General features: G+C 41.3%; 4 protein-coding genes and 3 long non-coding RNA genes across 10 annotated transcripts in view; 4 read left to right on the forward strand and 3 right to left on the reverse strand.

The window, feature by feature from the left end:
- Window positions 1-14,666: 14,666 nt before the first annotated feature.
- Window positions 14,667-97,257, forward strand: gabrb1 (gamma-aminobutyric acid type A receptor subunit beta1). The gene is made up of 9 exons (XM_079691730.1): window positions 14,667-15,094; window positions 15,171-15,262; window positions 15,361-15,428; window positions 37,720-37,940; window positions 70,037-70,119; window positions 85,354-85,497; window positions 86,078-86,230; window positions 87,081-87,331; window positions 96,456-97,257. The coding sequence occupies exons 1-9, from the start codon at window positions 15,006-15,008 to the stop codon at window positions 96,795-96,797; spliced, it is 1,443 nt and encodes a 480-aa protein (XP_079547856.1). The 5' UTR covers window positions 14,667-15,005; the 3' UTR covers window positions 96,798-97,257.
- LOC307045804 lies at window positions 70,128-72,451 on the forward strand. Its single transcript, XR_013810002.1, has 2 exons — window positions 70,128-71,417; window positions 71,932-72,451. It is a non-coding gene; the product is annotated as an uncharacterized lncRNA (long non-coding RNA).
- LOC307045802 lies at window positions 71,424-81,877 on the reverse strand. The gene is made up of 3 exons (XR_013810000.1): window positions 78,351-81,877; window positions 72,614-72,685; window positions 71,424-72,062 (listed from the first exon to the last, which is right to left on the reverse strand). It is a non-coding gene; the product is annotated as an uncharacterized lncRNA (long non-coding RNA).
- A 5,515-nt stretch (window positions 97,258-102,772) lies between the features above and the next one.
- Window positions 102,773-109,636, forward strand: LOC307047040 (uncharacterized protein). 4 transcript variants are annotated; one of them, XM_079693753.1, is made up of 6 exons: window positions 102,773-105,319; window positions 105,623-105,691; window positions 105,791-105,824; window positions 105,921-106,017; window positions 106,420-106,491; window positions 106,602-109,636. In XM_079693753.1, exons 2-6 carry the CDS (start codon window positions 105,624-105,626, stop codon window positions 106,898-106,900), a joined length of 570 nt encoding a protein of 189 aa, XP_079549879.1. In that variant the 5' UTR covers window positions 102,773-105,319; window position 105,623; the 3' UTR covers window positions 106,901-109,636. The 4 variants fall into 4 exon arrangements, 3 of the variants coding, with proteins under 3 accessions (XP_079549879.1, XP_079549880.1, XP_079549878.1); XM_079693754.1 differs by having other exon boundaries at window positions 102,774-105,319; window positions 105,603-105,691; window positions 106,597-109,636; XM_079693752.1 differs by having other exon boundaries at window positions 102,775-105,319; window positions 105,603-105,691.
- Window positions 106,707-111,286, reverse strand: LOC307047041. Its single transcript, XR_013810330.1, has 3 exons — window positions 111,212-111,286; window positions 110,547-110,652; window positions 106,707-106,843 (listed from the first exon to the last, which is right to left on the reverse strand). It is a non-coding gene; the product is annotated as an uncharacterized lncRNA (long non-coding RNA).
- Window positions 111,287-112,229: 943 nt separating this feature from the next.
- commd8 (COMM domain containing 8) lies at window positions 112,230-132,534 on the reverse strand. The gene is made up of 6 exons (XM_079693759.1): window positions 132,469-132,534; window positions 130,709-130,789; window positions 125,759-125,914; window positions 124,924-125,076; window positions 123,949-124,104; window positions 112,230-112,827 (listed from the first exon to the last, which is right to left on the reverse strand). The coding sequence occupies exons 1-6, from the start codon at window positions 132,517-132,519 to the stop codon at window positions 112,807-112,809; spliced, it is 618 nt and encodes a 205-aa protein (XP_079549885.1). The 5' UTR covers window positions 132,520-132,534; the 3' UTR covers window positions 112,230-112,806.
- atp10d (ATPase phospholipid transporting 10D) overlaps window positions 130,925-144,179 on the forward strand; it is a 74,741-nt gene continuing 61,486 nt past the window's right edge. Inside the window, exons 1-4 of the mRNA XM_079692807.1 lie at window positions 130,925-131,410; window positions 134,608-135,007; window positions 139,212-139,406; window positions 140,066-140,132. Of these exons, the coding sequence (XP_079548933.1) occupies window positions 134,721-135,007; window positions 139,212-139,406; window positions 140,066-140,132 (549 nt within the window). The 5' untranslated portion in view covers window positions 130,925-131,410; window positions 134,608-134,720. The remainder of the gene's footprint in view (window positions 131,411-134,607; window positions 135,008-139,211; window positions 139,407-140,065; window positions 140,133-144,179) is intronic.

Genomic DNA, 144,179 nt, shown 5'->3' on the forward strand with positions numbered 1-144,179 from the left:
TAAATATTTGACCTGAGAACAGTGAGAAGCAATTTTTTTCACATGGATTTTAGTATACCATTGAATAATGACTGAATACATAAGCTTAAGCAACAAAACATTGTTTATTTTTTTCAAGGTGGTACTTAACCAAGACCAACAGAAAAGTGCAATTTTTGCCATAAAGTGTAGCAATAGCATATTTAGGAATATAGTACATTTCAGAGATTCAGGTAGCCTATAGGTAGGTAGACCTTCTGTAAACTATAACACTTTGTTTTTTAAGTAAAACACAATACTTTCAAGTACATTCAGAACATTGGAAACCCTGACTATTAGAAAACATCTCTCTGTTGCTTCAGAGGCCATAACAGACTTTGTTGATTTACCAACAGTTGATTTAAAAAATCTAATCAATTTCAGTCCAACTCTCTCAATAACCTTGGCCAAAACAATAAACAGTTCAACATAAAGTGCCAGTTGCACCAACAACGTAATAAATAGTTCAACATAAAGTGTACCATTTAAAATAAAATAAAAAAGTCCCAGTGATTGACCTCAATCCCTCCTATTCTTCCAATATCCTGATGAAAAATAAAATCTCTCTGTTGCATAGGCCACTGTTTGATCAACGCGAATTGGGTGTGGGTCCTTGTACTCCGAGTCGGGCTAACGTCCACGCCAGCTTCAACGCTAGCTGCTATATGTTTTGCATTGAGGTGATACTTGAGGCTTGATGTGCTGCGGTGATATGCAAATTCCTTTTTGCATAATTTGCAAACAACCGTGCTCTTATCGACGCTTCCATCCGTCCGTTTTTTTAAACAAAATGTCCCATCCACGGGCCATCAAAGCGGTCTCATCAGCTTCTTCGTTCATGTTTGACTATTGTTCACTGTGGTTTGTTGTTGTCTGAAGTAATGAACGTTAGTTGGTGCTCCAGTATAATCGGTACCCCTGAAACTCATCCAGTGAGAAACGTTCCGCGGTGCAAAAATAAGTGCAGAGTAATTGTTGTGTAATTAATTAATCTTAATTAACGCGTTAAAGTCCCGGCCCTAGTTATAACCTAAAGCAAAACAAATGTCCCAAACTACAGGAAGTACTTGGGGAGTAGTGGAAACAAGACTGCACTGTGCATGTTTGTGAGCAACTACATTGTCACTGCTGCCCCACAGAGACTACACTCAGGATTTGACGAAGGGGAGGAGTCAGCAGTTTGACATCACATTGATCAGGAGGAGGCAGACACAAGGATAGTGCTCCATGCCATACATCTTGCAGGGTCATATTCCCGCATCATTGTGAGGTCTGATGACACAGGTGTGGAAGTACAGCTCATATATTATGCAAGCAAATACATGTTTGGTTCATCTCTAGTGTACATGCATGCAGGCCATAGAATGTGTGAGAGATCTGTCCCCATCAACACCATATGTGAGAACATTGGAAAAGACTAATAATAATAATAATAATAATAATAATAATAATAATACATTGTATTTGTAAAGCACCTTTCATTGCTAAAAGCAATCCCAAAGTGCTACAGGAGGCGTAAAAAACAAACAAAATAAACAAAAAGTTAATCAAAGGCTTTTTTTAAAAGAAAGGTTTTTAGGCCTTTCTTGAAGGCGTCAGAGGATCTGTGGAGTCCTCAGGTGATCTGGGAGTCCTTAGGTGGTCTGGGGAGTCCTCAGGTTGGTCTGTGGAGTCCTCAGGTGGCCTGGGAGTCCTCAGGTGGTCTGGGGAGTCCTCAGGTTGGTCTGTGGAGTCTTCAGGTGGTCTGTCCTCAGGTGGTCTGTGGAGTCCTGAGGTGGTCTGGGAGTCCTCCGGTGGTCTGGGGAGTCCTCAGGTTGGTCTGGGGAGTCCTCAGGTGGTATGGGGAGTCCTCAGGTGGTCTGGGGATTCCTCAGGTTGGTCTGTGGAGTCCTCAGGTGGTCTGTGGAGTCCTCAGGAGGTGGTCTGTGGAGTCCTCAGGTGATCTGGGGAGTCCTCAGGTGGTCTGGGAGGGAATTCCACAGACGAGGAGCAGCTGCACAGAAAGCCCGATCCCCCATTGTGCGGAGTTTGGTCCGATGGTTGGTTGTGGAGCGGAGGTTGCTTTTCGGAGGTTTGAGATGTGAGAAGTTCCTTCAGGTATGGATGCATTGATGGGTCAGTAGTGACATCTTGTATTCTATCCTGAATGCGACAGGAAGCCAGTGGAGGGAATGAAGAACAGGTGTGATGTGGTTGTACTTTCTCACCCTCATCAGGATCCTAGCGGCACTGTTCTGTACGTATTGGAGCTTCTGAAGGCTCCCGCTAGGAGTCCCGATGAGGAGAGTGTTACAATAGTCAAGCCTTGAGGAAATGAAGGCATGGACCAGTTGTTCAGCATCTGACAGGAGTTTTGCAATGTTCCTGAGGTGGTAGTAGGAGGTTTTGCACAGGTGTTTGATGTGGGTGTCAAAGGTCAGATGTCGGTCAAATTTTACACCCAGGTTGGTAACTGCTGTGGAGAGGGGTATGTTTTGGCCAGAAAAGGCGATGTGGGTTATGGGGGATGACTGGACCTGGTTTGGTGTGCCAACTAAAATAGCCTCTGTTTTGGAGCTATTTAGCTGCAGGAAGGTTTGTTGCATCCAAGCCTTTATCTCCTCAATGCAGGTGTTAAATGATGTTGATGGGAATGGTGATGATGATGGTGACAGTGGGATAGGGTCTGCCTTTATATATAGCCGCGTGTCATCAGCGTAGCAATGATGTCTACCAGCATGTCTTGCACTCACTGGCTGTGGCACAACAAGTAGTGTGTACAGAATAGGAAAAACAACAGCATTCACCAAACTCAAGAGCCATCTCAGCGAGCTCAAAGACCTGGCCCATTTTGGACTCTCTGCCAACTTGGAAGAGTCTTTGCCAGTCGCAAGAGAATTGGCGCTTCTGCTATATGGAAAAAAGGAAAATGGACTTATGTGCACAAACTTGGATGAACTGAGGTTCATAATTGCATCAACATCAGATGCAGCCTCGGAAAATCTGCCGCCAACAGAGGATGCATTTCAGCAACATGTAAAGAGCAATGTTTCAGACAGCGATATGGTGTCACAGCCCGAACCCAAACCCTTGTTATGGAGTGCTGTTGGCAAGGGGTGAATTGTCAGAGATGGGGCTATTCAACCAGTGCTATTTACAAAACCCCCAGCACCTACAGAAGTGAGAGACATTACTCACTTGTATTGCAAAGATGCAAAGTGTGGAGAGAGTGGAAAGTGCCAGTGCCTCTCTGTTGGCCTTCCCTGTACGGAGTTCTGCACCTGCTGTGCACAATGTCAAAATGTGTCCCCTAGCGTTTCTGAGGAACCTGACATTTAACATTATATTCTAGTATCTATATACTTGACCTCTCACAGAATTATTTGATGATTTATATACTGTACTTTGAATTAAGGTTCCAGTTTCAATAAAACCTGTAATATTTACACCTATGTTTTAGAGGCTTGCAATTTAGAACTAATACACTTGTTTGAAGGTTTGGGGTAGTTCTAAAGAACAACCCAAAAAAAATTTTTTGCCCCAAAATTTAATTTGACAACAATCAATTTTATTAATGGGAGACCCTAAAGATAAGAAAAATCATTGTTGTCATTTGTTCTACCTCGGGTAGGAGTATCTCAAAATCTGAGGGCCCTTTCTGCTAGACTAATAACAACAGCCGGTGTTTCTCGTGAGTGTTTTCCCCGGGAAACAAACACAATACACGCAAACGCAAAAATACACTAACACACACACACGTACATACCAAGCGGCAAACTCTGGGCCACTTCCGGGATGCGAATCAGGAAGTGCCTCAAACTGCAGTTCATCTAGTGGCCAGTAGGAGCAGTCTGCAAAAGGGACCCCAATGTTAAAATGCCCAACTTTACAGCAGAAATAAACATGTTTACATCGTGGTTTCAAAACATTTTATTCTCAGTATAGTTAGATTCCCCCTTCCTGTCTATGGATCCTGGAGTGAATTTGTTCTCAACTCATCTGTTTCATTAATATTCAGTCTTAAAGTTATGCATAAATTAGGGCGTGGTCACATTGAGTGACAGCTCCGTTCAATGACTGCTGCGGATAGCTTCTTGTCTTTCTGCTAGCTACTCTGTGAAGCTAGCTACAGGGACTCTGCATGCTCAGTTCATCCAGGGAACACAACTTCATCCGGCCGTGGTTCTTTGTTCTTCATGCTTATATATCGGACTACTGTGACTCACTCTGCGGTTAAAACAGACGGCGCATGAATGCGGTTTTGCGGTAAGCGAAATTCGAGTACTTTATTTATCTGTTAATGATTTTAATCAGCTATGTAGCGTGTAAGCGAGTGGTAGCTACATCGGTACTAAAGATGCTAATAGTAGCCTCCAAGTTAAAATCATAGACTATATATATAAAGGTTAAAAGAAAATAGACAAGTGTTAAGCGTTAAGTGGGATAATACTGTACAACAAAAGGCTTATGTTTGAGGTTGATAAAATAAGGTCATCCTTGTAACTTAGAGAGATATTTTATTATGTAGGTAGGAACTGTATGCATCGCTAAGGTTAATTTAAAGGTGTCAAGTATGTAGACAACCTAATGTCAAAGTAGTGTATGTGAAATCAACCTCAAAATAAGATGTGTGTATATTAAAATGATTAATGTCATATTTCAAGATGATTAGTTAGATATTACAATATGGTTGGTTTATCTGGAGTTCATTATTGAGCAAACACGTTAACGTCACAGTCATATCTGAAGAACGAACCCGAACCTTGTTGTTTTTATTAATTGCATTACCAAATGGGTATCGAATAAACAGTAAGCATTGGTAACACAACTTCCAAAGTTACAGTAAAATAAAAAGGACCCTGACTCGGACAATACACAATCCAACATGTTCAACAGAAGAGAATCAGTTATATTTTTTGTACACATGGTATTTTACATATATATCTGTTTGTTTAAGGTGTCCAGGTGATGCAGACAGGCTGGACCAGAGAGTGAGAGACATAACTGGACTCCTCACAGCAGTGAACTTCAGCACAGGAATAAAGACTCTATTTTTCATACTGTACAAAGAATCAAGAAAGATATTGGTTTAAATGAATGAAGTATTGACTTTAATACACTGATATACATTCCATTAAACAATACTAGATCACCTACACATCAGTGAAGTTGAGGGTTTTTTCCATGCTAAAAGTTACATTTAGATGTTAACAAGCAATATGATTTTGTCAGCTTTCTAATTTAATGTATTGAAGGCAAAGATATTTAACACAGTGAGAACTCCTACTATTTATCTCTCAATATTGTCTGTAAAAAACGTTGTAAAAGTTATTCTTTCAGTGAGACAACAGAGCAAGCTTCGATAGTTGCACTACATTTTGATAACAGTTAAATATTATTTTGATAATAACATATATTTCAATGTTGATGAACTTCATACTGTTCATTCATAATCTGATTGTCTTTGTAGCTCACTGTTGAAATTAAAAATTAAAAATTACAATTACAAAATAATTATATCTACAGCCCCTGAACACACAAACACACCGCTTTCATAAATAACACACTTGTTCTGCAATAATATGTTTTATGTTTCCTGTAATTTTTGTTAGGAAAGGACATGCCTGAAAGACACGACATGTTCTCCTTCTCTGAGGGTCAACAAGAACATCTGTCATGGCTTGGCTCTTGGCCATAACAAAAAGCATGGGAAGGACGAGAACATATATGAAAAATATATTTACAAACAGAAGCTTAACGTAAACCAGAAAAACTAACACAAAGGAAAAACAAAAGACGAAGCGACGTAGCTGCTCCGAGGTCAGGTCCTCTGCGGGAGAGAGATTGCGGGTCTCACTCAGGCCCTTTAACCCTCTGGTACCGGCCGCCAGGTGTCCTCAATCCCAGCTGATAGACCAAAGGGAAAACCTTAAAGGAACATACACACACACCAGAGATAACAAGGCCGGGGTCGTCACACCCACCCCCTTAAAGTCGGTGTCCCCAGGACCACCGGCACACCAACCCCAACCCTGACAAAACAAAAAAACACCAGTAATGAACAACACAAATACAAGACATAAGGCACCCCACTTCCAACAAAACCAACAATTGCAACATACAACCCTCACACTGCCAAACTTTGACTAGTGGGACAATGCTTGGTCTTCTGGTTTCTAAACATGTTTTTGTCCATAGCACGAGTGATCACGCAAGAGGACGTGGCGTCTGCCAACACTGTAGAGCTCTCCTCAGACTTTGACTCAATCGGACCGCCAGTCACTAAAAGCACAGGGGGAACATCAGTCCAAACTCTGCTACCTGCCAAACCGTTGCCCAGGATGAACTGTATCCCCTCGATTGGCAAAGCTGGACATACACCAACAGCCACCTCACCCTTAACATGACCACAGTCAATATACATCCTATGAACAGGAATAGGAAGAACTTTTAATCCCATTCCCCAACTCAGAACGGTGTCACCAGTGTCACTTTCATAAGACAGAGGCAAAACAGAGTCAACAATATAGGAGTCAAAAGCCCCTGTGTCTTGCAAGATTTTGATTGGAACTCTGATATTACTACCTACCAATGACACCAAGCCGTCTCGTATAAATGGAGCATAAGATGCCAAAACCTCAGATCCACATAAGTGGGATGTAAGCACATCGGCAACACAATAGCTTTTCACAGGAGCAGCAAACGCAACAGGCCCAACAAAATATCTTCCTCCCTCAGATTTTGCTCTAAGCGCAGGAAAGTCTGCCTTCCAATGGCCTTTTTCATGACAGTAGTGGCAAATATCATTATTATCCACCTCATATTTTACCACACCCAATTTCCTTGGCTCCATCCCAAATGAACCAACATCAACAGCCTTTCTACTTCCCTCAAAAACAGCCAGGGCCCCAGAGCGCCCTCCGAACCTGCTCTTATGAAGCAACACAAACTCATCAGCTTCCACAGCAGTGACCCTGTGTTCTGTTATGTAAGTAGCAATCTTGTCAGGAAGAATATTTTTGAACTGTTCCAAAGTCATGAGCTCACACAAATCGTCAAAAGTAGTGACGTCAAGAGCAGTTAACCAACGCTTAAAATGAACAGACAAATCCCTCGCCATCTCCACATATGTTTGATCTTGTTTTTGCTCAAAGGACCTAAAACGCTGTCGATAGGCCTCTGGCACGAGTTCATATGCTCTAAGCACCGCCGATTTTATTTTACTATAGCTAGAGCTATCTTCCAGACATAAAGAGGAATATGCAGACTGTGCTCTTCCTGTGAGAACACACTGAAGCATCAGAGCGCAGTCCGCATCAAGCCAATCTCTAGCCCTAGCTACATGTTCAAATAATTTAAAAAAACGTGTCGGGATCACTTTCATTAAAGTGAGGCAGCAAGCGCAGGTTATTAACATCAAAACGATGAAACCTGGGCACCTGTTCACCCTGCCCCTCACAGGACAACGCGCCATCTCTGAGAACAGACATACGATGTCCCTCCAACTCTATCTTGGCTTTCTCAGATTCTTGTTGCATCCGCTCGACTGTGATTTCCTTTTCAATTCCCATCTTATACTTCACTCTGTCATGTTCCAGCTGCAACAACAACATTTCCTTCTGCTGCTCAAAAGAAAGTGCACTATCCTGAAAAAGAGGTTTTAACAAAACCCCCTCTTCCTTTGTAGCAAAAACTCCTGTTTCCTTTAATGTCGACACTATAGAGTCTTTTATGTTGTCTTTCACCATTCCATCACCGACAATAGACACAGAGAAATGCTCAGCAATTAAGAGCAGCTGCTCTCTTGAGAAAGTGGCAAGAGACTCCTGAGACGGAGCTTCAATAAATGTCTCTACGTCAGCCATCCTAATTTACACCGAGCCCTCACCGGAGCACAACACCGGACCTTTAAACCGAAAGAAGAGAACAAAAACAAAAACACAAAAACAAAAACAAACCGGACAGATACCACCACATTTATTATGCGTCCAAAGTGGAACACTAATTTTTTGATTGGAGTTTCCCCACTAACTCACCATCCCACTGACTAATCTCCTCCCTAGTCTTCATGCAGTTACTTGTGGTGGGTATTTATGCACTGGAGACCGCTGGTCCAGCAAAGCGACTAGCAAGCTAGCAACATTACTGAGACAACGGCCATGCTCCCAAGCCGAACGCTTCAACCACTTTCTCCGCAACACTACACACCCCGCTCAACGATCCCAAGGGAACCGCCGCTTAACCTGCCAGGGAAAACTCTGCACCGTTCCGCACTGCTCCACATGCAACGCACCAACAAACCCACAAAATAGAGAAAGGAAAAAAACAAAACAAACAGCTGACCACGGCTAAGAACAACTAGCAACCACTCTCCCGAAATATAATACCAAACAAATCAAAGCCTCACAAAGTAATCAAATCAGTCCCCAAACAACAATCTGAAATCTAATGTCCTTCCCACAACGAGCCGAAACAAAGAAACCGGCCGCACTGCAAATGCGCTCCCAACACTTTATACATGGGCACCAACTCCCAACACAAATCTTACCTATCCGTTGCTGTATCACAGATAAAAGAAGTGGACGAGCCCCCATCTGTCATGGCTTGGCTCTTGGCCATAACAAAAAGCGTGGGAAGGACGAGAACATATATGAAAAATATATTTATTGACAGCAGCTTAACGTAAACCAAAAAAACTAACACAATGGAAAAACAAAAGATGAAGCGACATAGCTGCTCCGAGGTCAGGTCCTCTGCGGGAGAGAGATTGCGGGTCTCACTCAGGCCCTTTAACCCTCTGGTACCGGCCGCCAGGTGTCCTCAATCCCAGCTGATAGACCAAAGGGAAAACCTTAAAGGAACATACACACACACCAGAGATAACAAGGCCGGGGTCGTCACACATCCAAGAGGAAAATTAAAAGCTGATGCTATGAGATTTTAAGACCAGTAGTACAATAAGAAACTATTTTTATTGTAAAAACAGTCAGTTGATCGAATGCACCTATTTCCACATCTAAACTCCATCAGCTGATTATTTCTATTTTCCTCGCTTTATGAGCTTCACATCACTTGTGCCTTGTACCGCAGAGTTTGCAATGCCATACTGTAAATAAATGGGGCCAATCTTCAGTCAGATGTGAATGTGTAATCTAACATTTTCAGTAATAATAATGGACAAAAGGAGTGCAAATACAAATACAATTTATTGAAATGTAGACCAAAAGTTATTCAAACATGTTTTAAATAAAAAGCACATATGGACAGAAGGTGTAAACCAACACACGGAGGTTTCTCCCTGAAGTCTCTGCAGCTTTCTGGACACCACACTGTCTCAATCCGTCCACACTGAATATGAGAGGGGGAAAATGAAAATAATAAATGCTTTAATCAATAAGAAACAAAGTTGACTGTTGAGTTGCTCAGTTTTTTTAGATTGTCAATACTATGACTGTATAACTCATATATCAGGTTAAGAGGCACATTCAAATAAAGATTGGTCTTTAAATACATGTTGTCTTTTGAATTGTTTGTCTAAAGTCAAGGATCTAGAACTGGTACTTAGTTTTAATGATACATTCTGGTTATCATGCTGTTTGGAGGAGGCCTCACAGGTAAGAGCACTAACTAGCTACCATCACATGTACCTTAGCTTGACTTAAATGTATTAAACGTATAATTAAGTGATATCAAAATATAAATAACTAATGTCATGCAAACATATTAATATTTGCTTGATTCCTGTGTTGAATTTAGCACAATTGCATACAAACGTTAAGGGATTTTAAGATTCTGAAGTATTATGCTAAAAACTCAATAACTTAGATTATTATTTATAGTTTTGCTGAATAGTTTCATGTCCGCTTACCTTAGAAACGTAAAATGCCACGGCAGTGTGCAGATGGGGAGCATGTTAGCTTAGCTTGGTAGCTTCAGCTAGCTCTGGAACTTTCAGCTCGGTGGCAGGAGGTCCCGCCTCGGCTCCGCCTCTTTGCCCTTATAGAGAGGCGAAGTACCGCCAATCTACTTCCGACCCATGGGACCCCGGAAGCGGAAAATGATACATTGAAGTCAATGGAGAGAGAAAAGTCATCTTTCGATCCCGTTTGAATTGTGCCACGAATGACACATAGGATGTTTGTCAAATTAAAAGAACATTTTGCAAGTCAAAAAAAAAAAAATGTGTCGTAAAACTGTGAAGTTACTTCTGTGTTATGAAGGTTTTTTTGCATGTAAACGGTCTGCAGAGTCACAAACCCTCAAAGTACAACCTGTAGCGAATAAAACTCTAACACAGAAAATCCCTCCCCGAAACGCCTCGTTGGAGATACATCATTGTCCATTTGATTATTCCGGGCACGCATGATGTCAACCGTACCCGGAACGAAATGGACCAATCCGTGGAGCCGTTACGTTACGTCCGCGGAGCCGTTACATTAAGCCCCCGCTGATTGGTCCAAATTGACCAATCCACGGACTTCCCCACACACACACTCAGTGTAAGCAGCTCTGCTGATTTCTCCTCCCTGGCTGCAGGCTGATAACAGACAGTTGGGATTCTGGTGAAATTCTCTCTGCAGACCCATTCTCACAGCGTTTATCAACCTTTTTCTTACTCAATATCAAGCCACACTTATTGTTTTTACTTCGGCTGTGACTTTGTGTGTGCTCAGGATGAGTTTGGCTGTGTTTCGCTGTGTTTCGCTAAACAAGGAAACAACACCTTCACGGAGCTTAGCGCGATTCACAACGTCCCGACCAATCAGAGCACACTGTGCTCACAGGTAGAGATGGGCGAGTCCTGATTCATCCGGATCATTAACCCGGATCCTAGAAATTAGCTGGTCGTGACGAGTCTCCCCTCTCCATTAACCCGAGTCCTTTGAGTCCTACACCTGGTGTGACTTACAAATGAAAACTATCAATTGCGTCACTCGCTACTCTCTTTATAACATGTAAAATAACATTACAACATACCCCAGTCCATCTGCCTACCCTTTAGCAAGTAGGATAGCTTACAGAAGTTATCGTTTGGCTCAGGGGAGGGGACGCAGATCAGTGAAACTTCCTGCAGACTCGTGGGGACTCAGAGCCACGGGAGCCGGCTCCCGGCTCCCGCGGCTATATTATGCACGAGTCAACAGCAGACTCAGAGATTCGCAAACCCTGACTCACTGTGCAAAACATAGCAGACTCGTGCGGACTCAGAGCCGTAACCGTATAGCAGCAGATCCAGAGATCCAGCAGACTCGTCGTCATGCACGAGTCAACAGCAGACTCAGATTCGCCAAATCACAAAATAACCCTTTTTTTTTGTGATCAACATTTTTTATTAAAGCAAAAGGCACTGTGTAGCGGAGGTTAATATAACGTCAGTTTAATATGCTCGTGAAAACAACTTTTCGGTTTCACCGGTAGGATTTCTACTGTCTTGGTGATGCTGACTCATATGACTCAAATGACTTGTATGATCCGGATCTCTTCAATGACTGACTCATAAGACTCCAAGTCCATAAAAGGGTCCGGATTTGCCATCTCTACTCACAGGGAGGGTGGGGGCTGGAGCTACTGGAGCTACAACGAGCCGTTAAAGGCAGAGAGTGAAATTCAGTGAATACACATAGTTTATTCCTCAGGGCTCTGTTCTTGGTCCCCTCCTCTTCTCCTTGTACACAAACTCGCTTGGGTCTGTCATTAGCCCGCATGGTTTTTCATACCACTGCTACTCTGATGACACCCAACTAATTCTGTACTTTCCCCGCTCAGAGACCCAGGTCGTCGCACGCATCTCTGCTTGCCTAGCAGACATCTCTCGGTGGATGTCTGCTCATCCCCTCAAGCTCAACCTTAACAAGACTGAACTGCTTTTCCTTCCGGGAAAAGATTGTCCCACTCTTGACCTAACAATCAACATCGGCACCTCTGTTGTTTCCCCGACTCAGACTGCAAGGAATCTGGGTGTGACCCTAGATAACAAACTGTCCTTCACTGCAAACATTGCTGCTACAACCTGCTGCTGCAGATACACGCTTTACAACATCAAGAGGATACGTCCCCAGCTGACCCAGAAATCAGCGCAGATTCTGGTCCAGGCTCTCGTCATCTCACGCCTAGACTACTGCAACTCACTCCTGGCTGGTCTACCTGCATGTGCCATCCGACCTCTGCAGCTCATCCAGAATGCAGCGGCTCGTCTGGTCTTCAACCTTCCAAAATTCTCCCACACCACACCGCTCCTCCGCTCGTTTCACTGGCTTCCAGTAACTGCTAGAATCCACTTCAAGACACTGGTACTTGCGTACCATGCAGAGAATGGATCTGGCCCTTCCATCATCCAGGACATGGTTAAACTGTACACCGCAGCACGTGCACTCCGCTCTGCATCAGCCAAACACCTCGCTGCACCCGCACTGCGAGGGGGACCCAAGTTCCCGTCAGCAAAAACACGTGGGTTTGCTATCCTGGCTCCAAAATGGTGGAATGAGCTCCCCATTGAAATCAGAACAGCAGAAAGCTTACACATCTTCCGGCGACGACTGAAAACTTATCTCTTTAGACTCCACTTCGAGAGATAGAATTACTAACAAAGCACTTATATACTAATAAAGGGCTGGCTTTTCTAAAGCCAGTTGAGTAGCACTTGAAATGTTTGGCTCTATGAAACCTGATGTACTTATATGATTCTGTTTTCTTCAAGATTGTATCTTCCTGGTCGAATGCACTTATTGTAAGTCACTTTGGATAAAAGCGTCAGCTAAATGCAATGTAATGTAATGTAATGTTTACAGAGATGCTGTATGAAAAACCAATGTGAGTTTGGAAAATTGCACAATATAAATCTATTCTAGTAGACCTCAACAATGGAATTATGGTCAGTGGAAATGGCCATGACATGGGACAAGCAGGAAATAAAAAGGTACTCACCTTGTGGTAAACCTGAGAGAGAAAAACCATTTGAGCTCCATACTGTTTCAGAGATAATGCTTGATGTGGTTTGGAACATAATATGGGGCAAAATACTTCAGAGACATGTTTTGTATAGATATGGCCCTATAATATATCGTTAAAATATAGCATAATAGTTGAGCTTTTAGTAGAACTACAGAAGAACTATCAGCAAAATGTATTTAAGTATCAAAAAGTGCTCATTGACCGCAGTGACAGTATTATCATGTTATATCAAATCAAATCAAGTTTTATTTATATAGCACATTTTTTAAACGATTTTAGGTCGAGCCAAAGTACTGTACATACAATAAAAACACTTTAGAATAAAAACACTTTACAACAAATACAACAGCACAAATAAAAAAATCACACACAGGGAAATGTCAGGAGTCTCCGGTCAGACTAGAAGGCCAGAGAGAAGAAGTGAGTTTTCACTAGTAAATAATATATTATTCAGTTTTTGTTGTCGAAGTACGGTAATGTATCACATATCAGCACAACTTGTTTCGATACAGTATTTAAATACTCTATTGTGCTTTTGGGGGTTCTGCCTTTCCTGTACTGTGTTATATAGTTTTGTGTGCATTTAAATAGTCTGCAAAGGCTAACATGCCTGTGTTCCCTCCAGAGGGAGTTTCTCTCCCACAAAACTGATAGGCTAACAGCGGGACATCTATAAGCGGTTGACCAATCACAACCAATCAGAGCAGACTGGGCTCTGGTTTCAGACAGAGGGTGAAAAGAGGTGCTGCAGCACAGGTAGTATGAGAAAAATAAAGAGCTTTTTTAACATTAAAGCAAGTGAACATGTCACAGTAGAGACACTACATACTGATATGAAACTGAACATTTGACTAATAGGGCCCCTTCAAGTAAAATCTGAAATACTAAAGTCTTAAAGTACTCTATTACAAGTAAAAGTCCTGAATTCAAAATGTTACTTAAGAAGAGGTATATATGAAAAGTAAAAATACTCATTATACTGTGGTTCTTTTCAAAGTATTATCATGCTAAATAATATTATATTATTCAGGTTTTATCGCTTAAAGTACATGTTCGTCAATGTTGAGCCAATTTTTTAATTTTGTAAAGATTAAAGCAGGACCACATGTCACAGTAGAGGCTCAAAATACAAATGAACATGACAGGGCCCTCTTAAAAAGTATAGTAACTATAAGTGTAAAACGAATGAATGAGCAAATGAAATTAAAAAAGTACAATATGAAAACATAGTTCCTAAAGTACTCAGGTAAATGTACTTAGTTGCATTCCACTACTAGAACTGTAATTATTACAATGTGAAATTAGCTAAATGTGAGTATATCATAGTGATAATGCTGATACCTTTCTATATATTTGTGCTAAACGTATGACTGGTTATATGAGTCAGGACTCTATTCCCTTCAGCACTGCTGCCGGAACACAATCCATTCCAGCCTCCATACAGCGTGTCTTATCTGCTCTCCCATCACTTAACCGTGCGTTGCACTTTTTAATGCATTTTCTGGGATTTAAAACAATTAATTAAGTTGGTGTGCAGCCCGTGACGCCAGCTGAACGGGACGCGCTTCCTGGCGCAGCTCCTCAGACGTGCTTGTGTTACATGACGCCTCTCTTCAGCACCACCCCCCCCCCCCCCCCCCCCCCCCCACCACCACCACCACCACCACCACCACCCCTCCCTCTCTCCCTCTCTCCCTCTCTCTCTCTCTTTCTCCCCCGGCTTACTAAAGGTGACCGTGCAGCCGCTCACTGCTGCTCATTATTTAACGTCTTCGAAGTGAGCGGCAGCGGGGAGACGCGCATGCGGCAGATCAGCTGTGCGTGCTGCAGGACGCTGAGCGCGGGGAGAATGCATGTATCGCCTCATGCACCAACCTCAACTCCTCAAGTGAACTACCTATAGGCTGGTTTTTTTTCTTCTTTTTTTCATCTTGGCTACATTTTCTCACCTTGCCAATGACGCTCGGATGTGGATAAACCGCCGCGCATGCGTCGCTCTTGGAATCTTGCAGCCTAAGTTGCGTCCCTGAGGTGTTTGTGTGAAAGTGTTTGGCAGGATGTGGACCGCTGTGGCGCGCGGGGGCTTGGGCTGGGGGGTCTGCTGCTGCTTGTCACTGCTGGTGACAGTAGTGATCGGGGCGCAGAGGTGAGATCTGATCCAAAAAATATAATGCCTTTTTATTTCATCAGATCAAAAATTAAAATCTGCTTTCTGTCCTCAGTGCAAACGAGCCCAGCAACATGTCCTACGTGAAAGCCACCGTGGACAAGCTGCTGAAGGGCTATGACATCCGTCTGCGGCCTGATTTTGGAGGTAAGAGACCCCCCCCCCCTACCCCCCTCCCCAGTGTGTGCGCCCCCATGCAGACATGAGATGCTGCAGAGTGCTCACTCCTCTGCTCTCTCCAACAGGCGCTCCTGTGGATGTGGGCATGAGCATAGACATCGCCAGCATCGACATGGTGTCTGAAGTCAACATGGTAAGTTTTCTGCTGCCACATCCTCTGCAGTGAGGCACAGTTTCTATCAGAGAGGGGGGGGAGACCGGCTCGGCTCGGCTCGGCTCGGCTCGGCTCGGCTCGGCTCGGCTCGGCTCGGCTCTGAGCTTGGTGCAGCGCCGCTCCTGGAGGAAACTAAAAAAGAAAAGAGCCCCCTCCTCTCCCTCCCTCCTTTTTTTCCAGCACCATGGAGAGAGCCGCAATGTGTCAAAGCCAATCCGTCTGCATCAAGTAGTACAGAGAGAGAGAGAGAGAGAGAGAGAGAGAGAGAGAGAGAGAGAGAGAGAGAGAGAGAGAGAGAGAGAGACATAGGAAAGAGGAGAGGAGGGGGGGGTGGGCAATGTGCTTTGGCAATACTGTGTTTTTGATATGGTAATGCCAATAAAGCTTCTATATGAATTAGGAGAAAAAGAGAGAAATTGTTGATTTTGATTTGGTTGATCATATCCATCCGTTCAGCGCTTTTCCTAGATTTGAAATGACATAATATTATTAATATAAGAGTTTTACCGCCTTGAATGTGGTTTGGCAATGCTGTGTTTTCGATATGCTAATAAAGCTTATTTGAATTGGAGAGACAGAGAGGAGCTGTTCAGGGATTCCATCTGAAGCGGTGTGAGCCCGGTGTCAGAGCGGTAGTGTGGTGCTGGTGGTGTGTGTGGGGGTGGGGGGCAGACAGAATAAGACGTCTGTGTGCATGCTTTGGCTGTTTTTGGGCCTTAGTGCAGTTATTACATAACGGCTCTCAGTGAGTCAACGGGAGGAAGAAGCCATTCGCCTGCAGAATATGATTTGACCACTTAATGCAATGCAGCGCTGCCAAGGTGAATACACAGCATCTGTGTGTTGTAGCAGTGAGACAGAGTGTCTTTAGGAGGGAACCACATACTGATCATGTACAATTCAACTGCTGTTGCTAAGCAAACCGTCATATCTCTGTTTGTTGTTTTTATTTCCTGTTTAAGTGTTTATATAACTAAAGAAAGGCTAAGGGAGGTGTGTGGTGCAGTGGGTTGTGTGTTGGTGTTGGGATCAGCTGGTCACAGGTTCAAACCCCACTGCAGTCAGCATGTCGTTGTGTCTCTGAGACACTTCACCCCAAGTTGCTCCTGTGGGGATTGTCCACAGTATTGAGTATGTAAGTAGCTTTGGATAAAAGCATCTAACAAGTAACATGTAATGTAATTCATTTCCCTCAATCATCTGGCTACTAAAAAAAACACCAATGCTCATGTTTTTCTTTACTTGCTATATTTAGTGCATACATGCATCCCAATGCAATGAATGGCAAAAATGCTCTTTAAATACCTGAATAGTGCACTCGTAATGGTCAAAGAGCTGAGTGTGAAACGATTGACACCTTTACATTTAAGGACTGCCATCTTGGCTACGTAAGTGGCGCAAGCAGCCACGATTGAAGTTGGACTGGCAAACATAGCACTATACAAATAAAAGTTATACAGATGTTTTAGTTCAGTTTTTATTAAATAGACCAAAATACTGTTGTTGAAAAAATAATCCACTGTTAATTTTATTGGGTTCATTGAGCAGTCTGTAATGATTTGCTTCTGCAAACGCTAAGGTTGCTAGCTAGCTAACAGCGTCAATCGTCACTTCCATTGAGGGCACAGCAGCAGTGTTCAATTTGAGACAACACTAAACCGTTGAAATGCACACAAAGAGAAAGTGTTCACAGTGTAATGCATGGCAATGTACTAAGTTGAACTAAGTATCCAGATTGAGACAAAGCACAATTGTTGTGTAGCATAGTTTTAAACACTTCTCAAAAGTGTCCTCCTTGATTTTATCTACATCTGTTTGACCAATCCGGATTAACGGTTCTACCCATTAAAAGTATCTGGAACTAAGATTTAGTCCGGAGCAGTGCCCAAACAATTCCAAAAACTAAAAGTGTGACCAAGCTAGGTTAGCCGTAGCATCACTATGGGAGGAATCTTAGTCTATAAATCTTCTTTCTCTTTGTCTCAGAAGCAAGCAGAGATCTGTATTTTGAGATGCTTAGTGTTGGTTCCCTTTTTGGGTTAATAATGTTTAGTCCTTGTGAGTGTAGGTGAAGAATATCCTATTGGAATCATTTTGAAGCTTGACTAGCTTAATTGGACTGTGTTATCCAGCTCTGTTTATTGGTTACTGATTGGACCATGGGGCCTTATCTGATTATGCATCTCAATGAAATCTGGGACAGGGGAGGGGGGCGTGTTACTGCTCCTTTTAATAGAAACTCTTGGCACAAGATGCCACTTGAGCAGGAGCCAAGTTAAACTAAAAGCCTGAATGATCTTATGACATACAGAAAGTATTGATGTGTTTACACTTCCAGCAGAGAGAGAGGGGCGTTAGCATTCATTTGGAGTTGTGTTTATTAAATTACAAATGATAAATGAAGTTAATGCTGATTTGCCTTCTGCTTGATTCATTTGGAGACAGATGAAGGCCCGTGGGCAGGAATTCTCAAAATTCCATAAAGAAATGGTACAGTTTACAACACATTTTTAATTATGTATGCCTTCTTGTCATTTCGACATGACACAATGATTTGGTTAAGGCTATGAAAATTGAGGTTAAACACCTCAAAACCTATAACATATATGGCTTCCTCTCCTGCGTTGTGGTCCGTTTTTCAAATATAAATACATATATATCATCTTTGCTTTCTGAGTATGATGCATTTTTATGCATGGTCCTTATAAAGACACAATATTTAAAAAAGATGCCTAAATTGCAGTTTTACTCCTCAGAGAACACAGGCGTAACTTTTGGAGTACCACAGGGCTCTATTTAAGGCCTTCAAGTCCTTTTCTCCTCTCAGTACTTCCACTTGGCAATGTTGTCAGAAAGAATAAAATTGGTTTCTGAGTGGATGAAACCCAATTCATCTTCCCAATATGTTTTTGGTTTTCCCATTGAGAGGTTAGTTCAATGACATATGACATAATATATATAGCACATAGCATGAGCTGAAAAATCTATTATCTTCCTTGGCATTGGCCTTAGACTTAGTAAGAGTCAACAGATGCTAGACAGTGGCCCTTATAAATGTAATTTTAGTTATCTGTGACTGTGATGGCAGAGTGAGCTTTTGTGATGTCCTCAAGGCGGCCTGCAGAGAGGGAAGACTAAACTTATCTTGGCCCAACTAAAAATGTAATTGGATGCCAAAAGTAAATGTGTTGCTATAGCTGGCCACACTGAACACTGGCAGGAAGTGAGGTCATAGTCATTTCTGCTTTTTGACTGACACATAGACACAAGGGCGAAATAAATGAGCAGTTGCTTTGATTGAAGATTTTAAGTTTAAGATTTGTTTGGGGGTTACCAGTACCTTAATCCTAGAAAGATGTGAAAGGGGGATACAGAGGGGAAGAGATGAGTAAATAGTCCCCAGATCGAATTTAACCCGGGTCCACCGCAGAAGGTACTGATCCACAGTATAGGATTTTAAGTTTTTTAGCACTTTAGGCTAATGTATGACGATTTTAATGTTTTTTCGGTCCATTTCAGAAAATAAACAGGCGTATAACTCACCATAGGAAGGACATCAAAAAAAAAACTAAAACAGGATTATATACTCACATAGATAACAACAGTGTAAAATGTATTAAAGCCCAAATGTCCAAAATGGTTAATCAGGGATAATAGCAGCAGGGGAGAGTGGCAAGTCCCTAGACTGTGAGCCTTCTGGGGACCACTGGGTCTACTCCACCAGTGGCCAGCATTAAAAGTGGCTCGTTACTCCCCCAAGGATGAAGGAAACATTTCAAAGGATGCTGACCGGCCTTGATTAGATGGTCAGAAGCTCTTCCTTGAGCTGAGCCTCAAAAAATGGTTACCCCTCCAGGACTAATGCTGTCTTCTTGCCAAAGAACATCCCCCTCTTAAGCACAATATCATCTTTATTTTCCTGAAGACACAGCCCCTGTCATCCTGAATTAACATCTGGACCAACTGCCCCCTCTCTCAACCTCTATTAAAACAATTAAAGCATACAGTATGTGGAGTAAGATGACATAACCCGTCACGAGTCTGAGTGCACCAAAACGATTATTAAGCTCCTTCTGAACTTAAAAAAAAACAGTATTTATATCGGGCCCACTCCCCATTATTGATAGCAGAGCTGCTCTTCTCTATTGATACTTTTAAAATATTTTGGGATTGACTCCAACATTCCAAATCACAGTAGGCTACCAGGCCACCATACTGTTCTACCCACCGGTCCCTTCTGTCAATTAAACCCCTATCAGATCCTACTAATGTATCTGTTTCTACTAATAGGCTAAACCTCCCTGACTCAAGGAGATATTAGTTAGTATCACTGAAACCTCTATGTCCTGTAGTAAAGCTAAAAATACAAATGGCGTAGTTAGTCATGACAAATTACTGTCATATTGCATTAAATACTGTGCACGGTAGCATAAGCCACAGAAATTGTGAATGGCATTGAAAGTTAGGAATGTAACCAAAGTATATTTTGTATCATTTAGAAATATTGCTATCGCTACACAGTTTATCTTCCAGGCCGATACAGAAAAACCAAGGCATTCTTCAAAACCTGTGCGCTTTGCTATTGTAATGCTCTTGTTTGGTTTACCTTGAGATGCTGTTGGTCGTCTACATATTACTCAGCGCTGTTTGCCCCTCAATCATGTGTGGCACATAGGGATACTTCCTCTGTCTAAAATGTGTTACATAAATAAAGATTGATGGATTGAAAATAAAAAGCAGACAGATAATATGAGACAATATATTTGTGATGGGCCACAGGCCTGAATGGGTTTCCCCAGCCCAGCCGTAACAATGGTTCATAATGTAGGTTGTCACATTGATAAGCCCTGTGATGGACGGGCCAGTTGTCAAGGGTAACCCGCCTCTCGCCCAATGTCAGCTGCAATCGGATTGAACAAAATAACAGTTAAAGACCCAGGATGCAAGCCAAAGTTACCAGCCATGTCCACAGCTACCAAATCTGTGTGTCTGCATTTGTGAAAATGTGTATAACAGGAGGCACGTGCGATGCATGTGTTCATCTGTTTTCCGAGCACAAAGAGAGCAGAACATGTCTTGCAAAGAAAAAAAAAGCCTGAGTGTAAAGTTTGTGCAAAAAGATTAAAGAGGTTGAATGTGAAGATGGCTGAGCCGGTTGGTAACAGTGCCTAAAGCTAAGGTGCTAGAAGCTAACGATGCTAACAGGGTTAGCAGTCCAAACAACGGCAATTTGGCTCACAGAGCTAACTGTCTTAGCATAGTCTGGCAGTCTAACTTGCTCGTGTTGCCTTGTTTCTTTGCGTGTTAGCCTTCTACTTGTTTTTACATGGACATAGAGCCAGGTGGACGAAGTGACCTGCTTCCGTTCACCCCTGAGGACTTTCTCATGTCCCAACGTGACAAATCAAGCGACCTTGTCCCTGACATTGACGTGAAGCCAGCAGACAGCGCCTGTATGCCTGTGAAGTTCTACTTTACTTGGCAGTTAGTGAACAGATTACGGGGAGATTTCAGATCCTTGTCAGGCCCGTCCTGGCCTGTTTCATCAGACATACTGTGCTGTCAGGAACAGAGCGCCGGTGAGTTAGAGGGACAGTGATGCAACATGAGGTTCTTCTGAGGTCCGGCTCCTTCTCTCAGCATGCTAACTGATCAGCTGTGGCATTGTTTCTGCCCGGATGATGTTTAGCACTCTCTGCAGAAAGGAACACAGAATGTATCTCTAGCATTCATGAGAGATTCATCCAGAGATGCATTGTTCTTTTTCCTTTGGAGGTCGAACCCAGACTATCCCAGCATTCACTGCAAATACAAGAGATGTTCTGCTCTGTAGGGCACATGGCTTATCACAATCAGAATGATTTGATTGCGCAAAGTAATTTGCACATACAAGGACTATGTTTTGTAAATGTGTAGTTCATGAGCTACATAAAGCTGTCAAATTCTTTAACATCCGACAAAAATGGTATTCCTAATTTATTAAAGAGGCCCTATTGTGCTTTTTGGGGTTTCCCTTCCCTGTAGTGTGTTCTATAGGCTTGTGTGAATGTAAATGCTCTGCAAAGGATCAAATCCCTGTGTTCCCTCCAGATATACACCAGAACATCAGCAGCAGAGGACTCTTTAAAGTAGAGACACTACATACTATACACCTAAACATCAGCAGGAGAGGACTCTTTAAAGTAGAGACACTACATACTGATATACACCTGAACATCAGCAGGAGAGGACTCTTTAAAGTAGAGACACTACATACTGATATGAACCTGAAATGTGCCTAATAGGGCCCCTTCAAGTACAATTAGAAATACAACAGTCTTTAAAGTTAAACCCCACAGCCCCGCGGGTGGGGGCGAAACACAACATCTTGCAAGAAACATCGCTGAGGGCTTCTTAACATTTAATAAACTATGAATGTGTCATACTCACTTAACGGGAAGAAACTCAGCTTTCAAACAATATTAACCATGTTTAGCTAAACAAAACAAATGGGTAATAACAAAGGCTCTGAATTAGCCCTGAGCGGAAAAATGCAAACGAAATTAACACAGAACTCACGGTAAAATACCCGTATTACTTATCATCACTGAGCGATCAGAAATTGATCAAACACAGACATCACACAACGTAGCATTGCGGAGCAAACATGAATGAATGTGGCTGAATGCTGGAAAAACGGTATAAGAATGCATGTCCATTTTCCATCTTCATCTCATTATTCTAATACACAGATACTTTCCCTCCTTTCACATGGTCTGTATCAGCCTCTTTACTCCTTCCCTGCTCCCAGAGTCCCTCCCCTGCAAACCAACCCTCCTGCCTAACCTCCACATTCCCTAAACCTGCCCGCCTCCGCCCATCCTGCACCTCACCCCCTCATCAGATGTGGTTAGTAGTTTACTTTTAATGTAATGTGTGTATTGTACTGTGTGTGTCTAAGTTTGATGTTTCTATAGAAAAATAGCAAACCCACTTAAAAGATTTCCGAGATACATGTGACTCATGCTCACTGTTGTTTAAGAACATAATTATGACTGTTTGGTGCAGGGTATGTACTGTATGTGAGTAGGTGTTGTATGTGTAGGGATTTAGATGTGCACTGAAAAAAACATTTACCTTAATTAAATGTATTATGTACATTATAACTGTATTAGGTTAGTTGAAAGCAATAATATTATGTTTAAATAAAAAATATTAGGTTAAACTTAATATTATTGCTTTCAACAAACCTAATACATGTATGTGAAATCTGTTCACATAATACATCTAATTAAAGTCAACGGTTCCGTTTTTTCAGTGTGTGTGTTGGCTGTAGGTATATGGGTTCTAGTTTGAGCTCATGTTTAGCTCTTCTCTGGGCAGGCTCTCACAATGTGCCCTTCCTTTTTCAACCAAAGCACTTCAGTGTCCTAGAAGGAACAAACACTACATAATTGGACTTGTCTACTGTGAGGCTGGAATTCAACAAGAGAGACAAAGAGCTGCATTTAGTGTGCAGTCCCACAGTATACGACAGCTCCATGTCTTGACAGCTCCATCTGTAAAACATCGTCCCGGGTGAACAGTGGTATGTTTGAGACGGTTGCTTTAGTAGTGGGAGTCGTAAACGGAGACATGGAAACGAACATCTTGTTAGCAACAATTCCGGCCTTCAGTGCTCGGTTCATTTATCCATGCTATCAACAGACATAACCACCCCGCTGTTCATCCAGGCGACAGATTTCGTCCACCACCTCCCCCACAGCCAGGCTGCTGCACTCCTTCACAGAACATGGGAAACCCGAGAACAGCGTGAAGCCGTACTTCTGGCTGAAACGGGTGACATAACACCATGCTGGGGGCGGTGTCACAAAAAAACACCCCTGAACCCTTCAAAACAAAACAATAATGAAATAGACAACTTGTACCACCAACCACACAATTTACAACAATAACGTTTAAGTAGAAAATTGGTTGTTAATTAACTCACAAACCACATTTTCTTTTCTGGGTGCTCTGATTAATACATAATCCCTCGTCTCAAAGTAAACCTTTTTTTCAACTTGTTTTTGGTTAGATGCTTGAAATTAGGTCTGTTGTTAACACAAGCTAAGATATTTTCACGTTTTGTTCTCACATTAAATACGTCAGTAAAAACCCCACTGGTAAATTGCCGAAGCTTTTATGTTTTATGTTTATTCAAAACTGAAGTTGCTAACAAGGGGCTAAATGAGATTACTAAACGTCATCATGCCCAAGACGAGTCCCGTGTTAGCAGTGGTGATGCGCAGCCATGCGACTTTTATGTAGTACAATAAAGCATAACATAATTCTGCTTATAACACATGGAAGTATAATTTTTAAAAGATCTTATTTTCTTCAATATTCCAAAACCCTGTTTCCATGAACCAGTCTTTAAGCACTGCCAGAGTCAATACTGTGTTCTCTTGACTGTTTATTTCCTGCCTGTCTTCTTCTGCTGTACCCTTTAAGGTTAACGTCATGTCTGTCTTTTTCTGCTGATTCCTCTGTCATCCAGCTCTCTTGTCTTTTTATGTCTTTCATTCTGTTTTTGCCATTTTCTTGTCCTTTTTCTCTTTTTTTCTTTTCTGGGGACAGTTAAGCCATCATGAATCCAAAGTTATGCGCTCTCCAGAAATCTAAGAATATTCCAAAAGTATACCACTGTGTTTTTCTGATGGATAAACTGAAAGAAATGTTTAATTGATTGAAATGACTGCACGTAGTCTCTTGATTAGATAGTCCTAAACAGCTAAAAGTCAAAATTGACCATCCAGAATGGAGTCATCATCTAAGCCTTGTAATAATGTGCTTAAATTACACTTGGGGTCGGAGAAAAGAAGCTTGCTGCTTACCAAATCAATCGATAGCTTCAGCACACAAGCAATACGCAACTCATCAGCTGTTAATGAAAATGCACACATTGCCTGTAGTCCTGTCAGAATCTATTGGTGCAATACACAGGCAGCCAACTAACACCATTACATAGTAGAAATGGGTCTGACAGTTGTTCAAAATTAGTGGTCACTTAATCAATCTTTATAACTGCTTGTTACTAGCTTGTGAATGCTTTGGAGTGGTTTTCCATCAGTTCTGGGATTATTGTGCACATTGTTTCTGCATTATTATAAATAGAATGTTCCACATTAGAACAGGTATGTGCAGTAAATAGTGGCCTCCAATTCAATAAGTAAGGGATAATGTGCAGCAAGACAATAAAATCGACACGTTTTTTCTGTAATTGTCCAAGTCTGTTACCATTTTATTTTCCACTAACCAGTCTTTAAACACTACCAGAGCCATTAATTTGTTCCTGTTAGTGTTTACTTCCTTTCTGTCTTCTTCTGCTGTTCCTGTTAGTGTTTACTTCATGTCTGTCTTCTTCTGCTGTTCCTGTTAGTGTTTACTTCCTGTCTGTCTTCTCCTGGAATGTTTGTCATTACTCTAAAGGCCCTGACACACCAAGCAGTTACCAGAGAACTCGCCGACGCCGACTGTTGCGTCGCCGTGTTCTCCTGCGTCTTGGCCATGTGTCGCACTGGAACACACCGCAAAGACTTCAGCCGAGCACGTAGGAACTGCGCATGCGTGAGTGGCAATAACTCTCCTTACCAGCAGGCGGCGGTAGTGTGTAGTCGTCATTCAAAAGAGGCAACAACCGGAAGACAGAGAAGAATAACAGACTGCGTGATATAAACAAACAACAAATAGCGTGGGCGTTCCATTTTCACTCTCGTCCATCGAAAACATGTTTCGTGCGGTGCTGGAGCTATCAGCCATTGGAGTGTTGCTTGTGGAAGACATTCTCAAGCAACCGTTTCGCTTCTCATGCACTGATTCGGTAGCTGAACAGCCAATCAGAGTGATGTCTTTGTCCGACTGCCTGTGGCCGACGCGTCGGCCATGAAAGGCCAAATAAGGCGATTCACGGCCTACGGTGCGGGACACCCCAAATTGAGTTTGGGCGACAGGGCATGCTTCGTCGTCCGACTAACGAAAACGGCCGATTTCGGCCTGGTGTGTCAGGGCCTTAAGGCTGCATCTCAGGTCGGTTAAATGGATTCCTTACGTCCCTCACTTGTGTCGTTTCCCTGCGTTTAGTCCCTCCCACCAGGGAAGCATGAGAGACGCAAGGAAACCACAAGAAGCAGGGAAATGAGTTTTAAGAGCAATGGGACGTCGTTTCCTCCGGAGCGTCACGTGAAGCGACGTCTGTTTGTGATGACGCCGCACAGCTGTTCGTCCCCGTTGTTTTCACAAAAACCCCCGCCTCTGTTAGTACACATTTACTGACATAAAACATGTACTGACATAAACATTTGTATCATCTGTTGTAGACCCAAATATATTAAATAAAATAAGAACTCATTCTCAATAAAGATAAACGCCATTCTTAAAATGTATAAACGAACAATAGTACAATCGAATAATTTAGAGAAGAAAAAGAGATGTTATCTATCAAAACCCAGTTAGATTAACATTCATTGGATTGCACACTTTGTTTGTTTGTGTGGATATGTAGCAAATTAACATTTTAAATAGCACTTAATGCATGAATGATTGGAAATGACAATAAATGAAAATGTAAAACGAAAAAAGCGATCATGAAAATGTTTCCAATAAATGAATAAAATGATTTTTGAACACTTTGTTGTTCAGATATATCACATTTTTGTGACTAAATGATACATTAATTAAAACAAAACACAGTATAAACTTAGGAGTGACTCTCGTGAGTTTCATGTATTTTCTTCACTCCGCTGGGAAACTGCTCTCATGTCAAGAAGCATCAGATCAGTGCATGCGCTGCATCGTCCAATCAGTGAGCGATACACAGTAAGGGGGCGGGGCGGGGCGAGTATCTGAGGATTTCACCGGAGGATGGTCTGGTGGTTCCTTCATTATCACTCCTCCATTATCGCTCCTCGATCCTCCGGCAGAAATAAGAGCGATGGGACGGTACTCAAGATGGCGCAGACAAATCAACTTCCGGTGAGACCGAGGACCGAGGATCAAGGAAATGAAAATAATCGACTTGAGATGCAGCCTCATTTCCCCTCCTCGAATCCTCAGTCCTCCAGTAGTGACCCGGAAATGGATTTCAGCGCACCATGTTGAAGGACATCTAATTTCTCAAAAATTTAGAGGACCAAGGATCGGGCGTCGAGGAGGCTCTGGTACAGTGGTACAGTGGCATGCGGTACAGTGTGTAGGTGCATGTGGTACAGTGTGTAGGTGTGTGTGGTACAGTGTGTAGGTGCATGTGGTACAGTGTGTAGGTGTGTGTGGTACAGTGTGTAGGTGCTGGTGGCACAGTGTGTAGGTGTGTGTGGTACAGTGTGTAGGTGCATGTGGTACAGTGTGTAGGTGCATGTGGTAGAGTGTGTAGGTGCATGTGGTACAGTGTGTAGGTGTGTGTGGTACAGTGTGTAGGTGCATGTGGTAGAGTGTGTAGGTGTGTGTGGTACAGTGTGTAGGTGTGTGTGGTACAGTGTATACATGTAGGTGCATGTGGCAGTGTGTAGGTGCATGTGGTAGAGTGTGTAGGTGCATGTGGCACAGTGTGTAGGTGTGTGTGGTACAGTGTGTATATATATATATCCAGTCTCTGATTGTGTTACGTTATTATGAGAGTGCTCTCATACTGGTTTGATTCTGAAATTGTATATATTTATATACATATATGTGTGTGTATGTGTCCGCATCTGTAGCCTGTTATTGTCTCATTATACCGCACTCTCAATGAATTAAAAGTAAATATATAAGTCGTCATGGACACATCTGTCCATCAGACAGAGGGCTGCTGTGCCTCCTGTCATCATTAATGGACATCTCTTTAAAATGACCGCTCAGAGGAGAGGAGTTCTCATTTCTCTAACCGCCTGCTGCTTCCCCTCCTCTCTCCTCGGCTCCCCTCCTCGGCTCGCATCTCCTGTGGGCGGGACTAAGACACGAGGATAGGAGTCAAGGAGGGGAAATAGAGAAATGAGAAAGCTTCCTGATGTTCCCGTTAGTGTTTACTTCCTGTCTGTCTTCTTCTGCTTATTTCTCTAACGTCCGGCGCTTTTACTCTTAAACTCTTTCCTTCTCTTTTTCTTTTCTCTACTGGGGACAGTTCAGCCATCATGAATCCAAAGATGCGGGCTCTCAACAAATATAGAAATATAAAAAAAAAAATTATTCCATTAATGTTTGTTGTCCACAAGTGAAGTTAAATCTGCCGGACTTCTTTCTGTGGATTGATATGACTGTTGATCTCTTGATCCTCCTCAGGAATGGTGTGACCAATCAGAATAGAGTATTCAACTTAGCCTTGTAATAACTGCTTATACCTTGAACATGCACATTACATTTTAAAACCACAAAAACAAATAGACACAGTCATGTTATAGTTTAACATGTAAGGCTCAGTTCACACTCATTATAAAACATCTTGTCTCACTCCCCCTTAGTGGTCACATGTATCTGTTTTTAAATGCCATCCAACCGATATAATGCAGTATAGAATAGAGTTGTATTTGTGATATTTGCAGTATATCAACAAACTCTTTCTCAGGGTTTGTAAGAACCTTTCAACAGTTTTTTTTGCTCCTTTTTCTTGGTGGTGGGTGTCGTTACCTGACCTTGTGTTCACTACTGCCTTGACTTCCCTTATACCTGTATGAAAGTGTGTGCTGTGGTTGACATGGAAACAAGGGAAGGGAGCATGCTGGTTGGTTTGGAACAGTGAATGGTCTGATTGGTAACACACAACAGAGTTTCCACATGTGTGTTCTTGTGAAATATCAAGCCAGCTTTCATTATTTGTGTGATTTTTAAGACATCTGTACATCCCTTCGGATGCAGTAATCCTAATAAAAAAACAATCTTAATACATTATAGTGTAAACAGTTTCTACTAAAACAGATGAAACATGTGTTCCATGTCCACATTTTAATTGATATCAAAGTTTAATATAGTGCTGTATTTTCATTATCAATACATATCTATTGTACTTTAGCTTGTGGTGGACAGTAATACCATACCTTAGTGCGTTCAAATGCAAATGATGACAAAATGATTTGCAACATCAGTACCCGGATGATTGACTCATAACAATCAAAAGTTGTTCCCACTTCTCACACTTAACAATCAGCATCTTTGCTATGTAGCAACAGTGTTGGGATCAGCTACAATCGTAATTTAATAAACATACCACTGTACGGCTGTCGAAAACAGTCCCTTGTTCATTTTATTGCGGTAATTCATCAGTTTGTAAGGATTTGGAACCCCAAACAGTTACATCGCTAGCTAGCTAGCAGCGATTGTCACTTAGTAAGGGCAGAGCAGCCGTGTTCGATTTGAGACAACACTACAGTTCAAAAGTCACGTACTGCACAAGTGGTCATAGTGTATAAGGGGATTTATTGGAAAGTGAAACAACAGCATAAGTGAGTTCAGCTGTACTTCTACTCAGGCCGACCTGAGAACAGTGTCTCCAGTCTTGCCTCCCTAGCGTGGTACTGACACTGGGAGTTTCTTTCTAGTAGGTTTGGATTGGATTATGCAGTGAACTTTTGGTAAATTACAATTCTACCTCATCTAGGCCTATAGTTTGATTTACTCAACTGTATTTATTGACCATAGATGTAGTAGAGAGCAAGACATTTGTATATATTATAAGTTATAGTACATCTTAACAGTCTGGGCGTCTATTTCTCATTGAGGAGTATTTCGTTTTGCCTTTTAACCGCTCTGAATTTCACTTGTGATTCTGTCAAGACACATAGAGCCATTAGAGAGGAGGTTAACAGAGCTCCATTTGATCAAGAGGTGGCATTTCTGAAATGAGACCAGAACACCTAAACAAGTAGCTAAAAGAGGCTAAAAAGCTCTATAGAACTGAAAGGAAGTGGGAAGTAGTACTTGGATCTTTTGAATTAAAAGACTCTGCAAATAGTTAACGTCTTGCATTATATGTAGACGTAGTTAAAAGTACAAAAGCATTATCAAACTGTATTTAAATGACCAAAAGACTCATGGCCCATTTGTCTGAATCATATGCATTACATTTCTGGATTATGATTATTAATGGATGTATGTGTCCGTCGAAGCTGGTAAAGTTGTAGCTAATTTGTATTTCTTCGTAAAATCCTGGGTCATTTAACTTATAATACTATTTGAATGTTCATTTATTAATTGATTATATTTTGTGTTAGCTAACAATCTAAATCTGTAAAGTAACTAAAGTCGTCAGATGATTCTAGTGGAGTAAAAAGTACAAAGTAGCATAACATGGAGAAACATAGACAAAGTACAAGTACCTCAAAGTTGTACTTTGAAAACAGCTGAGTAAATGTACTTCGTAACATTTCACATTCGTTTGACTCTCTGAAGGCAAATAACATGCATCTTTTGCCCCATTATATGAAATAAATTGTTCAAACCAGCAGTACTGTGTGCAGTCTCAGTTTTGATCAGATCACAAGATGAGGTATGCTGCAGAAATGCTGCACTGTTACACCACCGACTAACCCACCCCCTTTTTTATGATGTATTTCTAGCTGCACCCAGAGATGACTGGGAAGGGAAGAAGTAGGTCAGGCAGGAGCATACTGCAGTGGGGTTAGCATGGCTTAGGTACCCATGAAAAATAAATACAGACTAGATGGAGAAATAAGTAGTAGAGAAGTAGTAAAGCTGCATCGCCTCTCATCCACACAGGCTGTTAGAGGGGGGACGGAAAACAAACCAAGGGCATTGCTGACCCTGTTCTCCTGTGCCGGGGATGCAGTTGGGTGCAGTGCAGCAGCAGAGCTGTCCTCTCTGTGGTTTAGCACAGCTCATATACATAACGGTATTCAGCTCATGTAAGGCCGTCGCTCTGCCGTGGAAGCACAGCGTTGATGGCAAAGCAGAAGCTGAGGGGAACATCTGCTTCTAATAATAGTCTTCTTCCCCAACGCTACTGTAAACCCCATCCACTCCCAACACGAGGTGTCCTCCTTCCGATGCTGTGTTCCCAGCTTCATGAGGCAGCACTTTCCCACTGCTGACTCACGAGACGTGATTTCATCTCCACTTTATTATAAGTTGCTTACAGGTCCTGTGGCGGGCTAAATGGCTAATCCGTCTGTTTTATTACGCAACGCTCTACTGCTGTACACGGACGGGGGCGCACCAGGTATTTTGTCTTCTGTTACTGTAAACAGATATTAGATCTAGAGCCCTGACCTAGCTTTTGTGACAGCAGACATTGAGAATACAATTGAATTTCACAGGGTATATTTACTATGCCTCGTCGTAAACATAAATGTCACGGTCATAAAATTGATAAAATAAGCAGTTGAGTCGTTAAATATATATAAATGCTGGTATGGAAAACGGATTAAGCCATTCATGATATCTTCTGTCTCTTTTGATAATCATTGTAATTTTGAAGGTCAGGTTATCAAGTTAAATGTGACTGAATATTAGCAAAGGTATTAAGTGTTTACATGGTATTTTAAAATGTGTTCATCTCACCTGTCCTTTTCCCTGTTCCTCTAAAAAGAAGACAATGTTTGGTACTCTTAAGAATTTTTAGCTCGAATATTCAATATTCCGACGTTCTCTAATTTTGAAGGAATGATTGAATTATTTTCTTCTTAATTGAATTGGGTGCAAAGGTTTTAAAGATGCTGCTTTTGATAAATCAGGTTCATTGGTCATTTCAATAAAATGTTCTCCCAAGTAAGAATGTGTTGAATTCAACCGTAGTGCCCACGAGATTGACAATAGTACCAATTAAAAAGAAAATGGTAATTCAGCTGTTCACCTGGCAGAGAGCCTTATAATGGTGACTGTGTCCATTGGCCTTAACCACCCTTGTCTTTGTTTTTCTGTTGTGACCACCGAGGCGAATGGCTCAGATGGGCCTAAAGTAGGTGGTTGCCTATTTTTTTTTTTAAAGTTTGCATTTCCCTCCAGCGTGTCAGAATATGCATGCCTAAGCATCTTTACAAAGTGCAACGGATGCTGGAAAGCAGGAGAGCTGTGAGTGGAATCTTAACTGCAGCTTTGCACCTCAGATTAGCTCGATAGAGAGCCGTGATGCAACATTCTTCTGTCAGCTGCATCCAAAGGTTACCAGCAGTCAACTGAAGCTTTTTGAAGAGCAGTTCAATACGATAACCTCAAGGTCTTTATGAGCACACTACATAAAGGCATTTTATTTCTAACATTTAACACAACGTTAAATGTTTTGTTTGTGATTGTTATTTCTCAGTGACCTTGAGATATTGAACATCAGTGCCCATCCCGTTCAGCTTTGTTCTTGTTATTCTCTGTCCCTGCCTCTTACTTGCCCTCAGATACATCAATATGCAAGCAAAGGCAGCCAGGGGTCTTACAGTAAACTGACTTTATGTAACTTTGTTATCCATTCAAATGTTTAAACCTTACCATATTTCCACAATTTGTGTCTGGCCATACCTTCATTTGGCATTTCAATGGTATTTGAAACCTGAGAGTTGGTGAATAAGAGGCACAATTATGCCTTTTTCAATACATGAGGGCAACCCTTCTGGGTATCTTCCCGCTACGTCATGACCCACTCTTATTTTCATTAACATTTCTGCTGTTATTTGACTGGCGGTAAAAAAACATTTCTAAGGCCTTTGCCAAATCAGATAAAAAAAGAAAAATAATACAGTGCATTTTGTATCCACATGGAGTCCAAATATGATGGTCAGTAAGGCAAACAATTACACAATGTCATTGGAGATCGGTAATTGGTGTCGATATTGTGAAATAAAAATCAAGGGGTCCTGTCACTGCAGCAGGCTAACACTTAAACTGGGACTTCCTTGACTTGTCAGTGTTTTATATTTGCAATGCAGCATCTAAATATACTACTTTGACTTTTTACATTACAACTATTCACTCATTAGCATAATCATTTAGCTTTGATGTTCCCTGAAGACGTACACTCATTGACTGATCCGGTCCCATTGAGTACAGTCTCCGTCCTCTCTATGGAGGGCTGATGCCACATAGATTGACTTCTTCTGTTCTTCTTTCTAAATGAAAGTCAAGAACATTGTAACTTTGGACCTTTTTTGTTTTTGACATGCAATACATGACACAGCAGCTTTGAGGCATCATGACAAATGTTTCCCTCTACACTCTAAAAACGAATTCAGGCGACCTTTCACCTCCACTTAATTAAATGCATGGTTGCAAGATAAAAATTTGAGTTAATTGATTTAGATAAACATTTTAAGTTGCAAACATTAATTTATAAGTTGTGTTGACGTAATAATGTTGGTAATTACATCGACTTAATATTGTGTGTAATTTGTACTCTGATTTCTGCGTTAATTCTCTTAAAACTAAATTCAAGTTGTAGTCAGTAATACAATTGGCTTGATAACTTAATTGTTCTACACCTTCAGTTAAGGATTTCAAGTCCACTCCTACTTAACATGCCTGGACAAGTTCCGACAGTTAAGACAAATAGAAATATACAAAGGACATTTTAAGGTGAGTGTCATCTTTTGTCATTCAAATACAGATAGCCTTGTAGTTGCACTGTATAGGCAAATTGCTGTTTGACCAAAATTAGCAGCCTTTGAACTGTGAATAGTTCTGTGAGAGGATACAAAGTAGTAGAGGCTACTGTGAGTGTAAAAATACTTTAGTTACTATTGTGATATCGCTTTTTATTAAAAATGAATCTCGGTGAAGCAGATCAAGGACATGCTTCTTGAGGTAGGATCGTTATTTAGAGTTGTCATTGAAATGCATGTTGTTGGCAGTCACCCATTCAGAATATATTAATTTAGGTAATTTCTCTTTTTTTCCTTTTTCAAAAATAGCACAATACAAGTGAAGTACGCAGAGAAAACTATAGCCATCCGCTGCCTCTTCGTGTGCCTCGGAGAAAAGGAAGAGGACCTTTTCAAGGAGTTTAGCGACGTAATTCAAAATCTTGAAATAAAATAAAATCCATGGGCAGAGTGTAAAAACACAGGTAAAAAGCTCTGCTCTCTGTCAGTTACATTTTGAAGCATATTGCACTTTTGGCCACACCCCAATCAATAATGCATAATAAGTGCTTCAAAAGGACATGAATATCGCCATCATCAGTGACCGGTCCATACGATGGCAACCATCGTGGTCCAGGGAAACAAATGAATGAGCAAGCATTCTGCGTTAAATGTGTTCATACTGTTTTAAATAATGACTGTCGGCAGTGTAAACATCTTTGTTAAATCTTTTGTAAAATGGATGTGTGTGATCTGCAGATTGGTGGCCATTGAGAGTTTGTTTCTGTAGTTTTACAAAAACTTTACAGATTTTACATATTTGGCACTGGTTTTAAATATGCAAAGGCCTCTAACTTCGATGTGATGGCAGCATGTATTTGCTGTGTCCCCATTTCCCATGGTAGTATGGCTAATGTCTTTATTTATTATTCGTGGGGCAATTTAAATTTGTGTTATTTATCTTTTTTTTCAAGATTTAAATGAAGCTCAGCGCAAGTTCTTTCAGGAAGACTGGGTGTATATACATTCACTCTGCAGCTGCATATAATCAACTCATCACAGGCGTTCTCTTTAACCTATTACATTTCACCTCATTCTCCAGCAGCCAATCAACGTGCTGCAGCCAAACTATAAAATGGTTCTCCTCTCTCCTGCAGTCAGCTGTGATTTCAGGTGTTCATGCACCTTATCATATGGCGTGTGCCAATAAATGTTCAAACAAAATTAATTCTCTCCTGATTGAAACATCATGTGTTGAAATAAACAACTGCAGTTCAAAATAAAAAGTGAATTGCCTATTATTTTTCTTGTGGAATCAATTAATTTCTTTCTTTAGAGGCAACAACATGAAAAAGCTAAGAAAAAAACCTATTGAATACAATATATTTGGAGCAACTTCATTTATAAATGGTTGTCAACTGTCAATTGTGTTCACAATGAGGGTAATTAAGTACATACAACTTAAAATCCCTTTTAAATCATGTGGTAAAACTAATCGGAACAACTTAATCTTTTGAGTAATCAACTTCAAAACTTGTGTTTATAATACCAATTATTAAGTAAGTGGTAATTAAAAACTCCTCTGATTGTAGAGGAAAAGCCTTCTCCCCTAACTCAAATAACTTTGTTGCTTTAAGACAATTTCATTAGAAGTTGTCTTAACTCAATAAACATCGATGCAAACGGTTGCGTTGATTTTCTTTGTTGAGCCAAGGCATTTGTTTTTAGAGTGTAGGCGCCAATTCTTTGTTTTCACCTGAAAGGGGACAGGACGATTTTGGTCTACCCACCAGGATTCCTATCATCGTTAGCGTGATGTAAACAGAAATGACAGACAGGTCTTGAGGAAAGAATGTTGGGATTAAATGTGTCAAACACAGTGTTAGGGTTGGTGTCTTTGGGTCATTTATATGACCGTCCTGTCATGTGACTTATGTGATGAGACTTCTTCTTAACCCAGCCATGATCTTTTACTTAAACATCCCAAATTACGTTGTTGCTTAAACCTTTCCAATAAATTCATCATGTAACCATGGCATTGAGCATTAATGCTGTTTTAAATTGTTATTATAATGTGTTTTTTTAGACTGTTGCTTTGTCAGGATCATGATGGAGAGTGTGATCTACCTTTCTGGCACATCTGCATGATGAAAGTCCCCGTATGTTCATAAAGTGAGAGATACTGTTACAAGTGGTGGAAGTGGTTCTACCCAAATTGCATCAGTTACGTTCATTGGATTAACTATTCTGCAGCATCCTTTCACTGTCAACTCATTAAATGCATCTACAATATCAATTATCTAAAATGGCCTTGTCTTTGATCCTCCATTGGACTGGGCCTTGGCTGATCTCACCTGGATTCCTGCTCTGCACCACTTCAGTATGTTATCCACGTTTAATGACGTTGGAAACACAGTGACACCTAGAAATGCCCCTAAGGCCCAATAGTGGAAAACAAGTTGCAATGATTTATTGCAGGATAGTAAAAGATAGATAAAATTGTTATTTTAACGCCACTCTTTTTGAAATAAAATATTCGAGACAATTCTACTTGAAAATCCAGTTTTCACCCTTTTTTGTTTTATTTGCATGTGGGATTTTGGACTGTAGAACCTGACATCACCTGTCAGCTTACTGCATGTCCCGTCTGAAACCAAAAGTGAACATTGAATAATAATAACTTATGTAAATACCAAAGTTATGTAACATACTTATTTAACAAATAACCATGTTCCTTTACAAACTACGTAATATTATTTTAATCCACAAAATGAACCACGTGCAACACAGTGAGCGCTTCACAACATGTGTGTCACTGGTGTTCTCCAATGAGTATTGGTCGTCACTGGTTAACAACCTATACCTTCTTTTAGGGATTGAAATGTGTTGTTTTGTACTACCATTTCTACAGCATAGCGTTAGACTACAATACAGTACCTGAATACATTGCATTGAATGCTGGTTAGGCAACTCTCTATTTATACTCTCATTCTCCCTATTAAAAGAAAAGTATAAAAGTAAGTTAAATTGTGATTTTAAAGGTTTTATAAGAAAACAGAGCTCCTATTCAGTCTAGCTACAGATCAATACATCTATTTTGAAATGCCATGTTTTTTAAGCTTATCAAGTGTAAAACCTGTTTGACCATACAGCATCGACATGTTCCAAGTCATTTTAAAGAGTTATTGGGCACGCTGTGATGGAGCATGTGGTGCAGCAGACAGCTGTCAGAGGAGGGGACTCTGACTGCAAAACGGGGGTGTGACAGGAGCGGAAGGGCAGGTGAAGGAGGAGCTGCGGCTCTCTAAGGAGCATGGGAAATAATTGGAGCGAGCAGGCTGGTGACGGTTCCCGCTGCTTAATCGGAAGTGACGTTACACAACATTATCCACCTCAGCAGTCTGTGCTGCAGGTGGAACAACTTGGTTTTTTGAAAAGAAGGAACAGACTGCTCTCTGTCAGCCCAGAATGTGAGTTATGGTGCACACAGATTATTTGTCTTTCACACAAAAGTATCTTGGTGTGCGAGTGTGTGTTTCTGAGCAGGTGCACCCTGTCTAGCAGCCTCTCTATGAAGGTGTGTGAATGCTGACATGGAAGTGCTCTGAGGTTTGTAAGGACTGGAAAAGCACACACATAGTTGTCGTACTGCTTAAAGAGGGACATCTCTAAGTGGTAGACCAATCAAAATAGAGCGGGCCAGCTAACCAATCAGACTGCGCTCTGGTTTCAGACAGAGGGTGAAAAGAGGTGCTGCAGCACAGTATGAGAAGAATAAAGAGCTTTTTGAACATTAAAGCACGCAGACATGTCTCAGTAGAGACACTATATACAATTATGAACCTGAAATTGAGCATTATATGTCCTCTTTATATCTGTTTCTTTCTTAAATCTTATTTTTCCCCAAAAATCCAGATAGTATTTCTTCAGGGAGTACAGAAGAGACAAACAGTTGTAAAGAAAATGTGTCATCAAAAGGACTTCTGTTGAATACAATACTGTTGTATTGTTTAACAAAAATCTAATTGTACTTTAATAGTAAATGTGAGGCCACTGTTTTAAAATAAAATATTATGGAAACAATTCAGCTTGGTAAAGCTACTGAAAATGCACTTTCCACCCTTTTTTGTTTTCATGTTTGCACATAATTGTACTGTAGAACAGACATGACCTGTCAGGCTACTGCATTTCCCATTTGAAACCAAAAGTCAATGTTGAATTATTTTAACTTGCGTTGATCCAACGATTTGTAACAAGCGTACTTGTTTTAACCAAAAACCATGATCTTTTACAAACTTAACCACGTAATTTAGTTTAAATCCACAATATTAACCACATGTTTAACACAGCGGCAGCTTCACTAAATGCTTGTTTAGTCACTGGGGCTCTCCCATGAATAAGGGTCATCACTGGTTAGCAACCCATCCCTTCTTTATATATGTTTGTGGGGGGTTTTTCTACAATTTCTAGAGGATTGTGTAACACTTCAATATCCGAACTTTAGGAGATCTGTTGAATAATAATGCAAGCAACATTTTTGAGTTACTCATTTTCTCATAGACAAGTTATTTTTATTGGCCCTGACACCATGTCTCCATCAGATGAATATCACTCAGAACGTTTCTGGCAGCAGTCTCAGTACTTCAGTAGGGTCAGAAAGCCAGTTTGAAAGTTGTCAAAGAAACCATTTGGGATTTAAAAAAAGTTAGTTAATGGCTTATGAACAACGTTTTAACCTTCCTTTTATTGTGTCGTTCCCGCAGGACTACACCATCACCATGTACTTCCAGCAGTCGTGGAGAGACAAGCGGCTCTCCTACACCGGCATTCCTCTCAATCTGACCCTGGACAACCGGGTGGCCGACCAGCTGTGGGTCCCTGATACCTACTTCATTAATGACAAGAAGTCTTTCGTTCATGGCGTGACGGTGAAGAACCGGATGATCAGACTGCACCCTGATGGAACTGTTCTCTACGGTCTCAGGTGAGAGCTGTTACCACTTTCTCGCCCTTCTTTACTGCATAGACATAATGCCCCATCTCTAGGGGCTTTTAAAGACCAGGGGCCTCGTTTATAAAGCCTTGCGTAGGATTGGCGTGGGAAGGCTGCTTACATAGGACAAAGCAAATAAATACGCACCAACACTTTCCTATTCATAAAAGAATGCGTGCCGGCACAGGACTTGCGTATGGCACATCCTACGCCGGTTTCCCTTTTATAAATCACAATCAACTCGAAATGCGGCGCAGCTTTTGCGGGTTTCACGTAATGCCCATATTTGCCTATAAATAGTCAAAGAAACGCCCATTCATTCATTTTGACTGAATGCATAAAGAAGATAGCAGGTCATGACGACAGAACAGCTAAAAAAGACATCTCACGCCGTGTCAGATTTTAGTTATTTTGGGGAGGTCGAGATAAATCATATTGTTTGGTGGATGCAGTTTGAGCCAGAGTAGCAGCATGGAGGTCGGATTGTCACCAAAATAAATAAATAAGTGGTCCGAAAAAGTTTAATGACAAAATAAATACACATAGCCTTCTTCAGGCAGTGTGTTTGTACCGGGGACAGGAGACCCCCCTTGATGAGAAACTCTAATAAATGATCGGGGAATCCCTCCGGAGTGGAGTCATGACGACTGGATCTGAATTATTTGTTTGTATTTGGTGGTTTGTGTTCCAGCTGTCGATCAGCAACTGTATATCCATAATCCACCAGTTAAAGGAAATACAACTAATGTGTTGTGTTATATTAGCTGTGCAATTGACCACATATGGTGTTCTTAGTTTCCATACCTCCTGTCTTTTAAGAGCGACTTATCAAGTAGGCGGCGAACGGCATAAAACACGATTAAACGTGATAGTATATAAAACCATGCTCGTATCTACAACCTATAGAAATGCAAAACGGCGTCAGTTTAGACGCAATTCTGTCCTCCTGCTTACCGCATAATTTATGACAAAACATTTCATAACATTAACACAACATATTCGAGGTGGTTTTAAATAACATTTGCGTATTTATTTATTTCTCCAAGTTATGTTTTTGTGTGCACTGAGGAGTCGCTAACAGGTGTTTGTTAAATCATTTTAAGATTGGCTTTAATCAATGTTTGAAAATGAATTCTTCATATATGATAAATGAGAGGTAACATTTTATTTATGGTATTACTTCCACATATTTCTCTCCATTCTTCCTTCTGCCAACGGTGTAGCAGTTTCTCGTCCCTCCTGTTTTTGTGCTTAGTGCGTACGCATGAGTTAGAGTTTGCGTGGAGGACCGCACATTTTCCCATGAAGTTAGTTTTTTATAAATCGCAAACATTGTGTAGAAACTGGTGTACGCCATCTTTTGTGCATACGCACCATTTATAAATGAGGCCCCTGAACTGTTACAAATTTGGAACAAGATTCTTTCTATTCTTTTTCCACTGTTTTATCAAACTGGGACCTGGTAAATGGTTTGCCTTTAAATAGCACTTTTTTATTCTTTCTAGTTAAAGTGCTTTTACATTTACTTGTCATGTCAGCATTCACACACATTCATGCCATCTGCTAAGGCAGTGTTTCTCAAAGTGGGGGGCGCAGAGGCATGACAGGGGGGTAACCCCTGTCGTTGTAACAGTCGCGGGACATTGTGTATGCGTGGGGAATGTTGCAGTAGAAAATTCCACTGTAGCGACCAGTACATTAATGGGAAACCCTAAATGTTTGAGCACCCTCTATGAGACGTCAAGCTACCCCACAGCACCCCCAAAAGAAATCTCTGGCGCTGCCACTGAGCCTGCAACCCCATTTTGAAGAAATGTGCTGTGCCAAACAGGCTCATTGCAGCCACTAATGCTAAGACACACTTTTCTGCCAAATATCAGCATTTTATTTATTTTCATTTTTTTGCACAGATTGCAAAGTGGCAAAGTATTATAACTTATTGTTCTAGCAAAGGGATTGCACAATTGTATTTTTTTTTTTTTTTTGACCAAACAGAATTATGGAGCATTGTTTTATCATCACTGTTCTTGAAAGGAATTCTCACGTTCATATTGATGTATTTTAATAAATGTTAACTTGGCCCATTACGTGTCTATTTGTGTTGGGGGGCCCGACTGTTTTTTTTCTCCAAAGGGGGGGCCTGACAGAAAAGGTTTGAGAACCATTGTGCTAAGGGGAGGCTCACATTCACACACCATTGGTAATGCCATCAGGGGTAATTTGGGGATATGGTTAGGCAATTTGGGGTTAAGTATCATACCAAAGGATGTATAATGAGAACAGAATACAGTGTTGGAGGTCATTCATTCAATCAATCAATATTTATTTATATAGCCCAATATCACACATGTTACATTTGTCTCAGTGGACTTCACAGTTTGTACAGAATATCAGTATGGCAATATGACACCCTCTGTACTTAGACCCTCACATTGTACAAGGAAAAACTTCCAGAAAACCCACAGTTTAAAGGGGAACATGGGAGAAACCTCAGGGAGAGCAATAGAGGAGGGATCCCTCTCCCAGGACGGACAGACGTGCAATAGAGGCCGTGTGTAAATTGAAAAGATAATACATTTACAACATAGGCAGTCTAAATGTTTGGAAATGCATGTGTCTATAATAAGAAGAAGAATCCACGAGGATGTCAATAATCCTGTGGGAGCCATCAGAGAAGTAGTATGATGAGAGTCAGGCACGACCGCAGAGACAGGTTCAGCCACGACTCGAAATCCAGGACTCAGATCAGGACTCAGGATCCATGACTCGGGACCACAGCAACAGGATCAGCCACGACTCAGGATCCCAGCGTAGATAGACACCAAAAAGAAATTTTGGGGAAGCTGGGTTATTCGGAACATGAGAGTACACAGCCAAAGACAGACAGAAGGAAGAAGTAAGGTGTCCCCCGACAGTCTAAGCCTATAGCAGCAAAACTAGGGGCTGAATCTAATCAGCCCTAACTATAAGCTTTATCAACAAGGAAGGTCTTAAGCGCACTCGCACTTAAAAACAGATAGACTGTCTGCCGCGCGAACACAAACCGGAAGCTGATTCCACAAAAGTGGAGCTTGATAAGAAAAGGCTCTGGCTCCCATTGTACTTTTAGAGACTCTAGGAACAACCAACAACCCTGCATTCTTGGAACGCAATGCCCTAGTTGGACAGTAGGGTATAATGAGTTCTTTAAGGTAAGTTGGCGCCTGCTCATTAAGGGCTTTGTAGGCCAGAAGAAGAATTTTAAATTCGATCCTGTGTTCTATAGGGATCCAGTGTAAGGCAGCCAGAACAGGAGTAATGTGGTCTCTTTTACTAACTCTGGTTAGTACACGAGCTGTAGCATTTTGAATCAGCTGAAGCGACTTAACTGACTTCTTGGTACACCCTGATAATAAAGAGTTAAAATAATCCAGCCTTGAAGTAACAAATGCATGGACTAGTTTCTCTGCATTGTTTTGAGGAAAGATATGCCTGATTTTTGCAATGTTACGTAGATGAAAGAAGGCGGTCCTTGAGATTGATTTTATGTGGGCGTTAAAGGATAAATCCTGATCAAATATAACGCCAAGATTCCTTACAGTCTCACTGGAGGCCAAATTAATGCCATATATGCCATAGTATATCTTTAGATAGTTTGTTTCGTAGATTCTTTGGGCCGAGTACAATAACTTCAGTTTTGGCCGTGTTTAACATAAAGAAATGTAAGGTCATCCACGTTTGTAAGTCCTTGAGGCAGTTTTGAATTTTATTTAGGTGATTGGTTCTATCAGGCTTGATGGATAAATATAGTTGAGTATCATCCGCATAACAATGAAAATGTACAGAATGATTCCTTATGATATTGCCTAACGGAAGCATATATAATGTGAACAAAATAGGTCCAAGCACTGAGCCCTGTGGCACTCCATGGCTAACTTTGGTTTGCATGGAAGATTCATCGTTGACACGTACAAACTGAGAGCGTTCAGATAGATAAGACCTAAACCAGCCTAAAGCAGTTCCCTGTATGCCAACTAAGTGCTCTAGTCTTTGCAATAGGATATCATGGTCGATAGTATCAAATGCAGCACTGAGATCGAGCAAGACAAGAATAGAGACAAGTCCTTTGTCCGAGGCTATTAGAATGTAATTTGTGACTTTAACCAGAGCTGTCTCTGTGCTATGATGTGTTCTAAAGCCAGACTGAAAATCTTCAAATAAATCATAGTTTTTTAAGTAATCACACAACTGTTTTGCGACTGCTTTCTCAATAATTTTTGAGAGGAACGGAAGATTAGAAATAGGTCTATAATTGGCTAAAACCTCTGGATCGAGGTTGTGCTTTTTAAGAAGAGGTTTTATCACTGCTACTTTGAATGATTGTGGAACATAGCCTGATAATAAAGACATATTCATAATATTTAATAAAGAAGTGCTAATTAATGGAGAGTATTATGCCAAATTAAACGAGATTCTTCAAGTTTAGTGGAACGCCAAATCCTTTCAAATTGTCTCGACTTTTGCTTTATTTTTTGCGGGTTTCGGCATTATGCCATGGATCTAGTCTATCTTGTTTTATTTTCTTCTTTTTCAAAGGAGCAACAGAGTCTAATTTTATTCGCAGCGCACCTGTAGCACTATCAACAACATGATCAATTTGGGGGGGTGTACATTTTGTATAAGTTTCCTCCCCTACATGCAGACGTGCTATCGAGTTAAGTATTGATGGAATCTCGTCCTTAATTTTGGCTATAGCACTAACAGATAGATTTCTGCTGCAGGAGCTTTTGACTAATGGTTTGTAGTCTAGTAACAGTACTTAAAAAGTTACAAAAAAATGGTCAGATAAAGCAGGACTATGCGGTTCGACTAATAGTTGCTCAATTTCAATACCATAAGTCAGAACAAGGTCGAGAGTGTGATTATAACAGTGGGTTGGTTTATTTACACTTTGATGGAAACCAATATAATCTAATACAGAGTTAAATGCAACAGTAAGGCTATTTTTATCGTCGTCAACATGAATATTAAAGTCACCTACGATAATTACTTTATCTGTTTTAAGTACCAAAGTTGATACAAACTCAGAGAATTCTGATAGGAATTCTGAATAAGGACCTGGTGCACGGTACACTGTAACAAATAAGATTGGCTGTATGTTTTCCAGGTCGGATGCGTAAGACTAAAAACAAGGCTTTCAAAGGAGGTATAATTTAATTTTGGTTTAGTATTGAGGTGGGACCCCATTCATTCCTATGAAAGTTGTTCAGTGTGCATGAAGCCAAAATGGACTGACTCTCAAGAAGAAATATACCCGAATCATCCTGGATCTTCCTCTTATCTTCCGCATCCATTGGAGAGATTGAGCATTCGCACAAGTGTATTCCCTATGCCCAGCCCCCAATCCACTATTTTTACAACTTTTTGGACTAAATCATTCAAATAGGGGCTTTTCAAGTGTTCATACTGTGGAGTTTATTTATCTAAAAAAGACATCAACCTCTGATTTACAGTAGCTCTTGCCCAATGTAAGTCAATGGGGAAAAGTATTGTTGGGCCTAATGGCATAACGTGACTGACATAGAAGTAGTACCAACATGTGGCCAATAGGGAAATTGCTTCAATGCCTGGCACTCTTCCTGGGGTCTTGATCTTGCCTAATGACACATTGACATGTTGACAGCAGGGTCTCGGGATCAAACCACTGTAGACAACCATTCACCTCCTGGACCACAGCCAAGCTTTGACCTATAAAGCCAAAAACAGTCCATACAATTGTTTTGCGCAATGTGGTTAACAAGAAATGTAGTGCAAAAGGGTCAATGTGATGCTATTGCTGTTTTCACATTCAAGTTAGTGTTAACTGTAGATCAACAGACAAACCGGGTCCCTTTGCAGCCTTCACAAGCCCATGCCCACCGCATCAAACTCCTTTATGCTTTGCTCTCCTTCTTGATTATTCACTTAACATCAATCATCCATCCATCAGAAACAGCAACTGTCAGAGCAAGTTAATTGTGGAGTGGTTTGGGCCTTTGAAACGTGCCAAAAAGGGCCTCTCTTCACTATGGCAACTGGCAAATATGAACTGTCATGTCAACAATATGTGACATTATATTACATTACATGTCACCTAGCTGCTGCTCTTTTCAAAGCGACTAACATACACTTCAGTACTCTAGACTTACGGGAGCAATTGGGGTTAAGTATCTTGCCCAAGGACTCTTCGACATGTTGACTACAGGAACTGGGGATTTAATCGACAAGTTGACCACCACTGACCTTTGGATTGGTACTCATTTAGCCCCTTAGCCACAGCCACCCTATAACCACATACTAAGGGCTTTTTATAGTACTGTAGTTAATGTAGCTGATGTAATTGTTTTTCATGTTGTGGAATATACCATAAAGAATATAAATAAGCACATCTTTTGTCAGCCTTGGCCCATCCCAAGGGCTTCCCTGGAGCTGCAGCACACTCTTCAGGAACCACTGCAGTCCGGAGTGCTATAGTATACTGTAGGATAGAGAATTGGCAGTTGTGCCTGTCACCCAGTCACACTGCAAACTATAAATATGTGTTGTGTGATGAAAAAATATCTCAATGTTAATGTAATGGTCGCGATTAATCTGGAAACCATAACTCGTAAAAAGAATTAACACAAAATGAATCAGATTATCAAATTTGACCCAAGATTGCTCCTATACTAACGGATCTTTACAAATAATTGGAAGTGAGGAAAGCAGAGGAATTGGCACAGGTTACATGTGGAGAATGTGGAGTAAGTACCAGCACTACTTCAATGTAACGGCACATCTAATCCGTGACAACTGCACTCATTCTTAAGATTTGATGAAAACGGAGGAAAGGCATTTTGCCATGCGCCTGTTTCTTGAAGTTGTACAAGAGTGTGATATAGTGGACAGGGTCACCATCGTAGGAACAGAAAATGCTGCAGTATGAGAGCAGCAGAGAGGAAATGGCCAGTGTAGCACACATTACACAGAGGGTGAGCGGTTTTGTCTGTGCTATAGTTTACTATCTGAAAACGGTCAGACTTCATGACAATAATTTTGAAATCTTTTGATAATAAAGTAAAAATCTCTCTGATTTCTCTTACCAGTTTGTCATGCATCTTTTTGTTACTACACCACGTGTGTGTTTTATCTTACCCCAAAATACAAGTAGTATTGTAATGGGAGATTAATCATAGATTGTTATTGGGAAGAACAATAATATAGGTTTTAATTGATGGACTGCAGTAGTAATGCTTACTTTCAAGCAATAAGTCAGCTCTATGAATGATTACTTCATATGTTTTAGCTGTTTTTTCTTTACTTTATTCCCAATGTGTGTTTTTATTGTTATTTTTCAGAAATTATTTGTTAACAAGGCATACAAAACCAGAGGTGGGAGAAGTACTCAGAACTTGTACTTGAGTAAAAGTAGAAGACTACCAGACTGTAGAAATACTCTGTTACAAGTAAAAGTCCTGCATTCTAAATGTTACTCAAGTAAAAATTTGCCTAAAAATATAGTGAAAGTAGCGACAGTAAAAGTAGTCATTGTGCAGATTGGTCCATTTCAGAATAATATATATGATATGTTTTATAATGATTGATCATGAAAGTGTTCTCAAAGCTGGTAAAGGTGCAGCTAGTTTGAATGACTTTGCATACTGCAGGGTAGCTTGTGAATTTACAGGTGGAACTAAAGTCTGATTTAAGACTTGATTATGTTTCACATCATTCATCCACATCTGCGAAGTAACTAAAGGTATTCAATACATGCAGTGGAGTAGAAGTACACAATTTACCTCTGAATTGTAGTGGGGTAAATTGAAATACTAAAGTAAAGTACACGTTTCTCAAAATTGTACTTAAGTAAATGTACTTAGTTACTTAACACCACTGTACATATCAAATCAAACACTTAAATTGATTAAATAACTACATAACCATCCACAAATCAGAAAAAGAGAGGAAAGAGAAAAAGGAAAAAAATGATTTACAATAACCTATATCAGATATAGCTAACACATAATGGATGCATAATACTCAAATATACATTCAGTGTAACATCTTACCACCTGGTCACTATCAGTGTTACCATTTCTCCCATCTTTAATGAAAGAGATGACCAGCTCCATCCTCTCCTGATGGTCTCTTGGCCATGTTAGCCCTCAGAAACCCTGCAGAGTTTGGTCAGCAGCATCAGATTAGCATTGAGCACATTCCTCAAAGGCTTCCATCAGATTGCATGTGTGCTTCCCCTGGAGCTTGGAGGAGAACCAGCTGGTGAATGTTTGATGCTGCTCTCCTGGTGCAGTGTACACTCTGCAGCAAGTCGCGTGGACTTTACTGAGGATACAGTTTGCCTGTCAGCGTCAATAATTCAGTCCTTCGAGTTCAAAGAGAGAGGAATGATGACTTGACAGTTTTCAGCTGAGAAATCTTTCAGGGGCCTGTCCAGGACCAGCATTTACTGTAACACATTAGATTAGATTAGCACTTTATTGATCCCGTATTTGGGAATTGTTTTGTTACAGTGGCATGTTAACAAGGCAGTTATGGTGATGGTTTTTCTTCTTGTTATTTGTGTCAACAGAACAGCACCTTTACATCTGAGACAATTCCCAGAAATGCAAAAAGCTGTCATTTTTAAATAACCAGCGGCATGTAACGTTCATTTATTTTTTTATTATGTTTATTTGACTCAATGCATTAGTAAGAATATTTATTGGTTCTATGTATATTACCAAGCCCACTCTTTTCTGTTTGATTGTTACCTCTGTTGGCAGCCTCTAGCCACAGGGAGGGCAACCTCACATTGTGTCCCTCTTGAATTTTTTTCAGTAAGATATTAGCAGATGAGATACAAAATAATATTTAAATAAACAGTAAATACATGCATATTAGAAGTATACATATCTTTATAGAATTGATAGAATACACTATATAACATAGTTTAATAAAATGAAAAAACACAATAAAACACCAACCTACTACTTACAAATATATACAGATATATACATTTAAAAAGGGTCCAAAGTGTGTGGATGTTTATATATTTAAATTCAATGAGGAGTACAATATGTTCAAAATGTTCAGGGTTATTAAAAGATTAAAAAAAAACATTGGTTTTCATTGTAAGCTTTTTGGTAACGTTTTCCCTGCTCATGTTCTGTGCCTTTACCCCTCACATTTAACTGCTGCTTGTTTTTTCTTCAAATATTTCAGATGCCCATTGGCCCTCAGATTTTGTAGGCCGACCGAAGCAATGGGTTTTTTTTAATTGGAATTTTGAATATTACAGAAAATAAGATCTTTGGCAAGCACATGTTAATCATACTCACACATTCTGTCCAGCAGGATCATCTTCGCATATTTACACCACTTTTATAATTACTAAAGCTAAAATGTAATCAAAAGAGGCAAAAAGCTAATGCTTGACTAAAAAGGACCTACATCATACTAGTCTTGTTTAGTCACTTGTTAGCAACCGTGGTTTCTAAGACACTCACCAGTGGGGTTTTCACTGACATATTTTATGTCGTAGTACAAACATGAACATATGTAACCTGTGTTAACCACAGATCTTCGAGACAAAGGAACTAGAAGTGCAGCATAATAAGATGATCATTTTAAGCGCCTAAAGTAATGTACATAGTTACTGTGTTTCTCATCTTCTTGGTTAATTGTACGTTTAGAAACAACCACATTGTCTCGTGTTGTCCAATATGTATGCCATCTGATCGTCCTTTACATTTGACTGCATTTGTATTTGCTTCACATGAATATTATGTACTGAAGGTTTTGGCATGCACTGGTTGGCAGCATGTGATGATGCTCAGGATTTGGTGATGGTGTGGCAGGTGGCTGACCAGCAGGACTCTTTTACGCTGCACCAGCACTGGAACAGAACCAACATGGTTATCATGGCAACACTTTATTCAGAGGAAGACACTGTGGTGACTGTAAATCCTACGGCACACACAAGGCCGGCCCTGACCAATTTGCTGCCCTAGGCAAGATTTTAGCTGGCGCCCCCCCACAAAACATAGTTTATGGGCGCTGTACACAATATAGACGTAGTTCTGTTAGTATAAGATAATAAGATGTACTTTGTTGATCCAAAATCGGGAATTTGTGTTGTTATGAAATAAAATAAAAATATATTTTAAAAAAATGTTGGCGCCTATACTGCCTATGCCTAGGGCCGGCCCTGGGCAAACAGAAGGGACATGGTGTAATGCTCTACGGTTAGATATGTCTGAGTGTGATTTACAGAAGGATTCAGTGTAAACGTCCTTTTCTCTTTCAGCCAGGGAGAGCTGCACCAAGTTAATACAACATACAGATAAAGTCATATATGTTGCTTTCAGTTAAGTAAATAATGTGGTGTGGTGCAGGATTCAGTCCTAAAACCAGAAATGAGTCAGCATTTTATGCTTTCTTGTCCCAAAGTGTCACGATTCTTGTGTTATGTCACGTTTTTAGTTTTGTATGTCTTGTAATGGGTTTATTTTGCTGTTCGGTTCTCCCTGTCATGTTTTCCTCCTTGGGTATTGTCTTGTCCCTCTCCCTGTGTTTTTCCTCCCTGTCGTTAGTTTCCCTGGTGTGTCTAATTGTCTGATTGTGTTCACCTGTTGACCTTGTGTTTCTCCTCCCCTGCCCGGCTGTTTCTCGTCTCGTGATTACCCCTCCCTGTATTTAGTCTTGTCTCTTCCTGTGTTCAGTGTTGGTTCATATTTTGTTGGTGACTGAGTTCACCAGGGAGTGTTCTGTTTGTCCGAGTTTTATTCTTGAAATAAAGGTATTATCAGTATTATCTGCATTTGGGTCCTGCTTGCTTCACTCTACCGTAACAGAACCAACCAACCAAGGATGGGCCCAGCAGATCCATTTGAGCAGGAATTATTGGATTTTTCCTTTTCTTTGGCTTACTGCTCTGATCGATGGAGGGGAGTGTCCGGTGTCCTCTCGGTGTGTGATTCCCGGCCTGCTAGCCCCAGGCATGCTAGCTCCCTGCCTCCCAATTCCCAACCTGACACCATACGCCTCGGTGTGTTCCGTCTGGAGTCAACCCTTGCTTCTGCCCCAGTTCCTGCTCCTGTCCAGGAGCCGTTCTCTGGAACTCGTCCGGCTTTCGGAGGTCCACGGAGCCTCCAAAAGGCTCCTAAGAGAAAGAGTCGCAAGTCCAGGCTAGCAGCCCGAGCCCCAAGAGCCATGGTTCCGACCCCAGTTCTGGCCCCAGCAGCCATGGTTCCAGCCCCAGTTCTGGCCCCAGCAGCCATGGGTCCGGCCCCAGTTCTGGCCCCAGCAGCCATTACTGATGTGAAGTAATTTAACCATTGTGTAGTTAATAGCATTACTTTTGGCACATTCATTTACACTTCTGATTGGCTAAGCTTGTTGCAGCAGTCTAAAGAAAGAAGTGTAGAAAACGACTCCACTGTGCTGATCTTTTCTGGAAAAAAATGTATTTATTATATTTGAACTAGGTAAGCAAGCAAAATTATAGCATTCTTCAAAAAAAGAAACTACATTTGAACATGCTTCAAAGATAAATGAGAGAAAGACCCTTCTCTTTTTGGTAAAGATGCACATAGTTGCTCACTGATGACTCCGAAAGGACCTACGGCCAATAATGGGCTTGATGTGTCAGGACCTTAAAGACCCTGTGAAGTGTGCACCTGTGCATGATCTGTTATGCTAATACGTATAGTAATGACCAAAATGTTCCATTGGAACCCATATCAAAAGATGTTGGAATAGCAACGAATTTGACGAGTTTTGAATTTTCCGGGGAAATCTGCAGTCGACCTTCGCCTTCGTGGGCGTGGCTTGCGATCTACTGTGAGACGTCACGAGATGGAAGCCGCCGCACTGTTTACATTCACCACCGTTCATTTTTTCTCTTTCTCAAAGTCCAATTTCTCAACGTTTTTGAGCTAGTATTTTCCTGGAAAGTGTGTCGGAGTCGACTGGAAGTGATTGCCAATCGAGAAAACCTGACAATGGAGGCGACAGTGAAGAAAGAGGGATGAAAAACACAGGGGAAACGATGCATTGCCGCTGGCTGTAGTAATGTCAAGTCTGCCGAAGTGGCGATGTTTCTGTTCCCAAAAGATGAAGGTGAGCCTGGCTGGTGTCATTGTTTCGTAGATTCTTTGATTGATCATGATAAATAAAGGCCACTGGTCGATTCGAGAGAGAGAGAAAGAGAGACTGAGAGAGTTACAGGGTTGTTGTTAGCATCTGGTGCTAGCTCGGAGCTAACGGAGATTAGCTGTTTCAACAATAAGGAGAGGGAGAGTGCTCTCCTGTGGGACTGAGAGAGATAACGTCAGCTCAGGGAGGTAAACTGTAGCCTAAGTTATCTCAGTGGGTTTGGTCATCTATGTAAACAAATATTTCCATCTATGTAATATTAGTTGTATAAAATAGGTTAAGAAATCCTTCCAATGTTTTTTGATTATTGAAATATATGTTTCATATGAGTGTTGAGAGCTGTATCCATAAATCTCTTAATGTTGCCCTCAAAGTGCACCAGATTGATCACTTTCCTCATCTATCCTGTCCGAAAAGCTGTCCAAATCAATCATTTCTCTCACACTAGTATCACTTTCCAGAGTCTCCGCCATGTTTACAATCGCAACTGGGTACATCTTGTGACGTCACAGCCACTATCGTCTGCAACTTCCGTTAGGCTCAGACGGCAAAATTAATAATTCATTAATTCATTAATTATGAATTATTAAAAATAATTTTAGCCATGAACAGGCACAATGATGTGTAAGGAATGAAACTGCCATTTCATTTTGGTGCAAAAACATGCACTTCACTGGGCCTTTAAGAGGCACAGACATTGATGCCAAACTTCTTCCGGTTCCTTTGCGAAAAACCAATGCAAATTCTCCATAGGATTTTGGAAAATAGCTCGAAATAAGGTCTGTGGTTGACACACATTTAAGAGAGGGATCACGTTTTGTTCAGCCGGATAATCTCCACATGTCAACCCTACTTTTATAATTTTTTAATCATAAATCTATTCGCCAGAAGCAAAATGCTAACGTTATGCTATAAACGAACTACAAGCCAGTACAGCAGCAGGGTCGCACGACTTCAACGTCACGCCAACTTATGATCGTTTCAACTGACTTGCACTGAAACTGCACTTTGAACACTTTAAATATATTAACATTTTAAACTGTATACCCCAGTTATCTAGGCCCTTTTTGTTTTGTTTTATGGATACATGTCACACTGTGGGAAACGATATTTCGATATTTCTGTAGAATTGTATTTATGTAGAATTTTTGACAATAAAGCTGAATTTGACTTTCGCGTGCTTGCATATTTTAACAAAGCTTTTCATTTTAGCCACACTGAATTTAACTAGAAGTCATGGCTGTGTCAATTACCAGTGTGATATCGTTTTACAAAGATGACAAGAGTGTAGATAGAGGAGAGAACCACTACAAGTCAGGACACGTTACAGTGCAGCCTAGATGAAGGTGTGCTTACCGGTGTTGTCAGGGCTAGCATGAGGGACAAGGTTTAGAGTGTCGGTGAGTAGTGAAAGCAAGAGTACCGTTAACCTAGAGTTAATTTATTCACATTAATTCTCATCAACAAATCAATTGTATGTGTCACATGAAATCTTTATTAGGCAAGGCAAGGCACGTTTATTTATATAGCACTTTTCAACACAAGGCAATTCAAAGTGCTTTACAAAAAATGAAAGACATTAAGAAAATGGCATTTAAAATCAGTCATTAAAAAGAAAAGCTAATAAAATAAACATTAAAAGAAAAAATACATGGATAAAAGTTACAGTGCAGTCTAAGATATGAATAGTTCAATTAAAAGCAGCGACAAAAAGAAAAGTCTTCAGCCTGGATTTAAAAGTAGTAAGAGTTGCAGCGGACCTGCAGGTTTCTGGGAGTTTGTTCCAGATATTTGGAGCATAAGAACTGAACGCTGCTTTGCAATGTTTAGTTCTGACTCTGGGGACAGAAAGCTGACCAGTCCCTGAAGACCTGAGAGATCTGGATGGTTCATAATTTAGCAGGAGGTCAGAAATGCATTTTGGTCCTAAACCATTCAGTGCTTTATAAACAGCAGCAGTATTTTGAAATGTATTATTTGACACACAGGAAGCCAGTGTAAAGACTTCAGAACTGGAGCGATGTGATCCACTTTCTTAGTGTTGGTAAGGACTCGAGCAGCGGTGTTCTGAATCAGCTGCAGCTTTCTAATAGATTTTTTAGTGAGACCTGTGAAGACACCATTGCAGTAGTCCAGTCTACTGAAGATAAAAGCATGGACACGTTTTTCCAAATCGTGCTGTGAAATTAGTCTTTTAATCCTAGATATGTTCCTTAGGTGATAGTAGGCTGATTTAGTAACTGTTTTAATGTGACTGTTGAAACCAATAACTAATTTAACCCGCTGACAAGAGAGCCCACCTCCGAAGATCGTGACTGGCTGAGGGACAGACTCGGGGGCAGGTTTTCAGGAATTTCTTGGCTTCTCTCCCCCGAGCCAGAAGAGGAACACTACAGCTTGGAAACACTTACTGTTCCTGAAATTATCAAATCTGTTGGGCATCAGGGACCTGAGTCAATTGTGGCCAGCATGGCATTGTCTGAAGAGCAACAGAGGGCAATTCAGGTGGCTACCACTGGTCAGCAAACCAACCCAAACTGGCATTTGTTCAGGAAAGGAAGGTTGACTGCCAGCAACTTTGGAGCTGTCTTGAGGTCAAAGCGTGTGACTGCTTCCTTTATTGCCAGGGTGCTAGGGCAACAACAGGCCCTTGATGGTGTTTTGTCTGTACAGTTGGGGACTATGAATGAATGTGAGGGCGTCAGGGCATTCACCACTGCAACTCAGATGCAGGTCCATGAGTCAGATTTGTGGCTCTCCCTATCAGGATTGTTGGGGGCATCTCCAGATGGTCTAGTAGGGTCTTCCGCTGTGCCGGAGGTAAAGTGTCCCTAAGGAGCCAGGGAAATGACAATTAATGAAGCATTGCAAATCAAGGGCTTCTGTGTCAGTAAGGAAGGAGAAACATTCAGCCTGCGTGAGGAACATCCTTACTGGCACCAAGTGCAAGGTCAGCTTCACCTCACTGCAAGAAAGAAGAAATAAAAAAATTGTGAATTGTTTTTAATTTACATTTACTCGCCTTTGCAATGTTGTGGTTGTTAGAGTGTTAGGTTTCCTGTCAGCTCGTCTGTTGGGAAGATATAAAATATTAGTTTCATGGAAGTCACACCGTCACATATACTGTAAGAGCATTAAGACATACAGTACATAGGCTAAAACAAAACATCTAAAGATATAACCTTGCACTTTGATAAGTCTCGTGAACATTTTCACTATTTTGACATTTTTATAGATGAAAATTTAACTAAAGAAATAAATGGTAGATTAATCCATATTGAAAATAGGTGTCAGCTGCTACACTAATTATAATAGTTATATTTCTTAATTAATTAAGATAAGATATTACTGTATTGATCCCAATTTGGGAAATGTTTGTGTTGCAGCAGCATAACAAGAAAAACAAAATATAAGTTATTATATTTACAAAAGTATGTGAGGGATGGAATATTAAATTGAATATAAATGTAAAATGTACATGTGATTTTATGTCCAAGAGAAGCTATGGAGCAGAGAGTTCTCTGCCAGCCAGAGGTGATTTGTTATTAGTTCAATATGTCAAACTGATTTCCCTGACTACAATCTTTAGTTACTTGGTGAAACTTTATGCTGCTTGTACTAATTAGACTTATCATATAAGCCACACAGGTTTTAATAGGATGTATTCATTATCTTTACTTATGTTGCGGTCTTTTCAGCAGCGCCATCTCTAAAACGGCGATACAGTCACTCACTACCCATTATTTACATTTCACCGTGACATGGACAAATATGTAAAGTCAGCTTACCTCATGGCACGAATCCAAACTCTCCGTTGGAAAACATTGGCCGGGAAACGATATAACAAGCACATTTCATGCGAAGACCTGTGGCTGCAACCCGGAGCAAAGCAACAAACCATTGCGTAGCTAACTAGTAGCGCTAGCTTTAGCTAACGTTAGCTAACGAAACGAACTGCCGAGTAAAATTGGAAAACACTGGTAATTAATTATTCTATAATTTGTAAAACTACGGCGTTAAAAACGACAATTTCAAAAATACAGATTCTAATGGTCAGATATATACAGATACTAAAGATAGGCAGGTACCGGTACTTGCTTTGAAGCAGAACACAGGGGAAAACAAACTTAGCGGGAGTGTTTACGTGTTCGGCGTAATGACGTACAACGGCCTCGACAATTTCTGTAGTCCTATTCAGCCATTCGGTAACAACCATCGTTTTTCAGACACGTAAACTCTTCAAAAATCCCCAGTGGGGTCACTGCTGATGTATTTAATGTCGTAGAACAAAACGTGATTTATCTCTTAAATGTGTGTCAAGCACAGACCTTATTTCGAGCTATTTTCCAAAACCCTATGGAAAAAATGCATTGCTTTTTGAGGAAGGAACCGGAAGTGCTAAAAATGCTAACTTACTTCCGGGTTTTACGACGCGTCACTGCGGTTCTCTATTCTCTTTGGATAAAGATGTCAGCCAAATAGCCTGTACTTGAATGTAATGTAATTGAATGTAGTAATGTGGGTGCATGTTTAAACTGTTTCTTAAGTATTATCCTGCAATAATCCCATATTTCTTTGAATATGTCCCAATTCTGATTTGTTTGTAATAGTAACGATAAACAGAAAAAAAATGTATATCCCTATTACATCAGTTTGTTTCATAATAATAATAATAATAATAATTCATTTTATTTATATAGCGCTTTTCACAACTCAAAGACGCTTTACAGTATGAGGGAGGGTAGACAAACAAGGACAGGCAAACAAGTAAGTATAGTAAAATTTAATTAAAAAAAAGGCAGTCAAGAGGAAGTTGATTGAGAGGGGGGGGGGCTTATGGGTAGACAGAGTTGAAAAGATGTGTTTTGAGGCGGGACTGAAAGACTGTGAGGTACTCAGAGTCACGAAGATCTTGTATTCAGTAACTCCCTATTTGTTTTGCTCAATTAGTAGCAAGCTTAAAGGCCCAGTGAAGTGTGCACCTGTGCATGATCTGTTATGCTAATACGTATAGTAATGACCAAAATTGTCCATTGGAACCCATATCAAAAGATGTTGGAATAGCAACAAATTTGACGAGTTTTGAATTTTCCGGGGAAATCTGCAGTCGACCTTCGCCTTCGTGGGCGTGGCTTGCGATCTACTGCGTGACGTCACGAGATGGACGCCGCCGCACTGTTTACATTCACCACCGTTCGTTTTTTCTCTTTTTCAAAGTCGAATTTCTCAACGTTTTTGAGCTAGTATTTTCCTGGAAAGTGTGTCGGAGTCGACTGGAAGTGATTGCCAATCGAGAAAACCTGACAATGGAGGCGACAGTGAAGAAAGAGGGATGAAAAACACAGGGGAAACGATGCATTGCCGCTGGCTGTAGTAATGTCAAGTCTGCCGAAGTGGCGATGTTTCTGTTCCCAAAAGATGAAGGTGAGCCTGGCTGGTGTCATTGTTTCGTAGATTATTTGATTGATCATGATAAATAAAGGCCACTGGTCGATTCGAGAGAGAGAGAAAGAGAGACTGACAGAGTTACAGGGTTGTTGTTAGCATCTGGTGCTAGCTCGGAGCTACACACAGGGGAAAAGATGCATTGCCGCTGGCTGTAGTAATGTCAAGTCTGCCGAAGTGGCGATGTTTCTGTTCCCAAAAGATGAAGGTGAGCCTGGCTGGTGTCATTGTTTCGTAGATTATTTGATTGATCATGATAAATAAAGGCCACTGGTCGATTCGAGAGAGAGAGAAAGAGAGACTGACAGAGTTACAGGGTTGTTGTTAGCATCTGGTGCTAGCTCGGAGCTACACACAGGGGAAAAGATGCATTGCCGCTGGCTCTAGTAATGTCAAGTCTGCCGAAGTGGCGATGTTTCTGTTCCCAAAAGATGAATGTGAGCCTGGCTGGTGTCATTGTTTCGTAGATTATTTGATTGATCATGATAAATAAAGGCCACTGGTCGATTCGAGAGAGAGAGAAAGAGAGACTGACAGAGTTACAGGGTTGTTGTTAGCATCTGGTGCTAGCTCGGAGCTACACACAGGGGAAAAGATGCATTGCCGCTGGCTCTAGTAATGTCAAGTCTGCCGAAGTGGCGATGTTTCTGTTCCCAAAAGATGAAGGTGAGCCTGGCTGGTGTCATTGTTTCGTAGATTATTTGATTGATCATGATAAATAAAGGCCACTGGTCGATTCGAGAGAGAGAGAAAGAGAGACTGACAGAGTTACAGGGTTGTTGTTAGCATCTGGTGCTAGCTCGGAGCTACACACAGGGGAAACGATGCATTGCCGCTGGCTGTAGTAATGTCAAGTCTGCCGAAGTGGCGATGTTTCTGTTCCCAAAAGATGAAGGTGAGCCTGGCTGGTGTCATTGTTTCGTAGATTATTTGATTGATCATGATAAATAAAGGCCACTGGTCGATTCGAGAGAGAGAGAAAGAGAGACTGACAGAGTTACAGGGTTGTTGTTAGCATCTGGTGCTAGCTCGGAGCTAACGGAGATTAGCTGTTTCAACAATAAGGAGAGGGAGAGTGCTCTCCTGTGGGACTGAGAGAGATAACGTCAGCTCAGGGAGGTAAACTGTAGCCTAAGTTATCTCAGTGGGTTTGGTCATCTATGTAAACAAATATTTCCATCTCTGTAATATTAGTTGTATAAAATAGGTTAAGAAATCCTTCCAATGTTTTTTGATTATTGAAATATATGTTTCATATGAGTGTTGAGAGCTGTATCCATACATCTCTTAATGTTGCCCTCAAAGTGCACCAGATTGATCACTTTCCTCATCTATCCTGTCCGAAAAGCTGTCCAAATCAATCATTTCTCTCACACTAGTATCACTTTCCAGAGTCTCCGCCATGTTTACAATCGCAACTGGGTACATCTTGTGACGTCACAGCCACTATCGTCTGCAACTTCCGTTAGGCTCAGACGGCAAAATTAATAATTCATTAATTATGAATTATTAAACATTATTTTAGCCATGAACAGGCACAATGATATGTAAGGAATGAAACTGCCATTTCATTTTGGTGCAAAAACATGCACTTCACTGGGCCTTTAAGGCTTATAAGACGAGCACAGGTAAACTCAGCTGTTATCCCCCCGCTAATTTCAGAAGCCTCCTGGTTGATTTACACTTGTCTGGTTGGCATGAACCTGTTTATGGTAGTATAATGTGTAATAAGGTAGTTTTACGCAGCCCTACAGGATGTACCAGTTGAGAGCCGGTTCTCACCAGATGAACTCACTCACACACGCAAAGAGAGACAGACAATGAGAGGCAGAGAGAGTAGTATAACAGGACGGACCTGGAGTGCTTTCCATTTAGACCCACACAGGAAAGAGCTTGTTGAAAAGGACAGAGAGCAGCGGCGTTTGTCCAGAAACATTAGGGGCTGGCCCGGCCTTCATGGCTGAATGAACACGGCCTCCTCCAGGGTAAACACTTCTCTGTGTGTCCACATGATTCCCCCTAAGTCAGTTCAAATAAAACCTCTTTATTCTGTTTTGCCCACATTTCATTCAATTGTTGATCTTCCCATTGAAACACGTAACTGCTCCCTACCCTTTCTTTCTTCCCTATTTTCAAACATTTCGTAGAATGACACCCTTCATAAAGAGGATTGTCAATCCTTTTTATGGTGATTTTGTGACCACTTCCATCTGCATCCCTGCTTGAGAACTCATGACGTAGCATCACCCATATGCCATCAGCCTTTATATCATCAATAAAGGGAAAGTTGAACTCTAACCCTAATTATTGTATTACTATAGTTTATGACTTTTCAAACCAAGTCCTACTGCATGACAAAAAAGGCTCTTTGTCAGTTCTATAACCAGCCATTGCTGTGATTTGCGAGATTGTGGAACAAATCGGTGGACTGTTGTGTAAAAACCTTTCCAAACAATAATTTCTGAGAGAGGACAGAAGCAAACACAAAGGCTGAAGGAGACACCAGTTTCAATTTTTGTTAACAAATCTGAATGAAAATGGGATCAAATGGGAAAATGAAAAAATATGTTGAGTGTGTAGCTTTGGCAGGATAAGCCATGAGAGGGATTGACAGAGCCAGGCACATATGTGTACAGAGAAAAGAGGAGGGGACCAAGGATGGAGCCCTGAGGAATCCCAGTGATGCATTAACAAGGGTCCAACAAAGATACCCTACAGCACAGAGGCACAGAAGGATGACGACAAAGGAGAGAGAGAATGCTCTAGCAATGTGAAGATCTTCAGTTCATTTCTATGAACGTGGCGCATGAAGCCAGAATGGCCTAACACTAGTGAACAAAAAGATCAGTTTATTTCTGGGTCAATGAAATGAATTAAGAAGTAAAAATAACACAGTTCAGGTTTTTTTTATCCCAAAGATTTCACAAACTGACATGGAAGTTGTGCTACAACAACTGCTGCATTTCCTGGAGGCTTGATAATATAGTTAATTTAAGAAATGTGCACATTCTCTAGACTAGACAATGTCCTTATGACTTTGTAAGAGTCTGGCTGGCAATACAATCATTTGCAGTAATACTTATCACTATATATACAGTATCTTATTATATATTCATAATGTGCTCTCAGCCTCACTGCTTCTTCTTTGTTTCTTCTGAATCTTGTTTTCAGATACTGGGAGCACACGTCTCTTTTCTCCTCCACTTTGGGTTGAGCTTTCCCCAGTTTCTCAAGAAGCCTCAAACATTTCTCTCACACTGGCGTGCTGCAGAATCATTATCCCCTGCAGGCTCCCACAATTATTCATCCAGTGTGCTCGCTGCAGACACAAGGGCTATATTTAGGTTTTTCCAAATGACCTCACTACTGACTGGCAGATACACATTTTGGTTATTAGAAGCTCAATACCTTGGTTTGGCATAAAAATACATGTATGGGGTATTTGAAAGTAAATTAGTTTTACAGGCATGTCTGGCTGATGGAGGAGGGCTATCCTAAATGGCAAGAATGTTGAAAGATGGCAGACCATTCCAATTTGAAGTGATACATTAGCGTCAATTCAATTGAGTTTTTTGGATATTTCATGTTATGCAAGTGCCAGTGCAGAGGAGCCTTGAACTGAATGTATTCTGCTGACTGTTACCAACAAAGCTCATGATTGGACAAACCATTCCAAAAGTTGTCGAGAGTATTTTTTATTTTCTCCTCTTCTCGTGTTTTGATGTCCTTTCCAATAGTTATTAGCTGTTTTTATTTATATAGTCAGCTATTCAAATTTCCAATACTCAAGTAAGTCTTTGCCAGTCCCAATTCCAGATACAATCTGCCATCAGGATGACACCAAACCACGTTGAGGGTGAGATGCTGTAAACAGATACCATTGTCATTCTGAATGTCTGAAGCTTCAATCATAAAATAGGTGCTAACAATTGACTAATTTAGACTGCTAAACATAATTTTGCCAACACGAGCCCGCCTTTATCGATGCTGATGCGCACCAATGCGAACGTAAAATAGTTCCTTAATGGCCTATCGATAGCAAAATTGAAGGTTGGCTCTTCATAGGGAACTTAAATGTAGTTGGGGAAAGAATATTTTAGCATAATCTTGAATAAAACAAAGATGCCATTCAAGTACACTTGAATATCCATGCCATAGCACACTGCTTACTGCATGGTTATTGAGACCACACAAAGGTTCGCAACAGGCTCACAAATGTGAGAGTGGAAAAACTGGTTGGCATTCGGGCAAACCTAAGGCTCTTTGAGCCTGACACAGAGCCATCCTCAACAAGGCTGGACAGTGACACTGAAGAGGAAGACTCAGAGTTGGATGTTGATGAGACCCAGGAAGAACCCATTGACTGAAAGGGTTTAGCAAAAATGCAGAGGATTACTTGAAGGAAGATTTGCATGTTTAATGGGACTTTTTGGAGGGAGAAGGGCTCTTTTCATTTAACATTTTGAATGGGACTTTGTGGGGATCTTTGGATGGGGGTGCATTTTTGTTCATTTTTTTATGAGTGGGGTTGCCCCCCTGGCGCTCAGAGTCTCGCAGTTTTATCTGGTAAAGCGAATGATTCGAGGTCTTGGGGCTGAAACGATCTCAACCTATTCTCAAACTTTAAATGGGTAACATTTAACTCAACATTCCTGTTTTCGTTCTTCAATGAAACAAATAATTGTTCAATAAAATAATGAAAACATTGTTTCTGTTCTACTTAAACATTTTTTTTAAAGATTTTTTTTTTAAAAACCTGTTTAAATTTCACGTTTTTTGTTTAATTTTCAATCGAATATTTCCAAAATTCCCCAGCTTAACTTCCCATGGAAACTTTCCGGAAATTTACCGGAAATGTTCCGCCCCTTTGCAACCCTATTTGCCACAGATCTTTTCTGTGAAATTTCAAATTCCAATGGAAAAATTCCATCACCCCAGATAAACAGAATGGTTTTGTATTTAGAAGGCCATCACTTACACAATGCTTGTAACAGACAAAAGATGCATATTTTACCAGTCAATCATGTTTAAATGGCTCTGTATGATGATAATTGTTTGTTGTACGGTGTATTTGTTTCGTACTGTGAATAAGTCCCAGTACAAAACAAATACTGCTCGGAAAATATCTCAAAAGCATCTGATTTTTCTAAAGGAACTTTTATTCTGAAGAAGTAAAGGCAAAACACTCACAAACAAAGCTTTTCTTTCTTGTGCAAAATTAAAGGATTATATTGTCTTGTCGTGCAACCCTGTGCTGTGCACCGACAGTTAATTATTCTTAAACCTTGAATGCTATGTCCATATTGGTTTCTGTATGTACAGTATGACCTGATTTGGTGTTGAATGGTGTTCTCCAAGGGATAAGGCTTTTAATGTAATTTGATATGTTTTGTGATTTAAAGGGTAGACATAAGTGCCTGTTTTCCTTGGCAATGACTGGCTAGTCATCTTAGGAGTTGCTTAACACATGAGCGACCATTCTTTCCCGACTAACTGACCCTTGGATGTACATTTCTAAATTGTAATTTTTTGACAACAGTAATTTAAGTAATAATTATTGATTACAGTTAATCAGTGGTGGAATGTTATGAAGTACATTTTCTCATGTATTGTAGTTGAGTGCAGTTTCAAGGTCCTGAGTATTTTCATTTTGTGCTACTTACAACATCCTCTCCTCTAAATCTTTGAACCAATATTGTATTTTTTACGCCTCAATATTTTTCTGACAGTTTTAGTTACTTTACATATCAGATTGTTGGCTTATACAAAATATAAAATAAATAAATTAATTGACGTTGATAAATAGTTACTGGTTAATAATTGCTGCTAGATGCAGCAGTACAAAGTCATTCAAATTTGCCCCACCTGCTGTGATACACAAATTAATGTATAAAAAACATAATCCAGTTTTTAATATATATATAATTCTGATTCTGGCCAGTACGCTCAAGTAATTTTAGCTTTGCCACTTTAAGTATATTTTGATCTCAATACTTTTGTACTTTAACTTAAGTAAGATATTGAATACAGGACTTTTAATTGTAACTTTGATTGCTACTTTTAAATAGAGCACTTTTTCAAACACTGCAGTTCATTCCTTGTTTAAAATATATAGTCAGCTGTGGTTGCCACTATTATTCTTCATTAAAAAATAGAATTTTGGAAAGAGAACAAATGTGTGTATTGTATTTCATCTACCCAGCTCCAACCCTTTGACACAGACATTTTTGGTTGTGTGAACGAGGTCGGTACAGTGAAGTTTGAAAGATTGTCATTTTGAAACGGCAGAACTGCAACATCCTCTCCTTCCTGACAAGTTCCTGCCTGACACATCTATTTTTACAGGGCGTCCACAATCTTTGCACCTGCTTATAATTCATGCAGTGCTTCCTAATGTGTCCTGTCCAGGGATCGACGGCCCCAGAATATAAAAGAAGGTTAGAAAATTATGAATATTCATGTCTTGAGGGGCTTTTAACGTCCTGACACTGTAACAGCTGAGTGTGGGGAGGTGTAGCCGGACACTCAGCAGAGTGGAGGATCAGGGAGGAGCATCAGTGGATTTTTCTAGACTACCAAAGTCACACTTTTCTCTCAAGGTTTGCTTATGTGCACCTTCTTTACCGCATAGTGTCCAATAAGTGTTAAGAAATCTGGTTTCAGCTCTCAATAAGATGTCTGCAGTACTACACAGGAATGATACAACTCATTATTTTATTAGAGGTGAAGATGATACACATACATGTCAAACATTCCATTCACCTGTACTTATGTGAAGTCCAAATGAAGCTATCCAATGGACCTTGTTCTTTCAAGTGATAACCTTTTACCCCTCATGATTGTTCTGTCATTACACACTAAGAGTGAAAGTTCCTTGTCTGTCTTGGGATGTATAGTTCTCTTAATCATTCAATCAAAACATTATTTTTGAATCCCTGGGGGATTAAAGTTTCATCACAGGAAGTAAGAGTGGAGGTTGTATTGATGACTCAGACTCATGGTGAAGACTCAGACTCATGATGAAGACATGATGAAGACTCAGGCTCATGATGAAGACATGATGAAGACTCAGGCTCATGATGAAGACATGGTGAAGACTCAGGCTCATTATGAAGACTCAGGCTCATGGTGAAGACATGATGAAGACTCATGGTGAAGACATGATGAAGACTCAGGCTCATGGTGAAGACACGATGAAGACTCAGACTCATGATGAAGACTCAGGCTCATGATGAAGACTCAGTCTCACGATGAAGACATGATGATGTCTCAGACTCATGATGAAGACATGATGAAGACTCAGACTCATGATGAAGACATGATGAAGACTCAGGCTCATGGTGAAGACATGATGGAGACTCAGGCTCATGATGAAGACATGATGAAGACTCAGGCTCATGATGAAGATTCAGGCTCATGATGAAGACATGATGAAGACTCAGGCTCATGATGAAGACATGATGAAGACTCAGGCTCATGATGAAGACATGGTGAAGACTCAGGCTCATTATGAAGACTCAGGCTCATGGTGAAAACATGATGAAGACTCATGGTGAAGACATGATGAAGACTCAGGCTCATGGTGAAGACATGATGAAGACTCAGACTCATGATGAAGACATGATGGAGACTCAGGCTCATGATGAAGACATGATGAAGACTCAGGCTCATGATGAAGATTCAGGCTCATGATGAAGACATGATGAAGACTCAGGCTCATGATGAAGACATGATGAAGACTCAGGCTCATGATGAAGACATGGTGAAGACTCAGGCTCATTATGAAGACTCAGGCTCATGGTGAAAACATGATGAAGACTCATGGTGAAGACATGATGAAGACTCAGGCTCATGGTGAAGACATGATGAAGACTCAGACTCATGATGAAGACTCAGGCTCATGATGAAGACTCAGTCTCACGATGAAGACATGATGAAGTCTCAGACTCATGATGAAGACATGATGAAGACTCAGACTCATGATGAAGACTCAGGCTCATGGTGAAGACATGATGGAGACTCAGGCTCATGATGAAGACATGATGAAGACTCAGGCTCATGATGAAGATTCAGGCTCATGATGAAGACATGATGAAAACTCAGGCTCATGATGAAGATTCAGGCTCATGATGAAGACATGATGAAGACTCAGACTCATGATGAAGACATGATGAAGACTCAGGGACATGATGAAGACATGATGAAGACTCATGCTCATGATGAAGATTCAGGCACATGATGGAGACTCAGGCTCATGATGAGGATTCAGGCTCATGATGAAGACATGATGAAGACTCAGACTCATGATGAAGACATGATGAAGACATGATGAAGACTCATGCTCATGATGAAGATTCAGGCTCATGATGAAGACATGATGAAGACTCATGCTCATGATGAAGACTCAGGCTCATGATGAAGACATGATGAAGACTCAGGCTCATGATGAAGACTCAGGCTCATGGTGAAGACATGATGAAGACTCAGGCTCATGATGAAGACTCAGGCTCATGGTGAAGACATGATGAAGACTCAGGCTCATGATGAAGACATGATGAAGACTCAGGCTCATGGTGAAGACATGATGAAGACTCGGGCTCATGATGAAGACATGATGAAGACTCAGGCTCATGATGAAGACTCGGGCTAATGATGAAGACATGATGAAGACTCAGGCTCATGATGAAGACTCAGGCTCATGATGAAGACATGATGAAGACTCAGACTCATGGTGAAGACTCAGGCTCATGATGAAGACTCAGGCTCATGGTGAAGACATGATGAAGACTCAGACTCATGGTGAAGACATGATGAATACATGGTGAAGACTCAGGCTCATGATGAAGACATGATGAAGACTCAGACTCATGGTGAAGACTCAGGCTCATGATGACGACTCAGGCTCATGTTGAAGACATGATGAAGACTCAGACTCATGGTGAAGACATGATGAAGACTCAGGCTCATGATTAAGACTCAGGCTCATGGTGAAGACATGATGAAGACTCAGGCTCATGGTGAAGACATGATGAAGACTCAGGCTCCTGATGAAGACAAGATGAATATTCAGGCTCATGATGAAGACTCAGGCTCATGGTGAAGACATGATGAAGACTCAGACTCATGATGAAGACTCAGGCTCATGATGAAGACTCAGTCTCACGATGAAGACATGATGAAGTCTCAGACTCATGATGAAGACATGATGAAGACTCAGACTCTTGGTGAAGACTCAGGCTCATGATGAAGACTCAGGCTCATGGTGAAGACATGATGAAGACTCAGGCTCATGATGAAGACATGATGAAGACTCAGGCTCATGGTGAAGACATGATGAAGACTCAGGCTCATGGTGAAGACACGATGAAGACTCAGACTCATGATGAAGACTCAGGCTCATGATGAAGACTCAGTCTCACGATGAAGACATGATGAAGTCTCAGACTCATGATGAAGACATGATGAAGACTCAGACTCATGATGAAGACATGATGAAGACTCAGGCTCATGGTGAAGACATGATGGAGACTCAGGCTCATGATGAAGACATGATGAAGACTCAGGCTCATGATGAAGATTCAGGCTCATGATGAAGACATGATGAAGACTCAGGCTCATGATGAAGACATGGTGAAGACTCAGGCTCATTATGAAGACTCAGGCTCATGGTGAAGACATGATGAAGACTCATGGTGAAGACATGATGAAGACTCAGGCTCATGGTGAAGACATGATGAAGACTCAGACTCATGATGAAGACTCAGGCTCATGATGAAGACTCAGTCTCACGATGAAGACATGATGAAGTCTCAGACTCATGATGAAGACATGATGAAGACTCAGACTCATGATGAAGACATGATGAAGACTCAGGCTCATGGTGAAGACATGATGGAGACTCAGGCTCATGATGAAGACATGATGAAGACTCAGGCTCATGATGAAGATTCAGGCTCATGATGAAGACATGATGAAAACTCAGGCTCATGATGAAGATTCCGGCTCATGATGAAGACATGATGAAGACTCAGAATCATGATGAAGACATGATGAAGACTCAGGGCCATGATGAAGACATGATGAAGACTAATGCTCATGATGAAGACACAGGCTTATGTTGAAGACATGATGAAGACTCAGACTCATGGTGAAGACATGATGAAGACTCAGGCTCATGATTAAGACTCAGGCTCATGGTGAAGACATGATGAAGACTCAGGCTCATGGTGAAGACATGATGAAGACTCAGGATCCTGATGAAGACATGATGAATACTCAGGCTCATGATGAAGACTCAGGCTCATGGTGAAGACATGATGAAGACTCAGACTCATGATGAAGACTCAGGCTCATGATGAAGACTCAGTCTCACGATTAAGACATGATGAAGTCTCAGACTCATGATGAAGACATGATGAAGACTCAGACTCTTGGTGAAGACTCAGGCTCATGATGAAGACTCAGGCTCATTGTGAAGACATGATGAAGACTCAGGCTCATGATGAAGACATGATGAAGACTCAGGCTCATGGTGAAGACATGATGAAGACTCAGGCTCATGATGAAGACATGATGAAGACTCAGGCTCATGATGAAGACTCAGGCTCATGATTAAGACATGATGAAGACTCAGACTCATGGTGAAGACTCAGACTCATGATGAAGACTCAGGCTCATGATGAAGACTCAGTCTCACGATGAAGACATGATGAAGTCTCAGACTCATGATGAAGACATGATGAAGACTCAGACTCATGATGAAGACATGATGAAGACTCAGGCTCATGGTGAAGACATGATGGAGACTCAGGCTCATGATGAAGACATGATGAAGACTCAGGCTCATGATGAAGATTCAGGCTCATGATGAAGACATGATGAAAACTCAGGCTCATGATGAAGATTCCGGCTCATGATGAAGACATGATGAAGACTCAGAATCATGATGAAGACATGATGAAGACTCAGGGCCATGATGAAGACATGATGAAGACTAATGCTCATGATGAAGACTCAGGCTTATGTTGAAGACATGATGAAGACTCAGACTCATGGTGAAGACATGATGAAGACTCAGGCTCATGATTAAGACTCAGGCTCATGGTGAAGACATGATGAAGACTCAGGCTCATGGTGAAGACATGATGAAGACTCAGGATCCTGATGAAGACATGATGAATACTCAGGCTCATGATGAAGACTCAGGCTCATGGTGAAGACATGATGAAGACTCAGACTCATGATGAAGACTCAGGCTCATGATGAAGACTCAGTCTCACGATTAAGACATGATGAAGTCTCAGACTCATGATGAAGACATGATGAAGACTCAGACTCTTGGTGAAGACTCAGGCTCATGATGAAGACTCAGGCTCATGGTGAAGACATGATGAAGACTCAGGCTCATGATGAAGACATGATGAAGACTCAGGCTCATGGTGAAGACATGATGAAGACTCAGGCTCATGATGAAGACATGATGAAGACTCAGGCTCATGATGAAGACATGATGAAGACTCAGACTCATGGTGAAGACATGATGAAGACATGGTGAAGACTCAGGCTCATGATGAAGACTCAGGCTCATGGTGAAGACATGATGAAGACTCAGACTCATGGTGAAGACATGATGAAGACATGGTGAAGACTCAGGCTCATGATGAAGACATGATGAAGACTCAGACTCATGGTGAAGACTCAGGCTCATGATGAAGACTCAGGCTCATGTTGAAGACATGATGAAGACTCAGACTCATGGTGAAGACATGATGAAGACTCAGGCTCATGATGAAGACATGATGAAGACTCAGACTCATGGTGAAGACTCAGGCTCATGATGAAGACTCAGGCTCATGTTGAAGACATGATGAAGACTCAGACTCATGGTGAAGACATGATGAAGACTCAGGCTCATGGTGAAGACATGATGAAGACTCAGGCTCCTGATGAAGACATGATGAATACTCAGGCTCATGATGAAGACTCAGGCTCATGGTGAAGACATAATGAAGACTCAGACTCATGATGAAGACTCAGGCTCATGATGAAGACTCAGTCTCACGATGAAGACATGATGAAGTCTCAGACTCATGATGAAGACATGATGAAGACTCAGACTCTTGGTGAAGACTCAGGCTCATGATGAAGACTCAGTCTCATGATGAAGACATGATGAAGTCTCAGACTCCTGATGAAGACTCGGCTCCTGATGAAGACATGATGAAGACTCAGGCTCCTGATGAAGATATGATGAAGACTCAGACTCATGATGAAGACATGATGAAGACTCAGGCTCATGATGAAGACATAATGAAGTCTCAGACTCTGAACTTAAGATGTTGGTGGGGAGGTCCTGTTTTATTTTAGCCAATCCTGGGTCTTTTTTCCTCCAACAATAAGTTATTAAAATACATTTTACATCATCTTACCCCCTTGTGATATTCCCCAGGTGATGGCCAACGATGTGTGATTGTGTGTTTAATGTTCATGGGAGCCTGCCTGCAGGCGGCAGCCTCAGGACACCTACACTCTGAGGACACCTCCACTCTCAGGACAGGAAATGCATGCACGCTAAGAATTACAAAATAAAATCGCCACTATCAGTACAGCGCCACTTTCCGAACAGGAAATGCATGCAAATACAAAATAAAATCGTACTAACACTTATTACATACATATGTATGTATATATATAAAAATAGGGACACCTTGTATTGTTTACTCTCAGTACAGTACCACTTTCCGAACAGGAAATGCACGCTAATAAAAAATAAAATCGCACTGACACTTATTATCTATATATATAGATATATATTTATATATATATAAATAACGACATCTTGTATTTTAGTTACACACAACAGTGGAGGGTTCGAAAAACAACCGTGTTTGCTGGGTGCGGACCTGTGGTGGGACCCCTGAATCCTGAGACTGAGCTGTGTGAGGCTGCACACTAAACAACCACAGCCTCTCACTCTCACTAAGAACTGTTCATGGCTCTCATCAACACAGAGCCCAGAATTACATAAAAAAATTATGAATGAGTCAATCTTTGATTTACTCCCAGTGTTGGGCAAGTTACTTCCAAAATGTAATACAGTACATATTTTTTAAGTAATAAGTTGAATTACAATATTACTGTCTCTGAAATGTAATGAGTTACAGTACTTTTATATTACTTTTGAGTTACTTTACCGAAATAACCGCAAAAGAATGGCTAGGTATTTTAAATACTAAAATGTAGTTTAGTGCAGCTCATTATGCATCCAGTGAAGGGCGATGTGGTATAGCATAACAACTGTGTAGGCCCTTAAGGCTACTAACAACTTGTATTACATGGCTTAGTTGAATACTCGATTCTGATTGTAAATTCTTAACATGTGACACGTTATTAATACAGTACAGACCACTGTCAAGGACTATAATGAAGGTTGCTAAGGAGGATCAAGAAAGAGAGAGGAAAAGAGGTTAAAAGACGGAGCGTTGGACGTCAGATAAATCACCAGAAGAAGGCAGAGAGGAAGTAAACAATAACAGGAACACGGAATGGGCTCTGTAGTTTGTTTGGTATATGGCCGTGTAATAAGCGGGATAATGAGCAGCGAGGCGGCCATTATGGGGAAAAGAACACCCGACAGGCTGATCAGGGAACCCGACGTGAAGCGGAGGGATCTTGATCAGCCCGGAGGGTAAACACCAGGCTTACTAATCTACCCGCACAATTTTTCTCTGGTGTCGGAATGTCTTGCGATGTTAGTGAATTCTTAAAAAACAAAACACCATTTAATTTCGGGTTGAAATGTGTTGTAACTGTGTTACTGAGAATTGTAACGGGTATTACCCAAATTTCATTAGTAATGCATTACATTACTTTGTTGCAGCAATAAGTACTTTACTGATACAATACATTACTGTAACTCAACACCCAACACTGCTCCTAAACTGTCAAACTGAAGTGTTTCCTCCTTCAGATGAAAGACTTCAAAAGGGGGAAGTCCCAGGTTTCAAGTAAGATGTAATGTTTCACCCATTTGCCTGGATTTTGATGTTAATTCCTTTACTGTATACTCATGGCTGTAATAACGTTTGAAAATGTGGCTTTTTAAAGGAAGGTGAGCTGCAGTCGCTACCTCAGCATTGCAAAGGCAACTATGGTAATGTACAAATTGTTCAGTTCCTGTATGGCCTGGATCACAAACAACCTTTCACATCTTGAGTACTTCCTTATAAATGTGCTGTTGACATGACTTGCCGTGAACTGGGAAAAACCATATTGTTCATTATTTTATAAAGTAAATTTCCTCCAGGTATCAAGATTTTCTCTGTAGAAACTTGAAGGCTGGATGTGCTTCAGTGTGGACTAACTTTCAAATGTCTAAATTCTAAATGATGATTTCTAGGTCTGGAAGTACAGTTATGTAAGGGTTCAGTGTGTTCGTACTCATGATTAACTTTTGCTCAGATATCACGATATAACTTTTTTTCTTACAGGATCACCACGACAGCTGCCTGCATGATGGACCTGCGCAGATACCCATTGGATGAGCAGAACTGCACCTTGGAGATTGAAAGCTGTAAGTGGCTCTGGCTTTGTTTGTGTCTCTTTTACACCTTTACTTTATTTACTGTGTTTTGGTCATTGTGCATCATCAGGCTTCGTAGACCAACAGAGGAAAGTCAAATTGACAGGAGGTCCTGTTGCACTTTAACAAATTGTGTATGTATATTTTGTGGTATCAAAAAAATAAATGACTGTGCACACAATACAGTTAGTCCAGGCTGTAACTTGACCACATCTGGAAGGTGAATAAAGAACTATAGTCTTGAACTTGACTTGAAACCAATCAAATCAACTTTTGATTGTCCGATATGTACACAGTAAAGCGCACACATTAAAATGTAAACACTGCATCCCATAGTAGCCTACATAGCTCCTATAGTATTAGGAGCAGGGCACAGTGACTATACAGCGCCAGGGGAGCACAGGCAATTAGGCTGTTTGGGGACTTGAACCCACGACCCTCCAGTCCCCAAGACAAATCCAGAGGGGCTGAGCTTCTGCACCGAATGAATGGCTCCTGCATCTAGTGACGTCAGGGGGGTATTTGTTACATGTTGTTCAAGCAAGTTCAAAACCAATACATCCAGGTGGCTGTTTTAACTCAAAATATGTCTGAAAATACAAATTAGAGAAACATGAACCCTCCTAAAAGTGATGATAGTACTACTTATTGTGTATGCACTTTCAAAATGTATGTTAATGCATGGCACTTTAGGTTGCCCTGCACATAAATGTATGCATATTAAATATGGAACAGGATGTTTTTATTCAAGGGTTCCCGTTTCTCTCTCCGATCCTTCCCTTCGCCTCAAAAACGTTGAAGACCCCTGTTCTATGGAAAGATAACTTTTGAGATGCTGGGCCCATGTGTTTATGGTCAAGAAATTAATGCTCCTTCAACCAGTATCTCTTTTTTAGTATTTCTATTTCTACATATGAGGAAGATTCATTTTGTTCAAGGATTCAAGGTCTGCGGTTAAACAATCAAGGAATGCCTCTCCCTCTAATCCAGTCTCACGGCATTTCGTGTTATAGTCATAGACTGTATATATAAATGGAGGTAGGGTCTGTGACATCACCCATAGGTTTCTGCAGAGTTGCCGAGAAGCCCTTACTAGGCGGAGTCGGCCACTAACGGCTCGACAGTGAAGTCAGAGTTCAACTCCCGCCTACTCCAAATAAGGGCAAAGAGGCGGAGCCGAGGCGGGACCTCCTGCAACCGAGCTGGAAGTTCCAGAGCTAGCTGAAGCTACCAAGCTAAGCTAACATGCTCCCCATCTGCACACTGCCTTCGCATTTTACGTTTCTAAGGTAAGCGGACATTAAACTATTCAGCAAAACTATAAATAATAATCTAAGTTATTGAGTTTTTAGCATAATACTTCAGAATCTTAAAATCCCTTAATGTGTGTATGCAATTGTGCTAAATTCAACACTGGAATCAAGCAAATATTAATATGTTTGCATGACATTAATTATTTATATGTTGATATCACTTATACGTTTAATACATTTAAGTCAAGCTAAGATACATGTGATGGTAGTTAGTGCTCTTACCTGCGAGGCCTCCTCCAAACAGCATAATAACCAGACTGTATCATTAAAACTAAGTACCATTTCTAGATCCTTGACTTTAGACAAACAATTAAAAAGACAAAATGTATTTAAAGACCAATCTTTATTTGAATGTGCCTCTTAACCTGATATATTAGTTATACAGTAATAGTATTGACAATCTAAAAAAACTGAGCAACTCAACAGTCAACTTTATATTTCTTATTGTCTAAAGCATTTATTATTTTCATTTTTCCCCTCTCATATTCAGTGTGGACGGATTGAGACAGCGTGGTGTCCAGAAAGCTGCAGAGACTTCAGGGAGAAACCTCCGTGTGATGGACGTCCTGTCTGTTGGCCCGGAGAGGACTGAGGGTCTTTCCTCAGCGAGGAGGACCAAGCCTGATGGAGGAGCCCATGCTGAGCAAAGCTGATACCAACTGCACAGGCCTAGTCTGTCACGTTATTTGACTAAATGTGTTTACTTATACATTTAATAGGTTTACACCTTCTGTCCATATGTGCTTTTTATTCAAAACATGTTTGATTAACTTTTGGTTCACATTTCAATAAATTGTATTTGTATTTGCACTCCTTTTGTCGGTTATTCTTACTGAGCTACAAAGACAATCAGATTATGAATGAACAGTACGTTTTTTACAGACAATATTGACAGATAAATAGTAGCAGTTCTCACTATGTGTTAAATATCTGTTAAATATCTTTGCCTTCAATACATTAAATTAGAAAGCTGACAAAATCATATTGCTTGTTAACATCTAAATGTAACTTTTTGCGTGGAAAAATCCCTCAACTTAACTGATGTGTAGGTGATCTAGTATTTAGTATTGTTTAATGGAATGTATATCAGTGTATTAAAGTCAATGCTTCATTTATTTAAACCAATATCTTTCTTGATTCTTTGTACAGTATGAAAAAAAGAGTCTTTGTACCTGTGCTGAAGTTCACTGCTGTGAGGAGTCCAGTTATGTCTCTCACTCTCTGGTCCAGCCTGTCTGCATCACCTGGACACCTCAAACAAACAGATATATATGTAAAGTACCATGTGTACAAACAACATAACTGATTCTCTTCTGCTGAACATGTTGGATTGTTTATTGTCCGAGTCAGGGTCCTTTTTATTTTACTGTAACTTTGGAAGTTGTCTTACCAATGCTTACTGTTTATTTGATACCAATTTGGTAATGCAATTAATAAAAACAACAAGGTTCGGGTTCGTTCTTCAGATATGACTGTGACGTTAACGTGTAAGCTCAATAATGAACTCCAGCTCAACCAACCATATTCTAATATCTAAGTAATCATCTTGAAATATGACATTAATAATTATAATATACACACATCTTATTGTGAGGTTGATTTCACATACACTACTTCGACCTTAGCTTGTCTACATACTTGAGCATAGCCAATTTAAAAGCCCACTTAAAGTGGACCTACAGTATCATGCTATATTTGAATAATATAGTGTGGGACCATACCTATATAAGGCATATTTATACTTTTTATTTTTCAAAATACCAAACAGATCATGCATTTTAGCCATTCCTCATTTCGCTCAATTTAACACTGTCTTTGCATGGGCTGATTCTGTGAGAACAGCACCATCTACAGGCCTGGCCTATGTACTACAGTGTCTCCAGCGCTTTCGAACGGCAATATCCGTGGCTGTCTCCTCCTGATTGGTGGAGTTGGCCCAATAGTCGTAGCGCCACTTCTGTGAAGTCAGAGAAGTGTTCAAATCTGGATCAGTCTGTATCAGATCCGTTGCAGCCCCTTTTTAAGAGATTTGGGTATGGAGGAAAATAGAGAGGGTTGTGTTTTCTGACACTTGTTGAGTTCCCTGGAACACCGGGGACACATATTCATGTATAAAAGACGTACAAAAGTGCATTTTGTATGATAGGTCACCTTTAACGCTTAACACTTGTCTATTTCGTTTCAACCTTTATATATACAGTCCAGGGCTCTCAAGTTTTGAACAGAGTTCAGAGTGAGATTTTGGCAGCGGTGAACCCATGAAGCCCTCTGTACCGCGAATGTCAACGGGGGGGGGGGGGGTGCTAGTGGAGTATGAAGCCCTCTGTATCGCGAATGTCAACGGGGGGGGGGGGGGGGAGGGGTGCTAGTGTGCTAGTGGAGTGCACGCGTCTCAAACAAGCCTAGTACAAAATTGCGGTGCAACTTGGTGGGCGGTACCCTGGAAAGAAATCTCTGCATGAGAAATACAAGGTATGGCGTGTGAGCGTGTGAATGGAGTGAAATGCGTGTGTCTCACACCAAATGCGTGAGACTTGAGAGCTCTGACAGTCTATGATTTTAACTTGGAGGCTACGATTGTCATCGTTAGCACCGATGTAGCTACCACTCGCTTACACGCTAACCCAAGCCTTAACATTCATTACGTAGCTGATTAAAATCATTAACACATAAATAAAGTACTCAAATTTCACTTACCGCAAAACCGCATTCATGCACCGTCTGTTTCAACCGCAGAGCGAGTCACAATAGTCTGATATATAAGCATGAAGAACAAACAAACACGGCCGGGGTCAAGTTGTGTTCCCTGGATGAACTGAGCAGGCAGAGTGCCTGTAGCTAGCTTCACGGAGCAGCTAGCAGAGAGACAAGAAACTAGCAGCAGCAGTCACTTGACAGAGCTTTCACTCAATGTGACCACGCCCTAATTTATGCAACAACTTTAAGACCTAATATAAATAAAAGGGTCGTGTTAGAAAACAATTCACTCACAGATCCATAATCATGAAGGTGGAATTTAACTATATTCATAATAATATGTATTGCAGCCAGGGGTAGAAACATGTTTTTTTCTGCTGTAAAGTTGGGCATTTTAACAAGGGGGTCTATGGAAATTGCTCCTTTCTGCAGTCATCGCCTATCGGCCAATATGTGTACTGCAGTGTGTGGCACTTCTGTATTGACATCCCGGCTCTTCCCCAGAGTTTGCCGCTTTGTTATAGTACTGAAATATGTATTTTTTAAAACTTTTTTTCTTTCTAATTTTGTATTATTTTCTAAATAACACACTGTTATTTACTCAACAATAACACAAAAGTATCCTTGTTTTTATTAATTTTTTTAATTATATAATGTCAGGCTTTTTTGCTGTCCGTCAGGAGCTGATTATCAAAATAAGGTCATTCATAATATTATTTTAAGTCAGACAACACACGTGTTTCTTTAATATGTTTATTAGAAGCAGCATATAGTTGAGTTTGGCGTCTAGGCTCGGGCCTCATCACTCCACAGATATACATAGCACGATGAGTGATGATTAAATAACTAACCCCCCGAGCCTACAGGTGGAAGCTGGGTGGAAGCTGGGGTGGTGGTGGGGCAGCAAGCAGCAGCGACGTAGAGTAGCTGCAGCAATAGCAGCAGCAAGCAATGCATGGAGAGAGATCTGGCAGGTTAAATAGAGCGGCATTTTAAGGAGACTCTGTTTGGTTGGTTGTAGAGTGGCAAGGGGCGTTATGTAGGAATGCAGCATAAGTGCTTGAGTTGACTGCCTGAACTAGCTTGCAGGCTTTGCCCCATGTATGAAATTATTTTGTCTATTAACTAGGGCTGTCAAGTTAACGCGTTAATAATGCATTAACGCGACAAAAAAAATTAACGCCACTAATTATTTGAACGCGATTAACGCATGTGTATTTTTTGTCCTCGGCCGCCCCGTAGTTTCAGAGCGCATCAAATTTAAAATACCATCTACAACAGGCATGGGCAAACTAAGGCCCGCGGGCCATATACGGCCCGTTGGGCTTTTGAATCCGGCCCGCCAAATATTGGTACAAAATTGTCCAAATTATAGTAAAAACTGCATTCATTTTGCCTTTTTTCCTGCAATACCCGGCATTTCAGTTGATCCCACTAGATGGCGCACTCTAGACACAATTTACCTTTGCTGTAGTCTGGTCTATTCGATTCTCTCAGCTGGCCCCACTCGGCAACCCGACAAGATCGGCGAATATAAATTGTGACAAGCAGTAGCGCTGAGCAAAGTGACTAGAACGCGACCACACACTTATAAAAACACTTATATAAAGTCAGGCAACACTAACCAGGCTTTGTGTGATTCTGTTTATTTTACCTTACTTTAATAACCAGCCGTTCACTGTTATTGACCATTGTGAAGAGGCAGACGTTTTCCTTTTGTTTTGTATTATTGCAACCATCGGATGGAATCAATACATGGGCTACATGTGGCCATCACAAGTAAAATCATAACGAAAACTACGCCGGTAAAATATGCGTGTAGAAAATGGCTTATGCCACAATATGATAGCAACAAGTAGTCAAGATAGTCTGATTAACATCGGTTGCTATGCTAACATCACCTGTAGAATGCCAGAGAAACTTTCATAACAGCGTTGTGATGCCAAACAGCTTTCAGACTAAAACACATTCACTTATGGGGATGGGGGATATTTATCAGCTGCTTGTGTGACAGTCAGACAATGAAAACTTTACAGCGGCCGCTGCCGCGAGTTAACGGAGAATAAACTCCGGTAGGCGAGCAGCACTGCAGCGGGCGGTAATGCAGCTGAACCACATTGATAAACCATACACCACGGCACTCTGGAGAAAGGTACAAGGTAGGAGAAGTAGTTCTTTAATTTAATCTGGCTTCGTATAATTAAACATTACTCGACGCAGTCATCTATTGATGTTGTTGTGAGCGGTGTTGCGGAGAAAATCAGCGACGTAAAACGCTGTGTGGGTCATAAGAAGGCACGTAAACGGTTACGTCATGACGCAAACGATGACGCAATGACGCAATAATTCACCTTTGAACCTAATTCACCTTTGAAGCTGCATCTGTAACAATGAGTGGACCAAAGAAAAGAAAAGTCAACATTGAGTGCCGAGTGTATAATGAGTAGTGGACAGCTAAATATTTTTTCACCAATCTGCTACTGGCCCAGCCCGTCTGTCAAATTTAAAACTCATAGTGGCCCCCGAGCCAAAAAGTTTGCCCGCCCCTGATCTACAAGCTGATGCTGACAGCCCCGCTCCTGCCGCCCGCTTGTGGCAGACCACACTTCCACGCTCACCGGCAGGCCCGGACTGGCCATCGGGAGGACTGGCAGGGTGTGTCTATGTGTGGCGCGAGCGAGCGAGGCACACCTTACGTGTATTGCTGTTGTTAGCATCTGGTGCTAGCTAGCTGCGCTATAAGGAGCTGTTTCAATGAAAACAGAGGAGCGACATTTCGCCGACAACTGCGCCGAGCACTTGACTTTGCAGGTAGCCAGACAGTGGGACATTGTACGAAAAGTCAGCACACTCAGCACGGATAGTGTGCGCAACATGATTGCAGCGTCCAGGCAGCTCCCATTTGACCATATGCCATTGCCTTGAGCCGCACATAGCTCCAACGATCCATCACAGTGTCTCTCCACACACACACACACACACACACACACACACACACACACACACACACACACACACACACACACACACACACACACACACACACACACACACACACACACACACACACACACACACACACACACACACACACACACACACACACACACACACACACACACACACACACACACACACACACACACAAACACACACTATTGTATGAGAGAGGTTCCAGGTTGAATTGAGGCGAATATTTGTAATGTTCAGAGGTTGTCGCTTAGGGCCCCCAAAAGTCTAGGACCGGCCCTGTGTCCACTCATATATTGATAAGAGTATTACAAACTTGAAAAATAAACCTCTAAGGTACATTTAGAACAGATAAAAAATGTGCGATTAATTTGCGATTAATCGTGATTAACTATGGACAATCATGCGATTAATCGTGATTAAATATTTTAATCGACTGACAGCCCTACTATTAACTAGAGCGCAGGGTCATGTGATGACCATCTCTTCTATGTTGCTGTGGGGTTTTTCCATCGGTTTGGGGTTTAAAATATAAAAACAGTAATAAGTAATAAGCCTTATCAGCCATAACTATCAACAGAATTGCAACAGCTTGGGGTGAAAAAAGTATTTCCGGTCTCAAAGCTTTCATAGTAAAAACCAAAAGTATTCCCTAGACCCTCACTGTCAAATGATTTTACAGTGATATCTGCAGTACTGATCAACTAAAAACATCAATTTATACCAGTTAATTACACAACATTGATTGGTTTAAATTGTGTACAATGCTTTTGTGTTTTTCCCCTTCGATTCGGAGAAACAAATCGTTTTTTCTGAGTTTAGGATGGCCGAAGACACTACACTACCCATAATCCTCAGCTATCGTTTGGGACTACACCAGTCCCTTTGCTCGACAAACCCCGTGATTAGTCCTCAAGCTCTGTGATGGATGTTAGAGCGCCAAGGTTACGCAGAGCGTCAAACAGCTCTTTGAAATGGAATGGAACCATGGCAGATTATCCAAAATAGGATTTGAATAAGTCCAAAAAATATATAAAAGGTAAACAATAAATAAATATGGAATATATGCATGTCATCACTGTTAATGCCGCTAAATAAAACAATAAACGGCACACATATCCCACACAGCAAGTAGCACAAGCTAACAATAGCATGTAGTAAAAGCTAGCGCATAGCATACATACATTTAACCTGCAGCTCAACCACACACAATTTAAACAAACAACCAGCACAAAAACGTACCTCGTAGGCTGCTAGTCATCTCGAGGGGCTGATATCTTTAACTGCATTTTTCCCTTAGTTTCCTTAGATTTTCTTTACATTCTGCGTTGCTCTGCAGTTGCAACTATCAAGTGCGTCGATTAAACAAACAGGTGTAACACAAAACACTGCAGATTAGTTCCGCCCCTATTAATGTTGCACATAAAAAGGTAGGAACCAAAACAGAGAGTGAAGAAAGTTACATAAATAACCCTTCAATCAGACTTTAGTTACACCTTAGTAAAATTCAGGGAAGGTGATTGTCAAGTGCCAACAATCAGGCGAAATATTTGATAGTTGGTGCTTGAAAAGACTAAACATTGATCTGCAGATCCCTATAAAGCATTACTCGTTATTCTCTACTAATAGTTCATTAAAGACTGTATATAATGGATATGCTTATCATACGGTGTAGTTATGCAATTATTTAAACACTTGGGTCGCAGGTTCCTCAACAGTGCATTACAATTGCAGGGCTGGGAGGGTTACTTTGTAATCAGTTACTGATTACTGAATACATGGCTCTGAAAGTAATCTGAATACAGTTACAGTTAAGTGTCTTAAAAACGTAATCAGATTACTTTTAGATTACTTTTGGATTACTTTCTTTTTCCATAACAGATGGGTATGTTTTGGTGTACAGGACACACAAAAAGCAAAAGGAAACTAAACGTGTTTTTACTGTTTTAATGGCTTATCAAGAGCACAACTGAAACATAACATCTGAAACGATGTAACAACATAATAAACTTTTTGGGGATGCAGCTTGGGATGTGAGAAGTGAGGGACACGGCTTAGAATTGGCGTGTCCTCTTCTGTCCTGCCAGTGTTGGCAGGACCTCCTTCACTTCATGAAATCTCTGCAGCACCAGGAGGCAGCGGGAGGGTTAACTCAGCCTCTTAGAAGACAAGCACGCAGTGCCTTTCACGCACCGCCTTTCAAGCACCACCTTCACTGTGTTTACCTTCAGAATCATCAGAAAGGCTAAAGAGCGGTATGGCTGGTGTTTTAACTTTTAACCACACACACCTCTACACACAATCACACACACACACACACACACACACACACACACACACACACACACACACACACACACACACACACACACACACACACACACACACACACACACACACACACACACACACACACACACACACACACACACACGATTTAAACGCAGACTTCTGTTCCTCCATGTTTCGTTATTATTGTTTCACTGAGCAGACCCGCACATTTTTTTTCCAAACGCTCCCTTTTTTGGTCTATCTGCGGCGGTTATAGGTTTTGTGCGCTGTGATGATTCGGCTGTACCTTTAGTAATGAATATTAAATGTTGTGAGGAAATCTTTCCACCAATAATTCCAATAAGTAATCCAAAATGTATTCACTTCAGGTTTACGAAAGTAACTGTAATCAGATTACTCGTTTTTCAAATGTAACGCGAGCTGAATACAGTTACTTGATTTTTGTATTCTGATTACGTAACGCCGTTACATGTATTCCGTTACAACCCAACCCTGATTACAAGACATCTATTAATATGTGTGTGGATACCTCCACCATTAAACTGTCATATTCTGCACATTTCTTATACTATCTACTATAAGAGTATAATTAATATGTATAATATCAATTAAAATAAGTGCTTCAACATAGCTAACATTGCAGGATAGCAATATATTAGACGCTAAGTACTTAATATTTATCTGTAGATAGATACCCTCAAAGTTTTTTTCTTATTTGAAAGAAGACCTTAACCTAAAGTATTCTTTAATGTGTTAATAAAGGTTAATTAGTTTGTATGTTTTGCACATCCTCCTATTAATATCTTTGTACATCCGGCGCTAAATTGTTTTATTGTAGAGTTAACTTACAGTATCTTCTTGATCGCCATAATAACTTTTTATTATTAGTGTAGGACACTTATGTATGTATAACATCTGAAGATGTGTAGTTTTATTCATGTTTTCACATAATTTTACAGGATATTGCTATATTATTTCACATGTTTTACTTCTACACATTACTATCTGATTTGTAAAACATCACGGACAGAAAGGTATATCCATAATTTAATGCTAAGTCATTGAAATTCTGAATCCATAGAAGTGTCTCCCATCACCCAAAACCCCTGACTATTCTTTCAGCTCAGCATTTACATTATTTTATTCAAAGAAAATCAGTAATATCTTTAAAAACTACAAGTCCTTTTCTATCAGCTGTGCACCGTTATGGTGTAAATATAGCCTATACCAATTGGATCAAATATAAAAGTCAGCCAAATTGATACTGTGAGGAGACGTATTGTGTTAAGAGAAATTGAAGATGTTGTTTAATTGCTGATATATTTTTGATCCACGTCACATATTCAGTTTCGGTGGCAGTTCTTCCAGTTTGTCCAAAGGTCTTCTAATCAGGGCTCTATGAATAAAGAACTACATTACATGTTACTTGTTAGACGCTTTTATCCAAAACGACTTACATACTCAATACTGTGGGCAATCCCCACAGGAGCAATTTGGGGTGACGTTTCTTGCCCAGGGACACAACGACACGCTGACTGCAGTGGGGTTTGAACCTGTGCTCCCCTGATCCGAACGCCAACGCACTAACCCACTACGCCTACGGCGGATGTGTAATATTTAATGCAGCCGAACCATGTATTACAATGCCGTTATGTGATGACTTCCAAAGAGAAAAGCAAGCACACTCGGATTTAAGTTTTATTTTATTTTTGTTATTGGATTTCATATTGCATAAACACCATATCCCAACGTGCATTGCGGCTAAAACATCCAATCATTGAGCTCCAACCATAGCTGAGGATCTTGGGTAATCAGTTCAGTGGGTGTGTATCACAATGACGCTCAAAATGTCCCATAGAGGCCTACGTCTGTTTCCGGTATTCTTTATGACGGATGTATTTTTATACACATATTTCTATGGAAGCCTGTTTGCGCCACAGGAAAAAAAAAAAAAAAATCCTGTAAGTCATTATAATGACTTAGTTATCTCATTATATTGACTTACTATCTCATTATATTGACTTAGCTATCTCACTATATTGACTTAATATCTCATTATATTGACTTACTATCTCATTGTATTGACTTACTATCTCATTATATTGACTTAGCTATCTCATTATATTGACTTAGTTATCTCATTATATTGACTTAATATCTCATTATATTAACTTAGTTATCTCATTATATTGACTTACTACTTTGTTCTTTTGTAGCTTCCTCTGTAGTGTCCGTAGGCTTAGTTTAATATTGTGTGATTCCTCCAAAACCACTAAAATGTCCTTATTTGTGAATCCGCGTCTAAAGTAGTCTTCAATTATAGTATCCATTAGTTCAGCTAAGTGTGTCCCACACACTTGCTATTGTTGCTTTGGTGTAAAGGGATGAAAGCTAATTTAAAAATGTCTCTTATATGATAGTAAGTCATTATAATGAGGTGGTAAGTCATTATAATGAGATAACTAAGTCAATATAATGAGATAGCTAAGTCAATATAATGAGATATTAAGTCAATATATTATGAGATAGCTAAGTCAATATAATGAGATAGTAAGTCAATATAATGAGATAGCTAAGTCAATATAATGAAATAGTAAGTCAATATAATGAGATAGCAAGTCAACATAATGAGATAACTAAGTCATTATAATGACTTATAGGATTTTTTTTTTTTTCTTGTAGCTTAAACAGGCTGCTTTACATTCCTTCATATTTTAATTTTAATTTACATTAAAGTATTTTGTGAGGCCTTCTAAAATGTTTTTGGTCTTTGGAACCTACTATTTCTGGAACAAGAATAGGATTTGAACAGTAGCATTTACTTCTGCATTTGTAACTTTCTGGTCCTGATAATAAAGCCAGATACAGATCACATGCCATGTTGGAAGTAACTTAAAAACCTTTTTAGACCTCTGTGTGTCTGTAGTGAGATAAAGGAGTCCTTGTAGAGTGCATTTTCAAACCCAGATACAGCTAAAAATAGGTCTAAATATTTTTTAAACCACTTCATTCATGATGTGATCTGTTCTATCGAAATCAGTCGCATTGACCCGAAGACACATTTTCAGTTGTATACACTGTTGGAAAGGGGAGATTCTTAGCTTTCTGATGATATCAGGATTGTTATTGTACTCCAAATATTAAGCAAAAATATGTCACATTATATAATGACTGTCACCAAGTCATCATTTTGAGAAAAAGGCCTTCAAGGTTTCCTCTTCTCTGGATCGATCTGATTGATTATTAGCGGAGCAAATGATCAAAATACTACGGAGGGAAGATATTTTCGTTTGGATAACTGGTCTGTGGGAAGCTCGCGAGTGTGTGTGTGTGTGTATGTATGTATGTGTGTGTGTGTGTGTGTGTGTGTGTGTGTTTCGTTGTGTTTTTTTGCGTTTGTGTGTATTGTGTTTGTTTCCCGGGGAAAACACTTACGAGAAACACCGGCTGTTGTTATGCCTGTAGTGACGTTAAATTATTCCGTTCTCCGCTTGTAATTATGCCATTACAAGCTCCAAAGTTGTATTTATCATCTGAATTTGCCAACACAAGTTCAATATTCTGAAAGCCAAGACTTTGTTTATTTGAAATCAGATGAAAACAGACTGTAACGGACCCTGCCGTGTTATCTATGATTACTATACGCCTTACATTCATAATTTCATCCGGAGGGAGGGGGAGCTGCGCTGCGGAAGAGCAGGGTGCATGTCATCTTCCCTTTACAAGCTTCAAAAATGTATTTATCGTGTGATTTTGGAAATAAAAGTTTCATATTCTGAAATCCAAGACTTTGTTTATTTAAAATCAAACAAAACACCAGAATCCCGAAAAACAATTTTTTTACGCAAATCCACGTTTATTTTGAAATGAGCCGTTGCGACTTCCGACTGATTTCGATAGAGCAGTTCACTATTCACACACATATCACCATGTGTAGGGTTAGGGTTCAGGGATTGGGGTTAGTTGTTCTAATTACTGACAGGGCAGTGTTCACTCTGGTTCAGGCTATAAACATAGCCCAGAGACGTTAGTGTTGATTGATCAGCCTGTGGGAAACAGTTAAACGGAAAAAGAGAGCCTACTTTCCGCTTTATCAGTCACACTGATTTAATTAGTTATTTGTACTTCCTGTTAAAATATGGAGGACATACTTTCAACAATGCCCTGTGTAAATGAATGGTGATTCACTACGAATGTTTCAATGTTATAATAATTACATGATCCTGGTCTAATGGACAAGACTCAAATAGTTTTTCAGCTCAAAATTCAAAAAATGAGTCTCTACAGATTTCTTTGTAAAATATTACTTTTGTTAACATTGTTGCTAACATTTACTAAACGGGAAATTACATCATGACATATTTTAGGAAATGGATGTGGATTCTGCCTGTGAAGCGGGAGTCTTTATGCCAGTGGGCCTCTGGTTTGCTCTAAACTTTCTAGGAAAACATTACCTAGAATTAAACAACGGCGTTTGGCATGTAATTTGATTCTTGCCAATTGAATCTCAACATCAGAAAAAGTTTTTGGGCTAAGTAATCACGTAACTTTAGTATAAACTCATAGGTTAAGGACTCACCTAGAGCACTACTTCCTGTCCTCTTGGAGGAGGATAAATAGGAAGGCAGTATGCAACGGGGGCAGCGTAGGCCAATGGGGACAAAAATGGCACTCAGAATGTACAACCGCCACATTCCCTGGTAGACCACACATTTACATGGTTCACTAGCAAGGACATTGCCACAATATGTCAAAGATTTGATTACAGGAGATATTGAATGTTAGCGGAAGGGGTGAGGAAGGATGAGGGATGCTGCCTGTCAGACTGGTCTGGAGGACGAACTGAAGTCAAGGCAGAGGGAGACTCAGGGTGGGGGTTCTGTCTCAGGCTGTTTCTGCCCCATCTGGATACGAACCACAAGACGGTAGCTAGAATGAGACAAAAAGTTTTACTCTTGCCACTTGTGTTACCTTCATCACTGCCATCAGCAACAATACTGGAATTCGCAGCCATAGGTTTCACGTCTTAAGAATGTGCATCAGATTACATTCAGGGCGGTTTGTTGGTGATATAAAAAGCCAACAAAACTTCCTTTTTATTGTTGTAAGAAAGGTAGACACGGTATGTTCTATGAACTAAAGTGTGATAACAGCAATCTCACCATGCGAACCGTACAAAAGTGAGACAACGCACCTTAAATCCAAGCTAACAACGGCATGTGTGTTAACGTCCTCAGCTGTGAACTTTTGATGGCATTCTTTTCTTCGAATGTACTCTGCTTCAAGACACTGGTACCGGCCTGACTGATCTTCAACCCACCTAAGTTCTCCCACACTGCACCGCTCCCTTTACTGGCTGCCAGTGGCTTCCAGAATCCACTTCGAGACACTGGTACTGGCCTTTCGTGCTGTGAATAAATCAAGTCCTTCTTACATCCAGAACATGGGTAAACCAAACACTCCATCACGTCCACTTCACTCTGCGTCGGCCAATCGGCTCCCTACTCCCTAACTGTGAAAGTGATCGATGTATCCCTCAAATAAAACATGTCTGTTTGCTTTCCTGGTTCGAAATGGTGTAACAAGCTCCTGATTGATATCAGGACAGCAGAAAGTCTACACATCTTTGGTTGCAGACTAAAACTTGACCTGTTTCGACGGCACCTTGGGAAATGAAAAAAGGAATTCTCCTTTCTGGATGTAGCAAAAGGTTTGGCTTATTTGAAGGAAAAAGGGTAGCACTTAAAATTGTTTGGATTATTATAAGCTAATGTACCTAAAGGATCCTCGCTTTGAGTTTGTTTCTTCATGATTGGTTGCACTTATTGAAAGTTGCTTTTAAAAAAAGCGTTATTCAAATCAGATGAGATGTAATGTACTACATTGGTTCATTACATGCTTGTCTTGTGTTTTAAGGAAGGTTTACCTTGTTGTGTCCCCCTGCCTCTTTCAGATGGATACACCACTGACGACATTGAGTTCTACTGGCAGGGAGGACCCAACATAGGCTCGGTCACTGGAGTGGAGAACATCGAACTGCCCCAGTTCGACATCATAGACTACCAGACCCAATCCAAGAAAGCTGTGTTTGCCACAGGTAATAGAGTCAAATGGTGTCCATATATTAGATATATGAGTAAAAAGGAACATAATTATCTTTCATGTCATAGTCACCACTTTTACTCTCACTTTTTGCTGCCTCTCTATTGGACTGTGTTGGGGGGGGGTGCATGTACTGTGAAGTTGCCGGAGCCTCGCAGCGGGGCTACTGCTGCGGAGCGCATAAAGCAGACTCTTCAAGCTAACGAAGGATCACTTCTTCTTCAGGGCAGGGAAGGCTACGTAGTATGCAGTCTACTGTCCCGCAGCTGCTGCCTCTCTGTTGGACTCCGGTACACGAGACGTTATATATGTTGTTAGTGCGTTCGTGGGGGGCGAACGCACTAACCACTCCGCCATCGCCACAGTCTGGCGGGCCAGTTGATGGTCACTGCTCTACAGCTTTTGTTTTAGATCCTAATGGGCAATTTTGATGACATGGAAATGTGTGGTTGGCTTTTTTGACATTTGGAAAGATTGATCCCACAGAGTTTTCCTCTTAACTGTACATCATTAATTATGTCTGTGTGTTTTGTGGAGCAACAGTAACAATGTTCTCATCACCCTGTGTGTAACAGGCTCTTATCCACGTCTGTCCCTGAGCTTTAAGCTGAAGAGGAACATTGGCTATTTCATCCTGCAAACCTACATGCCCTCCACCCTGATCACCATCCTGTCCTGGGTCTCCTTCTGGATCAACTATGATGCATCGGCTGCCAGAGTAGCTTTGGGTCAGTGGCTTTTATATTATTTACAGATTGTGTCTGCTGATATGATGTTTGTCCTGGCTCTATGCTGGATGATTGATTGGTTCACTATTTGGGCCACACTGAAACATCTCAACAATTATTACATGGATTGAGAGATTCTTTAGGGAAATGTATGGTACCCAGGATATTAATCCAGACTTGGAGATTTTCTGAATTTTTACCTAGTGCCATCATAAGGTTAAATCTTTTTACCTCAGTTGTACTTTTATGTTTTTATGAATCTCAGCAAATGTTAGCATGCTAAGATGCCATATTAAACTGGTGAACACAGTTCAAAGTGTACCTATCCCATTATAGCAATTCCTTCTACTGCAGGGTTGGATCATGAGATAATGCTTCCCTAACAAAAACCCAAACACCGACGGAAATACACTGAATAATAATAAAAACTACATTTACAAGTACCGAAATGTACCGGTATTTACAATTTCTGCTACTTTCTACTCCAATAAATCTCAGAAGCAAATATTGTAATTTTACTACGTAACACGCTTTACATATTATAACATTTTAGTTAGGCTACCATTTATATATGGTATGGCCATTTATCCAATATGTGTGAAGATATTTCAATATTGACCAAAGATGTGGACTGATTAACCCCTTGACCTGCTATCCCTACACCACGACCATAACAGAAAAAGAGAATGTTGGAAGATGTCTTGGAAATGTCTTGAAACAGTCAGTATACAGTATGGTCGGCACTGAAGGGCTAATGAAGGCATTGATTCTTCTGCAGCAATGGTGTCCACTCAGCATGCAGTTCTTGTCAAAAAGATCTTCTTCTTACCGCTTTCCCATTTGCTTGCAGGTATAACCACGGTGCTGACCATGACCACCATCAATACCCACCTTAGGGAGACTCTACCCAAGATCCCCTATGTCAAGGCCATTGACATTTACCTGATGGGTTGCTTTGTCTTCGTCTTTCTGGCCTTGTTGGAGTACGCCTTTGTCAACTATATCTTCTTCGGTCGTGGTCCTCACCTGCAGAAGAAGGTGGCAGAGAAAGCTGCAAAGTCCAACAACGAGAAGAACCGACTGGAGAGCAACAAAGTCCAGGTGGGAACAGGGCTTTGTGTAGTTTTGGTACCGTTTGGGCTTTGACATCAGAGAAGCCAAAAAAACATGGCAACAGTTGGCTGTCGGTAGAACCATTGTTGTAATCAGTGGCAGATTTAGGATTGTAGGAGATCCGGGGCTTAGCCCAGGAGTTGTTGGGGGAGGGTGCAGGGGTAAAGTGCTATTTTTTACAAGTGGGGGTGGACCGAACATCCTTTAAGGGGTGTCGTCGCCTCCACTAGGGGGGCCCGATTATTTTTTAAATATTGAAGTTAAAAGCATCAATCTGGTGCACTTTGAGAGCAACATTAACCCTACCTTAATAATACCTTAAAGCAGACAAAAGGCACTGGAGAACACTTATTCATTAACATCCTTTAATGAAGCAAACTAATGCCTTAACTCACTCAAATACAGTCGTTTACTTATTTTGGTGAAACGAATGTGTGAAGAGTTTTAAAGGATGCGGATAGTCTCACCTTGATTCTGGCGCATTGCTTATCGTTTTATAGATCTATTCTCACCTACCATCTTTGTTTGTGACGTAAAGAGTGTAAGAGTCACGTTTCTGAATCGGACACTCTGAGTGGATGCAATCGGAGTCTGATTCAGAGGGTTACCAGTTCCGTTGCCTGTCAGTTCCGTTGCTATGGTTCTGTTGTTATGTGTACTGAAACGAGATCCGGTATAATTCCACGCACGAAAACAAAATACAAATTGGAATACGTTATTTTAGTGTCTTAAAAGTAGACTGAGGTATGAAGGGTTAACGTTACATCTTAGGATAATTTTTTTTCATGTTCTTTATACATACTAACCAGGGTTGGGAGGGTTACTTTGTAAATGTAATCAGTTACTGATTACTGAATACATGGCTCTGAAAGTAATCCGAATACAGTTACAGTTACGCGTCTTAAAAAACGTAATCAGATTACTTTTAGATTACTTTTGGATTACTTTCTTTTTCCATCACAGATGGTATGTTTTGGTGTACAGGAGACACAAAAAGCAAAAGGAAACTGAACGTGTTTTTACTGTTTTAATGGATTATCAAGAGCACAACTGAAACATAACATCTGAAACGATGCAACAACATAATAAACTTTTTGGGGATGCAGCTTGGGATGAGAGGAGTGAGGGACACGGCTTAGAAGAACGGACGTGTCGCCTTCTGTCCTGCCAGTGTTGGCAGGACATGAATTAAAATGTCGAACTCAGACTTCATTTTAAGGACATGTCAGCCAGGGGTGTAGAGCTATATTTGTTTAAGCACCGGATTGGCAAAACAGGAGAGTGTGTGCACCAGTCTGCCTTGATCTATGAATTCATGTCCGTGACACTCACAGGCAATGACTGAAGATGTTTAAATGGTTTATTGTTTCGGAGACTCAGGCAGGTTTGGTGATTATGGAGGTCCGGAGTGGAGGTAGGCAGTGAGAGGCTGGCAGGTTGGCTGGAAGCTCTGTTGGATGATGGCCGAGGGATTGCACTGGAAACACAAGAGAAACTAGTTACAAAGAGTACGGATTTACACGCAGACAGGATAACTGAATGGGCAGCCAGGAGGATGTAATACCACTGGTGTAGAAAACAATCTGGTGGTGAGTTGCTGGGAGACTGGAGTAGATAAGCTGTGTCCTGATTAGATGATGAGGGACAGCTGAGTCGGACGGCCAGGTGAGAGCAATCAGGCTGCTGCCTGCAAGGGACACCACACCCTCTCCACACACACAGGGGAACAAACAGGGACACAGTTTGGACTGTGACAGTACAACCCCCTCAACGGGAGCCTCCAGGCGAACCACCAGGCTTATCTAGGTGGTCCCTGCGAAAGTCCCGAATGAGAGAGGGACATAGAATGAGCTTGCGGGACACCCAGCTCCTCTCCTCAGGACCATAACCCTCCCAATCAACCAGATACTGGTACCCACGGCCCCGGCGGCGAATGTCCAACAGCCGTCGGACCGTGTAGGCCGGGTGGTCATCAATAACAAGGGTGGGTGGAGGGGAGATGGCTGGAGGGCACAAAGGACTGGACAACACTGGTTTCAACTGGGACACATGAAAGGTTGGGTGAATTCTCATGGAGGGAGGCAGCTTGAGCCTAACAGCAGATGGATTGATTATGCGCACGATCACATAGGGGCCAATGAAGCGTGGTTTCAACCTCTTAGACTCAGCTTGTAAAGAAATATTCTTTGAAGAAAGCCAAACTTTCTGACCTGGTTGGAACTGGGGAGCTGCGGTCCGGTAGCGGTTTGCAATATGCCGATTGCGTTCATCGGAGCGGAGAAGGGCAGAGCGGGCATCCTTCCAAATCCTACGACAACGACGGAGATGGGCTTGGACAGAGGGAACTGCGATCTCATCCTCTTGGGCTGGGAACAAAGGGGGTTGATATCCAAGAGAACATTCAAATGGGGACATACCGGTAGCAGCACTAGACATTGAGTTATGAGCGTATTCAATCCAGGGCAGATGTAAGCTCCAGGAGGTGGGATTCCGGGAGGTGACACAGCGAAGTGCAGCTCCAAGGTCCTGATTGACTCTTTCGGCCTGCCCGTTAGTCTGAGGATGATAACCTGAGGAGAGACTGACAGATGCTCCAAGTGCTCGACAGCATGCTTTCCATACCTGAGATATGAACTGTGGCCCTCTGTCGGAAACAATGTCTGTTGGAATGCCATGGAGCCGGACAACATGATTGACCAGGAGGTCAGCAGTTCCAGAGGCTGTGGGGAGTTTAGGAAGAGGCACAAAATGAACTGCTTTGGAAAAGCAATCAACAATACTGAGAATGGTTGAGTTACCCTGTGAAACCGAGAGGCCGGTAACAAAATCTAGGCCGATGTGACTCCAGGGACGACTAGGGACTGGGAGAGGCTGGAGTAGACCGATAGGAGCCTGGTGTGAAGACTTGCTACGGGCGCAAATCGTGCAGGCCAGCACAAAGGCTCGAGAGTCCGCTTCCATAGAAGGCCACCAGAAGTGTCGTCTCAGGAGGGATAGGGTCCGACTCACACCCGGGTGGCAGGCAAAGCGGGAAGCATGGGTCCATAGGAGAACCTGTGAGCGGACAGAGTCAGGTACAAACAAACGGTTAGCTGGACCCTTTCCTGGATCTGGATGGTCTCTCTGTGCCTTCCTCACTGAGTTCTCAATCTCCCATGTTACAGCGCCCACCACTCTGGTAGCGGGAATTATGGTGTCAGGAGCTATGGGATCCTGATCCACTGCAAACTGCCGGGACAATGCGTCAGGTTTAAGGTTTCTAGAACCAGGTCGGTAGGTAAGGGTGAAGTTGAACCTCCCAAAAAACAATGCCCAGCGTGCCTGACGGGAGTTTAGTCGTTTGGCAGTTTGTATGTAGACCAGGTTCCTGTGGTCTGTCCACACAATGAATGGATGTTCAGAGCCTTCCAGCCAGTGCCTCCATTCTTCCAGCGCAAGCTTAACAGCAAGCAGCTCCCTGTTGCCAACATCATAGTTGCGCTCAGGGGTTGTCAGTCGTCGGGAAAAAAAAGCACAAGGGTGAAGCTTTTGGTCGGAGACTGAGCGTTGTGATAGAACCGCCCCCACACCGGTGTTGGATGCATCAACCTCAACAATAAACTGAAGAGATGAGTCAGGGTTCATAAGAATAGGAGCCGAGGTGAAACGTCTCTTCAGCTCAGAGAAGGCAGCCTCAGCCTGAGTAGTCCACGAGAAGGGGATTGCTGGGGAGGTGAGTTGGTTGAGAGGACCGGCAACACGACTGTAGTCTCTGATGAACCGGCGATAGAAATTTGCAAAGCCCAAGAAACGTTGGAGCTGCTTCCTGGTGGAAGGCTTGGGCCATTGTGCCACTGCTTGTACCTTCTCTGGGTCTGTTCTCAGCTGACCTTGCTCAATGATGTAGCCCAGGAAATCCACTGAATCCACGTGAAATTTGCATTTCTCTACTTTGACAAACAGCTTGTTCTCGAGGAGCCTTTGTAGAACCTGCTGCACATGCTGGGTGTGTTCCTCCATGGTCTGTGAGAATATCAAGATATCATCAAGATACACAAATACTGAACGGTTCAGGAAGTCACGGAGGACATCGTTCACAAGAGCCTGGAAGACAGCTGGGGCATTGGTGAGTCCAAAGGGCATCACTAGATACTCGAAATGGCCTAGTGGGGTGTTGAACGCCGTCTTCCACTCGTCTCCTTGACGTATGCGGACCAGGTGGTAAGCATTCCTGAGGTCGAGTTTCGAGAAAATGGTGGCCTTCTGTAGGGGTTCGAAGGCTGAATTGATGAGTGGCAGTGGATACTTGTTCTTGATGGTGATGTTGTTAAGGCCCCGGTAGTCAATGCAGGGGCGTAGGGAGCGGTCCTTCTTGGATACAAAGAAGAAGCCTGCTCCGACGGGAGAAGAAGAGGGTCTTATGATGCCAGCAGCCAGTGAGTCTTTGATGTATGTCTCCATGGCCTCACGCTCAGTTCGGGACAAGTTAAACAGGCGACTGGATGGGAGAGATGCCCCAGGAAGAAGATCTATTGTACAGTCGTAAGGGAGATGAGGGGGCAGAAAAAGAGCTCGCTGCTTACTGAAAACCTCTCCCAGGCGATGATAAACCAGAGGGACAGTGGACAAGTTGAGTGGCTCCTGCTGAACTGGAGGAATACCGACCTCTGCTGGGGGAATTGCAGACCGCAGGCATGAAGAGTGACAAAAGGAACTCCAACTCCTTACTTGATTCTCCGACCAGTCCATGTGGGGGTTGTGCAGTCTTAACCATGGCTGGCCCAGAACTAGGGGTGTGTGAGGGGAGGACATGACGTGGAACTGAATCATTTCATGGTGATTACCGGACAGGACGAGATGTAGGGGTTCGGTGACATGGGTAACGCGTGCCAGGAGCTTCCCATTCAGACCTCGAGCATTGAGAGGAGCTGTCAGAGGTTGAGTTGAGATGCCGGCTGAGGCAACCAGTTGGGCATCCAAAAAACTCTCATCAGCCCCAGAGTCCACTAGGGCAGGCAGAGAGAGAGACTGTTGATTTAACAGCAGTGTGGCTTCAAGAGGCTTGTGGGTCTGGGGGGTTGAGGAAGAAACAGCCTTGCTCACCAGTATCCCCACCTTTACTGGCGAGCACCCTCTTTTGGGCGCTGGGGGCATGTGTCCACGAGAAGACCGGAGTGAGCACAGTAGACACAAAGTCCCTCTCTCATTCTCCGGAGACGTTCTTGGGGAGTGAGTCGGGCTCTGCCTAGCTGCATCGGTTCCTCTGAAGACAGGAGAGGAGAAAAGACTTCAGATGGAGCACTAGGACTTGGGAAAGTCTCCGACCTGAATCTTGCGAGAGGAGACGAGACAGGGCGAGAGGGGAGTGACCCAGGAGATCGACTGGCTCTTTCCCTACGGCGCTCCCTAAGGCGGTTATCCAGTCTTATGGCTAGGGAGACCAACTCATCCAAGTTAGCTGATTCGTCCCTGACTGCTAACTCATCTTTAACAGAATCAGTTAGCCCGGTTTGAAAAACCCCTTGAAGCGCTGTGTCATTCCACCCCGCCTCTGCCGCTAAGGTCCTAAATTCCACTGAGTATTCGGCTACACTACGGGAGCCCTGTCGCAGTGAGAGGAGGCGTTTAGTAGCGTCCCTACCGCTGACGGGGTGGTGGAAAACTTTCTTCATTTCTTCTGTAAACTCTGGATAAGAATAACAGATGTTGGACTGACTCTCCCATACAGCTGATGCCCAGGCTAGGGCGCTATCTGTAAGTAAACCTATCATATAACAAATCTTAGCTCTGTCATTAGCATAAGTAGACGGCTGCTGCTCAAACACAAGAGAACACTGCATTAAGAAAGAGTTACATGTCCCTAAGGCACCTGCGTACCGCTCTGGAGTGGGAATGTTTAGCTCACGTGAAGGGAGAGCGGGCTGGGCTGGAACCTGTGCTAAGGGAGCTGGATCCTCCGGAGCAGGTGGAGCAAGATGAGTTGAAACCAGGTTGAGGTGATGTCCCATCTGTGCTACATTGGCGGCTAGTGATGCGAGGTTATCCATAACCTCTCTGAGCATCTGGTCATGCCGGCCCACGAGGACGCCTTGGTTGGAGAGAGCCTCACGAATTGGGTCCGGGCCTGCTGGGTCCATGGTGGCCAGATTGTTCTGTTAGGATTATGTTTTAAACAGGACCCAGGCGCAGGCAATGACTGAAGATGTTTAAATGGTTTATTGTTTCGGAGACTCAGGCAGGTTTGGTGATTATGGAGGTCCGGAGTGGAGGTAGGCAGTGAGAGGCTGGCAGGTTGGCTGGAAGCTCTGTTGGATGATGGCCGAGGGATTGCACTGGAAACACAAGAGAAACTAGTTACAAAGAGTACGGATTTACACGCAGACAGGATAACTGAATGGGCAGCCAGGAGGATGTAATACCACTGGTGTAGAAAACAATCTGGCGGTGAGTTGCTGGGAGACTGGAGTAGATAAGCTGTGTCCTGATTAGATGATGAGGGACAGCTGAGTCGGACGGCCAGGTAAGAGCAATCAGGCTGCTGCCTGCAAGGGACACCACACCCTCTCCACACACACAGGGGAACAAACAGGGACACAGTTTGGACTGTGACACAGTATCTGCTACCCACAGCTGTTTGATAGAAGGAAAACCTCCTTCACTTCATGAAATCTCTGCAGCACCAGGAGGCAGTGGGAGGGTTAACTCAGTCTCTGAGAAGACGAGCGTGCAGTGCCTTTCACGCACCGCCTTCGCTGTGTTTACCTTCAGAATCATAAAGCTAAAGGGCGACCGCAGGCTGATGTGTTTAAACCACAAACAACTCTACACACACACGATTTAAACGCAGAATTTTGTTCCTCCATGTTTCGTTGTTATTGGTTCACTGAGCGGACCCGCCCCTTTTTTGGTCCATCTGCGGCTGTAATAGGTTTTGTGCGCTGTGATGATTCGGCTGTACCTTTAATAATGAATATTAAATGTTGTGAGGAAATCTTTCCACCAATAATTCCAATAAGTAATCCAAAATGTATTCACTTCAGGTTTACGAAAGTAACTGTAATCAGATTACTAGTTTTTCAAATGTAACGCGAGCTGAATACAGTTACTTTATTTTTGTATTCTGATTACGTAACGCCGTTACATGTATTCCGTTACAACCCAACCCTGATACTAACATATAAGGGTATACTTAGTGTGGTTGCTCCATGTTTACTAGCTATAACATTAACGTTACATCACTCTTTTTCACTTCTTACTCAGTCAGCCAGAGTGCAGATATCACCATTAGATTCAAAAACCTGAAACATCATCCATTTCTTCACTGCTGGTGATGACATTCTTGTCCGCTGCTGATACTGCTGCTGCTGCTGCTGCAGCTTGTGGCGCCTGCTTTGATGAAAATAACTTTCTAATATCCATAACTTTATAGGCTATTAGCTTAAAACTCGTCAGGCACTAGGAAGGATCATTTCTTCTTCAGGGCAGGGAAGGCTACGCGGTACGCAGGCTACTGTCCCGCAGCGGCTGCCTCTCTGGTGGACTCCGGTACTGCACGTTACTCCCGAGACGTTTTCAATTTTTTTTAAATAATAATATTTAATTATTTTTTTTTTAAAGTGAAACATCCGGGGCTTTTCAGAAAACATCCGGGGCTTGAGCCCAAGTAGCCACCCCCTAGCGTCGCCACTGGTTGTAATACTGATGAATTTGAATAATGTATTCTAATGATACGTTCACACCCGAATACACAGAGACATGAATTTGAGGCTGTGTCACAACTGACGCGATTGATGCGGCAAGAAAGACGCGACTCGTCTCTTCGCAAGAGTTACATTTTTTCAACTCAACATCAAATTTGTTAACGCGTTCTGCCATCTTGTTTGCACAGTTGTCAAAGCATTAATTCATAGTTTGTACAAACCGGTAACAGTATGTTGTTATTTCGGCATAATTTGCAAACGTGTATTTGTTGTAGTTGGTATCCACCATTGTATCAACATGGAGATAAGCCCCGCCTCCTTTGCATGACGTGAGTAAACACAACTGACAGCCTTGTTGAAGTCACATGGTTAACGCAATGCGAACGCACCATAAGAAAAAAAGACGTGTTGTATCACTATTCCTTTTGCGAAGGTGACAAAGTTACAGCGGTTCCCAGTGGCTGTGATAAAAATGAAATATTGTGAAGCTATACCCCTATCCTATGGCTGCATTAAGTCGACCTGATTATTGGATTCACAGTTTCAGAAGTCAGCAAAATGTTTTTAAAGTAAGTGTGTTTTTGTTATGTTTGGCTCCAAAAAAAAATCTTATTAAATATAACCTCCATCCCCCATGGCTATACATATTTGTAGTTAGCAATTGGTTCTACAGCCACTAACTGAAGGCGTCTCCAGAGCTGCCAACAGCTCGACTCCTGGTGAAGTAGCCCCCCAGCAGTGAGGCAGAGGGATCGTGGAGTCCACAGCTAGCTAACTCTGTGGTTAGAGGAGGTAAAAAAGGGGGTGACCAAATCAAGTACGTTTTGATTTTGTCCCTTTCAACAAACTGCAGTTAACAAGAAATACCTACGGATCCGAGGATTCTTCTTGAGAAGGTGCAGCTGCACAGTATAATTGCAGCACTGTGGCATACTCCAGCAGCAGGAAATACCCAGTAGCTGTTTCAGAACCGACAGACCAGTCATGGACAGCTCTTCTGAGTTTTTGCCCTGAAAGTTCCTTCGTAACCTTCACCCAAAGAAAGCAAAAAACGAAGAAGAAAAAGTAAAGACAATTAGTAGTATACAGGTTAGATTATGATTTATTTTAATGGCCTACACTAACAGGGATGTGATGGATGGACATTTAGTTAAATGTTCTAGCTATGTGCCTACTGTCAACACAAATGAACACAATAACTAAACCAACACATGCCTGACCTCCCTTCAGATCAATTGGCTACGCCATTCAATATCCTCGACGAGTCGCTCTTGCTAAGTTATTCCCTGTATGTGTCAGACCACGATGCAATGTTCAAGTTCCCATTTGTCTTTGCTAAATTTGATACTAATTTTGTTAGTGTACAACCGTTTACTTTGCATTCTACTTGGGATTTGGTTACAAAATTACTTTAATGACATTTCCTTCCTCAGGTTGACGCTCACGGCAACATCCTCCTGACCAACCTGACTAGTGAGATGAGTGGAGCAGATATGATGGGTGTTCTCAATGACCCTCGGGCTACAATGTTCTCCTACGACAGCGCCAGCATACAGTACCGCAAGCCCATGACCAGCCGAGACCTGTACGGACGACCGGCCCTCGACCGGCCAATGGGCCACAAGAAGGGGCGCTTGCGGAGGAGGGCCTCGCAGCTGAAAGTCAAGATCCCCGACCTGACGGATGTCAACGCCATAGACAAGTGGTCTCGCGTGGTTTTCCCGATTGCGTTCACCTTCTTCAACCTGGTCTACTGGTTTTACTACGTCAATTAGGGTGGCAGTAGAGAAAGTTAACCGGGGCTTGTACAGCGATGAAAACGATGGAGCATTTGTATAAATTGTGTTTTGGAATGAGATGTAGAACTGGATGTCTTTACAATGTAAATACAATTTAATATATAATATATAAATATATATATAACAGAGGTATAATTTATAAAAAATCCTTTCACTTTTCCTGTACTCATCTGTACAAAATAGATGGATGAAAATAATGGAATTTAAGACACAGTAAAGACATAGTATCTCTAAGCAAAAACTTGCCAAAAAGACTTTTGAAATTTCCGGCAATGATCTTTCATTTGTTCTATCTCATTTACTTACCTTCTGTTATCTCACTTTTTGCATGTGAATGAAACACAACCTTTTTGTTTGTTTAAGGTAAAAAAAAAACAAGAGACAAAGAAGCCCAGCGCAAAACAAGCAGGTGACTTGTAACTGAAGCTCACCTAAATTATTAAGAGAAGACATGTTGTTGATTCCCATCGTAATATATAGTCCTTATTTGGCGCTCAGACAGTGCTCCGACTGAGGTTTTTTTGTAGACTTGCGTTGAAATCCTTCTCTGACAGTCATATGCAAGCTATAAAACATGTCAAATTGCTTTTTATGATGCGGGGTTATTTCTGACAAGTTTCTTTTCTTTAAAAAAGGAAGCTTTGCATGGCTCTACTGAGCCAATCTGTATTATAATCATTATACTGTATGCTTGCGAAACAATCATTGCATTTAAGGTAAGTACAGGACAGAGGTTAATTGGAACTCCAGTCATTTCTCAAAAACAAAATGTATCTACGATATTCTCACAGCGTCTGTGAGCATGTACAATGTAATTTTCTTTAAAAGAAATCAGGTAAAGAATGACCAATGATGTCACCATGCTTTCAAAATCACATTAAAAACTGTAAAGCCCTGATAAAACTCGCTGCTGGTGTTGCAACATGTGGTCTAACAAACATTTTTAAAGACATTTTTGTGAGATTGTAAAAACTATAACAAAATATTTATGAATTATAATACATAACTTATTGCATTGGGGTTATTCTCCCGATGGGTCAAAAATCATTTAAGCCTACCCCTAAGCACAAGGTCAATCTTACTCTTAACTTTCAGTTTTTCAGTGGATTGTCTTTTTTTATCAAGGCTCATGAATATGGCCGAGGTATGAGTTCTAAGACCAAGTTCTAGTTTGCTGTATCTCCAGTCCTCGATCGGGAGCAAAATACACTACACAACTAGTGGTGAGGACAGTAAGATTATGGCCATTAAGATAGAGACAACAACTAGCATCATACCAAGTGAATGCACCTGCCAGCCTTTTCCCAGCCTGTTCCTGTAAATTGCATGCATATCGGACAATTCCTCACCTTGCAAATTATGATTAGTGCCCATGCAGGAAGAAGGGTGTCCTTAAAATATAGTGAAATGGATAGTTAGAATGGAGAGGTCAGGAACTTGAATGGTCATCTAGCAAGCCCATGCACAAGACTGGAGTTTGTGTTGGTAAATTGTTTAAGCTTCAGCAGCGCACATGTTTTCTGCATGGGTGCATATACACCCTGTAGCCAGAAGATGTTAAACCAAGGATTCTATTATTTGTGTTTGTTCCATAGATGATAGTGGGATTTGTTGTATGACTTGACCTTCCTTCCAATTGGTCCTTGAAGAGTTCCTGGAGATTATTGGATATGAAGGGGTTTTGGGATATGAAAGTATTGTTATGTTGAAAATGTTCATGATGATGAAATCAATTTGCTACCATGTTTAGGTCTTCTGCTGCTTTGGGTTCTGGTATAAACATGTTAATCTCTGGGTATGTACAACTGGCAAAACCATTACCAACTCACTCACAGGCATGCACAGCTGTTAAACCACCAAATCATTTGAAACCAGAACGTATCAAACTAGACAGCACTTTTCTAGTCGTATGCAGTGCATAACTCACGTTACAGAGTCAACCCTGTTGCCAGCTGTGAAAGGCAATACAGGACATTTATACTTAAAATACCACAAAAAAAGACAAAAGATTGTGGTTATGGCAGATGAACAACGCTAATGTACAATACAGTTTGGCTCCAAAAACAAAAGCACTTGAATCTCCAGGTACACTAGTCAAGTATGGGGACAATTTCCTGGAATACTGATCTGTTCTTATCCAATGAAACACTTTTATCAGATTACCATTGACAGGAAAGGCATCCTGTATCGTTAAATATTAGCCTCATACACATCGTGCATTTATGTAATTCTTTAATCCAGTCAGAGTGACGTGATATACCCAATTTCCTACTTATCTTGGTAGACCTAGCTAAGGGAGTCTGCTTTGGCAAATATCCTATGAGGTTTCTTGGTTCTATCATTGTTTCACTTTAAAGAAGCTGTCTTTTCAAAGCCCACAAACTACACAAGCTTATTGATAGACCATTGCATTATAATTATTGCAAAACAAAAAGGGAAATAGAGTCACTGGTTTTGGTAGAGACTAATGCTAATGGTAAAGGCAGTTTCACTTTGTTGTTGCAAGGTTTCTATTTTACTGGTCACTGAGTGAGTCTATGGGCGGTGAATGATAGTTGACCTCTCCTCAATTACATTTAGGAATTGTCTTTAGAGCTTTGGCCATAACTTAACTATCAGTTAAGCTAACATTGCGCTAATTAACTTAATTGATGAGAACTATGAAGACCGCATAACTCAGACGGGTCAGGAAACCCAAGCAATCAGACGATCAAGTGTAGACAAACCAACTCTTATCCAAATGATCTAAAACACTTAATTGGAGGCAAATATAAATCTGACTTCAACGGAAATATTCTTCAATTTATTATGGAAAAATAAATCAAGCAGGTACTCTTTGGAAACATGTATTTTTAAACCTGTCTTCAGCTATGTTTCTACTTTCCCAGATCACTTTTCGAAATTACAGCATTGACTACTACAAATTAAGAAAGGAAGAAGAAATAATCAGACTTTTAAGGGTTTAAATTAAGGAAGAACTGGTGATGTACAGTATATTAACAGCAACATGATGGTTATGAGAAATGTGGACAGCTTGTTTTATCAGGGCTTTAAACAGAGAAAAATACAAAGGCTTCTACAGGACACAATAGTAGCGGTGTGCTCTTTCCTCATGGCTGAATATTGTGCCTTTACCAAGAATCTCAATATTTTCACAGGGTTTAACTTAACTTCTATCTAGTGAGTAGAATTTAAAAACAAATCATCTTGTACTTTTTTTAGATTAAGAAGAACAAGGAGAACCAAAAACAGAAGTGGACTCTTTTCTGACGCTCTAGCGTACGGTACCATTATCTAAGCGTAGATTGTAGTTGTTAGACATTCCAGCATTTCGATGACAATCTTTTGAATTCAATGCTGAAAAGAAAATCTCCTGCGAGGCTGGTCTCCATTATGCCAGTTTTGCTGTTTCTACCCAGAGCAGAGTGGAAGGACAGGAGGTGGAAAAAAAGAAAAACAGCTTTTCTTCTCAACAAAGGATGCAAAGCAGATGGACTCATATTTTTCTGTGAATGGACGAGCTAATGGAAGCCATGAACAACTGTGTTGCCTACAGGCTGTGGGGGGGCTGTACATGTGCTGGACTCTTATTGTGTAAAATTACTGTACAATTTTTCTCTCATGCTCTTTATGTGCTCTCAAGTGGAATGGGGTGTGGGTGAGTTTGCTTGTGTGTCTTTCAGCTTGTTTACAGGCAAACATAAGACTGTGTGTGTGTGTGGCGGGGGGGGGGGGGGGTGCGTGCGTGTTGTTGAGTATAAGTATGGGCTTGATGCGTATGAGAGGAAGAAAACACGGAATACAAATTCTTTGTGTCCACTAGAGACTTCAAAGAATAAGGTTTAAATAAAATTGCTGGCATCTCTACCAACTAAGTGGTATTTGGCTGAATTATTAGAAACATTTATATTTGTCTGTTTTTTTGTTGTTTGAATATCTCACCAAAGATCGGGGCTTGATGAAAGGGCCCAACTAAAATATTTTGCTTCCCAGGTTAATTGTGCTATGATAATATGAGTATCATCTGCATAGAGGTTCATTGGAGCACTACACAGTAAAGTAGACTCTTTTGAGACGGAAAATTGCTTGTAACTCTTATAATGTCACCATGATGTGCAATATTAATTAATTTGTAGATTATGTTGCAAATTACTAATTTGTCTCAAGGTACACATTTTCCATTTTTACATAAGAAAAATGTTTTGGGTTTCATGCCATGCTGAATTTGTTGACCAAACTTTACATAAAGAACTCTACAAGGTCAACAATTTCCTTCTGCTTAGCTAATTGGAACATCCCAACAGTTCTGCTTAGTAGGCTGCATTCAGCCATGCACAGTTCAGTGAACTGCTTCACAAGTTCAAGTGTGATGATGGTGGATATTGAAGGAGACAAGTCTGTTATGTAGCGATGGTGTTAATATCCCTTGATTGCATTCTTGAGACATGCTGTTTCCTGGACTCTGCAGGATGGTCGAGTGAGGGATGGCAGCCCGTGGGTTATAAAGTGGGAGCTCTTTCCTCAATAGGCGCGTTCACACCGGAGTACTTTTCCCCGTACTTTTCCCATTTAGTTCCGTTAGTACCCCTTATGTCACGTTCACACCAAAAAGAGTACTTAGTGCCGGGAACTTTTACCCCCATTTTTAGTGCATGCTAGAGAGGTGGTACTCTCCTGGGGGAAGAAAAGTGCCCCAGTTCTGATTGGCTGGGCGAATTGCAAACCATGCCCCGTAAAACTCTGAAATGTTTTGTAGAGCCGACATTTTATTATCCTCGCATTAGCATTATTAGCATTAGCATTCACCCAGCGCACAAACGTAGAGAGACTAACTTATGGCAACACAAAAGAAAACATGGGAGCGGTGGAAATGAGGAGGTGTCGGCGTTCTGGCGATTTACTCGGAAGGCTTCAGAAGAAGCTGCTGCCAGTCCCCAACTCCGGGGACTTCCGGCCGGGGACTTAGGGTGGCAGTATACGCTGTGAAGTTGTTTTCGGCCTGCCAGTAAACCCAAAGCAGAAGAAGAGGAAGTGACGTCAGCGGCTCATTTGCGTAATCTTCCCTCAGGGACTTATTCCGGTGTGAACGCGATCTGTACTTAGTTCCATGGGGAACTAAGTGCTGGGAACTAAGTACGGCAAAGTACATGGTGTGAACGCGGCTAATGTTTCACTGATATGACACCTCCAGAGGGGTTCATTTCGCTTCCTTCTTAGCCGCTGACTGCCCCTTTCCTTCAGTTCTTTGACTGCGTGCCTTAGGGCCATCTTATTCCCTGCTAACGGAGCACCCTCGTCATCGCTGAGCCTCTGCAGCCTTCCTGAACTGTCCGGACCTTTTCTTCCCCGCTACATTCAGCTCAATGATCTGACCACAGCACAAGGTCCGGTCTGAGGTTAATGGGCATGATGTCAGCTGAAAAGCTTAGCCTCTGCTGAGATAATAGTTGACTTCTTTATAGTATGTAAAATAGGCACTGAAGTATGGCTGGGTAGCTGGGCACAGAGCATATTGTGAATGTTCTCTTTTAAACTGATTATCTCAAAATAATTTGAAAATCAAAACAAATCACAAAAGAACTGCGTGTTTGATGGCTCTTTATCACCATACCATGATACATATACCATTTTCCAAAACATGCTATGGTGTTGGAGATCATTGAGACTGTAATACCTTCCAGTCAGCCTTTGTTCATTGTACTGCAGTAGGGACATCTACTTATAGACCCTTGAGTTACATAACGGCATGGATGAGTCCAGTATAGTCTATGCTGATAACACAATGTGCTAGAGCCAGCTATACACGTCTTTCTACATTCAAGGAGCAGTGTGTAGAATTAGGGAGATATATTGGTTAATAAGGAATATAATATTTAGAACTATGTTCATACTCCAAACCATTATAAAGGGAGGGTTGAGCGGAGGGGTATCCAGTTGGTTGCAATCTGAATCATCCAGCTAGATGCTACAGAATCCTAAACACACTCAACCTTTCTTTTAGATAATTTATTTTTCCTATTTGTCTTTATTGGATTGTGCAGTTGAGGGTTGCAGACAGAAAAAAGGGAAGGGAAGAAAGGATGCGACCTTCATAGGACTTATGTGGGGCGCGTGCTCTCCCAGGTGAGCACAACAACATACACACTTATCTAACAGTGAATCGTTTTAACTGTCAGTAGTTAAAGTTAGCTGGGAAAAGGATGATACTGTTTTGCTAAAGGCAAGCATACTGTAATATAATCTTTCCTGATGTTGATCTATAAAGCTTTGATTCAGTGCAGCACTGCCTTGGCCTCTTTTATCTCCAGCTGCGCACTGCAGATGTGAGGGATTAGAGGGAAGCTGCAGGGGCTGGAGGAAGACTCCATTAGTCCAGTTAACACATCTGTGTAGCAGTGGCGGCGCCAGAGGTAAATAGCACTTTGCCCCTGCTTACACCTATATGCCGTGAGCTGATTATCGTGCCTTCATTGTAACAGTCGCGGGTAGACTGTGTGTGTGCGTGTGGGGAGTGTTGCAGTTGAACATTCCACTGTAGCGCCCGGTACATTAATGGGAAACCCTAAATGTTTGAGCACCCTGTATGAAACGTCAAACACCCCCAAAAGAAAATATCCAGCGCCGCCACTGCTGTGTAGCGCTCATTCTCAGGATTCATTTGACGCTCTGGGGTGAAGACTAATTCCTTTAGCACATTTAGCATGAATGTGTGTGTCGGGGCAGCTGGGCTCATTCTCAGTATTAATCAGACAGACGCATGTCTAATCAACTGGAAGGCCACGGCCTGGAAACAAACCTCATCTTGACACACATAATGTGACATTTCTGCACTCGCCTAGCTTTTAATATTTAAGTTTTCATCTATTATTCTATATCTAATTTACCCTCTGTTACCTGGGGGGTCATAGTGGTGAAAAGCTTTTTTTAAATCATGCTACACAACTTATTTTTTTCAGAGGCAGATAAGTACGGTGGCCGGCAGGTACAAACACGGAACAACGACCAAAAACAAATACATTTTACAGCGGTTTTCAAAGTGTGAGGCGCGCCTGCCCTGGGGGGCGCCAGAGAGCTTCAGGGGAGGCGCAGCGTGAGACACAAAAGAACGAGAAAAAGACGAGTAAAGTGACACTTGCCCACTTGTGGCTGTCTGTGGAGACCGAGTTCCCCCACCTCGCCAAAAAGGCTGTAAAAGTGCTCATTCCCTTCACCTCCACCTACCTGTGTGAGTGCAGGTTTTCCGCATTGACTTTGATCAAAAGCAAGTACCGATCAAGGCTGCAGCCAGAGGATGATCTGCGTGTATTCCTGTGTGCATCAAAGACGCAGACTCATTGTTCCCACTAAAGTAGGGGTGAGTGTAATAAGGAGGCAAAGTTGACGTTCAGTGTGTTACCGGGAGCATATAAGGATTTATCCACCATGTTGAAAATGTTAAAAAAAATATGTCTTGAGAACACGGTGTGCGGAAATATACGGGTCGTGCTGCAGCTAGATGTGCCTGTCCTCTGTAAGAAGGTGTCGGCTACTGACATGCAAGGAAGAACGGCTGTCCACAGGCTGTTCCAACTTTAACAACTGTATTAACTTCCAGGGTAGTGAATTGAACATGCAATTGTAATTGGGTGTGTGGTATATTTTCATGCACGGACACGCATATTCCACAACACACAAACTGAACAACACTCAATTTTCCAAACACTACCAGAGTCCTTGCGATCTTGTTATAATAACAAATGCACGTTACTGATGCAATATGGTTGAGACCATTCGGGCTTATTCTAGAGGGGTGCAAGGAATAGTCCAAGTAGCGGGGGAGTTTTATACAATATGTTTAAAACATCAAAATAAAAATGTTTTAAAAAGTTATTGTTTAATGTTTTAAGGAGGTGACGCTACTCAGCCAATCAAATCGGTGCAGTCAGCACGATAGATTCAAACACACACACACAGAGACGAGACAAGAGGAGAGAAACAGTCTGAGTAATTTCAAATGGCGGAAGGTAGACAGCGAAAACAGAGCATTTAATTACATTTTCTCTTACTGGACCTCTTTGAAATGCAAATTGAATAACCCTGCATTATAGCAACAACAACAATAATAATAATAATAATAATAACAGCCATAATAATTGGGAGGGGGGGCGCGGCTGTTCTTATGTTCTCTGAGGGGAGGCTCACCTACCCACACTTTGAAAACTCTTGCATTAGCAGGAAAAAGTTGCAAATCCTGAAATGAAAAACAAACCAATCCTGAAAAAAAACGCAACAAAAAAACCCTGCAAATACCAAAACGATAGGCAAAGTCCAAAGCACGTACAAATTGCAAAAGACATACACAAAAAAAACATTCTGGAAGTGCTCCAGGCCTCTAGGGGGCGCGCTACGTGGAACAGATTGATGTCTGACCAGACATAGAGAGAACGAACAAGAGTGCTGCAAATTGAAGCCGGAGGAAACAAAGTAGATCGAAGTGGAAAAAGTCGATATATAAGAAGGTACGTTTTGTTTTGATACAAAGAGCGTCATATTTACCCAGCTAGCGTTAGCTTGTTTGGTAAAAGAGTTTGCAAGTCAAGAGACAGCACTGTGCACCTAAATGTAACTCTTGTAATAATATCTTATAGATATATTATAGGTGCAGAGAGGAGCTGGTTTATTGTGCCCCAATGTAAATCCTAATGTGAGAGTTAAAGGACGCTCAACAATATAATGTACCTTGGTCAGTTTGGATTTATCGTGGCATTTATTCTTAATTAAAGTGAATTTATTTTATTTCAGTCAGTCATTTGTGTGTACAGTATGCAGGTGTGGGACATTCCAAATGTTCCAAAAGTGAGCACTCCACGAATGGACAACAGTTTGACAGGGTAAAATAAAACATTGTCAACATACTATTTTGTGCCACAAGAAGCAGAATGTTTTGACAGTACAGTATTTTGAATATATTTGTTGTTTACCTTTATCAGACCTCTCAGGCACCCACAACCAGCGTCTGATCGGGTAAGACTAATTAAAAATGTAATTATACCATGTAGGTTTGAATTTCTGAACATGACATCAATAAATACCTTTGTGTGCTAATGACACTGTCATTAGATCCACTGCACTGATTTCCTGGGTAAAAAGAGGATGGAGCACCAACCCCATTCCAGGAAGAGGTCCAGTCTGCCCCGGCTCAGAACCACTTCTATAGGTAAACGATGTTGACAGTTGCATCGTGACACAGTTGTTTGCTGGGTATCTTTATTTTACATTTGTTTGTTTGTAAAGCCTCCAATCACAGTGGGTAACATTGCCAGGAAGCAGAACAATTATAATTTCATACAATTCCAAATGACACCTACAACATCTGACATCTTAGTGAAGACGATACAAAAAACACCCACAAATATTTTTCAAAGATCAGATATTGTTTGTTGCATCCATTTCAAATGTTTACAAGGATTGTGCAGGAGTATGACAAAAGTGCCGTTGTTAGTTTAGAAGCCAATGTATTGAAAAAAAACAGGAAGAGGATCGACATCCTTTTGTAAATATGACTGTCATGCATATATTATGTATTTGAAGTAATTATTCAACTGTCTTCTCATTGCAGCAACTACACAAATGTGTATGCACTTATCATTATTGATAGCCAGTCTGATCCAGAAGACAAAATGGAGCAAAGGTATTAATTGTTACTATTACCACTTAATTGTTCTATTCTATACTGTAAATCTTATTACTAGCTTCATCATTTAATATTACAATACATCACTTTTGTCTTTCCCAGCACAGAATACCTGACTGCGGCACACATTGTTGCAGAACTCTCTGCAAAAATAACAAATACATCTTGCAGCAGGTTCAATATGAATAGAGCCAATGTGTGGGATGGAGCAATCCGCGGCTTCAAAGGTGCCTCATTTGACCCCTCTCATGAGATGTTAGTTAAGTTCACTGATGATGAGGGACACACTGAGGATGGAGTGGACACTGGTAGTCCCAAGCGTGAGTTCCTGACCCTCCTTATGGAATGCCTGAGAATGCGAAGAAAACATCACGTCAGCAACTGTTTGTGCCCCATGGCGGTGTGACTTTCCCAGCCGCTCACTGTCTCAAAATCTGATTCTAAATGTATAATGTTCTCTATAAAGATAGAACTAATACACAATTATGAATGTATAATATAAGCTGTTTTGTGTATTTAATCATGCATTGGTCTACAATTTAATGATGGCTTCTACATATTTCACATAAACAGAAAATGAAAAAATGTGTCCTTCATGCTGATAACCCATGTATGCATCTGCCAATAGAGAACCGCAGTAACGCGTCCAAAAAGCCGGAAGTAAGTTAGCATTTTTAGCACTTCCGGTTCCTTCCTCAAAAAGCAATGCATTTTTTCCATAGGGTTTTGGAAAATAGCTCGAAATAAGGTCTGTGGTTGACACAAATGTAATAGACAAATCATCGTTTTGTTCTACGACATTAAATACATCAGCAGTGACCCCACTGGTGATTTTTGAAGAGTTTACGTGTCTGAAAAACGATGGTTGTTACCGAGTGGCTGAATAGGACTACAGAAATGTTCGAGGCCGTTGTACGTCATTACGCCGAACACGTAAACACTCCCGCTAAGTTTGTTTTCCACTGTGTTCTGCTTGAAAGCAAGTACATGCATATCTTTAGTATCTGTATATCTATATCTGACCATTAGAATCTGTATTTTTGAAATTGTCGTTTTTAACCGTAGTTTTACAAATGATAGAATTATTCATTACCAGTGTTTTCCAATTTTACTCGGCAGTTCGTTTCGTTAACTAACGTTAGCTAAAGCTAGCGCTACTAGTTAGCTACGCAATGGTTTGTTGCTTTGCTCCGGGTTGCAGCCACAGGTCTTCGCATGAAACGTGCTTGTTCTATCGTTTCCCGGCCAATGTTTTCCAAAGGAGAGTCTGGATTCGTGTCATGAGGTAAGCTGACGTTACATTTTTGTCCATGTCACGGTGAAATGTAAATGATGGGTAGTGACTGTATCGCCGTTTTACAGATGGCGCTGCTGAAAAGACCGCAACATAAGTAAAGATAATGAATACATCCTATTAAAACCTGTCTGGCTTATATGATAAGTCTAATTAGTACAAGCAGCATAACGTTTCACCATGTAACTAAAGATTGTAGTCAGGGAAATCAGTTTGACATTTTGAACTAATAACAAATCACCTCTGGCTGGCAGAGAACTCTCTGCTCCATAGCTTCTCTTGGACATAAAATCACATGTACATTTTACATTTATATTCAATTTAATATCCCATCCCTCACATACTTTTGTATATATAATAACTTATATTGTTTTTCTTGTTATGCTGCTGCAACACAAACATTTCCCAAATTGGGATCAATACAGTAATATCTTATCTTAATTAATTAAGAAATATAACTATTATAATTAGTGTAGCAGCTGACACCTATTTTCAATATGGATTAATCTACCATTTATTTCTTTAGCTCAATTTTCATCTATAAAAATGTCAAAATAGTGAAAATGTTCACGAGACTTATCAAAGTGCAAGGTTATATCTTTAGATGTTTTGTTTTAGCCTATGTACTCTATGTCTTAATGCTCTTATATGTGACGGGGTGACTTCCATGAAACTAATATTTTATGGATATTTGGGTTTTCTGGTGTGTAATATTTGTAATCTTGGGGCCTCTTCTCTTTAACGTCTACATGCTACCACTGGCTCAGATAATGAAGAACAACAAAATAAGTTACCATAGCTATGCGGATGACACACAAATTTACGTAACCATTTCACCAGGAGACTATGCTCCAATTCAAACACTGAGTAAGTGCATTGAACAAATCAATGACTGGATATGTCAGAACTGTTTCCAATTAAACAAAGATAAAACTGAGGTAATGGTTTTTGGAGCCAAGGCAGGACGTTTAAAAGTTAGCACTGAGCTTCAGTATGCAATGTTCAAAACAACAGATAAAGCCAGAAATCTAGGTGTAGTCATGGACTCTGACCTGAGTTTCAACAGTCACATTAAAACAGTTACTAAATCAGCTTACTATCACCTAAAGAACATATCTAGGATTGAAAGACTGATGTCACAGCAGGATTTGGAAAAACTTGTCCATGCTTTTATCTTCAGTAGACTGGACTACTGCAATGGTGTCTTCACAGGTCTCACTAAAACATGTATTAGAAAGCTGCAGCTGATTCAGAACGCTGCTGCTCGAGTCCTCACTAACACAAAGAAAGTGGATCACATCACTCCTGTTCTGAAGTCTTTACACTGGCTTCCTGTGTGTCAAAGAATAGATTTCAAAATACTGTTGCTGTTTATAAAGCTTTGAATGGTTCAGGCCCAAAATACATTTCTGACCTCCTGCTAAATTATGAACCATCCAGATCTCTCAGGTCTTCAGGGACTGGTCAGCTTTCTGTCCCCAGAGTCAGAACTAAACATGGAGAAGCAGCGTTCAGTTATTATGCTCCAAATATCTGGAACAAACTCCCAGAAACCTGCAGGTCCGCTGCAACTCTTACTACTTTTAAATCCAGGCTGAAGACTTTTCTTGTTGTCGCTGCTTTTAATTGAACTATTCATATCTTAGACTGCACTGTAACTTTTATCCATGTATTTTTTCTTTTAATGTTTCTTTTATTAGCTTTTCTTTTTAATGACTGATTTTAAATGCCATTTTCTTAATGTCTTTAATTTTTTGTAAAGCACTTTGAATTGCCTTGTGTTGAAAAGTGCTATATAAATAAACTTGCCTTGCCTTGCCTAATAAAGATTTCATGTGACACATAAAATGGATTTGTTGATGGGAATGTTTGTGAATAAATTAACTCTAGGTTAACGGTACTCTTGCTATCACTACTCACCGACACTATAAACCTTGTCCCTCATGCTAGCCCTGAAAACACCGGTAAGCACACCTTCATCTAGGCTGCACTGTTTTACGTGTCCTGACTTGTAGTGGTTCTCTCCTATCTACACTCTTGTCATCTTTGTAAAACGATATCAGACTGGTAATTGACACAGCCATGACTTCTAGTTAAATTCAGTGTGGCTAAAATGAAAAGCTTTGTTAAAATATGCAAGCGCGCGAAAGTCAAATCAGCTTTACTGTCAAAAATTCTACATGTGTTATACATCCAGAAATATCGAAATATCGTTTCCCACAGTGTGACATGTATACATAAAACAAAAAGGGCCTAGATAAACGTGGTATACATGAAACAAAACGGGCCTAGATAACCGGGGTATACAGTTTAAAATGTTAATATATTTAAAGTGTTCAAAGTGCAGTTTCAGTGCAAGTCAGTTGAAACGATCTTAAGTTGGCGTGACGTTGAAGTCGTGCGACGCTGCTGCTGTACTGGCTTGTAGTTCGTTTATAGCATAACGTTAGCATTTTGCTTCTGGCGACTAGATTTATGATTCAAAAATTATAAAAGTAGGGTTGACATGTGGAGATTATCCGGCTGAACAAAACGTGATCCCTCTCTTAAATGTGTGTCAACCACAGACCTTATTTCGAGCTATTTTCCAAAATCCTATGGAGAAATTGCATTGGTTTTTGACAAAGGAACCGGAAGAAGTTTACTTATGGGTTTTATGACGCGTCACTGCGGTTCTCTATTAGTATTCTAAACAGAGTACTGTGTTGAATCCTTATTTCTTGCTTTTAAATAGACACAATAAAAAAAGTGAACTTACTGTTGTGTTCGACTTCTGCCAAAAACTGTACATTTTTGCCACAGGAGCCGCATAACACTTGAACTTTCCCCAGATGTTGGCCACAGAAAGGACAAAACATGGCAGCCTGAAAAGACATACATTGATGTAGTAAATCCATTTAATCAAGTCGATCAAAAACACATAGTCTAAATAGTGGTTAGCTAAATAAATAAAAAGATACATCATGTTTACCATTGAATCTGTGTTTTGTCTCTCTCTCTCCTTGAATGACTTCTTTATATTTGTTCTTGAGCATGTCTAATGCACACTACTCTACTGTCGTTACTTTGTCCCTCTTCACATTTTGTCATTTCTCTCTCTCTCTTTCTCTCTCAATTAAATTCAGTAGCTTTATTAGCATGACCATAGTTACAGGCAATTGCTAAAGCTCTGTATTGCAACATCTATACACAAATACATACATATGAACAAACTGTCAAGAATTCAAATGTCCTTTTTCCGCGTTACTCACTATGGCCCGTGTTATTTGCCTGCACTTGATTTGTCATCTCTTTTAACAATGTTCTTCCCTCACTTTATCTTCTCTTCACGTGAAGCTCTCCTCTCCTCAGCTGGTGTAGTAGTTAGGCACGCTAACGCTAGCTATATAAATATGACGCTCTATGAATAAAAACAAAACTTACCCTCTTATATCTTTCTCCACTTAAATGAACTTTCTTTCCTCCCGATTTCCATCACTCTTTTTCGTTCTCTCTATGTCTGGTCAGACATCAATCTGTTCCACGTAGCGCGCCCCCTAGAGGCCTGGAGCACTTCCGGAATGTTTTCAAAAAAAAAAGTGTTTTGGGATTTGTACGTGCTTTGGACTTTGCATATCGTTTTGGTATTTGCAGCGTTTTTTTGTTGCGTTTGTTTTCGGGGTTTTTGTGTTTTTCATTTCATTATTTGGAGGTGTTTCCTGCTTATGTATGCGTTTTGGGCCGTTGTTCCGCGTTTGCACCTGCCGGCAACCGTAGATAAGTCCTGCCCCATTCCGTTAGCTCTCTTTGATAGCCTCAACCGCCTCAACCAGCGCCATATAGATAGAATATAATTCTATTATATGGCTCTGGCCTCAACTAAAGAAGCTAGTAACCAGGATTATATAGATTTCGCAGCTGGAGAATGTTTGTTTAGCCGCTAACTAGGCTAACTACATTAGCCCTGTTTGTCCAGGATTTGATGACTGTATCCACCCAGCCCAGGAGTTGTTGCTAACTTAGCATCTAACCATGCTAATTACACAAGCTAGCTCACACCAGGAGAGACCAGGGACGGGGCTAATAGGGAATGGGAACCACGGCACGCTCTGGGGAGTCGTGCCCAATCTTTGGAGGTTAGCATCTATACTATAGACGCTAACCTCCAAACAATTGTAAAAACAAACATATGAAAAAAGTAATTGTGTAGTTTGAAATCAAATGTGAAATAAGTTTCGTCAAGTACTTAAAAAAGTAAGTGTATAGTATGTTAAAAAAAAAGTATAACGTCAAAAATATTATGAAAAAGTCGGCCTGTTGAAAATATCATGAACCATTTGCTAGTTTCATAAAAAACTGGCTCCAAACCCGCCCTCTCCATGATAACACACATTATGCAGATTTATAGAAGAAGAAAAAAACATTGTATTGTATCATAGTACCTTTAAATCATTAGCAATAGTCCATTTTTTTAATATTTTATTTAGGTTATTTTACTTTACTTTATTTACATTTCTTGCAACATTTGTACAGATGAATCAGATATAAAAAAAAAACGTGGCCCTGTGTCGTGGACGTCGAATAGCTTGAACAATTCTCATGTTTGATTCTATACATTCAAGCTTTAATTTCATATTCTCAAATTTCCTTCAATATGCTCAACATTCAAACATCACAAATAAGTATAGGCCTACTGTGATATATGTATGGTATAAAGTTAATGGGGTATTTATTGTTAGCACATTTCACTCTTCTTTCTACTATTTGTAAAATTGAATGGACACTAGAATAAGATTTAACATTATGAAAAGGCAAATAAAAATGTACTTTGATAAGTTCCCGATACAACAGTCCATTTAAAAAACAAATAGTGAGAGTTCTACTGCCCATAAACATGTTCATGTATATGACTGTCATTGTGCCTCCAACACACAGCATGGCAGAGAGTCGATTTCACACTTCATGACACCCTGACAAACACCTGCTGGACTTCCTGTAGTCCTGGGTTTTAGTGGGATGATTCCTCCACAATATGTCCATCATTTCAACTGCAGCACCACCTGAAAGACACAAATACATACACATTTCATGTGACTGATTGGTGCGGATATTTACTACGTGTGTTTGTGTAGCGGTATAATGAGACAATAACAGGCTACAGATGTGGACATATACACACACATATATTTATATAAATATATACAATGTCAGAATCAAACAAGTATGAGAGCACTCTCATAATAACGTAACACAATCAGAGACTGGCTATATCCCCCCCCCCCTCTCTCTGGTCGCTGGAATGGGGAATTGAAATTACGGGCCAAAAGTTGTATTTACAAGTATTAAAAGTAAGCATAGGACACCAAACCAACTGAGACCCGTCTGTCCGCCGCATACGCACTGTACAACACACACACCTACACACTGTACCACACACGCACCTACACACTGTACCACACGCACCAACACACTGTACCACACACGCACCTACACACTGTACCACACGCACCTACACACTGTACCACACACGACTACACACTTTACCACACACACCTACAGACTGTACAACACACCTACACACTGTACAACACACCTACACACTGTACAACACACAACTACACACTGTACAACACACAACTACACACTGTACAACACACAACTACACACTGTACCACACACCTACACACTGTACAAGTACCACACACACCTACACACTGTACAACACACACCTACACACTGTACCACACACATACACACTGTACAAGTACCAAACGCATCTACACACTGTACAACACGCACCTACACACTGTACCACACACACCTACACACTGTACAACACACACCTACAGACTGTACCACACACCTACACACTGTACAACACACACCTACACACTGTACAACACACAACTACACACTGTACAACACACACCTACACACTGTACCACACGCACCTACACACTGTACAAGTACCACACACCTACACACTGTACCACACACCTACACACTGTACAAGTACCACACGCACCTACACACTGTACAACACGCACCTACACACTGTACCACACACACCTACACTGTACCACACGCACCTACACATTGTACCACACACACCTACACACTGTACAACACACACCTACAGACTTTACCACACACCTACACACTGTACCACACACACCTACACACTGTACAACACACCTACACACTGTACAACACACCTACACACTGTGCCACACACACCTACACACTGTACAACACACCTACACACTGTACAACACACCTACACACCGTATCACACGCACCTACACACTGTACCACACACACCTACACTCTGTACCACACACACCTACAGACTGTACAACACACACCTACACTCTGTACCACACACACCTACACACTGTACAACACACCTACACTCTGTACCACACACACCTACACACTGTACAACACACCTACACACTGTACAACACACCTACACACTGTGCCACACACACCTACACTCTGTACCACACACACCTACACACTGTACAACACACCTACACACTGTACAACACACCTACACACTGTGCCACACACACCTACAGACTGTACAACACACACCTACAGACTGTACCACACACCTACAGACTGTACCACACACCTACACACTGTACAAGTACCACACACACCTACACACTGTACCACACGCACCTACACACTGTACAACACGCACCTACACACTGTACCACACACACATAAACACTGTACCACACACACCTACACACTGTACCACACACACCTACAGACTGTACCACACACCTAGGCCTGTCGCGATAATCGATAAATTGACTTATCGTACGATAAATAAAAATGGACTCGATAACTTTTCTGAGCTCGATAAATTGCCGTTTACATAAAGATAGGGTGACCATATTTTGATTTCCAAAAAAGAGGACATGCTGCCCCCAGCATCGAGATACTTAATGATACACAACGTTTACTCAAAGATGCCTTATTGTTTTAAAGTATGCCTCCTCTGTATGGATATACAATTATTATTTATATTATTTTACTGTATATAACACAATAATATCTCTCTATAACCAAAGACACACCAAACCAAGGTTACTCAACAATCAACATGCTTTATTGTACCAAAAATCATCTCTGACAAATCTCAAATGCACAAGAATAACTTAAACATCAATCTGTAACAAAATAATAGCTCTCTTTTCAAGTCTTACTGGACAAAAATAAATAACAAAATATATGAAATAGTAGAAAATAGAAAATCCAGCTTTAACAAATAATCTCTTTGTATCTTGTCAATGTAAACAATAAAACAGTAACCTCCCAAAGATACTAATGTAATTATTTGAAAAGTGCACTATGCAGTTTTGGATTTCACATTTGCATAATTTCCATTAGTGAACATAACCTAACATAACATTTGATTACCTAAATCAAACCAAACACATTTTGAGGCACCATGAACCAAATATAAGCCTACTTTAAATGTTTGTAAACACAATTCCAGGCCCTGTCATTGTAAACAACCACAGTGAAACGACAACTTTTCACATATTTCTAGCTTCAAACTGTTTTCTAGGGTCCCAATTTAAAATTAAAAGTTTAAAGTTTCTCTCCCACAGCTACATAGCTTTCTCTCTCTGCATAGCTGCATACTTCAATCTTCTTCATCCTGCTTTTCTTCTTCATCCTCCTTGTCTGCCCATCGATATTTAGCTGTGGAGCTGATCTTTCCCAGCAGGTTTCGGTTGCTCAACAAATAAGCATGAAAGTCTTTGCAAGACATGTCTTTCAAATTGTATTGCACAAATAGAATCCCCTTCAGTAACTCAACAGACAGCTGGTTCCTCTCCTTGGTCCACTGGCTCTGCGTCAGTGAGAAAACCCTCTCAACATTTGCATTGTGAGAGGAAAGTGCAAAGACAAACTGTGCAATCTTCAGTAGTTCTGAGTAACATGCAATGCTTTTGGCCTTCACAAAATATTTGGTCCACTTCTGGTGCACCTGCAGGCCACTGAACTCCTCATCACGGTTGAACCTTTCTGTGAATCTCTTCAGATTGGTGACCTGGTCAAAACACTTGACATCACCAATTACCACCCCCTTCTCTACTAGGAACTTGATGCAGGCCTCCACATCATTCCACTCTGGTGGCTCACTCAGATCCATCCACGTGAATGTGGAGAACTCTTCCATGGGAGTCATCCACTTCTCCAGATACTCCAGACATGTACTGTACAGGCCTTGCACATCAGCACAGAACTGGTCATATTCCTTACCAAGTCCATCACTACGCTTTTGTGCCAGTAGTCCCTTAACTTTAAGGGACATGCAGTTGTTGCTCTTGCGTTCAAGAAGAATGGTGTGGATGCTGTTCATTGTTTTCTTTACCTCCATAGTTGAGTTCTTCTCCTTTTCCATGTCTTGAATGTGGGTGTGGAACGCAGACATGAGTGAGTGCATGTGCCAGAGGTAGATCTCACTGAATTCATTTACAAAAAACTTCTTGATCACTGTGGGTGGTTTTTGCTGAGACAGAAAGAATGTCTTTAAGGCTGGAAACATCTGTATCATCCTCTCAATGCCTGGGAACAATGACAGCCACCTTGTCTTGCTGTGAGAAAGCATCCTTCTGTATTCAATGTCAACAAAATCACAGTACTCCTTCAGGCTCTCAGTGCGCACAGTGTAAATGTGGAAGAACTGGTAGATTTTGAACATGATATTTTCAAGGTCAATATCTATTTTGTCTGCCCCATGATGAACACAATTATTCAATATGTGTGCTGGGCAACCCACACCGATCAGAGTGTTCTTCTGCAGCAACCTCTTCAAATTTGCAAATACATTCTTTCCCCCTTCATCACGTCGGATTCCTCCAAAGTTTGTGTTGCAATTGTCGCCAGTAAATGCAATGCATTTTTCAGACAAATTGTTTTTTGCCAATGTTTCAATGAGATATTGTGCAATGGTTTCTGCTGTCTCATTTGGTGTGTCTTTAAACTCGATTAATTTTGTTTGCATGCCACCCCTCTTCCAGTCAAAGTACTGGATTATGATTGGGAATATTTTCACTGCTCCGTGGTTACTCCCGTCTGTAGAAACACCACAGTACTGGATTTCTTTGAGTGCTTCATGTGCGACATCAATCGAGTGGGGCGCTATAACACCATTGACAATGGCTTCGGTTTTAGTGCGCGCACTACTGAATTTTTTAGCAGTGTCAGAGTCTGGAAATGCTTTTTTTTAGCAAGGCACTTGTGCAATCCATAGATCTGTAGCTGTTGTGATGTTTCACAGTGTGAAATGCAAACGCACCCTCCGCTGCATTTACAGCATCCTCTGTTTTGCCTGGTCTAACAAAGAAGTCTGTCAACTTTGCCGACAAACTCTCACCTTGCACAGCTTTCCAATGTTTGTTTGTGTCCATGTGCGCTTTAAGATCGCCTGCACCTTTATTGGACACACACACGTATGTGCAAGCTTTGCACACGGTGTACTCCGCCTCCCATTTGTTCCGACCGGGCCGGTACATTTGGAATTTCTTCTGCAATTCATCTGTAAAAGTACATTTGCGCTTTGGCATTGTCAATGTGAGCGGCGATCCGCTCTGTCCCCTTCCTCTGTTTGTGTGTCAGCGTAGTTGTAGAGCCGCCCACAAAGCTTCAGACTCAGGGATTACGTCACACATGCAACAGAGTACCGTAGTATTCTGTGCAATTCGCCAGTCAATTTAAGTACATGCAAACGGTCCGCGAAACCCGGACATTTTCATGAATTTATAAACCCCCCCCGGACGACCCGGACAGGGCGTGAAAAGAGGACATGTCCGGGCAAAAGAGGACGTTTGGTCACCCTACATAAAGATGTGACCAGCATTTTAGCCTGGAGCGCTGTGGCTGCCAGGCGCGCTGTGAGGGCGGGGCTGACACACAGCCAGGTCAGGACACTCCGCGTGCACGTGCAGCAGCGTCGCAGCCAAATTAATAATAGAGCGACAAGCGGGAGACAACGTGTGACTTACTCGCGGGGAATTTAAAGTGAAATGGAATTGGTTACAAAACCTAACTACACATCTCGATTCTCCGGTGTGGCAGTATTTTGGATTCAAACCAAATCAACGAGGCGAACCTACGGACTTGAATGAGCCGGGCGGTGTGTCGCATTGGTTTAAAAAAGGTAGCGACAAAAGCAGGCAATACCACACATTTTAAACCACCTAAAACACAACCACCCCATTCCGTTTTCCCAGCTGGGAGCAAACACGGCAGCTGGAGATGGAGAGCCCCCGCCCGACAATGCAAACATGTTGGTGTTCCTTGCTCGAAAACTTAGAAAAACAGATTTGGATATGGCCTGTTGAGGAATCTGGGTCTTTGACAGTGAACTGTACACTTGACTTGCTTTAAGGAGGGTTTTTTTGCTTGTGAGATAATGTGTGCTCATATTTATATATATATATATATATATATATATATATATATGAGAGAGAGAGAGCTCTGTTTTCCAGCCTGACTCTATTTAATTTATTGTTTTGGTTGTGTGTGATTTAATTAATTTATTATAATTTAATTAATTTGTTTTATTTATTATATATAATTTATATATTTTAATATTATTTCACATTTCATTTGCAATGTTGAATGTTCAATAAAAAGTTATGTTTGAAAGGATGTACTTGAATTATTATTATATATTATCATTATGTCTAAAATGGTCTTAAAACGGCGCCGACAATATTATCGTTTATCGCAATAATTTCCAGAAAAATTGATCGTCCAACACAATTAATTATCGTGACAGGCCTACACACACCTACACACTGTACAAGTACCACACACACCTACACACTGTACCACACACACCTACACACTGTACAACACACACCTACACACTGTACCACACACACCTACACACTGTACAACACACACCTGCACACTGTACAACACACCTACACACTGTACAACACACACCTACACACTGTACAAGTACCACACACACCTACACACTGTACAACACACACCTACACACTGTACAACACGCACCTACACACTGTACCACACACACCTACACACACCTACACACTGTACCACACACACCTACACACTGTACCACACACACCTACACACTCCTATACACTGTACCACACACACCTACAGCTCCTAAAGCATAATCAGGATACAGCCGTTGTGTATTTTATTATATGAAGCACTAAATGGTTTTCGAAAAATATCGACTCTTTGTTTGTAGATATCTACTAAACTAAAGCAAATAAAGAGAGTGGGTCTGTTATACTGAGTGATATACATTTTACACACTGCTCTGCTTTCTGCACGGACCTCACAGCTGTTCTCACTGTAAACATCGCGTCGCGATGAAAGCAGTTAATAAAATAATATCCAGGGGATGCATGTAGAGCTGTCATTGGCTGAGATAAGTCCGACCGTGCGTCACGACTCTTTGAAACATCTCTGTTGCCGGGAAATGCATCTGCGGAGGATCCGTGGAGGAACCATTAGTGTATCCTCGATCATACAGATGTAGCGATTCATTTCAGACAGTTCGAAACGCGAGGGCCGTGATTGGTACATGCTCTGCCCTCGCTCAAGGGAAAACCTCCAGCTTGACTTGAGACCGCCCCCGTGATAGATAAATGTAATTATAATGAAGCCAGCTGCAATGGATCATTGATCCACCAGGGGGTGCAGTGGGGTTCCACACTGGAGCTCATGTGAAATAAAGTCAGATACAGTACGCTGGATTTACAGCGGAACTTTGTTAAGATCCATATGTCACGGATATCATACTACTGTGCTAAATAAGAGACATGTAATCATTTACAAAACATCACCATGATGTTATTTCACAAAATAATTTCGTTATTCGAAAAAAACGAACAGGAGGAAATGCAGCCCGGCTCTCGATTTTTAATCCTAATTTAATCATCATCTTCACCACGATCATTTATGTTTATGTTCGCCGAATTGACATGAAATCAATGACACATATGAATATACTGTATTCAACTTCATTAAAACGTTATTAACGTGCCTAAACTCAGTAATTCACCAAAAATATGTATATTTTAAATGGAGCTTCGTCGGTCGATCAGGATCCCAAAGCGTAGCGGAGGGATCCTCATCTGCATGACGGGTGTTATTTTCCCTATAAGGAACAAGTCGCTGCAAATTATCCCGCTTATTACATGGCCACATTCTCAACAAAGTAACGACATGACTCCCAATATTAATTTAAATGCTTTTTTGGATTTAGAAAATGTTTTTATTGATTTAAAAAATAGTTGTATGTATTGATTTAAATTGACATGCATCCGCTAAGAAAAATAGTCCGTTGTTACCGTTTTTTAAACAGTCTGAATGAAACGGCAGTTCTCAGTTGTGTATTTACACAACTAATGGCCCATCGACCACAGCTCTCTCCCCCCCTCCCCCCCTGATCTTTCTTCTCCAGCAGCTAAATTAACTGTAGGTTACTCTGAGTGACAAGCTTACAGTTAGACACAACACTGTCATTGCAAGTGACCCTCAGTTAGTTGACTTATGTTCAACTGCTAAATTCGTTACTGATAAAAAAGGGCTTCTACTGTACCTAATTACCTTAACACTAGAACCGCCAGAGGTCTTTGTATAGGCCTACCTAAACCCGTCAAATCCCGCTATTAGAATGCAATTTTTAACAACATAGGGTGCCACATAGCACACCTTCAGGAAAAGTCACGGACTGGGAGACTTTAATATTTTATTGAAAAAGTTACATTGCACACACAAACACACATCACACAAATTGACCCGATTGGCGGTTCTAGTGTTAAATAAACTCACTAATTAATGAAACCAGTTCAATACGCATTATTCTTATTCTTATCATTCTTTATGAGCGCAGAAATAGTCTTAAAATCAGATCTGTTTTTTTAAATGAAATCTGACAGCAGGCAGTTAGCTCTGATCACCTATGATAAATGCGCCGCACCTAATCGCTGGCCATTCAGCCACAGACACTGTTCGAAATGGGGGGGAGCGAGGGGGAGCTCCCCTGAAGGCTGACTTTGAGATAAATAGGGGGAGCCAAAAACAATCGTGCATATTTGTGTCACACAGATTAGAAAATTTGAGTTTCTGTAAATAACAGTTCTTGAAATAAATAATAGTTATTGTTCATTACAGTTTCTGAATATTTGTTTTATATTTGTGAATATGTCTGGGTGTTGCCATCTGTACGTGGCGGCGCTGCATTCTTACTTACGTTGCTATGGTTATGGCGGTGATGCCGGCGTGGTATTTGAAATGTTCATATTGATATTTTTTTAACTCTGGCTTTGTAATAAAAAATATGGCAAAACGAAAACAGCCAAGCGTCACAGCTTTTGGATTCACAAGCAAAAAGCGAAGGAGTCTAAAAATGACAACGTGAACGGAAAACAACTTTTAGTTGGCTGGCTGTAAGCGGCGTTAGGGTCGAGTTTGACAGCTCCACACCGAGGGAGAGGCCTGCCGATGCGGAGCCTGAAGAGGCTTCAACAACGGCCACATCCGCCGGCATAGTGACACCGTCTGTATTAGTAGAAGAGTGTTTTTATAGCAATTGATCGCATCCACGCTGCTGCGCCAGTCAACAGAGCGTGCGTGTGACATATTTAGTAGCAGGATGTGCTCTGAAAAATAGGGCTCCCCGAAAGCAAATGGGTAATTCAAACACTGACAGAGCTCCCTCTATACAAATCAAACTGTAGACGGTGTGAAAGCACCTATTGTTTTAAATAATGGTCGGAATGTGACCTGTGAGCCTTCTGAATTACCGTGGGAAAGCACATTCTAAACTAAAATGTTCAATCAATAAAGTAACATCTTATCTTATCTTAATAATATCTTCATATTAATAATAATAATAAATCATACAGTATGTGTCCGAAAGGGAGCAGGAGGAAGCAAACACAAAAATATACTGCATATTAAAGCAAACGATTGTAAAGGTAAAAGTATGAGCAAAACAAATAAAGAAGTGTAATGTAAACATTTACATTATTATTATGATTATTTAATATATAAAGACTATATATGATTGAATTACAAGATTAGATATACTTTAGTTGATCTAAAATATTGATGTGTTCAAATGCTCTTCAAAACACAACTGAAAGTCCATGAAACTTGTCTTTCTGTATTTGTGAATGAAGCGCCATCTCCTGGTTAAAACCTGAAATTGAAAATCTGGCAACGCCCTCTTGGAAAATAGTGGGAGGGCTTAACATTCCTCTATACTGGTCTTTGGCAGGCCGTAGGCAGGAAGCTGTAAGCTGGAGTCTGAAATTAAGTGCTACATCTGTAGCTCCTCCAGAGAGCTTCCTCGATGCTCGATGCTCTGTCATCGAAGTGCATTTAGAAAAATTAGATGTCCTACAACATGGCGCGCTGAAATTAATTTCCGGGTCACTAACGGAGGACCGAGGAGTCGAGGAGGGGAAATTAGAGAATTGAGAAAGCCTTCAGAAGCCTCATCCCAATACCCCTCCTCGACTCCTCTCTTCCCCTCCTCCGGGACTTGACCCGGAAATCGATCAAGACACGCCATTTTGAAGGACGTCCCAATAGCTGAAATGCACACGGAGGAGTCGAGGAGGGGTGAGGGAGGAGACTAAAGGGAGGATACACGCGAGCAGACGCGGAAGTGTTTTCACCACTCGCGTATAAAAGCCCCGCCCCTACCTTCACAGCTGGTCCATTTCAACAGAGGAAAACCGACAACTGGAAGATGAGTGGAAAAGCGTGCTCACAGCTCTGTGGGAATAATTATGCGTAATTCATTTCTAAAAGGCTTTCACATTACTATAATTATATTTTTATTTAAATGTAGGCTACATTTTACACCAAAACAAAACACAAAGCAGGATCAACCATCATACATTGAATTCCTTGACTAACAAGAGAAAGACTCATGCATTTAAATAAATATTTAACAACAAATGGGCCGGTTCTAAAGGGTTATTCAGTTAAGCCCGATGAGAGGGGATACAGCTGTGCACATGTCATCATTAACAGACGTCGTCTAAGAGTTACGTTTGAGTGAACGAGGACATCCCAATTAATACCTGAGGACTCCTCTGTCCTCGCGTCTCCTCCTCGTGTCTCTCGCTCGCATCTTATGGAGGCGGAGCTAAGACGCAAGGAAGGGAAGCGAGTGAGGGAAAGGAGGAGTCGAGGAGGGGTATTGGGATGAGGCTAGAGTGTTTGCTTTAATCATAGTGCGGCTCTGTTTTCATGCTGTAACAATGTCGCCACCTAGTGTTTCTCCTCCATTACTGTGGAACATTTGGCATCTATAAACACCTGATTGGGCTGCATAATGTATTTGAAAATGTATCACAAATGATTTTGCTTCCCACAAATAAATTAACATGACCGACTGTGAAACTTACAAGGTGAATGATGCGGCTGCAGTCCAGAGTAATAGAGTAACAGTAACACTACTTATTATTACATATTATGTAATATATTCAGTCGTAGAAGGTGTATTGAGATCAATATAAGTGTAAAGACACTATCATTTTCTAAATATTACTCTATGGAACATAAGTCTTATTATCAAATTTGAATTAAAGAACCAAAAGTAAATGTACTCATTTTGTACAATTATTTGATTATAATTATTGATACATTATCACACACACATCACAGCTGGTGAAGTCAGAGCTCATTTAACAACTTTTTTTTTACTGCTTGGTACTTTTATCCATAATAGTACATAATGATTATCTAGTTGTTTTAAATGTGGTAGTATTCATCTGAATCAAAGGACAAATGTAATGCTGTGAAAAGTAACATGTACGCTTCTTAGATGTAGTGGAATACTAGTATAAAGTAAAGAAAGAAAAATGAAATACGAGTACGAGTTCCTCTAAGCTGTAATACAAGTACAGTACTTTTATTAAATTGTATATAATGATGACATAAAGTTAGGCGCAACCAATGCAGAAAATAAGTCTGGAGCCCAGTATACAACTAAAAGCATTAGGGAAAAAACTAAATGCACTAAATTCAGTGAAGAAGAACTTTATTTATTTTATAATCATTCTTATTTTTGATGCAAAGATTATAGATAATAATTTGTCCCCAAATAATTGAAAAATCCTTATCATCATATTGATTCATAAGATTACCTTGTTGGCGGCCTCTAGGGAACTGATGAGTGTGTTTAACTCCTCTGGGTTCATCTCCATGGTGACGGAGCGCAGGGCTGCGTCCTCCCTCACATCCAGACTGAGGCTGAGCAGAGGGGTGTGCAGGGACGAGATCTTATCACTGGAGAGGGACAGCTGCAGGGGGGAGGGCACAGAGGGGAGGGGGTCAACTTTAGAGAGACTTGTCTTCTAATGCCCCTTTTCCACAAAACCGGTTCCGGTTCAAGATCTGTTCTTGTGCTTTTCTGGTGCTTAACTGGTTCTTCTCTGTAGCACCACTTGTGTTTCCACAGGCAGCCGTCATAATATGCTGTAGGTCTTCAGGCAGTCATAAATGCATTCATGACACTTTACCTCAGTCACAATGCAGACTCTATGCATTACATTAATGCAAACAATATTGACAATATCTGTTTTTTCTACTGCACATATTTTATATCATTCTATTTCAATGTAAATACTGCTTTATTTTGTTAATTTTTCTATTTTACATTATTATTATACTTTTTTTTTAATGTTATTAAGATAAGATAAGATGGACTTTTATTAACCCCTCGTGGGGAAATTGTTTCTCTGCATTTGACCCATCCTAGTGTTAGGAGCAGTGTGCTGCCATTTTGAACGGCGCCCGGGGAGCAGTGTAGGGAACGGTGCCTTGCTCAGGGGCACCTCGGTAGCACTTGGTCTTTCCAGGACTTGAACTGGTGACCTTCCAGTTGCCAAGCCAAGTCCCTATCGACTTCGCCACCACCGCCCTATTATAGTTTTCTTTAAAAAGTTCTGTGTTTTTTAATTTTTGTTTTACTTTGATGTATGCACTGCCAATTCTTCGTACGTATCAACCTACCTGGTAATAAACCTGTTACTGATTCTGATTTCGATTGTGCAAAAAGTCACACCCCCATGACGAGAAGATTAGAGCTAATACAAATTACAAATAAAGCATGGAGTGACCTTGAGTTGCCAGTCGAAGTCCTGCAGCGTGGCGGAGGAGATGGAGTTGGTTCTGTCCAGCAGAGCGTGGTGGATCTCCTCCTGTCTGGCTCTCAGCACGCTCAGCACCGCCTCAGCATGGCTGCTGCCAACATCTGCCAGCCCCCCCAGCACCTGCACGAGAAACAGAGCTGAGACCACAGCCAGCATCCTGCTCTGCTGTATAAAGCATGGAGGTATACTGAGAACTGGATAAAGCGTTGCAGGTCATTATGGCCAAATTAAACCAAAATGGGCTGACTCTGGAGAACAAGCACTCGGATGTTCTGACAGCCCTGTGCAACCAATGAGTTTGTTTATTCTTATATTGTGCCAGAAAACCGTTTCATATTTGTATTATTTATAGAAAACATTCATTCTTCCTTTTCAAAAGCCTCTTTAATGTGCTATATAATAACCTCAATTAGAAGACTTGAAATACCAACAGTCAGTGGTTTCCTTTCATTCATTGTCCCTCATAATCTATTATTACACATGAATCACATTTCCATTCATTCATTAAATTCAATAATACATTTCGAAGACAAGCTTTTATTTGATGCACTTGGAACATACAGATGCACAGACGTATGTCAACAAAGAATGTACAATGTAAGTCAATAGAAGGACTTTGTTGGCCTGGTGACATCAGGTGACTGTCACGGAGATTGTAGCTCCACACTTTGGCCACTAAGAAAAATTGCTCCAACCTGAGTTCAATAATTTAGTAAAGATCTGCCATATAAATGTAGAAAATAAAGTCAGCTGTTCGTCCTTTTCCGTCCCCAAGCAGAAGTCCCACACCCCTGGCTCTCACCTCCTTCTCGGAGCTGTCGCTGCCCACTGCCCGGCGGTAGAAGGTGCTCAGGGAGTCCAGCAGCTGCAGCCACTCCTCCGGGCTCCAGGTGGTGCTGTGCTCTGACCTGCGGGGGGGCTCCCTGCCACACAGGCCATCCACCACCCTGTGACAAAACTACACACCAGACAGAACCAAAAAAGTTATTTGGTCTGTTTGGGCTCCCATGTTGGGGCCTTTAGCTGGGATGTGAGTGACACAGATACTGGTTATATATCCCAGCATTCAAAGGCTTTCACATGCACAATAACTACAGTGTAGTTTGGGCAATGCAAATTCCAGGCTCCTATGAAAATGCACAATACACTTTAGACATAATAGAAAAAGAGACAACATTTTGCAAAAAATTGTGCATTAGATATAATCTTGCAAGAGAGTTAAATGAATAAGAAAACAAATACAAAAGCAATATATAAATATTAGGAAAAGGAAGAAAGAAAGAAAGACATAAAATACAAGGAAATAAAACAAGTATAACATATAAAACAGTTACTCATTAATGCAAACGAGTTACCACAATAATAGAGATTAATGACAGTCATATCTTAATCATGAAATACAAACAAATTGAGCTAAAAATCAAAGCAGGGAAAAAGACAGTGTGAGATAGAATATGATACAGACACTTTGGTAACTGGATTAAAACATGCTTATTTTAGAAAATGAATAGTGAGATTTTAAACTAAATCTGATATCCTCTTAAAAAGACAGAATATGTGACATATGTATTACGTAGCATGACGTTAATAATATCAATTTATAATTGCTATTACATTGAGTTGGATGCAGTGGTAGAAAAAGTACTCTGCTAAAAGTAAAATAGCAATACTAAATTGCAAAAATACAATAAAAAGGCCTACATGAAAATCATAACTAAATAAAAGTAGTAAAGTATTGGCATCAACATAGCCACTAGAATGATGAATTATGGTCTATTTCAGATTATAAAACGGACAAGTCAAATCAAGCAATCTGATTGGTTCTTAGCCGTGATATACTGAGCGTATACCACGGGTAGAATTGTAAGTTACTTTTCACAACAAGTCAGTATCCCTCCGCGTCTGAGAAAAACAGTATACCGTTGCTTTTCATACTGGGATAAGAAAGCAGCGGAGAAGTAACGGGGCAGAAGCCCTCCTTTTTGACGCAGTGGTCCAGACATAGACATCACACGGCAAAACATATTCAGTGTGCAATCCTTTGGCATTAGGGCAGGGATATCTAGATACTTTTGAAGGTTTATCATAATGAATTGTGCTACTTTTAAAGCAAGCAACGATGTTTTCAAATCTGTAATCAAAGAGGTCCGCAAAAACGCTATCGACCAATCAGATTGCTTGATTTGACTTGTCAGTTTTATAAATGTATTTAAATTTCTTCCGTTACGAAACAAACTTACAAAGCATAAAATGGAAACATTTAAGATTAACTTCGACCTCCGGGGGGGTCTTACTATAGTATGGACGAGTGGATTGAGCAGTGCCTATCTCCAGAAAAAAAAGCACCTAACGACGACATGCAGAGCTCCGTGAAGAGCAGGTAGACCAACTGGAAAAGTACCACCATTCAAAAGCTTTCTGATTTTCTTGAAACAAAGCAGAGAAATTATGACCGTTAGTGGCCACAGGTGCGTAAGCTCTCTCCAGAGCTACTAGAAGCCCAATCTCGGGGACCGGAGAAAGTGGAGCAATATTCTCGTCACGCCAAGCAACAGCCTCGAACAACCTCAACCTATACAAGTGACCACGTAAGCCATGCTACTGATGCTGGACAGTTCAATTTTGTATATGGCTTCGCCCTCTAAGGCTATCGCTATTGGGTAATCCCCCTGCGCCCCCGCGCAGCACTGAAACACTTGTAGTCCACGCCCACCCGCAAGGTGGGCCCCACCCTCGGGCCTCCTTCCGGTATAAATAGGAAGGAGGCCCGGCAATCTGCTCCCTCTTTTTTTCAGCAAACCAGCACAGTTACTGAAGCACAGCAATTGAGAATCATCATGAGCAACAACTGCGTCCGTGATTGTCCCTCATGTGGCTCTGGGTTCATAATGAGTTATGACCTGGAGAGATAAAAGCAGTATGTGAATCCTGCCGGGGGTCAGAGCACGCGTACGCGGCTCTAAACCAGCAGGTAGCATGCACTGCGCTCCCCTCCCCTCGGGCGACAGGAAGCGCAGAGCGGACACTCTTGCTGCTGTGGCCGAGGAGGACGATTGGCCCATCCAGGCTTACGAGCCCGCGCCGGGGCCTCGTGTCCCTGGGGCAGAGTGCCGGGCAGGAGTCCGAAGCAACTCCTGCCCCGCCTTCCTCCACGGTTCACCGTTCGGTTCTCCCCTCCCTCCTCTCCCCCGGACGGGGGAGACAGAGTCGGAGCAGGGTGCCAGCTTGGCGGCCGAACATGCTTTCCCCCTCTCCGTCACCACAGCGCGGTGGCGTCTGTTACGGAGACGGCCAGAAAAGTGCTACTGGACGCTCCAATCAGCCCGGACGGGCTGTTCGGACCCCAGTTCCACGCCATGGTGGAGTCCATGAAGACGGCCGCGGGACAGGTGGACGGCATTCGCCAGCATGTACAGCTGGCTCCAGTCGGCTGAGCTGCCACAGCGGCACCAACGACCGCAGCAGCCGCGGCGTCCACGCCGGCCACAGGAGGCCGCAAGCGGAGAGACGCCCACAGCAACCGCCCCGGCGGCTGCAGGGGCTCCGTCCCACATCTCCGCTCCCCCGCCACCCCAGAGACAGAGTCTCCCGGCGGCGAGTCAAAGGGGAGTGAGGCTCCCCCTCTCCTGGTCTGCTCCGCGAGAGCCTCCGAGGAAGCGGAGCCGGTAATTAAGCCGGCTGCCACTAATCTGTTGATTAAGTAGACAGCAGGGCTCCCTGCAGAAGCCTGCTGGTTTTAACCTATCGGTTAATAAACCTGCAGAGCTCGCGGCATTCCCCTGTCCGAGATACGCCTCCTACACACGGTCATAATAAATCCATGAGCGCCGTTATAACGCCTCATATGGACAGCACTGCACACACCTCCACCCATCCCGAGCGTGTACACGCCTCATGATGACAGCCGGAGTGAAACGCAGCGTGTGGAGGTTTCCTCGCAGCCCTTTCGCCTCACGGGCAGCGAGGGCAATGGCAGACTACATCATGCTTCCCCCTTAACCCAATAGCGATAGCCTTAGAGGGCGAAGCCATATACGAAATAGAACTGAGGTTACCTACTGTAACCCCAGCTTCTATGAGTAAATGGTGCAGCCCTCTAAGCGCTGGGCCCCACTGGCTCTACGAATAGCTGAAGAAAAGTTATTTGGTATGGGAGCAGATTGCCGGGCCTCCTTCCTATTTATACCGGAAGGAGGCCCGAGGGTGGGGCCCACCTTGCGGGTGGGCGTGGACTACAAGTGTTTCAGTGCTGCGCGGGGGCGCAGGGGGATTACCCAATAGCGATAGCCTTAGAGGGCTGCGCCGTTTACTCATAGAAGCTGGGGTTACAGTAGGTAACTTCAGTTTTTCAGTGGATGCACAATAAACAGCAACATACACATTAATGTAAATAAACAGCCAAATAATGGATCAACGCTCTCTGTCTAATATGTTCGCTTGCTGTTAGTGTTGTTGCATAGCAACCACCTTGCACTATGTTTTGTGCAGAAGGCAACGGAGGGACTATTTTATTTTGAACATCATTATTTACTAGTAAAAACTATTTAAATTAGAGTGTGTATTTTTCTTTTATATTGCCACACTTGGTTCGCGTCGGGCCGAACCACGCCCCTTAGCTGTGATATAAGGAGCATATACCACGGCCTGTCGTGAGCTATTGCTTAAATATACATATGTCCGGTAATTTGATATGTATCAAAGTACCAGATTATGATTATTGATGCATTATTGTGTTTATCACGGCTGTTAAAGGTGGAGCTCATTTTAATGATGTTGTGTACTGTTGCTGGAACTTTTGAACGTTATTAAGCGTTAACTTTTTTTGAGTAGATTTATATTTTGTACTAGCTAATGATTTTAATATGTAAATTAACTAAAGCTGTCAGATAAATGTAGCAAAGTAAAACGACAATATTGGTTACCAGAATCTACTGCTGTAAAAGTATGAAATCACATCAAATGAAAGTACCTAGGTTTGGTACTGGAGGTCATTTGCTTAGGTGCATTGCCCTTTTGCTTGGATGCAGCTGTGCAGTGGTGTAATGTCACGCACATGTAAAGTACATTTACTGAAGTACAGTATTTAAGTACTACTTTTACATACTTGAGTAAATGTCTTTCATAATACTGTACATATACTTCCACTCCACTACATTTTGGAGCCAAATAGTGTACTTTTTACTGTTTTTTATTTATTGAACACTTAGTCACTAGTTATTTTTTACATATAAAAACACATACCTGATAAGATGCAGTAGCCTACTGTACTACACATATTCCCAGCATTTTACAAAGCCAATAGTGATTCAATTGGACCCACACTGAAAAACTAAAATGTTTAAAATGCCCCTACATATATTTATTAGTTATAAAAACAAGATACTATACATGTATATAATAATATAATACTCTAAACAGAATCATTATGCATTCCGAGTACTTTCACATTTGACACTTGAAGTACATTTAGCTGATAATACTTCTGTATGTCTACTTAAGTATGTTCAACAGTAGTTTACTATTTAAATACTTTAGTATTTGTACTTTTACTTAAAAAAAGAATCTGAGTACTTCTTCCATGACTGAGTACCTCGCCTGTTGTGTAGTAAGGCACGAGCCAACATTGAGCCAGTCCTTCACTAATATTAAACATGAATTGGTTTATCTCCATGTTTTCGCACCAACAGGTCCATGATACATTTAACAAAGTTAATGTGCATCAGTATTCATGGGTACAGCACCTGGTACTCACCTTAATACACTCTGTGGCAGGCAGCCTGCTCAGTAACACCACCATGTTTTCCTCTGCTTCCGCCCTCCGCTTGCTGGTCAGCTGACGTTCGTCACATGATAGAAACAGAGGCATTCGTGATGGCTTGGAAAAATGGGTTTCAACATTTCTTATGACTTCTTAGGATGTTAAAATACCATTAGTAAATAGAAATACTGTTGTATACTCATTATTCGGTTTGCATATTTGTGTGTCTTGCCACCCTCAGTTATTAAGAAGAAAACAAAGATTGATGTTGGCTCGCAAGCCGAACTCCATATATACATTAGCCATTTTAATGGGACATGATCGTTGAAAAGTGGGCAAAAAGCAGTGAGAGTGTTGAAAACAGGTTAACAATGTGACTTTACTATATAAAAACGATTAATAACTTTAGGTCCGATTGTACGAAAAAGTGTCAATAATTACATATCTGAAGAGCATCCATTAAATTACACACTGATATTGAAGCCATTTTGAAATGTCACAATTTGTCAATAGAGTTCTGTCGGACGCCCCTACACGGGAAAGGGGAGCTTTTAAAGCCGGTGATTTTTTCACATCCTGCTTTGATCAGCAGCAGCAGGGGGCTGTTTGTGGTCGTCTCGCGGGGTCAGTCAAACATTGAAGGGATGGGATGTAACTTCACTTGAAAATAGACAGCGTGTGGTGTTAAAATGCTGGGTAAGTAAGGGTGGTCCTTCTCTGTTTCTGCTGTGGATAAATCCGCTGTTTTCCTGGAATACTCGTGTTGCTCTGTTCATCCATCACAGTAATGGAGAACTCTGTAGCTACTGTAGGTATACTGTACTGTCAGTATTGTTACGTCAGGACCATAAACTGTTTGTGCTGAGAGCCAATCATCAGCTGCTGCACCTCGATCATATGTTTGATTGCTGCAGTATTGACATAGCAATTCATGGGTTGAGGTCTGTAAAGACACAGTTAGAAACCCTCAGGGGGGCTTTTGGGTAAACGTCTACGTTTACGGATAAAGTTGAGTCCTACAGTAGTACAGTATGACTTTAATGGACTTTCAATAGATTGCATCAAAGCATGCAACCAGTTTGTGCTGATATTGCTTGTTGTTAAATCTTAGAAGAAGGATATTTGTTGTGCTGTACCTTATAAACATAAAGCAAGGGTTTAATGGTGATCAGCAAAAGTGGAAGAAGTACTCCGATCTTGTACTTAAGTAAGAGTAGAAAGTGTAAATTTACTCGGTTACAAGTAGAAGTCCTGTATTAAAAATGTTACTCAAGTCAAAGTACACAATTATTGACGTCAACACTTAAGTACCAAAAGTAAATGTACTGCAGATAAACCCATTTTCTAATTATATATAATGGTAAATGGATTGTATGATGTGTTTTGACTATAATTATTGATGTGTTTATCGAAGCTGGTAAAGGTGGAGCTAGTTTTAATGACAAATGTTGATCATATTGTTATCATTAATCTATATCTACAAAGTATCTAAAGTTACTATATACATGTTGCGGAGTAAAAGTACAGCATTTACCTCTGAATTGTAGTGGGGTAGAAGTACAAAGTAACATAAAATGGAAATGTGCAAGTCCCTCAAAATTGTACTTAAAGGTAGGTATGTAATTTCGGAGAAACCAGCTCGAGTGCGCTAGAATTTGAAACTACGCAGCCGAAAAAAATCTGCCTCTACCTTCAGACTTCCTTACAGAGCATAGCCTACTTGTCAACCCTCCCGATTTTCGCGGGAGACTCACGATTTCATTGCCCTCTCCCGGTTTCCTCACGGGGTCATATTTCTCCCGCATTTCTCCCGATTTCTGACAAAATCAGATTTACACACGACTGTTTCCACTCGGACTTTAATACAGCTACACCATTGTTTGGTTTCCATGGTAAGACGTCTCTTTAGTAGCGCGCGCAACTCAAAGTATGAGAGGGTGAGGCAGATATTCACAGAAAACAGAACAAGATTCGATAACTGCTCACTCCTTTCCTGTAAAATAGAGGTCCAGCCCACACATATGCTCCATCAAGGACGGTGCTACAGGCCGCAAGTCAGTGCACTTACAACTACAATAAGCATGTTAATGTTAATCTAACAGCTCCCGATTCCTGAGGTCTAAAGGTTGGCAAGTATGTTACAGAGCCCCTCCTCCGACACACACCAACGTGCACATGACCAATGAGGGCACGAGATAAGTTTGTGCACAGATGGAAGGCTGACAGGCGGGTAGGCCATCCAGATATTTTAGCCGGGCCGGCTCAGATGATTGGTCGTGCTTTTTACAGTACTACGGCTTCCACAGATGACATTTTGTTATGGATTTTTTGTCAATGCATTTAATATACTGTATTAATGGCTATCGGGATGTTAAGAGCATTCCATGGAATATAACAAAAAGTGTTTCTGAAGTGAATTACATACCCCACCTTTAAGTACAGTACTTGAGTAAATGTACCATACTGAACACCACTGGTGATGAGGTCTACTATAAAATCAGCATTTCTCACATCATGGACTCCAGAGTGGGCTTGCCAGCAAATAAAACCATGTGATGGCTCCACCATGTTCACTTGTGTCCACAGTATGTAGCCTATGTCCCTGTCATGTTCCATCAAAGCAGCTGCATAAATAAATGTTGGGAAACACAACTGTCATCACCTGTCCAACACTGTGGGAAGAAAAGGAACTCCGGACATGAGCCAGACTTTACATTACATTTAATAGAGCCGATGCTTTTATCTAAAGCAACTTGCAATAAGTGCAATCGACCACAAGGAGAGCAACTTAAATAGCAAATATCCTGCAAGTACATTAGTTTGCAAATCATTTAAAATGATTGGGCATTGGCTTGAAATAAGCAGTGTTTGAAGAAGGACTCAGATCCTTGACTTAAATAAAAGTACAAACACTATGTCACGGTGGCTGAGAAGTGCAAACGACAATTACAAAGTGTGAAACACTTTAACAAAGCTTGAGACAAATTTATATTTTATAAAACAAAATTACATTAGCAAAGCACTTTTACAAGAACTGAGACAAATGTACAAGTCCCGAAACACTTTAACATTTGCCGAAACACTTTAACAAACAAGAGAATAAAAACAGAAAGGGAATGTCCATCATACCAGAAGTGACTTGCAAGTGATTGACAAAAAACTTAAGTTTGTTTTGGCGGATAGACCTATGGATGGTACGAGTGTGCTTATGGTCGTTAAACATGTTTTGTCCATTCTGTGGAAACCACCTGGGCCAAGTGACACGGTTTTGTTCATCACGATATACTTTCTCGTGCGCAAGAAATATGTTTACCGGTTCGCCAAGTAGGAAGTGGAGCTGTGCCTTCACTGTGTTTACCTTCATTAGAACAGCTAAAGAGTGACTGCAGGCTGCTTCATTTTAAACACACACACACACCTCTACACACATTGAACTGCCCGATTATTACGCCTTATTATTCGTGTGTGTGTGTGTGTGTGACACTGGCATTTGTTTTCAGAAGATATTAAGATACTGTCGTCCGTTCCGGTACTGTGGTCAAATCAGCATCTCTCCATTTTTGAGTGTGCAATTAATCACAAAAAAACATTAAACAATGCACATATATTTTATTTATTTTATCTGCACTTTGGGTCCCTTTATTACCATAAGCATACACACAATTCTATTCACCAACATATTGTTGGTTTTGTTGTTGGTGCTGAACAATACGTGTAAATATCATAAATGTGTGTTCACCAAAGAGCTAACATTCAGCAATATTCTAAAATCAAAGGGAGAAATCCCATAGCACCCCCTTGTGATGCGCACTTCCTGGTCGGCCTACAAAAATACATCATCACTGCACTCTATGGGAACAACCTGAAAGTATGTTTTGCTTTTCTCTCCACAGGATGAGGACATAGTGGAAGTTCAGTGTGGAGCACGGAGGAGCAGAAGCCCACAGAGGGGGGGGGGGCGTGCCACGTGCCACTCACAGCTCAGCCTGAGCCCTCTGCTGCGTAGATGGAGGGGCTCCACTGGGTGCAGCACCACTGGAGGCAGCTGCTGGGGAGACATTCAGGGAGGGGCTGGACCTCTGCCCCTGCTGGACCACCAGAGAAGACATCCCAGGAGGCCCATGGTTCTCCGCAGGCAGTCAGTCGGAAACAGAGAACAGTGTTTGCCCGCCATGGGCCCCACCCCCAGGAGTATGAAGCGACCTCCAGGGGCTACATGGGCAACGCCATCCGCTCCTCCAAGTACACCCTGCTGACTTTCATCCCCATGAACCTGTTCCAGCAGTTCCACAGGTCAGAGCTTCACTCGTGTGTACTGCCTACATTTGGTGAACAGAATTTCGTTTAATTTGCTTAAACACACACATAAAGACCAGTCACGTGCACCTTATACGAGAGCACCTAACAGTATAATTGTATTGGTCCCTTAGAAGAGTGGTTCTCAAAGTGGGGTCCGCGACCCCCAGGGGGTCCGTGGCACTCTGCCAGGGGGTCCGTGAAAAGTTTTCAGATTCATTAATTTAAAAAAAACTTCTTTTTTTTTTCTTTTTTTACAAAAGGCTAATAATATTTTATTTTTTTAATCTAAAATAGTTCATAGACTACGTTCTAGTCTAACAAATCTATACATTTAAAAATCAAGCGCGTCACCCGTTACCGTGGAAACAACAATAACTGGTACGTCAGTCAGAGAGTGCCGCTGCTAGCATCATAGAGATATAACACGGGTAGCATACTACAAAGATGGACAGATTTTTAAAACGACCGGTTACGGCTACAAATGAAGTAAATGAAAAACAAAAAACAAAAGTAAGGAAATACGATGAGGAGTATCTCCAATATGGATTTATTGAAGTGGAAGGGAAACCGAAATGTCTGATATGCCTGCGGTGTCTTGCCAATGAGGCAATGAAGCCTGCCAAATTGAAGAGGCACCTCGAGACCAAGCATCCAGATTATGTAAAAAAAGACCGGGCTTTTTTTTAGAGGAAGGGCGAGGACTACCGCCAGAAACAACAACGGATGGTTAATGTTACGTCTGTTTCTGCTAAATCGCAGCGGGCCTCCTACCTGGTAGCGCAGAGGTTTGCTAAGGCGCGAAAGCCCCACACAATAGCGGAGGAACTGCTGCTCCCTGCTGCGGTGGATCTGTGTGAGGTGATGGTGGGGAAAGATGCGGCTGCCAAATTGAGAAGTGTACCTCTGTCAAATGACACCATCAGACGACGAATTGAGGACATGTCTGCTGATATCAAATCACAACTGCTGGAAAGACTGAGAGGGTCTACATTTGCGGTTCAATTGGATGAGTCCACTGATGTGTCCGGCTCTGCGCAGCTCATCGCGCTGGTTCGCTACCCGTGGGAAGGAAGGATTCAGGAAGATTTTTTATTTTGTCAAGAGTTGACGGGGCGAGCAACAGCTGAGGAGATTTTCAATGTTATAGATATGTTCATGGAGACTGGCAATGTGAGTTGGGAGAATTGCATTGCGATTTGCACGGATGGGGCAGATGCCATGACCGGACGCAAGACTGGGGTGGTTGCTCGTGCCAAGGAGCGGAATCCAATGATGATAGCTACCCACTGCATGCTGCACAGGCAGGCTCTGGCGTCAAAATCATTGAGTCCTGAGCTACAGTCCGTTCTCAGCACGGTGGTATCTGTGGTCAACCACATCAAGTGTAAGCCACTGCAGTCCCATTTATTCGGCCAGCTCTGCAGGGAGATGGGCGAAGGACAGGACACCCTGCTGTTCCATTCAGAGGTGCGTTGGCTCTCCCGTGGAAAAGTGCTACAGCGGGTGTACGAAGTGCGCTCAGAGCTGTGTGAGTTCATCCAGAATGACAAGCCAACCACTGCAGCACTCTTCTCGGACCCCGAATGGATCGCACAGCTTGCCTACCTCGCAGATGTGTTCAACTTATTGAACGATCTCAGTTTGTCCGTTCAAGGCAGATATGCCTCTATCCTGGAGGTAAGCGACAAAATCAAGTCATTCCGTGCCAAAACAGCGATCTGGAGAAGGCGGGTGCAAAATGGCATTTCAGACATGTTCCCCCAACTCACAGAGTTTTTGGACACAAACCAAATACCAGCTGAGATTGTGAAAAATACAATCGGTTCGCATCTTGCCTCCCTTGGTGACTATTTCAATGACTATTTCACTGACGTTGACACCGATGCCTGGGACTGGTTGCGCGACCCCTTCGTTGCCCATACATCAGCACGGGGTCTCAGTGGAAAAGCAGAGGAGGAGCTGCTGGACCTGGCATGCGACGGGACGCTGAGAATCCGGTTCGGCCAAGGGGGGCATGTGGACTTTTGGCCTTCGGTTGAACAGGAGTATCCGGAAATCGCTGCTGTTGCCATGCGGGTGGAAGTGGAGAACGACCTACGTGTATGCCTCTCATCTACTTCTCCAAGGATGGAGTGTATTGCCCACTGTATTACACATGTGTTGCCACTTGTGTGTGAGTACATTTTAATGTAGCATGGTAAATTCATGTCACAAAAAAGCGTGTGTGTGTGTGTGTGTGTGTGTGTGTGTGTGTGTGTGTGTGTGTGTGTGTGTGTGTGTGTGTGTGTGTGTGTGTGTGTGTGTGTGTGTGTGTGTGTGTGTGTGTGTGTGTGTGTGTGTGTGTGTGTGTGTGTGTGTGTGTGTGTGTGTGTGTGTGTGTGTGTGTGTGTGTGTGTGTGTGTGTGTGTGTGTGTGTGTGTGTGTGTGTGTGTGTGTGTTCCCTTTGATATTTTGTTTAGGTACAGTGTTACTTGCAGCTAATTGATTGATTGTTTTATGGGTATTCTGTGTTGAGATGGTGCAAATATTTTTAATACATATCTAATATCTTTCTAATACATTTTTCTTGTGTTGTTCTTTCACATAACTAAGACTATAGAAGTGTAAAAAATAGGCTACGTCAGATTATTCAGATAAGTCAAGTCAATTTTAATTTATATAGCCCAAAATCACAAATCAGAATGAGGGGGTCCTTGGTGTATTCTCTATCTTGTAAGGGGTCCTTGGCTGCAAAACAATTGAGAACCTCTGCCTTAGAATGCCCACACCCTGCGCCCTGATCTCTCACTCTCGTTTTAAACACAATCATAAACAACATTTTAATCATGGAAGTGACATATTTGAATTGTTATTGTATTCTGAGGTGCCTCATTTGTAAAAGAATCAGAATCAGATTACCTTTATTAGTCCCACAGAGGGGACATTTACAAATGAAAGCTATATATAGAGTGTATAGGCTTTGTAAAGTACAGAATGTACTGTATATAGGCTCTAGGCAGAGTGTATATAGGATGTATGTAGATTGTATAAATGCTTTATATAGAGTGTTTATAGACTATATATAGTGTTTTTGAGCTATGTAAAGAATGTAGTCTGATAAACATAAAATATTTGTAGGCTGTGTATAGAATGTATATAGTCTAGATTTTCATTTGACAGTTGCAAAGAATTGGCATACCCACAGCTCCATATTTCAATGAGTAGAATTATGTTAATGGTAATAATGCCCTGAAAACAGCAAAGACCATTTATGGCAGTCAACCTAAATATAGAGGCAGTCATTTCCAAGATGAATTAGTTTTAATGCAATATTATGTTTCACACATATTGGTGTCTGTTGAAAAAATAAAAAAATGTCATGGTTAGTATCATAACTATGAAACTATGTCCATTTATTTCTCCTAAATGTTAATTGAAAAATGTGGTTGCCTTAACATGTACTTTTCACTCGGTTGTACTTAGCTCAACCCTCTTGTGTTACTGCTGCTTACAAAAATACAAGAAGGCAACGGCAGGAAACCTCAATGCCAATGGCTATAACACCAAACGTGAGGCTTCAAAAATGTCCCCAACCCAATAGGTGACGACACAGTCACTACATCCACTTCTTACAGCCTCTGATACAGGGATAATAGACGAGTCTAGGCAATGAAAACTAATATTATGTTGGATTGCTAGGCTTCCAGTAGGCTATAGACAACTTTACAAACATGCTCAATGAAATGCAAAGGGGTTTTCATCTTTGGTGTCACAGAAATACTCAAATTAGTTACTTTTCTCAGAAGGTAATGCTAACCTTTTAAATGAACATGTATCTTAAAGTGACTTTCAGCTCCAATTCCATTTTGCGTGTGGAGCCGAAATGCTTCCTTGCAAAGATGGTTTCCTGCTGGAAGATTCCATACATTTTCTTAGGTGTTTTCTGTTCCAGAATGTATTGCTTGTTTGTTTGGATTAGTTTCATGTGTGGACCTTGGAATTGGGGTAAAAAGGGCTAGATAAGCCTATTAGTCCACAGTTTTTTGAATGCCACATCTTAGGTCCATCAATTACAAATTTGAGTTGAGATATTTCAGTACAAACCACAAAAACTGACAGACACATAGGAAATATATTGTGGAACACCAATGGAAAGTCTAGGAGCAAATGGTTGCATTTCCACTAAATACTAATTAGCTGCTTTGGTCTTCCTTTGTAGGGCTGCCAACCTCTATTTCCTGTTCCTGGTGTTACTGAACTGGGTGCCAGTGGTTGAAGCCTTTCAGAAAGAAATCACCATGATTCCTCTGCTGGTGGTTATCACTGTAATCGGCATCAAGGACGCCCTGGAAGACTTCAGATGCTACCTGTTTGACAAGAAGGTCAACAACAATGTGGTGCGAGTGTTTTGTGGGTAAGTCAGCCTCTTTAGCTGAAATGTTCTGACTTGTGAACATGTCTGTGAGGCTGTGATACCATAAACTGGTATGAAAAATTATTGAACTTCATCATATTACCCAACTTATATAAAGTACATAGTATGCAGAGTGACTAGCTTAGCATCAGAACTTCAAGGAGTTCACAGCTGCATGATAAGTAAAATTGCTGAGTGAACCACAGCTTAACTGGATAATGATGGGCTTGTCTTATTGGCTCTGCTCCAAACAGTTGATTCAGAAAATGTTCAGTTGCCATATTATATTATTATAATTCTTTTTTTTAGCTCAATAAACACATATAGTATTTTAAAGGACAATTCCTGTATAGATCACCGGAAGTTGGCTAGAGGGGACGCTGGCGTGTTTTTCGCCGCTCTTTTTGCCGACGCTTATTCCTCGTGTCCATCACTCCCTGCCATCAATTATTTTTCGCATACACAGCGAAAAGATTGTTCTGCTCTGGTTTTGTGTTTCTGCCATACTCCGTTGCACAGCCGATTATGTTTGGCTGCTGTTTAGCTCCTAGCCTCTGCCGTCCTGCCATTAGAAAAACGAGCTCACCGTTGTGCTCTGCTATCCGTGGAATCCCCGCTCCGGAATACCCCGACTGGGCTCCCCTTTGCCCCGCTCCCAGGACTATCCACGAACCCTCCCTCAGTCCTGCCATCTCAACTGGGGTGTTTTCCATCACCGCTGCTGAGGTTTGAGGTCCGGTTTCTACCAGGCTAATGCTGCTAGCTGCTAGCTGACTCGCTGTTCTTCCCACATGCCCTACCCCGGAACCTGTGGTCTTCAGACACTGGTCCCCCGCACCAACCTGTGAACCTTCGGGTACAGAGCCTTCAGTATGGCAGCCCCCACTCTCTGGAATGCTCTCTCTGCGGAGATCCACAACATCCCCACACTTGACGCCTAGACAAGGGCCCTCAAGTCCCATACGTCTGCCAAGGCCTTGTGTTGTTTTGTCTGTCTGACTGGTTTTCTGACTGCCTTTTGTTTTTGTTATGTTTGTTTCCAATCCTGTTTTTCTTGTAAAGCGACCTTGGGTCTCATGAAAAGCGCTATATAAATCCAAGTTATTATTATTATTATTATTTGTTACAGGACCAGGGCACCAACAGAAGGATTGCTTTATTTGGTTGGAATATTGGCCACTTTAACCATTTCATGACCTCAGATATATCTTCGTTTATTGACCACTCCTGGATAGTTTGGTTAAAATAGAAGCTATTCTTGTTGATATTATGTGATTTTAATAGTTATTTAAACCAAACAACAATTGAGTGTTTCGTTACAACCCATATGAACATCTTCTGATCTTTATGAGGAGGACATTGTTTCGTTACAAATAGTTTTTACCAAAAAGAGCCACATTTCGTTGTTATGGTGGCCACAGTTAAAAGACACACAGAGAGTGTTTTAGTATTCTAACCCTTGAGTGGGACATGCACACTCCAGTGTTTGTTGTTACAGTCTTTTCCTTTGCAAACACCCTGAACACTCCCTCTTTTACATATGTGCCTTCTTCCTGGACTGGAAATAATGCTGCCAGTAATCCAGGCAGCGATTACAACACAGCAACATCTTCCTTGTGCCTTTTTCAGCCTGTCCTCCTACAAAAAACGACCATATAGGCCGATTGTTCATGCCCTTTTTACGACCCAGAGACACGTTTTAAAGTGTATGTTGTTTCTTACACGACCACTAGAGGTGCTCTAGTGGTCGTGTAAGAAACAACATGCTCCCGGCCAGTTCATTGCAAACACTCCGGAGGGACGTTTATTCACAAATAACCCTCTCTGGAAAATCCTAAATTGGGGAATAGTTTGGCCATTAAAATGCTTTTTGATTCGATTTCTGGCGAGAAGTGTATATTGTACTCTTAGAATCCACGTCCAGTCGATGTGTGTATAGTTTGATAGATATTGCGAAGATGATTTGAGGTCTCACCAGGATAACGTGCATGCAGCTTCCATGTAAAGTTAGCGTGGGTGAAAACAGTTTTTCTGGTCTCGAAGTTTTCATAATAAAACCGGATATATTCCCCTCACTGTCAAATGATTACACAGTGATATATGCATTACTCATCCACTAAAAAACATCAGTTTATCCTTGGTAATTACACAATATTGATTGGTTTGAATTGTGTACAATGCTTTTGTGTTTTTAACCTTCGATTCAGAGAAACAAATAGTTTTTTTTGGAGTTTAGACACTACACTACCCAGAATCCCCAGCTATCGTTTGGGACTACAACATCCGCCTTGCTTTACAAACCCCATGATTAGTCACCAAGCCCTGTGATTGGATGTTGGAGTGGCAGTGCGACAAAGTTACGCTGAGCGTCACAGCTCTATGAAATGGAATGGAACCCCCCCCCCCCCCCCATAACTACACATGCACAACATATTGTGTGTTTCGCAACACGTCTTCGTATTTCCCACATTTAGAAGTTGCCAGTATTAAACTGCGTACACCCTGGAGGTTTAGGGGATACGAAACACAGTGGTGTTATCAAATTTAAAACATATAATTAATAAATGGGTGAATTAATATACCCACATGCCAGCTAAGGTCAGAAGAGCTTTATTTAACAGCTGGTCTTATGTCTGTGACCCCTCCTGTTGTCAATTGATAATCCTGAAACATGTACTTGTCAAGGTTCAGAGGCAAATTTTGAAAATATGGCAATAGCCATCGATCATCTTAAGATAAGATAAGATATACTTTATTGATCCCAAGTTGGGAAATGTTTTTGTTACAGCAGCATACTACAATTCAGAGGTTAACCTGGTATTTTTACTCCACTACATTTATTTTAGTTACTTTGCAGATTCTGATTAATGATGTGAAGTATAAACAACCCTTAAATCAGACTTTAGTTTCACCTGAGTAAAATTCAGGGAAGGTGATTGTCAAGTGCCAAAATAAACGATGCAATATATTGGGCGTTAAGTACTTTGTCAGACTTCATATTTATCCGTGTAAAACCCCAACGTTTTTTTCTTATTCAAAAGAAGACCTTAACTTAAAGTATTCTTTAATGTTTAAATAAAGCTTTATTAGTTTGTCTGTTTTGCACATCCTCCTACTTTGGATGTCCTGCACTAAACTGTTTTATTGTAGAGATCACTACAGTATCTTTTTGATATTTTCAATTTTGTATCTAGGCTACTCTTAATATTTAAATGTTTTCATCAAATGAAACGTATTCAACAACAAAATTCAATAACGTGCTTTAACCACTAGGCGGTGCGGGTTAAAAAACCAGTGGTGTAGTTAATAAAACATAATAATATCAAACATAATATGACTATTAACTTTATTGTGAAATTAAAACAGAACGGTAAAGGAAAATACGGTTTCAGTCTCTCGATTTGAAGCTTATGCATTGTACCATGAACCTGTATAGACCTGTAACAGTCAAATGCATGAGGAGTTGGAAAGGTAGTAAATAATATCTTTAAAAACTACAAAAAAATCCCTTTCTATCAGCTGTGCACCGTTATGGTCTAAATATAACCTATCCACCAATTGGATCAATTATAAAAATCAGCCGAATTAGTGTTGATAATGCAAGGAGACTTATTGTGTGAAAAGAAATGGAAGATGTTGTTTAATTGCTTATATATTTATGATCCACGTCACGTATTCAGTTTTGGCGGCATTTCTTACAGTTTGTCAAAAGGTCTTCTGATCAGGGCTCTATAAATAAATATATACGGCAGATATGTAATATTTAATGCAGCCGAACCGTGTATTACAATGACGTTATGTGATGACTTCCAAAGAGAAAAGCAAGAACACTCGGAATAAAGTATTTTATTTAAAAACATGTTTTTCCGATTTCATAACATGTCGGAATATGAACACCATATCCCGACATGCATTGCGGCTAAAACAATCGATGTTTTAGCCTATTAAAACCTCTGAAAAAAGAAAGGTGTCAGAATCGAAAGAGAAAAACCGTATGGAAAAAACACAAAAGCATTGTACACAATTTAAACCAATAAATGTTGTATAATTAACAAGGATAAACTGATGTTTTTTAGTTGATGAGTACTGCAGATATCACTGTTAAATCATTTGATCATTGGTTTTATTTTGAAAACGTCGAGACCGGAAATTTCAACCCGTAACTTTACATGGAGGCTGCCGCATACCTCAAATGATCTTCATAATATTTATCAAACTATAGATCCTACATATCGACTGGACGTGGATTCTAAAAGTACAATATACACTTCTCGCTAGAAATCTAATCAAAAAGCGTTTTAATGGCCAAACTATCCTAAAATTTTGAATTTTACAGAGAGGGTTATTTGTGAACAAACGACCATCTGTAACGTTTGCATTCAACGGGAGCACTAGATGGCGGAAACTTTCAAACGTAATTATAGGACGTATTAAGCGCTTGACCAATCGACCTATTTGGTCGTAATAAGGGCCTGAACAATCGGCCCATTTGGTCGTATGAGTTGGATGACTTGTTGGCCTTTTTCGTATCAGTTCAAAGAGCGGTCTTTACAGTATGTTAGAATGTATATAATATACTATCAGGAAGACGTATCCAACCATTCTGTTCAATTTCACTGGACATATTAATCTGTCAACTCAATCTTGAAGGATCGTCTGAAAATAAGAGACCGCACAATCTCTTCTGCTGCTCCCTCTTGCTCCTATATTTGATTACACAATCCGTCTTTTGAGGCCGTTGTAAAGCTTGGACCTTGAGTTTGTTTACAGCCC

This window comes from Notothenia rossii (genome assembly GCF_949606895.1).
Source record: "Notothenia rossii genome assembly, chromosome: 7".
NCBI lineage: Eukaryota > Metazoa > Chordata > Actinopteri > Perciformes > Nototheniidae > Notothenia > Notothenia rossii.

Coding starts and splice junctions, on each gene's coding strand:
- gabrb1 (XM_079691730.1), top strand. CDS start 15,006: ATGTGGACCGCTGTGGCGCGCGGGGGCTTGGGCTGGGGGGTCTGCTGC. Junction 15,095..15,170: donor GTAGTGATCGGGGCGCAGAG/GTGAGATCTGAT, acceptor TTCTGTCCTCAG/TGCAAACGAGCCCAGCAACA. Junction 86,231..87,080: donor GGCTGCCAGAGTAGCTTTGG/GTCAGTGGCTTT, acceptor ATTTGCTTGCAG/GTATAACCACGGTGCTGACC.
- LOC307047040 (XM_079693753.1), top strand. CDS start 105,624: ATGCAGGTGTGGGACATTCCAAATGTTCCAAAAGTGAGCACTCCACGA. Junction 105,692..105,790: donor ATGGACAACAGTTTGACAGG/GTAAAATAAAAC, acceptor TACCTTTATCAG/ACCTCTCAGGCACCCACAAC. Junction 106,018..106,419: donor GCTCAGAACCACTTCTATAG/GTAAACGATGTT, acceptor TTCTCATTGCAG/CAACTACACAAATGTGTATG.
- commd8 (XM_079693759.1), bottom strand. CDS start 132,519: ATGCGGGAGAAATATGACCCCGTGAGGAAACCGGGAGAGGGCAATGAA. Junction 130,790..132,468: donor CGGGAGAGGGCAATGAAATC/GTGAGTCTCCCG, acceptor GACGAACGTCAG/CTGACCAGCAAGCGGAGGGC. Junction 124,105..124,923: donor ACTTCGACTGGCAACTCAAG/GTCACTCCATGC, acceptor TCCCCCCTGCAG/CTGTCCCTCTCCAGTGATAA.